The following is a 144,179-nucleotide window of genomic DNA, read 5'->3' on the forward strand; positions in this document are numbered from 1 at the left end:
AAACATTTGATAAAAATATATTTAAAACAAGCAAGAAAAAATAGTTTTGGCCTTAAGGATAACTTTCATCATTCTTTTTAACCAAGTAGAGATAAATCATATGTCTAATGATTTCAAGTACCAACTTATAAAAGATGCGACAAATCAGAAAGCAAAGAACAAGAGGACTGTTTTTGTCAGAAAAATGTATTTGCAATTCAAATGTTCATATAAAAAGCATAAATTCTAAAAAGTTCATAGATGTGTGTTTTTAGAAGTGCTCTGGTTTCACCTTTCATTGCAATTACATTCCAAAATGTGCAGGATGGTCCACACTGCATCATCTTAACGCTTTTGTCACACTGAAGTCACTCTCATCACAACCTCCCCCGAGCTGTTCTCTTCTGACAGATCTTCATGTGGCCTCATTCGATTGAACAGATGAAATAACACGTAGCCACACTGAAACCTGGGTGAGGTTAACTGTGTTGGGTGGACCAAGTTTCTGTTCCGCAGAGCCGTCAATGGCAACCATAAAGTTCTACTTGTGGAAGACTCTCCGCGGCTACTTTCTTCGATGTCCGTGGCTTTGTCATAATTTAATACATCCCAGTGCAAATTAACAGCTCGCCAGCGCTTAAACACTCTGTAAACTGCAGCTCCTTCATGGACAATGAGACCTAAGATTTGAAGGGGAAAAAAAGAAAAAAGACTGGTGATAAGCAAAGGTTGGCAATGTTATTTTGTATACAAGTAAGGAATTCAAGAAATAGTCAATTCTCTGTTATTCATCATCATCAAAAAATACAGCATTCTGACTACTCAAATATTACAGCTAACTTAACAAGCTCATCATACAGGAATAACCAATATTCAAAGAATAAGAATACACTAAGATGTAGAGTTAAGCTATCATAGGTGTAATTTACTTGCTCCGTCGTGACTCAGAATATATGCCTTGGGCATTTACATTGCCTTCGGAGAATCATTAGGTTCATTTGTTGATTCAACTTAGATAAGTATATATGGGTGCCCACTGTGTGCCAAACAATGTGTTAGGGGTTTGGACCCAGCTGGCGATTTAATTTGGAAAAGAAACATTAAAGTCACTACCATCTCCTCAGTTTCTAAAACAACACCTGAGACACAGTAGATGTGACATAATTTTTGTTATTTGTACTCTCCTCAACAATTCAACAAAAACTTATTGAACACCTACTTGAGAGTTTTACGCACATTATCTCTAGTTCTCACCTCAGTCTTATGAAAGCAAGTACTAGAATTTCTCCCATTTTACAAACAAGGAAACCAAGCCAGGGAATGTTTCGAAACTTGCTGAAGAGCACGATACTACAGTAGCAGTGGTGAGGCAGGATTCCAAACAAGGCAGGCTGGTTCCAGAGTCCTTGCTCTTCACTGCTATAAAGTGAATCTAAATTCACTTTATAAACAAGGTAATACTAAAAACTCAGGGAACCCTAAACTGGCAGACCATAAGTCACATATAGCACACTGGTTCATGGAGCTGTCTCCGCTGCCCACCCAGATCCACCACACACCCTGCACTTTTCACAGGTCTACATTTCAGTGTATGGTCCAAAAGCTTTTGAATTTGTGACCCCTCACAGAAAATGAGCCCATGGGGAGGTCCCTTAGAAACAGAAGTAAGGAAGCAATTCTTCTCTTTGAGGAGGTTGACATTCCATTGAAAGTCAGTGGACAGACCAATGAAGAGTCTTTTTGTAGATGGAGTATGACATGTAAGCAGAGCAGGTCAGTTGGCCCAACCACTATTTAATGATGAATTTGAAGAAGAGCAAATCCTACCTCCTAGCATTTAGACCCTTGGGTATATGCCCTAGAGAAACTCTCACCAATGTGAACAGGAAGCATGTTCAAAAATGTTTATTGCACTATTGTTTGTATTTGAGAAAAAAATCACAAGCAATCTCGACGTCCATTCTCAGAAGAATGGATAAATTGTGCTATGTGGATCCAATGGACTATAGCAATGAAACAGAAGGGAATAAATTCATATGTGCTAACATGGTTAAGCCTGAAAACCATAATGAAAATCCCAAGGCCACAATGACAAAATAAAACTCTCAGAAAGAGATTATTGGAGTGAGGAAATATTATACACTTTTATAGATACACATATATATGGTAACCATATAAAAGCAAGCATAAATTCATGATCGTGGGGAGGGAAGGAAAGAACGGAGACTGGGGGAGGGCTTCAAAGGGGGCTTTCCACAAGCCCTCAAGTGTTGCGTTTCTTAAACCGGGCAGTGGGGATATAGACGTTCAACAGAATATTGTTTTTTGGTGCCTGGATTAATCTAAAATGGACGGAGAAAATTGAGGGAGACAATAAGAAGTTTGCCACATTGTAGAGAAGAGCAGAGTGGTGGCAGTAAGGGGAGTACAGAGGGACAAAGAAATAAACTCAGAGGAAAAGCTGGCAGGAATTGTAATCAAACAAAGGGGAAAAAGATCAGGGTCCCATATATTTAAGGTTGGAGGGATGGGTGATTAAAAGGATGCTAGTAACCTTCACAGAGGTATAATGAATAAGGAGTTTTAGCATGTTTTTATGTGGGAGATTATTTCATTTTTTGTCAACTAAAAAAATGCCAGGTAGTAGATGGAGACACCCAGTCCTTGAAAAATCACAGCTACCTGATATGTGAATTTAAGTTTCACATCACTCCCTTTCCAGGAGATAAACTTCTGATACATGTGACTTAGAAATATTCCAGGAATACTAACATAGGTCACTAAAAAATGCATGTGGTCTAATAAGTAAAAATGTCCTGAGCCCAATAATTGTACACCACCAAGATAATGAGGGGAAATACAAACTTCTGTAGTCATAACTTCACATGATTGTCTTGATCAACTTCTTTTTCCAAAGAAATAATCACAAGTTGACCCAAGTGACCAGTTGTTTTCAGCAAACAGCCAGAAGTAGAAGTCAAGACTTCTAATTTTTAACTGGTGATCTTATTACTAGCTTTCTGAATTTTTCCATGGCCAATGATTTACCCTTTCTGGTTCTATCTTTCATCCTTAAAATCCAATTGAAATACCTAATCTTTATATTCAGTAGGATAATATGAAGATAAATTGGAATTCGTCAACTATAAAGCACTCAGATTTCCTCTGAGATAGTAACTGCACAAATACAGAACTTTATTATTAATTAAAAAATCAATAGCAAATCTATGTGGTGAGGAACATTCATTCGCACTAATCACAAAACAATTACAGCCTGAGACAGGTTCATTCTGGGTAAGTGTGGTGATGGGGGATGTGGGTGGCTGCTTTAACAGGGAAAACCACTCATTTCACGGGATCCTATTCTTTTTTATTGATTTTCTTTGAGAGGCCAGAAATCAGATCATTTACTAGAGCTTAAAGTCACTTTCTGGGAATAAATTCCTGGTAGCTCTAAATGCATAAATCTATCCAATGTGCAGAAATAAATCCCACGGGTCTTTACAGTACATTTTGAACAGAATTTAAAGAAAGAGAACTACTTAAAGTTTTCATCAAGACCTAATCCTCCCAAATTTCTAGCTTCATGGGCTGCTTCTTAATTGCATTGTTATAAATGCTGTTTAGATTTTGTTTTAATCCCCAGGAGCATTCAGAATTACTCCTCACCCTCTGGAAGCTTAAATTTTACTGAAATACAATGAACCTGATTATGCCCCCAAGATTGTTCTCTGTAATGTGCGTTTTTCCTCTTTTTTAAATGTTCTGGAGTTGTGGCAAATGCCTACTGTACTAGTGGTAAGATATGACTATAATGATATTAAAGCCAGGGGTGAGAATTCATCCAACTCTAGTTTATTGTGTTGAAAATCCAGATTCTGAAAATCATACTGATATGCTTTCTTACTGATAATAAAAATGAATTTGTCACCTTGACATCTCAGGTCATATGAGAACAGCCTTGGATTTACTTTTCATCTGAGTCGCTAAGCCTGAAGGCAAAAGCAATGATAATTTCTATAAAATGTAAATGAAAATGAAATATTTTAGGATACTTGCTACATTATTAACAGCATGGATATCAACAAAGTGTGATTCCTGGGAATTTGGGGTTTTGAGAGTTGAGGAATGTGTGTGTGCGTGTGTGTATGTGTGTGGCTGGTCAATTAGTTTTTGTAATTTTTTTTACTGGTAACATTTAATTGGAGCATGCCCTTATTGGTATGCAAAGGAACGTTTTTGAAAAACAAAGCAGGCCTAAATAGTTTCTGAAATAAAAAAGCTTTTATCTAAATAAAATATATTCCAAATTTTGAGGTGGTGTGTAGCTGAAATTCTTTATGGTAATAGAATATGAGGTAAGCACCCAAAGAAATGATGGGAAAGACTCACTATCAAGGTACACATGGTCACATGCTTTCACACTCATGGGTGCATGCACACACCATTGCTCTGTGTTTACTTCAACCTCTGAAGTGCTGTAATTAACAGAGACTTGCAACATTTGTGGTAAAACAAAAATTGTATGTGATATTAAGTACCAAACCACTGGTCAAACAATTTTATTTCTTGTGTTGCCTGTCTCAGCTTTTGTTTGGATACTTCTGGTAGTTTTTCAAATTTCTAAACTAACCTTATATCAAGAAGGATCTATTTTGTGTCAAGTGCTGCACTAAGAGCTTTATAGATGTGATTTTCATTTAATCCTGGCAGTGACTCTACAAATAGGTACTGTTATTGAACAATTTTACAGTTGAGAAAGTTGAGACCTGGAGAGATTTAATAATTTGTCCAGCATTGTGAAGATATAAGAATCAGAGCTGGGATTGAAACCCAAATCTGTCGAAACATAAACTTTGAGTACTGCAGTCCTATCCATGCTAAATTTCTGGTGTATGTCAGAGTCTTCCAGTTATCGAATTAATATAGACTGTGTATTCATTTCCCCCAAATTCATATGTTGAAGCCCTAATTCCCAGTGTGATAGTATTTGGAGATGAGGCCTTTGGGAGGTAATTAGGGTTAGATAAGGTCATGGGGACAGGGCCCTCATGATGGGATTATCATCCTTATTAAAAAAAAAAAAAGGAGACATGAGATCCTTTTTTCTCTTTCTCCACATGCACACACACACACCCAGATATGGCCATGTGAAGGCATGAGAAGACAGCTCTCCAAACCAGGAAGAGCATCCTCACCAGACACCAAATATACCAACACCTCGGACTTCCCTGCCTCCAGAACTGTGAGAAATAAATGTTTACTGTTTAAGCTACCCAGTCTGTGGTGTTTTCTATAGCAGCCTGAACTGAGGAAAACAGACCTTATCAAAACTACATCTCTCTCACCGAAAATACGAGTAAATTAAGTCCTAGAGGCTGTGACTTGAGCAAAGTTATGCAATTAATTGTCATCTTTAATATGCTTGTGTGTCACTGACACTGTTATATCTGTAGGAATGACAAGAAAACAGCCTCCTCCCCTCCCCACCCACAGGAGAGAAAAGGACTGGGGAGCCTTATGTGAAGACGAGATAACGCCATCAGCAGTGAGAGCTTCATCTGGTAAAGCTACACTCCCTGCCCTCCCCTCCCCAGCTTTCCCAGGAAATGCAAGCCCCTGATGAAGCAGCAAAGAAACACAGGGTAAAGTTCTATGTGTTGTTCAATCACAATGACCCTTAGGCAAGCTAAAGAACTCACTACTCACAGCAGGTATCTGGCCAGAGAAAGCTCTTGACTGGGAAAACGCCGAAGATTTCCAGGTCAAATTTCCCCTTTCTCCCTTGCCAAGATTCTTCTCTCTCTCTCCCCCCATCTCCTTCTGTCTCTGTTATAGGAACACACACGCACGCGCGCACACACACACACACGCACACACACACACGCACACACACACACGCACAAGGATACTTCAAAAAGTTCATGGAAGGATTCATATTATCTTTTAATTCTATTTTTCCGTGAACTTTTTGAAGTATCCTCATCTATGTATCCAAACTCTGTAAATATGACTGCATATCATATTTTCTTTCTGACAAGTCATTGTGTGCTGGAAGCAGAGTTGGGATGCTGGGTGCTGTTTAATCCTGTGTGCTAAAGGAGCAGTTTAGAGCCCATCTCATACAGGCCCACTTTTGACTCCTTAATTTCCCCTACTCCCTGGTGAAGGCCAGAACATGGTTGTTCCAAAGAGGATTAACCAAACCAGACTGTGGTATGGACCCAGTGTTGTGGTAACATTTGCTAGACTGTAATAAAATGTATCAATCCTCCTGGCACCATTTTCCAACCTATCTCAAACCTAAATACGCAACAGTTTTGGAAACTTAGATGAATGTAGACGAAATCACTTTGAAAGTTGTGCCCCACCGCCATCAATCACTGAATCTTGTTAATATGAGTCTAGAAGGAATACCGTCATTTATGGTTATTTCTGTATTTACTGAATGTCTTCTGTTGGACTCAGCTGTATATGAAGCTTAATGGCAAAAAAAAAAAATTCAAAATGATAAATGAAGAGATGAAGATTGAAAGATAATACATATATCACAAAAGTCAGTAAGCAAAGTTATCATAAATTGATATCCTAAAACTCTGGGAACTACAATGTCCTAATTACAAATGGGACTTTTGTAAATACTTATCTCCAATGTTGTCCATACGGGAACAAATAATGTAAAGAAACAGCCCACATAAAATGCACTTACATTCATAAAAGATGTGTTAGTTCTTCCATTGTTGAATATAAATAGTATAGAGCTTTGCTCCTCTCAGAACTGCCTAGAACCAGGTAGAATTTCACAGAACCAGGTTGAGAATGTCATGCTGGTCATGAGATCTTACAGCTCAAGGGCTCAACCACAGGGTCATCATTACCACTGGTAACAAAATCTTCTGTGCAAGAAACGTGATGGGTACAACAAATTCTGATACAGACAAGGTGCAAAAACGCTGACACTAGAGGCTGGCTAATTTCCAAATACTGATGTCCAACCCACCCCACCCCTGAAGTAGACAATGGCGCACATGAAGAAATGATTATTACAATAGTGAAGACCTTAAACAATGATGGAGTTTCTCTGAGAAAAGACAAAAGAAAGTAGTGTTCTTTCTGACACAACCACTCTCTCTAACCTCCTCTCCACCACAGGAAATCTGCAGCGTCAGCCAACATGCAAAGGGCATATCTGTGCTGCATCTCCAATGCCGATGACATCACTGCCTGGGAAGAGAAAAAGTTGGCAAAACCCAATTTTGAGTGGAGTCTAACCTTTTACTAGTTGACAGCAAATGAAGCACAGCCTTTTCTGAAAGGTTCTGACAGGTTAAATTTGCTCTTGTCCTGCTCTCCCTATTTCAGTTGATGGCCACCCCTCAAGTCAATTAAACCAGAAACCAGGGAGTTCCCACAACTCCTCTCACCTCTTGCACTAAATCCTGCTAATTCTGTCCTTTTAGCAAACTTGAGCTAAAATCATAAGACAAAATTTCCTGGAAAACCCGCTTTCTGACATTTGCATGATAAGCTATTAATCACCTTCAGGATCCAAATTCTTTCATAATTTCTTCTCTGATGCACTCAGACAAAATCAGCCACTCCCTCCTCCTACCGTCTACCACTTTACACAGAAAATAACTGCACTGTCTTACGTGTTACCTGTACTGTCACAATTTGTGTCTATGCCTGTGGTTCCTAATCAGCTGTGTGCTCCCTGACAATGGGATTTACCTTTGGGTACCTGTTCCTACTTCAGTGCCCGGTGCATGGAAAGACCTCAATCAATCATTGCTAAAATGAGAGGGAGAGAGAAAGAGGAGAGAATCCACTGGAATCTAAGGATTTGACTTAATCTAGTTGTGACAGTGCTATGAAAATAGAAAAAGACCCCAATTGTTCTTTGAAATGTCAAAGCAATATTTTAAGACACCAAAGACAAACTGAGACATACAGTCCAGGACTAGATGTGAAAGGGTTTAGGGACTAGGGCCCATATTTCATGAAAGTGCACCCCCCCCCAAAAAAAAATATGAATGGAGGGCCTGGCGAGGTCAAAAGGTGTAAAATTCTTTACAAGGATATGTGTTTAGCCCCAGTAAACTGTAGCCCACTGTCTTGGTGGCGCGGGTGTCAAATGTTTGCCTGCATCAAATGACCACGAACCCAGGTACTTAGAAAATGACTGTGCCCTGGCCTAAAGCCTAAGAAGGATATGTGGATTCCTCTCTGCTATTTTCAGGCAAAATAAAATAAAAGGGAATTTGTCCATTCATTGAAGCCAGTCCATCAATCAATTTATTGATTTTTTTTATTATTATTGTTCCTTGGTAGGTAGGAGACTCTCCTGATCTTTCAGTTACTATCCTTAGAGCATATTAACGGAATATTTATCAAAAGCTGCAAACTTTATTATTCATTATAACATATATGGTATGCCAAATTTTAAAAAAATCATTAGAGAGAAGAATTGTTAAGCCATCTAAGTTTCTAACCAACAGTATCTGAGAAAAAAATTTCTATGGATATGACTTTTTCAATAAAAGAAATAAAGGAATGAGCCAATACTCTTAGAGATAATAAAGATATCCTAGTGTCCTCCTATATTTGGGAGCATGGACTAGAATCAGTTTAATATCAGTTGAATGAAATTTGAATTCTGCCTCTCAATCCACGGACAGTTGAAACATGTTGTAGCAATGGGGTAGCATCATCTATCACAGGGTCAGAAGGTCAGACAGAGCCTTGTGGACAGTGACAGTCACTAAATTTCAAATTAAAAAATATCGGGTATGATTAAATCCAACCCTTTCACTGGGGGGAATAGAATTCTGAGACCCAGAGAAGGGATGTGGCATGGCCTGCTCAAATGTCCATAGTTAGTGTCTGAGCCCAGAATCAGAGCCAGACCCTTGAGGCCTGGTCCAGTGTGCTTGTTCTGAAAGAACTCAGACCTCAGGAGCCGTCTTTGGCCTTAGCCAGTCATCACTAGGTTCTCTTCAGCCCATTGACGGCTCAGTCACCAAAAGGGACGTTACACTGACTAAGAAGTAGTTAGAATCGAAGTCTTCTTTTGGTGACACCAAAGACTTAGAAGGGTAAATTCTTTTCTGGTCTTTTTCCTAAAGGGTAGTACATTGCAACACTTGGATGGGAGATGGGAGGATTACAGCAACCCTCACAAGTTATAAAAATACAAAACTCTGCAAACCCTGATTAAATGAAAACAATATTTGGTTAAAAAAGCATATCAATGTCTATCTTCTGTGACAATCAAAGCTTTTAGGATTGGGAATTGCTTTGGTAGATTTCCATTAGTTTCCCTCAGTCTAGTGTATGTGCTAAAGCCAGATCTTAGAAAGTCACTCTTAGTGGACTTTTATAGTGGTACGTGGCAATAAATGCAACTAATTTTCTGTTTTTTCTCCAGTGGAAAACTGCCTACTGCAAACCCACTAAACATAATTTTAATAATTCTTGGAGTAAATCACACATGTATTGGTTGTTCTATTTGGGGTCTTTAAAAAGACCTAAGTTAAAATATCAGTTAAAACCTGTTTATCTTTGTGACTAGTAGTAGGCTATTTCATTTTTGTTGGCTTCATTTTTAATTTTTCTTAGATCATACAAGCAGTGGGTAAAAGTTCCAAACAGAAGCTACCACCTAAGCATGATTAAAATTTCTAACTCTTTTATTTCATTCCATGACATCTGCAAGATATTTGTAATTGAAAATATTAATGAAATTTCTAATCTGAATATAAAAATGCTCAGCCTTTAGTTTTCATAATATTCTATTCTGTGACCTAGTGAAAATATTCAAGATTGGGATGTGATTCTTTACACAGATAATTTTTATTAAGAAATTGTTTCACTCAGAATAATGGGAAGAGAGAAATGTCTTCTGGTGTGGTGTGTTCTGTGTTTTCCATTCTCCTTAGTAATGTTTCTGTAGGTTTTTGGCTGTTTTCATTTAAAATAATTGAAGACTTCACAAAATAACTACAATACTTCAAGCTTTTAAGGAAACATTTTTCTCTATTTCTGATTTAATCAGCTCTTCGCTTCTTTAAAAAATATATATATTTATTCCTTATGTCATGCCTTAGGTGTTTAAGACAGTAATTTAAGAAATACTTTTGTTTACTTGTGTGGACAACATTTTGTAAGTTAAATATTCAAGCTCAGCATATAAGAAGGGTTTTTTTAAAAATAACAAATAGAATCAACTAAGTCAAGTAAATATTCTTACACATTGTACAGAGGACTGAGAGAGACAGGGTCTGGATCCCGATCTTGGGTCCTGCTTCCAGTCCATGTGACCTTAGGGAAATTGATTCCTCTGTGCCTTAGATTTCTTATCTCTAAGATGGGAATGATAACAGTGCCGACACTTCCCAAGGTGGTTGTGAGGATTATGTGGGTAAAGTGCTTAGAATAGTGCCTGACGAATAGTAAACATTATCTTAGGTATCATAGGAATTACACTTTTTAAAAGCCTATGTCTGGTTATTTGGAAGCAGTTGAAAACATAAGTGGGCTTCACACCTGTGCTCATGTCTGTGGTTCCTGACCCCCAAGAGTTTGCCTCCCACCCCTATCTGCCCTCACGTCCTGCTTCCTCGGTGTTCTGCTTAGAAGCATTATTTAGAAGAATGATCATGTTCATATTCCCTTGAATGGGAAAGTTCTTTGCTGCAAAATAGTACAAAGCCAGGACATCCCCAAAGAGGCGGGTGTTGGTTCTGAAGCACAGTCTCCAGGATTTCAGGTTAAGGGCCGGCTCCTCTGAGCTTCCTGCATGAGGCTGTTGCTCTTCGTGATGGTTTGACCCCATTTCCACAAAAAGTATTCTCTGCTCACTTTTCCAAGTTGGCTTGGCCTCTTCATAGCCTCATTTTGGAGTGCCTAGGGATACTCTGATCTCTCTAAAATTGCTGCAAGTGTCCCCAAGTTTCAAGTGTTTGGAATTCCCATGACCTCTCTTCTGAAAAAGTCACAGGATAAAGCCACACAAAACGTACATGTGTGCACGCTCACCTACAGAATAAAGCTACGAGACAAGTGCCCTCCTGACCTCTCAGCCACTTTCCATGGTCATGGATGACTTGTCCCCTGGCTTCTGAGTTTCCTCGGTCCCCCAGACCCACACAATGTTGGAGTCCATGTGGGTGACCCAGCCATGGCCTGACGTGCATAACCCCTGCCCTGCGTAACCGCTGCCCTCCGCTTCTCCTTCTCCCCAGCCCAGGCCTGGGCCTTCCAGAAACCTTTCCAGCTGCAAGCTCCCAAGCTCTTCCACCTTCCTGCTGACAACTGCGACCTCCAGGGCTTCCCACTCCTCCACTGTGTTACTCAGGGCACCCTCTCCACCTCCTGACGACTGCATAATCGATCCTTTCCGATGTGTCTGCTTCTTCTGGCTCTGACTCCCCCGGCAGCTGAAGAGGTATGGCCCATCCTGGACCCATCCCTCACCACTGGAGGGGAAAGGCATGGCTGATCCTGCTGCTCTGTCTCCCAGCAACTGTGTAACAAAGACCCCATCTTAGCCCAGTCCTACCACTCCACCTCTCTGCACTCGCCCTTTGTCCCTACTGGGTAAAAACACAGCCCCGTGGCCGTGTAGATGGGGTCACCTGCTGTAGCCTCAGGACAGTGCTCGGTCATGCCGGGCCATGTTTCCTGTCCTCTCCTCCTGCCCTCAGCAGCTGATCATCATTCTTACCACTCTCCTCGACTCTTTCCCCCACACTGTGCCCTCTTTGTCTAAGCAGACGGCCATGCTACCTACTTGACTGAGAAACGGGGCATCTTTTGTAAGGAGTCCTGTCCCTCTAGCACATGCAGCCCCTCTGGCTGAGCCACCCTCTCCCCAGTCCTGGGCTCTGGTTGTCTGTATTCCCGAGGACATCAGGCTACCCCTTACCCTTGGACCTTCCATCTTTCTTCAAATTTCTTCAGGGTCTTTCTTCTCAGTATCTGCTCTCGTCTAACTCTACCACTAAAATAAGGAAACAAATACCTTTCTCAATTCCACATCCCCCTCTAGCATCAGCCCTCACTGAACTGTGCCTTTTGTCAGCCAAAATGCGTGAACTTATGCTCTGAGCCTCCTTCTGCCCATCCCACCCATTCTCAGCCTTCCGCACCTTACGTCTGTCTGTCCTATCCCCATATTGCTAAGTCTAGTGAATAAACGTTGGCTTTATTTCACCCACCCTTGACGTGGCAGCTGGCATGGCTGGCCACTGGCTCTTCCTCCCAGAAGTGCCCTCCTCCTGGCCACGCCCGACCCCACTCTTTTCTCCTCCGGCCGGCCATGCTTCTCTACCTGCTCTGCCTGTCTCACCCAAATCATTTCCCCTGCAGACGCTGGTTTCAACTACCAGATGTAGATCTCCAGCTCCCACCGCTATCCTGAGCTCCAGACCCTTAAGTCCAGCTGCATACTGGCCATATCCATTTGAAGTTCCCAGAAATGCTGCAAAAAGATGTTCGAAAGGCACCCATGATCTTTCTCTCCATCACCCCCTTCTGATATCCTGCGTTTCACTGACTGTCAGCCCTGTCTACCTTCTGTGATTCACACCTGATGGCCCCTCTCTCTTACCCCCCTCTATCTCCACCGTACCTCCATCAAATTGATCACCATATCTTATGATTTACCTCTTTTAATTCTAGCAGCTTCCCACCAGTCTTAATTGCAGGCCTAGCCACTTGCCTGGAAAATTATAGTATCTTTCTCGCCTTCTCCAGCGTGGCTCTCTCCAGCCTCCTCCCCTTCTAGCTTCCTCGCTATCAAAGGCCTTTCTTCAATATCAAGTGGATCAATCACATCCGACACATGACCCTTTGACCCTTTGGCCCTTCAGGGCTCCCAGAGCTTTCAGTTTGGTCTCACTCCCAGGTTCCACCCACAAGGTCCCTTTCTTACTGCTACTCCTTGACAAGTATCTTTTGCTCTTGCCACACAAGATTTCGTATGATTCCTTAAAAAATTTACACGGTTTCATGTGCTGTAATGTTTAAGCCATTGCCTCTCTCTGGGCCCCTTCTTAATTTCTGTTCTTCTTTAAAATTTAGCTCAAGATTTTCTTCGTCCCCGTAGACTTTGCTGACCCTAAGTATGATTAACCTTCCCCCATCAGTTCTCACACACATTTCTGTCCTGGCACTTTGTATGTTGTATTTTAATTGCTTATTTCCTCGGCTGTCTCCCCCCAGCAGGTGTAGAGCAGGGAGCATGTTATATTCCAGGCCTTGGCAAACCCTTCCTGTAAAGTGTGAGGTAGTAAATATTATGGACTGTGCAAACTTCTTGTAGACAGCATATAAATGAATGGATATGCCTGTGTCCCAATACAACTTTATTTATGGGCACTGAAGTTTAAATTCAATATAATTTTCACATGACATGCTATTCTTCTTCTGATGTTTTTCAACCATTTAAAAATGTAAAAACCACTCTTAGATCATGAGCTATACAAAAACCAGCTGTGGGCTGACTTTGGCCTCAGGCTGCAGTTTGCTAATGTTGTTCCATTGGTATCTCTGTCCTGTACTGTGGGCTTGGCACACGGTAAATGCACCATGCACGTTGGCTCAATAGATAACTAACCCCTCCTTGGCTAGACTGCCCCCAATTGAGCTAAAAGTGTCATACTACAAGGGATCTTGAAAAAGTTCATAAAAAGGTTCATAGTATCTTTTAACTCTATTTTCCCATAAACTCATTTGTGGAGGAGACAGAAGTCAACAATAACAATATATTTGGTCTGCTTCTCTGTTAATTATGTCCATGTTTCTCCAAAAGAGCTTGAACAAAGTCAAATAAGAGAAAGGCATTGGGTCAGAGTATTTTTTCCCCCATCAGGAGGCCTGAAGTTAATCAGCTTTGAGAGACCATTCCATGCACAGCACTGAGGGACAAGTAGTGAAAACAAGATCCTTCTATTTTATCCCAGTGTTTTGAAGGCAACAATATCACTAATAACCAACCATGATAATAATCTCCGGAGAAATCGGTAAACATCAGTAAGATTAAGCCTGTCGTTTGCACCTCCAGGGAAAAGAGGTAGTAATGGCCTACTTCTCAAAGCATATAAAGGATAAAGATTTGTTTTTCCATCAACAATTACAAATGTCCATTCTGCCTCTGTCTCCAAGGGGCCTGTCCAGATTGTGCTCATAGTGTAAAGGATCCTGCGCTGAGACTGGTGCTGGAGGCTGGACCCCTGCCTGTGTTTCAGGCTGACCGTGTTAAGTGAGACTTTTTCTAACAAAGCTGTGGCATTTCCTTGAGTGTGAAGTGCACCAAGACATTCTGAAAGCAGGAAATACCGACCTGTGCATGTAAAAGAATTCTACTCTGTTTAAGAAACGATTGCAAATGAGCCAGCAGAGCACGAGAATCCGTAACAGTCATGGAAGGATAACAGACCCGCCAGCCAGGGCACCCTCCCAGCCCAGTCCTCCACCTGGGAGGAAGTTTGGAGGGACACCCAGAGGGGCTCTGGGCAAGAGTAGAATATTCCTGTCCTCCCTGCAGAAGCAGCTGGGTGAAGATCTCCTAAGCAGGCAAATTGTGGCACTGGAGAAATACAGGTCCCCGATCAAATTATGGATCAGGAAATGGGAGCGTTTCCTGCAGCGGAGGTGGCTGGTATACTTCTATGTCTAGAGGGAAAACTACAGTGATAGAAAGATTCAAAAAGGAAGTACTGAGCTAATCAACCTTCCTGGTTATTATGCCAAAGAGAAAAAACTTTTTTCTCATGGCTTATGATTCCTGCAGGCATATCTACATGACTGCTTCCTGTGAGATTCAGAATGAGACAAATACAGCAATAACACCTCCCACAACCCACCCATCACTGCAACCCAAAGTGTCAACCACCACGGCACTTAAGCCACCTTCTGCACCTTGCTCCTTGGCTGAATGCTGACCTGTTGACTTCCAGAGCTCTGTGTTCCTGAGTGACCCCAGCAGCTCAGGCATGGTAGTGGTGGTGGAGACAGGGGTGTGTGGGGCGGGGAGTAATGAAAGGGTGAGTCTGGGCTCTCAATACTTTGTGATTAAAAAAAAAATCTACTTTACATATATGTTAAGTCTTTTTTATCAAAACTGCTGATGATTTTAAATGGGGCGGAGCTGCCCAGCTTGTGTGGACCTGAGCTGCATGAGGGGGACTGGGTGTTGGTGGCTGACAGCTGTGGTCACCACTTCCCATAGAAAATGTATCTTCAGTGTGGAGGTGGCCTGTGTCAGACCACACTGGATTCTGGTGGTCTTGGCTCTCCTTAGGGAGGTCTAGAAAAGAGCTTATTCTCCTCAGACATCCCCAAGCCCCTCTGTGTGGGACAGGGCCTACCCAAGCCCTAAAGAGTATAGTAAACATACTGATTGTTCTTTTGGTAATTTTACATACTTTACTTGGAGATATTTGTATTTTACAGCTTAAAAAAATGCTATCTATAGACAATGAGCCAAGGGCCGCATATTTTACAAACTTGACCAAGTTACTCTTTCAAGCACACTTATCTATGGTTAAAGACCCTGTCTGCCCAAGAACTTGAGGCTCTCCTATAGTCTCAAGCAACTCATTTTTTTCTGCTCTAAATTACAGCATGTTTCAACTTCCAATGCTAATCTCTGTCTAACCCTTTCCTCTTAGTAAATATGTTTTTCACCTAAAATACGGAGAGTACGGAAAACTTTATAAAGGATATAGTCTGAAAGTCATTCATATTTTGCTTGGAATGAATTTGAATCTTTTTCCTTAACAGTAGATTTACTTTCTTAATTATGCTTCGCTTAGGCTAATTGGTTTATATTCACTGAAAGCAAACCACAGGAAAGAAGATGACCTAAAAGCCTCATTTTGGGAGGAAACAACCCTGGCATTATATAGACAACTGGTCATTCTCAATGTGGGGAACTTATTTATGGTAACTGAGTTTGATTATACTGAAGTTCTTTGTCAAATTCTTCACCCCTACTCCTATAATATCACAGTTAGCAAATGTACATTTTAAGTTTCATGTCAATAAAATGTTGAATCATGTGTCACTTTTAGCTGCTGTACGTGGAGGGAAAAAAATAGCAAAGTGAAACAGTATAAGAAGCAAAAGAGAAATATTATTCTGGCTTTTTGAAGTGTAAATATATGTTTAATATAATTGATCTAAGGCCATAGGAATGTGTTACAGTTATTTATCATTCTGATGTTCTGTAATAAAATGTGAATATATTACCAACTGGTAACTTTAAATAGTTTTCTTGTGTGTGCCCAAGTAGATTTAGATAGATATATCATCAACTATAAGAAACATTTTAGAAAGGGCTATAATAATAACTATAAGAATTTACATGAATTAAAAAATTTTTCGATTCAAAATATAGGAAATATGTTGGAAAGCATGAAATTTCTACAGAAGGAACATTTTTTTCAGCACTGAGTATAATTGTTAATACAGTAAGAATATATTTTGATCTGATCCTCCTTCAAGTATATTTCAGATTATTTTTTAAAATTTTCTAATCTTTATAGCTTTCTAAAGCAAAACAGCATAAACAATCATACCTTATTTCATTATTTCAAAAGAGCCCTGAGAGAGATTTTTGGTTCCTGGTGGGTATGTCTGTGTGTGCGCGCACCTGTGTGTGTGTCCATATCTCCTACATTCTGCATGCTTGTGCTTTAATTTGAGAAATAAAATTATATGGAGAACATGCAATAACAGAATCACTACTTCAGCCACAGAGCCAAGTGACAGAGTAAGGTTATTTTTCTTACAGCAATTTCAAGGAGCACTTTCTACATTAAAAAGAAACAGATTGGGAAATGAAATCCACTTAGTGTTACGAGTGTAACAGATAGAAGAAACTGACCCCAGACCTCCTATGTGTGCTGGAGAATGCAGGGTTTTTGAAAGGCAATGATCTCTGATCTCGACCACTCCTGCTGGAGTTCATCTTCAGCAAGAAAAAGTGGGAGTATTTACAGAGCAGACCAGGTCTGTCCCTGTATAATCCCTCCCAGGTGTCCCAAAAGACACCAGGCAGAAGGAGCTGCAGATTAGCATGACCCAGTGTGGCCCTTCCTACTTTCTTAAATAAGAGTGCCGCCCTACAAACTTAAATAGCTACAGAATTGATTATAAAAAAATCTCTCTAATAGTGTTAACTATAGTTAAAACCACCAACTAAAATGTCAAAAAGGTGATGATATCCACGGCTGGCAAGGTGTGGGCAAACAGGAATTCTCATATATCTGGGGGGAGTATAAATTTGTAAAGCCTTTTAAGAGGGCAATTTAAAAGGACTTATCAAAATTTAACACATGCTTATTGCTCAACCCAGACTTTGTACTTCTCAAAAGCTTGCCAACCAAAACACTCATATGAAAGGATGTCCTTTGCAGGGATGTCCCTAATGGCAAAGATTGGTAACAACCTAAACATCCTTCAGGAGAAGAAAGGTTAAATAAACTGTTGTACACCTGTTCTAACAGGAAAAGTTCTCCAGACCATATTGTTGAATGAAAAAGACTATTTTCTCAACAGCATGTACAGTCTGATCCCATTTATATGAAAAATACAATACGTAAGAATCTTACCTATATACACGTAAACCTAATGAAAAAGATCTGGAGCACATGCATCAAAATGTTGAGAGGGGATGTTTCTGCAAATGGAGTGGCGTAGCAGAGTGGGGGGTGAGGTGGTCTTTTCTAACTTTACAGATTTCACAATTAAAAACACAAGTTAAATATATATATATAAATATATTATGTGGACAATGAAGAAAATTGTTAAAAGAACAAAAACATTCCTTATTTTAAAATTTTGTTACCATAACCAATTCCTTCCCATAGTATTTCAGGGAAGATCAAAATCCTTTCCAGACATGGATTTGCTATTAATTTGCAGCATTGATTAGATTAGGTGCAAGCACTCCTATCTCTCTTTTGGGAGGATCACTAAGTGTAACAGGGTTTTAGTTTGTTGCTTCTATAATGAGAAACTGAACTCACCTCCTCTGGTTCTACCAGACATTAAAATGATTTGGTAACTGCCCTCACTTTTCATTTTTTAGATGCAAGTTGATCAAATGACCCCTGTCCTCACGTGGCCTTCTCCTAGTTTTCAAACGTATAGTTGCTGTGGCACAAGCTTCCTTCGAATCCCACGACCAAGGGAAGAGACAGTCTTCTACTTTCTCCACGTGCCATGTGTGGAGTAAAGAGCCACCCCCACCGCCCAGCGCTTCTCCCAGGCATTTATTCTTTGTCTCTGGGTTTGCTGTTTTCCTTTGTCCACTGTGCAAATCTTCTCAGGAGGGAGCCAACACAAGCCTGCTTTGGTTATTACTTCTCCCTAAATTTCTGCCGCTGGCTACAACATCTTGGTGATTTAAATCCTTTACATTCATTTTCCTGTACTATTACAGTCTGAATGCCCATCTATTTAATTATTTAAAAGTGCTCCCCAAATATAATGCTGTATCTCTTCGTACTTTGATTTCCTTAAAACAGACATGAATTGTATAATAAATATGGACTGAAAATTAAGTTCACTCTTGACCCATACAACATCTTCTCAAAAAGTTCAGTAACAGAAAAGAGTCATCTGCCAAATATTGGTCCCCTTTATGGCTCTTTGTTACCTCTTGTCACCACGTTCTCACTTTATAACGCCCTGCTGTGATGCTCTTGAACTCATTTTCAGCCCGTTCATCTCTGTTGGCACAGAGTTCCTTTACCATTTAGGAACTACAACCCGTTTACACAGACAAGGCAAAACTTGTCCATCAAACACATTTACCATTCCATCATCCAGAATTTGCGCTATCCAGTACAGTAGCCACAGGTAGCTACTGAAGTTAAATTTAAATAAATTTAAATAAAATTAAATTTAAAATTTAGTTTCTCACTCTCACTCACTAGTCATGTTTCAAGAGCTCAGTAGCCAAATTTAGCTAGTGTCTATGGTATTGAACAGCACAGATATAGAACATTTTCATCATTGCAAAAAGTTCTATTGAGCAATCCTGATCCAGATACTTCAACTATAGTAGTACTTAGATCTTGGGAGAATTCAAAACATTAATAGCAAGGAAAAAAACCATAAATTTTGGGAAAGAAGAAATTGGATTAATTAATGATGAATGAAAGCAAAAAACAAATTCACTGTGTCTGGAGATAAGTCAGCAAATTTCCCGAAGTAAACAAATGTTCTACTAATCTTTAAATTTCTATTTAGCAATCCAACTCTTCCTAAGCACTGTATACACTGGCTGACTTATTTTCTTTTTAGATTCTGGAATAATCTTCTATGAGTTTTTAGAATTATTTTTTAAAGAATATTTGTGAAGCTGCCAATCTGTTCCTTCTCATTTAGGTGTGATCAAGTTTTAAAAGCTGGGACAGACAGGAAAGGCTGTTGTAAAGCCCTCTGAAGGCGGAGCCAGTCTCACACCCTCCAACTGTGACAAGGGGGCCATCTCTCCATTTGCCAAGTATCTATCCATCTATCAGCCTACTTGGCCATCAATGCCCCATGAAATCCGCCGGAAATCTTCCCCTCCTTACATACAGCACTCCAGCATTAATCTTTCCCCGTGTTACCCAGCTACCATTTCCTGTGTGTACTCTGATAACTGTGTACATCCCCTGTATTCTAATTACTTGCTTACACGCCTGTCCTCCACATGAGGCCATGAGAGCCTTGGGGTCACGAAAGAGACCGAGTCTTATTTGTATTCCCAGCACCTAGCACTGCATCTGACACAGAGTTCCCACTAAATATTTATTAAACGTAGCTGAGCGAATTGGACTAAAAGTTGTAAATCTGCTCTTCACTCTAGCTTTGACTGGAACTCTTCCCATCAAGAGTGCTTAAGGTCTAATCAATGTAATCTTTGTAATTAGCAGACATTTATAGTAATTCGAAATGTTAGTAAGAGCTATTACTGGCTATAATCCAGTTGGTTGGTAGCCTACATGTATTTTGCTTTCTTTACTATAATTGTTTCCTAGTTTCTTGGGGAAAAACAATGAAATTTTTTTCTGGGCCAAAACAGACTAACTAATGAGACCGCCAAGTGAAATAAATGTTCAATCTGAATTCTTTAATATTTTTCAAAATATACAAATAGATCACTGAATGACGGGATTTGGATTTGATGAGCCAAAAGACAAAAATCTTGTCAATATTTAAAACTTAGATACAAATTCACTCTCCAGAGTGGCTCCAGAAAAATGGCAACTGTTTTTGTTTCTAAGAAACTTGACTTTATAAAATGGGCAAATGCTCAGATTTCAAACGAGAAGCCCAAATATTCATATATTATCAGAAGATCATTAGTTCATATGTCTATGCTGTTGAAACCAAAATTCTAATAGTCTTGATTAAAATGCTGATATTAACAATCAAAAGCTAAGATATCATAAGTCAGCACTAAATGCAAGTTGTGAAATTCAAGAAAATGACTTCCTAGTCAGGAAATGTATGGTCTGTTTGGGGTAATAATGGTATCAAGAAAGTTAACTGGACTTTTTTCCCCTCCAGGTTGGATTGGGAGCCTAATGGTTCTTTTATTTTGCCTCTCCCCTTTTAATATCAACAAAATATCACATTTTAAGACATTCATGTTGAAAGAAACACTATTTTTGAATTCGTTGAGGGATTCGAATTGCAGAACCATTTTGTGACTCTTCTTTATTTAGAGAAATGCCCTAGGGATTATATTTGAATCAAGATTTAGAATTTCCAAATGCTTACATATGCATTATCACATTTAATGCAAATTGTTTATATACATGATTAGCCCAATTACTCAGGCAACATCTGCTCAGTTTACATATTATTCATGATATTTCCCTCCCTCTTTTTCCTGGTCTGAAATGTGATCATTGTCTCCCCTATTAGACATGTACTAGTGACAAGGGAAGAAAGAAAAATAGGAGGGGAAAGTCAGGCTGATCATATATTAAACATTTATAGACTTCTTTTAGAAAAAAAATGACTGAAGATACAGAAATTGCTAGTTAAATTAAGGCTCTAGCAAATACAGACATTAATTTAAGCGATCCCAAAGTTATTTCAATGTTTCTGATTTATGTATGCTTAATCTACAACTTCTAATTAATGACACAATTATTTTATAATCATTATTGCCTCTATTTAGACCTGCATGGTAGGGATTACCATTCCTATTTTTATAGGTGAAAGAACAGAAGTGTGGAGAGATGAAGCTGACTTGTCCAAGCAGAGGCAAGATTAGAAAACAAGTCATTTGATCCCATGTTTAGCATCCATTCCCTGCAGTCTGTGGTTGTTGAGCTTTAGCATGCAGCAGAACCTCGGGGGGCTTGTAAAGCACAGATGGCTGGGCCCCACCCCTGAAGTTTCTGATTCAGTAGGTCTGGGGTGGGACCTGAGAATGCTCATTTCTAAAAAGGAGATGTATGCAGACACTGCTGCTGCCAGTGGTCCACAGAACACACTTTGAGAACCACTGCTTTAAATCATGGCTGCTTCCTTCAGCTCTTTTCACATCGCACTAAGCTGTTAACCACATCAGAGCAGAGAAATTCTCCGTATACCACAGTGCCCGTCTCCAGCCAGCCCCTCCCCGACCCCCCGCCAACTGGTCAGCACCGTGGTGCTCGTGGCACCTCCTCACACACTCCACATAAATGCCACACGGCCCAGCTTCCATTTTCTCACAGTTAATTAGGCAAACGACAGATCAGTCAAGTGAAACGCAGAAGTAACCTTTTATGTAGTGTCTATTTCAACTAGAATGTTTGATATTTTTCCTCTTCTAAGCCACTGAATTTATTAAGTGGAGCAAAGAGACACAGGCTAGCAAGAAACTCTGTCCCCATCCCCAACATCCAGGGAGCCTTTATGCCCTTAGGAAATCTGAGTCACCATTGTGATGTGAGACATGCAGGTGCCTGTCCCTCCCCAGATGCACAACACTGCCATTTGCATCAGTCGGTGCTCCCCCAGCTGGGTAAATGGGAACTGATTTGCTCTTATCCCTTAGAAATAAATGACTGCCCTGGTGTCGCTCACCCCAAATAATTTCTTCAAATCCTCCTCTTTTCTTTTAGGTGCAAAACATATCACTTTAAATGGGCATTATCCTGTGAGGTTTCCCAAACTATTTAGGAACATAGATGCCACGCTTTTTTAGAAAAGCCACCAAATTGTGACCCACAGACACTTAATTAACTGGAGAACCAAGAAAATGAGAAGTGCAACATTCTATGTCAGATCTGACAGGTGGAAATACAATTGCTGAAAGAAACGGATTACTGACAATTCGTTAATGTTTAACGTCATGATCTTACCTATGCACACTAGATCCATAAAACCATACATTCCATAGCAGATTTGGAAAAGGATGTCCTTCCTCTGCCACACTGCATAGGGGCTGAAGGCAGACCAGAGGAGCCAAGTCACACTCGCTATTAAGAACAGGGATCCTAGGATTACAGCAATCATCTGAACTTTCTCAACCAGTGTTATAGAAATGCTTTGCCACTAAAAGAAAAACAAAGGCATGTAAGAAAAAGGTGCTATGTATAATTTAAAAAGAAAAAAAAACATTTTCAGCCTCATGTTTCTTGTCATAATGTTAGACGTTTTGCAGTCTGATTGGCCCCCAAATGAATTTTTCCATTTCACCCAGGTTATAAAAAAGAGACAAGCAGATAATGATCAATGAATTGCTTAGCTTCATTATTTTCGGTAATTCACCATTCCACAAGTTTAATCTGGTTTTACTCAAGATAACAGTATGGGTGTAAATGGCTAAGGAATATTTAATACCTGGGAATCACATGATTATCTTTCATGCATGCATGAAATTAAACATACTCTGACAATACATGGGGAGGACTCCTGTGCCTGGTAATTTATTTTGTTCTTAACACATTTGGCTACTGCAAAAGAGGTAACTGTCTCTTGTTTTTGTAGAAAATGTAAAAAACAAATAAATAAGTTATATAACAGCATCAGTGAAAAAGTCATTTAAGGCAACACACACTAATCATAAAGAAACTATAAAATTGTATATCATCTATTATCAAATACACTTCATATACTCAGCTATTACCAACTTTCTATTATCTAATGGGTATTCCATGAAGCATTTTTGTCAAGATTTAGAATTTGTACACAAATAGAGTATCTTTGAAACTCACCAACTGTATTGGCACACACTATTCAAGGGGAAAATAATTTGGCATACTAAGTATCAATCTTTGAGAGGATTGACAGTCCTAATAAGCAAAAGTCCTTCTAGGATGCAATCAACTTGAGAAGATTAATTAGTTATGTTCTCACTTTTGCATAACTGAGACAGAAACAAAACTGGAATTGTTATTATAGTCTGCTAGTAAACAATGAAACTCAAAACAACCTGCACAATCTCATTCTGTATGAAAGCTCTGGCTGTTGCAACATACGGCTTAACAAGAGCATTCCTAAACAGTTTTAAATAACCTTTTTAAAAATGAGATTAAACAATCAGTGTCCATTGGATGAATCTGAAATTTCCTTAGACTCTCTACTTACCTTAAGTCTGAATATAAGCGTCCCCAAATGGCAAATCTATCATTACCCATAATTTCCCTCTCTCCCTCGTTGTGTCTGTCTTCTGTTTCTCTCCTCTTTCTCTCTCTCTGTCATCCACCCGCTCACTCTTTCTCACATATACATACACATATCACAAATAAATAATTTAAATATAATATTTTAGATATGCACTTGACTTTGCATTTTCATGAATACGAGTAAATTCTACACTGGTTAAAGATTAAAAACCAACATACATTTGAATTATTTCATTCTGTAAAGACATTTATTTGTTCTTTCTTTTAAAAAACCACAACCAAATGACAAAAAGTTTTGGTAAATTACTATAAAAAAGATATTTTTAATCATTCTATTGTGAAAATTCATTGATTGAAAAATGATTCTTGCTTTTACAATTCTGAATGAATAATAAACTAGTGAATGTTATTTTGTCATTATAAATGAATTAATATTGTATTTCAAGTATGTTTTTGAAGTTGTTTTTTTCCTAGCTTCCTGACCATAATTTTAAACACATTAATTCCCAGCTGCCAGGAATTTGAATTTTAGACCATTCTGAAGTTGGTATCACCAAACAAATGTGAAGTGTTAATGCATCTTGGTCTTACATAGGTTTGATGCTCATTAAAATTTGCTTTAAATATAACAACACAACAAACAATGTTGAAAACTACCTAGAGCTAGTGTCCACCCTAGATGGATGCTACCATGTCTACATACATGATCTTACCCATTATAAATTTAATGACCACACCAGACAGATGAGAACAAAGCATACTTTTAAGTCTATGCAGCAAAGTTATCCAAGTTGTAAGTGTCCGTGTGTGTGTGTGTGTGTGTGTGTGTGTGTGTGTGTGTTTGATTTTCACATTCTGGGCCTCATGTTCTGAATACATATGCCTGAATCAGAGGGGTCTTGGGTAATCAAGGGTGAGTGTGGAGGATTCACCAAGAATGGTCTTTACTGATATCTATTTTCCACTTATCAATAATCTATGATGTTCTAGGCTCATTTACATAACTTTAGTGGAGCTGAACCTGAACAACTCAATATTGTCTAATTAACTATATTTAAGTTCAACTAGACCAACTAATTAATTGATCATGCTGCTTGCATGATAGCTCAGTAACAATTTGGTAGCCGCAGGCATAGTGTGCTTAGGTCCTACTGGGTGCTTGGATTTGGGACAGGGGTGATGGTTGGACGCAGCTTTGGTGTTTCCTGGGACACAGGAAGTGGAGGGGACACAGTGACTCTGAAATGCAAGCCACTTTGACTTCCTGTATGGCATGCTTGTGACTCACGAGGTTTAGCTGTTGCTTGCCAGGGAAGGTGAAGGAGTGAAGGGGACAGACTTACCAGGAGCAAGAAACATTAGTGCTTCACACCTGTTTGTTGACAACAAATTTAAAATGGCTTAATATTCAAATCCCTGGCAGTTTGGAATTAGTGTATTTAAAATTATGTCAGAAGACTAGGAAAAAAAAAAACAACTCTTGAATATAGTACTCTGGGAAGCTTCATTATTTATTATTATCATAGAAATTATTTTTGTTGTGGATATAAGAAGCAACTTGGAATTTATGAAGCTTATTTTATAAAAAAGGACAAATTGTACAAATCTATAATGAGCTCCGTGAAATTTCTGGCTTTATATAACTCTGTTAATGCAAATAGTCAAATGTGTTTAAAAGTAAATAGATGCTCTCCATATACTGTGAACCTTAAAATTAGCATCATTTTGTGGTACATCTACACAATGGAATACTACTCAGCTATAAAAACGAATGAAATACTGCCATTTGCAACAACATGGATGGACCTCGAGAGAATTATATTAAGTGAAACAAGTCAGGCACAGAAAGAGAAATACCACATGTTCTCACTTATTGGTGGGAGCTAAAAATTAATATATAAATTCACACACACACATACACACATACACACACAAACCGGGGGGGGGGGGGGAAGAAGATATAACAACCACAATTATTTGAAGTTGATACAACAAACAAACAGAAAGGACATGGTTGGGGGGAGGGGGGAGGGAGAAGGGAGGGAGGTTTTGGTGATGGGGAGCATTAATCAGCTACAATGTATATCGACAAAATAAAATTTTTAAAAAAAATGAAAAAAAAATAAATAAATAAAATTTTTTTAAAATTTAAAAAAAAAAAAAAAAAAGACAAGTGAACAGATATGATGTTGATGGGTGGGGGGCAGAGAGAGGAATTAGTAAAGGGCATAAAAATCAAATACATTGTATATTGATAAAATTAAATTAAAAAGAAAAAGGAAATGTGGTATATATACACAATCGAATACTACTCAGCCATAAAAAAGAATGAAATCCTGCCATTTGCAGCAACATGGATGAGGCTGGAGAAGATTATGTTAAGTGAATAAGCCAAACTAGGAAAGAGAAATACAACATGTTCTCACTTATAACTGGGAGGGAGGGAGGGAGAGAAGGAAAGAAGGAAGGAAGGAAGAAAAAGAGGAAGGAAAAAAGTAAGAAAGACAACAATTCATTGAACTTTCAGAAAGAGAGAAAAAACCTAAGATTACTGGAGATGGTGGGAAGGAAGGAAGGGGTTTGGGGAGTGACAGGACAGGTCAGGTAAAGGGCATAAAGAAAAATCATGGTCTGTAATAATGAATATGCTAATAAAAAATAAATAAAAATAAAAAATAAAAAATAAAAAATAAAAAATAAAAAATAAAAAAAAAAATTAGCATCATTTCACTGAATGGCTAATGAGGACAAACCATTATTGAAACCAAAATTATTGAATCTGATTATGAACATAGGGATTTCCCTTTGAAAACCGACATCATCTTGGTAATTTCTTTGCCCACTGTATACTGCTCTTTCTTATTTCTACCATTATGGGCAAAAGGGGGGATTGCTCTCACTCTTCTACTAGGAAAAATAACTCTACCTTCCACCAACAGCAAACACTCAGCCAGCATCCTTGCCTTTGGAAGCCACGCATTATCTCACGGGCTCCGCCTCAAGGAACTGCGTTAGTGGACCATTCCCTTGGATAATAGAAGTAGAAGCGCCTCTTGCGGCTTCTCTCACTACTCCAGTGGTATCCAAGGCCTGGGTTTAAGTTTGTAAGATATTTCTGCAACTTGAACAAAATTTCTCAACAGCTAAACACACTTTTCTCCTCTAAAGAGATATATGAGGAAGTCTTCAAAAAGTTCACGGAAAGATTTGCTTTATCTTTCCATAACAGAATTTTTTTCCATGAACTTTTTGAAGTTCTCTCATATAGGTATGCGTGTGTGTGCATGTGCATGTGTGTGTGTGTTTTCATTTAATTTTCTTTCTAAGTTTGGGAAGGAAAGTAATATAACAATAACCAGATTGGCTCTAAATAATTGCTGTTGTCTTTGCTGTTGTCTTATTTCTTTCCATAATATTTAAATATGTGCGACTCTTTTATAGTCCTCAAGAGCTGTTTACTTCTGCACAAATTGTTTCTAGCAAAAGTGGAACCAACTGGCTCCTCTTTTGGAAGTTAACCCTCATTTACTGCACTGAAAGAAGTAATATAATACTAATAGCCTTTATTTATATCGGACCAATACATGCTAGGCATTTTTCTAAGAGGTTATATATATTAACTCATTTAATCTCCCCAACAACTTTTTGAGGGGATTAGTACTACTATCCCCATTTAACAGATAAGTAAACTGAGGCAGAGAGAGGTTAAATGACTGGCTGAAGGTTGCACATCTAGTCAGGACTGGAGCCGAGATATAAACCCAGGCAGTCTGGCTCCTAGGTTCACACTATGTAATGATTCTACTGAGCTCTAATAGTTAATTGCATATGCCACTGTCTTTGCAGTGCTGTGACAATTTTCCTGATGAAAGTTCCAAGTTTGTCTCCTCTGGTCTACTGAAAAAGTTTTCTAGCTGGATGCGCAGCCATGAGTAATTCCCTGCTCCTTGATGTAACTCTCAGGTCTACATTCCTAATGAAAGGAGAGCTGCCCCTCTAAGCTCCATCAAGGAGGGCTAAATGTTTGGCGAGTCAATGCATGGACTCAGTGCCTGGCAGATAATTTTTGCAGAAGGGTAAAAGGAAGGAAGGGAGATTAAGAGGAAGAGAGAGAAGCAGGGGGAAGGAAGGGAGGGAGGGAGGGAGGGAGGGAGGGAGGGAAGGAAGAAATTTGATTTCATCTGACTTTTTATTCCCCAAATGCCATATTCTGTTTGCTTTGGTCCCTCTGTGCATCTGAGCACATTCCTTCCTCAGCATTCAATGCCCTTCTCCTCTTTTCTCAACAATGACTCTCTTCCATCCACTTATACCTGGCTCTAATGCCACCGCTCTACAAAGCCATCACCCCAAGCCCTTCCTCTCCCAAACAGGACCCCTCTTCCTGGGCCCCTCAATCTACTGTTTACACTTCTGTTTAGCGCTGACTTCTTTCTTTTTCAGTTGGATCCCAGGTGCCGTGTATCTTCTCGCTGTCCACAGACTGCAGGTTTCATGACAGCAGAGGCTGAGCCTCGGCCCTCACTTACACCACCCAGCTGAACACACCCAGTAGATGCAGACTTTAGTTTCCATTGCCTATCTGACTGCCAGATTAACATTCTTGCCACGTCCATTCCATCATTGCCTGCAGGGTAAAGTCCCAGTTCTGGCCAGACCACCAGCAAGTCAAGAAGTGAGAATTCAAACTCGGATCTCTCTTTTCAGAGCCTCAATTCTTTCCCAAATGCCCTTCTCTCTGCCTATTTAAACAGACGCATCCTGCATCTGAAAGGAAAAACAAAATGGTCACAATTATACCTATCTCAAAGGTAGTTAGGAGGATAGAAAAAATCAACATATGCAAAAAGCAGTCCAGCAGACTGCCAACTACATCTGATCTATACCTCTTTTTAAATGGAATCTCCAAATACTTCTTGAGTCTGACAGCTGCAGTTTGTTAAATGAATATTTACATGAAGAAGACAATTTCAAGGAGTTATGTCTTTCTAATTTTAATAAAAGTTTGAAAGGAATTAAATAAATGGATGTTGGAAATTATTTAATATTCTCTTTATACATAACTGTTCAGAGATGTAATCAAGTAAGGTCCACCAGTCCTACAAAGATATAGACAATGTTTGTGGCCCAGAACTGAATATCCCTGAGTATGTTAGTGAGGCCCTCTTCATGGGAAGTTAGATAAGCACCCCAATAATTACCACAGATTGCTGCAAAACCACAGCATTTATTATTGCTTTTACCAATAAAATCTGACTGATTAATGCATGTTTATTACTGCCCTCGAAGGAGAAAAAAAGGAAGAAAAAGCTAGGAATTTTCTTTAAAGAAACAATAGGAGCCTATACCAAGGCAAGACCCAGGGTCTCCCCCTGTATAAATCACTTCCAGTCAGAAAGATAAGCACTTGAGAAGGTTTTGTCGGGTGTCCAGGAAGCCACTTAGAAGATGTACCTGTCATTCTGTTGTCTGAAAGAGTTAATGTACCTTCTCAACTTAGAACCCAATTTCCTCCCTGAAAATAACACATGCTCAGAAAGAACTAGGTTGAACTCTGAGAGAGTAGATCTGTTCAGTGTGCATTAAATCATTCCATCTAAAGTACTGTTTCATCTTTGTTTTTACAAGGCAGGCCAGATATGAATCATAAGTTAATAGATTTGTAGTATGATGATTTATACTGTGTGGTATGACAAGTGGGATTACTCTCTAGTGTCACAGGAGAAAACACCTGCTCTTAAGAAGTGTCCTCTTCACAAAAAACAAATTTAGCTAAAACCTATTTTCAGTCATCTTTGGATGGTGCTTACATTGCATCACTAAAGATGGAATTTGAAATTCTGGCAGAAAACATCTCAATGTGTAATCAAGCTGACATGTAGATACAACATTGAGTTCACTATATGCACTTTTTTTATAGAGTCATATTTACAGGCTGCATATTAAAAGTGATTTCATGGTTCGGTATGAGTTTTCTCTGCTAGAAAAGCATCTTCATGAACTTATCAGGGCTGAGACAAAAATCAGACAAAAGGAATTTGCTTTGCTTGAGAAAAATAAAATCTAAACAACCTAGCGAAAATAAGTAGAAAACATGGAACCACTTCTATGGAAAAGTTAATAACAATTGATTAAATGAAAGAAGGTATATAGTGACTGACCCTCAAGATAAAAAGAGTGGTAAGGCAATATTTTATATAACTTAATGCCAATTAAATCAATAACACAGATGAAATAGACAAGTTCCTTGAAAAACTTATCAAAACTGACTCTAGAAGAAATGGAATGTATAAACAACTGCATATAAAATAAACTGAATTTGTAACCAAAAGCCTTCCACAAACAAACTAACAAACACACACAGGACCAGATGGTTTTACCAGATGTTGTCAAACATTTAAAGAAAAACTAGTATCAATCTTACATATGCTCTGTCAGAAAGTAAAGGAAAACAGAACATTCCCCAACTCATTTTATGAGGCCAGCACAACCCTGATACCAAAACCTGACAAAAACATTAAGAAAAGATAAATACCAGACCAATATTCCTTATGAATATGGATAGGAAAAGAACCCTCTACAAAATACTACCAAATTGAATCCAGCAATGTACAAAAAGAATAATACAGCATGAGTGATTGGGGTTCATCTCAGGAATATGAGGTTGATAGAACACTCAAAGATCAATCAATGTAACTAACAAACTGAAAATGGAAAACAAAAGAGCCTCTCAATGGATGTGGTAAAATCATTTGACACGCCAACATTCACGATGAAAACTAAGAAGAGAAAGAAAGCTTCTTAATGTGAAAAGGGCATCTACAAAACACTTATAGTTAGGAACATACTTAATTGTGGGAAAAAAAATGCTTTTTTTCCTCAGATCATGAACTAAGCAAAGATATTCATCCTTATTACTTCTATTTAATATTGAATTGGATGATGTTCTACTCAATGCAATAAGGTAGGGGGAAAAAAGAGAAAGGTATAAAGATTGCAAAGGAGGAAGTATAAAATTGCCTCTATTTGTAGATGGCATGATTATCTGTGTAGTAGAAATCCTAGAGAATCTGTAAAAAAAAACTAACAGAATTTGTAAATTAAATTAGCAAAGCCTCAAAATACAAGGTCAATAAACAAAGATCAATTGTATTTAAATATAAGCAGCAAAAAGTTGAAAAATAAAATGACAAAAACAATACTCCACAAAAACCACTAAAAATCATAAATAACTTAGAACTAAATTTTTAAAAGATAATATAAAAATCATATTAAAGAAATTAAAGAAAACCAAAATCAATGATAGCTATGGATTACAAGACTCACTGTTGTTTAGATGACCATTCTCCCCAATTTTAACTTGTAAAATTAAAATATAAGCAAAATTTTAGTATCAGGAAAATAAAGGTTTCTTGTTATAGTTCACATTTTTAAAATGATATCAACCAATCTAATTTTAATTCACAGAGATTTTTTTAAAAGTTCAAAAAATTCCAAGTCGTCAGTTGCAATTTTCACAAGAACTAGGCAGGAGAAAACCCTCTGGACCTGCTCTCTGTCATATGAAAGTATCTTCGCTCTCACTTCCTTGGCTATTGGTAAGGCATATCCTTTGAGGGACAGTGTCTTGACCATAGTTCATCACTTTGTTTAATCACAATGCCTGAAACTAGATCACATAACCAACAGAAAAGCAGAGAGGTGGATGGGCTGCTCCCCTGTGTACTAGGGAATGTTGTGAAGGTTTCATGTTATTGAGCAGAACTTGAAATGGCAATAAACATTTTTCTTCCAGAAACCTGGAAATCTCAGGCAGTTTGGCAGGCCATGTCCCAGGACTATGGTGATGTGCCCAGTATGGTTTGCAGCTCAGGGAGAAGAAATCTTCCACCTTGAGGTGAGGGCTACATCGGAGGCTCCTCAGATAAGTATCCAGGACCATGTGTCTAAGTCCTAGGACTACAAAGTGGGGAAACAAATTTCTTTCCCTAGAATGGAAGCCCCTGGGAAGGAGAGAGCTTCTAAGAAGACTTCTCTTCTGTAAGAAGATTCTTCCCAGCCCTTCTCATCACAACTGGGCTCATCTGGAGTGGACAGAAGAAAAGGCAAGGCGGCCCTTTAACGTCAAGGCCAGGAGAATAAAGTCCTAGGTGAATCGAAGCAAAGGGGAAAATGCACATGGAGCAGCAAAGGGATCAGGAACACTGGCTCAGGGCTGGAGTGATCAGAAAGCCTGGAAAGTTTCCAATTCCAGTTCCAGGAGGGGGAAATTAATACAAAATTAAGGTTTGGTTATCAAGTGCCAATCAAGATGAGCAGAGCCCAGGGACTTGGAGTGGGGAGGGACACTAACTGGGGGAAGCAAGTGTAAGTGGTGAGAGACCAGGACACTAAGTACACGAGACTGAGATCAGCCTTCCAAAGAAATGTCTTCCCAGAAAGACCCGCGTAAGGAAAGCTGCCTGCCATCCAGGCGCCAAGCCTTTGGAAATAAGAGACTGAATCTCGTTGACTCTCCTATCTGGCTGTCTCTAGATTCACAGGAAGGAAGATCAAAACAGAAGAAGGTGCGAAAAGTTTTCTTAGAAGGGATAAGGATGCTTAGTTGGAAGGTTCTGTCTAACTGAGAAAAATCCCTGGAATGACAGAGCACTAACAGGAGCAACAACCATTCGAACTAACAAACATTAATTTTGCAACTACAGGGTATGGAGTCCACATAAAGAATACCAAAGATTCTGGATCTCACTCAAGAAAAAAGCCTGCTTTTTTTTCTCCTAAGTCTTTCAGAATCATCCATACGTCATGTCTCACTGTTATCTCTTGTTCAATTGTTTGGATTGTTATAGATTTTCATACTTGTCAACGGCTATGAATCCAGATTTAACCATCCAAAAGGTATGAATATGCTCATTATCCCAATTTGATCACCACAATTGTACACCTATGGTCAACTCTATACCTCACAAATACATATAATCAATTACGTTTCAATTTTTTAAAAAGTAGAAATAGAAATACATTTTGGCTCTTCAGTTTTCAATAGCTCGTGCTTCCTTCTCTCTCTCTCTGTCTTAATTGTTTCTCATAACAAAAGCAAGTGCTGTCCATTATCTCAAACAAGGGAAATCTGCCCCAAGTGTCAACGGCCTAATATGGTTAGTCTTCATAAGTGGATTTTGTCCCATGTGAATAAAAGTGTATATCTGCATATCATACATTTTTATTTCATTAGTCTTCTCAATATTCAATATTAATTATGTTTAAGTACAGGCTCCCCTGGGAACTCAATCTAAGAAATTAGTGGGTGGTCATAACAAGATTTGTGTGTTCTGTCCAAAAGGAGTTGAAAGCTATCTTTACTAAAGGAGCCTATTAAAACTTTCAGCAGGCAACTGCTGTTTTCAACCTTGCTTTTGGAGAAGGATTTTCATTGAAAGCAACTGCCTTCCCACTTGAAATACCTCAGTTCATGTAAGCCAAACCCAGAACAGCACCCATGGTAATTTGGAAAAATAGCATGAGGTAGATCACCTTTTCCACAGAATTTATGAAGAGTCATTTACAAAATGGTTTTCTCTTTGCTATAAGGAGGTTACCCAATGTGCTGGGACAACAGAGAGTTGCGAATTGCCTCCCTTAGCAGGAGGCAAGAAATTCTTCTCATAAGGACTTCCAGGTTCTTCTCTATAAATTACATCTGATGTAAGCTATCTTACAATAATTGTGTATTGATGCCTCTGTTCCTTGCTCTCCTTCCTTAATTAGGGTTCTGGGAACTGAGCCTATAGCCAGAAGACCTTAGTGTGGCTGAGTCAGTTAACAGGAAGGACACAGCCCATTAAGCTGGGCATCGAATGTGCTGTGTCTACTACATGGAATTGAGCTTTGCTTCAGTTCTTGGTTAGAGAAGTCATGTTGTGGGATGACACCAACAATGTCAGAGTGCACGTGCAATTCTGCCCCCTTTAAGTATCTCATATATAAAATGCATTCATTCCACGTGTACTTGTTGAATGCCTGGTACCAGGCAGACCTTATAAAAGTCACCAGCCTGAGGAAAAATTCCTGTTCTCATGAGATCACTGCCCAAGCAGAAAATATATATATATATCACAAAAGCCTAAAAATCACAATATAGGACTGGCTGGTTAGTTCACTAGGGACACTGTGATGCTGGTAACACCAAGGTCAAGGGTTTGGATCCCAGTACTGGCCAGCCGCCAAAAACAATTAAAAATAAAAAATGAAAATCATAATACAGCTTGGTGTGCACTCAGAGAGAAACGTGAGCATGGTATTTAGTGGATGGAGAAATTGCCATCAGGGGCTTCCAGAACATGGTAGCTCTTAAGCTGAGTTTGACAGATGGGTAGAAAGTGCTGGCTAGGAAGAGAGAGCTGATGACTTGGGGAGAGGTGGAAGGACACACTGGAAGGAGCCTGTGCACAGGAGCTGATATGTTGGGAAATGGTGAGATGTTTACTGTTGCTAGAGACTAGAATCCATGCGGGCAAGTGGTGGAGGCTTCCAGGACCGGCTGTGGAGTTTGAATTTTATCCTACAAGGCAATGACTGTTACATAATCACAAGAAAGAACCAAGTCCGAATGTGGCACGAGGTATCAGAGAGTTTTACCTGCCTAGTCCTGTTCTTGCTTCCTGTATTTTCTAAAGATGTACACAATACATCCTGACCCAGGTGCTCTTCTATCATGTGGCTCTTGCCAATCCCCATCAAGAAACAGCATCCATTTCTCCACTCCTTGAGTAGGGCACGTATATGACAGAAGTGACCCTATATCAATTCCAAGCATACATTTTAACTGTCCTGGAAGCTTCTGTTTCCTACCTCTTGGAAGCCACACTATGTAAAAAGTGTGACTACCCTGAGACCACCAGGCCATGAGAATCCCAAGCCACATGGAAAGGCCCTGGGGGACAAGACGCCATGTGAAGAGGGAGACCAAGGGGCACTGAGGCACTAGGCATGTGCGTGAAGAAGTGGGTCTTCCAGCCCCAGACCCCTGAGCAGATGCCACACTGATCTCAGACAAACTGCCCAGTGGAACCCTTTTGGATCACAAAATCATAAACAAAATAAAAATGGTTGTTTGAATTAAGTATCACGGTAGTTGCTTGTTCTTTGCATAGTGGCAACCACAGGAGAAACAGGCTAAGATTCAGAAAATTAGACTCCTAGTGCATCGCCAGCCCAGTCGAGTCACCCAGCTTCTCAACCCCTTCTCTTCCTCATCTTTAAAAGATTTTGATTAAAGCATCTCCAAGGCCCCTTCTACTCCCTTCCCCTTATTATCTAACCGTGCCTGTCCTTCCCACCTCGCCTCTTCCCTTCCTCTGCCACCTCATCCTTCCCACCCCTGGTGGGAATTCTATAACAAAAAGCCCTTAAAAGCACCAGGGATGTCTTAGGGGTGATGGAAATGTTCTAAAACTGGATTGTGATGCTGATTGCACAAGTCTACAAATTTACTAAAAATCATTGAATCATACACTTAGAATGGGTGAATTTTATAGTGTGTACATTATACCTCAATAAAACTATTTTTTAAAGCCCTGGGGAAAAAATCCTTAAAACAGCAAAATGAGTGGTCTTTTTGGCAATGATTTGCTTAGTTGGTCCATGTTATCTTCTGCAATAAAATACTTGGAATGCACTTAATTTTTTAAATTAAATATAACTCTGTTGGCACAAACCAACAGAGAGGGAACTCCTAAGACAGCCATTTACCTAAGTAAAGTCTGCTCAGCTTTTCTCTTCCTGGACTCTGGAGTCAGATTTGAATCCAGGGTCTGATACTCCATCTCTTTGCTCTACATGGGGTCTAAAAACAGTTCATGGAAATATTTGTATTATTTTTTCATTTTAATTCATTTTATCTTTTAATTTAATTTTCTACTTCATTTTTCCATGAACTTTTTGGAGTACCCTCATATGACTGTGGGCAAGAAGAAACTTATTTTCCTCACCTTTAAAATTGGATAATAGTAATTATTTCTTAAGGTTGTGTCGATAGTTAAATAAAGATACACATACACATGCATACTACACAACACAGTGCCTTGGCACATAATGGGCATTCATTTAGCTGTAATTTTTGTTCCCAAGGTGAAAGAGCCCTAACTGAGAACTTCTCTGAGGAAGGGAAGTCCCCGAGCCCTCTGTTTCTGGATGCTTCTAGATGAGGTCTGATAGGAGAATGATCACCACTGTGTCCAGTCATGGCTGCCCTGCCCAGCTCCTAGCTACAATCAAGCCGTGTCCTATTTCCTGACATCCTGCTGTAGTTTGTGTATCACTTTGCTTGAAGTGCAAAGAAATCCTTTCCAGTGAGATAAAGAACTGCAAATCTCTTATGTAAGATCTGGCAGCTCATTAATCCCCAGTAAGGGGCGGGGAAGAAGGAGGGATAGCTATGATATCTTCTCATACGTTATCCTTGCTTTGAGCAATATTTTCATACAACAAGCAAATAAATGCCTCCAACTAGTTCCTAGAATTCCTCACTGTCACTTAGTTTTTCCATCAATAAGGGCCTTCTAGGAATAATAAAGAACAAGCATTTCCTCACTGAAGAGTTCTTCCTCTTGCTAAAACTTTCAGTCAGTCAATCACATTTCAATTGAGACCCCACTATTTACCAGGCCAGGCAGAGGTGCAAGACGGGATACAGCAGTGAGATGCCCCGGTCCCCACCCAGGACACCTGACTGTCCAGCAAGGGAGGAGACACACGGCAATGACTACAGGGGATTGCCCAGCAATCGCAAGCCACGGAAAGCGCAGAGGAGGTAATGTGTATGCTGGGGGGGTTGGAGCATCTGTAGAAGTTCATTAGGCAGAAAAGAATGTGCCCAACGGAAGGCCAAACACCCTTCACTCTTTGGCTTCAGGAATTTTTGTTTTTGTTGTTGTTTTATTTTATTTTCTCTTTCCTTTGCCTTTCCTGACTCTTTTGAGTTCTCCTCCATGCCTAGTTTTGCATGTCAAGAGCAAACAGTCAAATAGAGACTTGCTTAGCTCATTAGTGTGTATAATCTAGTATGACATCTGGTTTCTACCTTCAAATAGCCCAAAATCTATCTTGAGTGATAAAACCAATGCATGGGAAACAGAGGGGACCAAACAGCACAGCATGTCACTAAGCCATAAGTTGTGCAGAAGAGATTGTGAGTTTCACGATAAGAGTTGGGTAGATACATATCAACACAAGCTAAAACAATCCTGAAGGTCTTCTGGAGGAGGCAGGCCTGCTGTGAATGGCAGGGAGAATTTGGAGATGTGAAAGTCTGAGACGAGGCCTTCTAGGTAGGAGTAAGCTAAGCAAAGCCCCCAGGAGGGGAAATGAGCAAGGGATGCCTCTGAGGTGCCCCATTTAAAATAAGGCTATGTCTGCAGGAGCACAGAAGAACCACTTAAAAAGTAAAAAGTGTAGTCAACAATCTGAAAGCTCTATTTATGTAACATCCACCAATATGACTAATTTCTGCCTATAAATCTCAGTGACACATGATTATCCATTTACATGTCTTCTTCTCCGACCACACTGTGAGCAGCTCTCTGCAGGCAGGGACTGTTCTCACTACTTGGTACAGCATCAGAACTCAAGGAACACTGGGTCATTGAATGAAGTTTGGCTTTGTTTTGTCTCTTTACATGAGTGACTTCTTTTGATGGCATGAAGGGATCTCAAGAATTACTTTAACTTCTAATTCTAATCCAATTGTTCTTAACCAAGAGTGGTTTTGCCCCACCCCAACCCACTGCCCAGGGATATTTGACAATATCTGGAGACATTTTTGGTTGTCATTACTGGAGATGGAGCCACTGGCATATACCCTAAAGGGGTATAGACCAGGGATGCTGCTAAACATTCTGTGATGCACAGGACACACCTCACAACAAAAAGTTATCTGGCCCAAACTGTCAGTGGTGCTGAGGTGGAGAAACCCTGTTCCTAACACAGATGCTGTGTTTGGATTGTGGACGTTCTGGTTGTGTTCTCTTCTGAATGCAAAGCGTACTTGTCTTTGAAAAGAAATGAGGGAGAAAGAACTTGATTGTTCTCAAGATAATTGTGCTCTGTTCCCTGGAAACTGAGCAGCAGGAATGCCCAGTGTCACAGGCCATCTTATCTGCCAGCACCCTGCATTACAGAGTGGCCATGTCCAGAAAGTACGTGAGAAATAGAAGGTGCAGAGAGGATGACGTCAGAGGGTGATTAATGTGCTGATAGGTTCAATATGACTAGTTAAAAACATGTCCAAGTTCTTTGTGATTCCACACGCAATAAGCTACTTGTATATATAAAGTATAGCACACTAACTTTTGAAATAAATGACAGACAACTCAATAAAGCACGGATAAAGGATGAAAAAGCACATTGCTTAAGGAAAGATTTCTTTATAACATAGGATGCACAGTAAATAAATGGTTGATAGGTGATCAGTAGATACACAATAGCTAGATGATATAGACACACGGTCATGTGTCACTTAACGATGGGGATACTTTATGAGAAATGTGTCTTTAGGTGATTGCGTCATTGCGTAAACATCATAGAGTGTACTTACACAAACCTAGATGTTAAACCTAGATGTTATAATCTTAGAGGATCGCCATCATATATGTGGTCCATCCTTGACCAAAACGTTATGTGGTGCATGACTGTGTATAGATAGATACGAATGGATAGATGTATGGATGGATGGATAGGTAGACAGATACATAGACAGACAGACAGAGAGACAGACAGCTAACCCTCATCCAAGGCCACAGCCAACGTCACTATAACGTCCACAATGCTATATGACCATCCTGCATTGTGTCTCCATACACTGTAATCATACAGACTAGGAAAACAGTAGGCCTTTTCTTCTTTGATTAGGAATTGGGAGAAAGCCATCCAAAAATGCTAAGATAATGCTAATATTCTGCTACCAAACAGCTTCTGGATTTGGCTACCTTTAGGCCCCAGAGAGGGGAATCTTCCCTATAGACTAGATGACAGTGCTGTTCTGGAGAAGGGATCACTCTTCAGATAGGAGAGAAAAGCAAAAGCAATCTGGTTCTGGGGTAAATGGTGGGCACACACAAAAAATGTATCCACTGAAGACAGAATTCAGTACATTACAGATTTGCACATACGCGGTTTAGAACTTGTCCTCATAAATTCACAGCTGGAAGGAGGCAGAAAGTTCCTCTGAGGCCCTTCATTTTAAGGAAAAGAAAAGAGTGGCCCATGCATGGAAGTTAGTGGCTGTGGCATGGCCACCGTGCTGGCAGGTGGGATGTCAGCAGTGACCACTGGTGTTGGCTCAGTGCTCTTGTTCCTCTGCCACAATGCCTCCAAATTTACCCTGAAACCTCTTTCTCACTTGGGTCATCTCTCTGTTCCTGTTCATTGTTGATTCTTTTCTGCTAACCCAAGGGAGCTGGCCTATTACTCATGGAAGTGGCAGAAACCACTTTTATCTGATATAAGACGTGAAGGCTAATTTTCTAGTTTTCTCTCTCCCAAGTGATGCCCCATGAATGCCAGAGGTGGCTGAAGGAGAGCCCGTGACCCTCACTGCAGGTGAGGTGTTTTGCAAAGCTGCATCTGTACTATTTCTTATGAAATTTCTGTTAATCCTGACAAACATTCCAAAATAATGAACATCACAGAAGAAACGAATATGAAACTATCCACATGAAAGCAGAATCAGCTTTTAAGTAACTTTACTTATGAGCGGGATTTATCTGATAAAAGATGTAAAGGCAAATTTTCTAGTGTTTTCTCTCTCCCAAGAGATGCTTAGATTGGAAAAAATGGCTTGAGGAAGCACTATTGATTTTTTTTGAAAATCAGATTACCACATTATTGCTTTTTAGGCAGTTATGTCCCTATTAAAGAATAATTTATTCTTCAGCAAACTTCTTTGACAAGTTTCATGATTGGAAGTACTGGAGTTGAGCATGTTTTCCAAATAGTAAAATAAGGCAACTTATACCCCCTCCAAATAATTAACAGGTTACTAATAGCTACATTAAATACACCCCCTACTAAGTGCAATAAACCTATATCTGGGCATCTTAGAGCTAAGAGACAGGAGAGAGAGGGCAGCCATAGGGTTGCAGTGGTGGGTACAGACCTTGAAAGGCCATGTCTTGACCTCTGCCAGGGAGAAGAAGGGGACCTGCTGAAAGGCAGAGCTGATACCAGGGCAGGACAAGGTCACAGCAGAGAAAAGCATGGGCACAGAAGATCCAATGTGCTCACTTCCAGGGGCCCCAGCCAGCCTGGGGCAGGGGAGGAGGGTGAAGCGAATGCTACAAAGCAACAGATTCAGAGGGACCACCAAGGCTGGCCGAGGTGGCCCACCATGATGTTCGGAAGTTGCTCTGGGTAGAGTGGACAACATAATACAAAGCCAGTATGTTTGCAGATGGCTGAGTCACATGAAAAAACATGCTCCAGGGTGTTTTTCTCCTGCAGCTGCTGAAGCAGAGCTCTGCTTGGAGTGCTTTATGGAGACAGAATTTGTGAAGTGTGCACGTGTGTATATGTGTGAGTCTGTGTGTGCACTCAAGTGTATGACTCTGTGCCTTCGTTCTCCGCCTGGTGTTGGTGATGGCTAACATCACAAGCCTCAAAATGATCAGACCTCAGCAAGAGTCCTAACTCTGCCATTTGCTATATAACCTTGGAAATTTGCTTGACCTTCAGAGCCTCAGTTTCCTCATCTACAAAATGGAGATAATACCTACCTCATAGGACTGTGGTGAGCATCCTTGACATAATAAGAAATATATATATATACATTTATATCTTTAGCTTCTGCCCCCATTTCTTGGTGCAGAGTTGCTTATGCTAATAACATGACTGGTGGCTAGGGGCTTTGGTTGCCAGGGAAGCCAACCATATGATTAGAGGGTTGAAATTTTCAGCCCTACCTCCCAACCTCAGGGAAGGGAAGAGGAGCTGAAGGTTAAGTTGATCACCAATGGCCAATGATTTAATCACTCATGCCTCTGTAATGAATCCTCCATAAAAACCAAAAGGACAGGTTTCAGTGAACTTCTAGGTTGGTGCACATGTGGAGGTGCCAGGAGGGTGGTGCTTGGAGAGGACATGCAAGCTCTGTGCCCCTTCCCACATGCCTTGCCTTATACCTCTCTTTCATTTGCCTGTTCCTGAGTTGTATCCTCTATGATAAATGAGTAAACATAAGTGAAGTGCTGAGTTCAGTGAGCCATTCCAACAAGTGATTAAACCCAAGGTGGGGGCTCATAGGAACCTCCAGTTTATAGCCAGTCATCAGAAGCACAGGTAACAACCTGAACTAGTGGCTGGCATCTGAACTGAGGATAGTCTTGTGGAAATGAGTCCTTAACCTGTGGGTTCAGATGCTAACTCCAAGTAGATAGTATCACATTTGAGTTGTTGTCTGCAGAGAATTGGAGGATTGCTTGGTGTGGAAAAACTCACATATTACCTGGTGCCAGAAGTAAAGTGTTGTGAATATAGATAAGAAGCAGTGTTTGTTTTTCTTAGCGTCCCGGGAGATAATTTTCATAATACACTTAATGCCATCCCTGAAACATAAGTGCTCGATGAATGGTGCTATGGTTTGAATGTTTGTCACCTGCAAAATTCATGTTGAAACTTAATCCCCAATGTGGCAGTATTGAGAGGTGGGGCCTTTAGGAGGTGACTGAATCATGAGGGCTGTACCCTCATGAATGGATTAATCCATTCATAGACTAATGAATTAATGGATTAATTCACATGGGAGTGAAACTGACGGCTTTATACGAAGAGTAAGAGAGACCAGAGCTGGCGTGCTCAGCCCCCTCGCTGTGTGATGCTCTGTGCCATCTCTGGACGCTGCAGAGCCCCCAACAGCAATGGGACCTCACCAATGTGCTCTCTCACCTTGGACTTCCCAGCCTCCAGAACTATAAGAAATACATTTTTTTCTTTATAAATTACCAAGTTTCAGATATTCTGTTATAAGCAACATAAAACAAACTAAGACAAATGGCATCTAGCTATTAACTGTTAGGAGGACTGAATTCCCAGAAATTCATCAACCAAGTTCTGACAGAAGCAAGCCCAGCAATGTTTTTTCAAATGGGCAGCTACCGCAACTGCTACATATTTTTCCACAGGTCCATCAGCATGATAGATAAGTGAAGTCCCATTTGAGGGACATATTTTCTTTCTGATTCTCTAGAAAAACTAGGCAAATTATATCGAGATAAGATTTTTTTCAATTAATGGAGAAAATTTTATAATGTATATGATTTTAAAGGCCTCCTTTTAAAGAGAAATGATAATGCAAAGAGCTCTTCGTTAGGACACTGACTGAGACTCAGATCACATAATTCAGTTGAGGTATTCATAAGACCACTTTGCACAAGTGAATTGTCAAATTGTGTCAGTGGACTCAAAGGAGACCAGTTAAAATGCTGAAGACGATCCAGCTTATCTACTTCTGCATTTTTCCACTACTGATTCATGGGTGAAGAGCTGCTCAAGGGCACAATTACAATATGAAACCAAAACCGTAATAAAATATAAAGTGAATATTTACTTAAACTAGAGAATATTAGAGATTTTTTTAAAAGGGGTAGTTAGAAATAATCTAGTCCAAACTCCCATTTTTATAGAAATGAAGAACATAGGTAGGGTAATTTATCCAAGGTCACAAGCCAGTTAATGACCAACACAATAAAAGTTACAGACCTTTACATTATAATTAGTAATAGCACACTCAGAAAATGGTGCGAGTTTATACTTTGGGTTTTTTTTTTTTCGTTCATAATATTTATTTTTTATTAGCATATTTATTACAAATGGTAATTATTCTTTATGCCCTTTATCCAACCAAGCACTCCCCAACCCCCTTCCATCCTCCCCTCCCCCATCTCTAGTATCTAGGTTTGCTCTCTCCATCTGAAATTTCCACATATTTTTATGGTTCCTTCCTTCCTTTCCTTCCTTCCCCCCCCCTCTCTCTCTCCCTCTCCACCCCCCTTCCTTCCTTCTTTCCATCCTTCCTTCCACCCAGTTATAAGTGAGGACATGAAGTATTTCTCTTTCTGTGTCTGGCTTATTTCACTTAACATAATTTTCTCCAAGCTCATCCACGTTTCTGCAAATGTCAGAATTTCATTTTTTTGTGCCTAAGTAGTATTCCATTGTGCATATATACCACATTTTCCTTATCCAGTCATCCATCAATGGACATATACATTGGTTCCATAGTTTAGCTATGGTAAACTGCGATGAATATGGGACTGCAGGTGTCCCTTCGATATGATGATTTCCATTCCTTTGGATATATACCCAGTATGGGGATTGCTGGATCATATGGTGGTACTACCCGTAGTTATTTGAGAAGCCACCACACTGTATTCCATAATGGCTATACTAATTGACAGTCCCACCAACAGTGTAGAAGAGTTCCCATTTCCCTACATCCTCAGTAGCATTTGTTATTCCTGGCCTTTTTAACAGTGGCCAGTCTATTTGGAGTGAGATGATATCTCAGTGTGGTTTTGATTTGCATTTCTCTGATGATTAGTGATGTTGAGCATTTTTTCATGTACCTGTTGGCCATTTGTATATCTTTCTTTGAAAAATGTCTATTCATCTCCTTTGCCCATTTTTTAATTGGATGATTTAGTTTTTTATTGTGTAGTTTTTTTGAGTTCCTTATATATTCTGGACATTGATCCCTTGCCAGATGTATAGTTTGTAAATATTTTCTCCCATTCCATACGTTGTCTTTCTGCTCTGTTGATTGTTTCCTTTGCTGTGTGGAAGCTTTTAAGTTTGATATAATCCCATTTGTTTATTTTTTCTTTTGTTGCTTGTGCTTTTGGGGTCTTATTCATAAATTCTCGCCCAGTCCTTCTCCCTGGAGTGTTCCCCCTACGTTTCCTTTTAGTAATTTTATGGTTTCCAGTCTTATATTTAATTCTTTGATCCATTTTGAGTTGATTTTGGAATATGGTGAGAGGTACAGGTTCATTTTCATTCTTCTGCATATGGATATCCAGTTTCCAGCACCATTTATTGAACAGGCAGTCTTTAGCCCAATGTATGTTCTTGTTCCCTTTGTCAAAGATCAATTGGCTATAAGTAGGTGGGTTGGTTCCCAGGTTTTCTATTCTGTTCCATTGGTCTGAGTGTTTTTATGCCAGTACCATGGTGTTTTCATTATAATAGCTTCATAATATAATTTGAAGTTGGGTAGTGTTATGCCTCTGGCTTTATTTATTTATTTTTTGCTCAGTATTGCTTTGGCTACTGAGGGTCTTTTGTTATTACATATGAATGTTAGGGTTGTTTTTTCTATTTCTGTGAAGAATGTCATTGGTATTTTGATGGAGATTGCATTGAATCTTTATACAGCTTTGGGTAGTATGGACATTTTCACAATGTTAATTCTTGCAATCCAAAAGCATGGTATGTCTTTCCACCTTTTTGTGTCCTCTTTAATTTCTTTCAGTTGTGTTTTGTAGTTCTCACTGTAGAGATCTTTCACCTCAGTTAAATTGATTCCTAGGTATTTTATTTTTTTGGCAACTATTGTAAACAAGCTTGCTTTCTTGATTTCTTTTTTTGCTAGTTGGTTATTGGAGCATAAAAATGCTACTGATTTTTGGGTGCTGATTTTGTATCCTGCAACATTATTGAAATTGATAATCAGCTCTAAGAGTTTTTTGGTGGTGTATTTAGGTTTTCCTACATGAAAGATTATGTCATCTGCAAACAGGGGCAGTTTGACTTCATCTTTTCCAATTTGGATGCCCTTTATTTCTTTCTCTTGCCTGATTGCTCTGGCTAGTATTTTCAAAACTATATTAAATAGGAGTGATGAGAGTTGGCATCCTTGTCTTATTACTGTTCTTAAGGGGAAAGATTTCTGCTTTTCCTCATTCAAGATGTTATTGGCAATTGTTTTGTCATACGTGGCTTTTATTGTGTTGAGATAATTTCATTCTATACCTAATTGGCTGAGAGTCTTAAGCATGAAGTGTTGTTGAATTTTGTCATATTCTTTCTCTGCATCTATTGAGATAATCATGTAGTTTTTAATCCTTGGTTTTGTTGATGTGGTGTATCACATTTATTGACTTTTGTATATTGAACCATCCTTACATCCCTGAGATGAATCCCACTTGATCATGGTATATAATTTTTTTGATGTGTTGCTACATTCTGATTCTAATGTTTTGTTGAGAATTTTTGCATCTATGTTCACCAAGGATATTGGCCTGTAATTTTCCTTTTTTGCTGTATTTTTGCCTCATTTTGGTATCAGGGTGATGCTGGCCTCATAGAATGAGTTTGGGAGAATGGATTCTGTTTCAATTTTTTGGAATAGTTTGAGGAGAATTGGTATTAATTCCTCTTTCAAGGTTTGACAGAATTCAGCTGTAAAGTCATCTGGTCCTGGGCTTTTCTTTGTTGGAATATTGCTGATAGAATTTATATTTCTAATCTCCAGCCTATGATATAATAGTTGCTGTATTCTTTGAGGTCTGACAAGAAGATGATTTGTATCACATCAAAAGCCACCAAATGAAAAAATGCCACAACCAGAAAGCATGATTTTTATGGTCTCCATAGTAGGTAATTTCTAGTATATGGCCAACACTACCAGTAAACTAAAGACTAAGCAGTATGTGATATGTTTAAAATAAAATTGGCTCTGGTAGATATATTATTTTCCTCCAAAATCATTATTAGGCTATCATGATCTATAGAAAGCTCTTTATACAATGGATTGGCAATACTCAAGATATCTTATAATTTTTTTTCTTTTGGCATTGAGGAGCAGGGGAGAGTCCAAAGGAGGCAATCTATATCTAATCCATAATTAACTATTTCAATACAACCAACATAATGTTGAGCAGTGATAAAAGAAAAAGCATGAGTAGAATTTGGAAGAATATTTCTGAGCATACTGAAGGAACTCAATGTTCCTTAATTGCTTAACTGAAAAAAAGATGTATTTTAGAAAGATAGTCATCCTAGACAGAGGCTACCTTCTCTAGTTAGGTAAAATATATATATTTAAATGAGGATATAAAAGGGCATGATTAAAAAATGATACTTATTAGAATCTCAATGCCACCCTGTCTTTGAGAAATTGTTAGCAAAAGAATCTACCTTTTTAATTCCCATGTTTTATATCAAGAGAGTATTTTCATTTTCAAAGGAAGGTCATTACCTTACATTTTCACAGAGCTAGTTTATAACAGTAGCATTAAATATAACCAAAACTTGGTTTTAAGAGGAAAACTGAGATTACACAAAACTAAAGAAAAAAATACAGAAGGAGTCTACAATCTGAAATTTTTGTTTCATTATTGCAGTGATAACGTTTGCATCATTATTCTTGCTACATGGTAATCTCCCCTTTTTGTACAGAGTTGCTGGATGGCCCAATCAGTAGGTTCATAGGACCTACAGACCTGTGTACAAGGGTTGACATTCTTAGAAGTTTTATAATCAAGAAGAAATAGCTGCCATAATTATTAACATCAAAATGAAACACAATGTGGATTCTCATATATCTTCCATTGATTAAATTTACTTTATTTGAATTGTTTTGTGAATTAAATACCTGTGATGTACATTAGTGTAACAGGTCAATATTAGGAGAAATTGTGTATGGGTATATTGTGGAAGGGTATAGGAACTATCTGTACTTTCTTACTTTCTGCTCAATTTCTCTATAAACTAAAACTTCTACTAAAAAAAGGGGAAAAAAGAGATGTTCCAATATTAAAAAAAAAAAAAATCTGTGATGTAGAATCAAAAAGCATGTATCTAAGCTTTTCTACTTCATGGTATTTACTGACAGCATTTAAATGCACACCACGTCTCATGCTGCTGTGATTATTTCATCTTTTTGCAGTGAAAAAAAAAATGCCTTGCCATCAGTAACGTTCATGAGTAAGATTATGAGTTTTGACTTTTGACTCTGCAGTAACATTTTTAAGGAAAAATCAAGTGGGATTTTGGAAAGGACATTTTGCAAGAAGAATAACTTAAGATGAAATATTTAGCTAATCTACTTATTAAGACAAAATTTGTGAGTCCAGTTTAAACCATTATTTTGCAATGAGTGCCTTCTCCTTCCCTAATTGGTCAATTTCCTTCCTAACACTTGCATGAGCTACGCACTTAGCTCCTCTTCCTGTGCTTCTCTGAATCTCCTATTTTGGGATGCTGGCTTCCTCCTCAGCTGAGGAGCACTATCGGGTGGAGCTTGGTGTCACAGCCTCATCAGTTTATGAAAAGAGAATGAATTCATCAATAGAGCTGAATCAGGAGCTCGGGAAGGTGGGAGAAAGGACAGAGCAAAGGCATGCAAGGAGAATATTTTTTCTTAAAGAAGCGTGTTCAGAAAGTCTACATGCTAGCAGGCATCTAGTAATTTTTATACATTAGGTAAGAGGAAAGGAATAAAAAGATTTACATAAAAATTTTGCACCAGTTACATTGGAACTTGGATCTTATTTTCTTTTCTATATTCTTATCTTTTTCTGGGAAAATTTCAATCAAAGCAACTTTTGTTTAGATTGTTTTTGCACATTTCTCTGTCGGAACTAGATACTCTGGCAAGCACATTTTGTGAGGTTGAAAATCATTAGAAGTGAGATGGCAAAAAGCCTTTGGAACATAAATGTCCTTATTAATGACCATCAGAAAATACACTGCAGGCGACAAAGAAAATCATCCTCTCTTTATCAAGTCAGCAAAAAGTATTCTTGAAGTTAGTACCCTCGAATGAAGAAATTCGATCACGCAAGGCTTTTTGCCTGTCTTTCTGTCTACAACCACAAAGTTGAATCTATCTCTATGAAATCAAGCCGAACACACTTTCGTGCCCAGGGCCGGAGGGACTCTTTCTCACCAGGACATAGATGTCATCCACTACACCACCTCCACACATGTGTGCCATCTAACAGGGAGCAGAGATTACCTGGTTTGCCATGCTTACGATTTTGTCAAACAACTCTGAATATCTCAGATGGCTTAGTTCAGCGATGCCCCCACCCCCAAACTGCACAGAACTGTTATTACAGGTGATTTAGGAAATAGTTTCTGCTACCATATGAAGCTTCTAAAAGAAAAAAATCCTGTGCTGTTGGTTTCACTTTGTCTACTTTGACAGAGTAAAAAGATCTTATAGTGACTTTAGAAAAATAAATCTTGAGCTACTGGGATAAAAAAAAAAAAAGTAAAAGTCGCTTTTTGCCTACCGTGCATAATGGCATCATCTTTTGGAATATTTGAAAAGAACTCAAAGGTATAATCTCATGAACAGTTTAAGAAACTGTATTTGCCGCAAAAACAAACAAAAAAAGGAAAAAGAAACTGAATTTGGGGAACACGCACAAAGAGCACCTTTATAATTGAAGCTTTCAATTTTGAAACTGTCCCTCTGCCTCATGTGGGCTCAGACCGTGGGAGGTGCAAAGGCTTCTGTCAAGCATAAGGATAAATGCTCAAGGAGAAGAGAAAGTTGCCCCACAGGGACATTTGAGGAGGACAGAAAGAATGAGAGGGAGCTCTAAGGTAATTATCATTCTGGTGATTAAAAATTTAGAGCAATTCTTTAAGTTACAGTTTAGAAACATACTGAGAAGGACAGATGTACAAACGCTGCAGTAGAGATTTTACCAGAGGATCAGTAATGAGAGTAAGAGAACAGATGAGTTTTACAGCTGCTGTGTCGGGAGAGAACCACCTAACTTAACACACAGAGAGGGGGAGTAGCTAAGCACCAGGACTGCTTTGGAAATTTCTCAAATTGATTTTCTTCAATACAGAGATAAATAAAATATGACTGAATCAGCAGTGCTATACCATGGTTCATTTGGGATGCTGTGAATTATTTATTCCAGACTACCCATTTGGCATGTTTATTCACTAACCTTTTAAAGCCATTTGATAAAATGGTACAAACTTTGCTTAAATTGATTCATTTGTGTAGACATGCTTAAGGACTAGCGTCTTTCTTTGCATTCCTAAACTAACTTTTATTTACACACCCAGAAAAAAATGGCATACATGTAGGTAGTGCTCACAAAGCAACATTGGCACTCAGGCCCACAGGAAAGCAACAGGCCCACAGAAGTTGGTGACTGCTTTCTTTAAACCCAACTGTATTCTACAATAAACTAGGAAATACAATTCACTCACTCATCCTATAGTAACTTAGTGCTCTTTGTGTTCTTGATGCTGGTCAGACACTGGGGAAAGACAGGCAAGTTCCTGTTCATGTGGCACTTAGACTAGTGCAACATGCAGATGGGAGGCCAAAAATGGCACAGAGGATGGCAGCATGCAACTATACATTGTGATGAGTGCTATGAGAAAGCACAGGCTGCTCTGAAGGAGGAAAAGAGGAAGAACTCAACGAGGTTTGGGGGTTCTGGGAGCCCTCTTTGATCAAAAGGCATTTTGTCCTGAGAGCTAAGAGATGGGTGAGAATTCATCAGGAGAGCAGGGGACAGTGGCGCCTGGCAAAGGGTAGAGCACTGCAGCACCCGCAGCAATGCTGTGGCATGTGCAGAGCTGCAGATGGAACAAGCAGGACAAAAAACGAGTGGCACAAAAAGAGCTCAAAGACATCAGCACAGCCTGGGCCAAGCAGAGCCTGGGAATCCTTGGAAAGACCAACCACTAGAGGGTTTCAAGGCAACAGGTGACGTTCCCTTCACTGCAGTATGGAGAATGGATCTGAGCAGGGGAGAAGGAAAGAATCCATTTAGAAGGCTGCTATGGTCTGATTGTCCCCCAGAGTTAATGTGTTGGAAACTAAGCCCCCAATGCAATAGTGTTTGTAGGTGGGGCCTAATAAGAGGTGAGTGGGTCATGAGGACAGAGCCCTCAATAGATTAATGTCGTTATTACGTGAGTGGGTTAGTCATCATGAGAGTGGGCTTATTATAAAATCGAGTTTGGTCCCCTCTTTCTCCCCTGCTCACTCTCACATGCACTTTCTTGTTCCTCCACTATCCACCACGGGATGACGCAGCATGAAGGTCCTCACCAAATGCAGCCCCATGACCTTGGACTTCCCAGCCTCCAGTAAAAATAATTATTTTTTTATTAATTACCCAGTCTGTGGTATTCTGTTATAGCAACACAAAGCAGATGAAGACAAAAATCATTTGACTGGTCCAAATAAGAGCTAATTTGAGAAGACAGGGGAGCAGAGGCGTGATGCACTGAGATGGGGAGACTGGAGGAGAAGATGATTTGGGGAGAAAGACCAAGGGTTCTGCTACAGACACATTTAATTTGAAATTCCCATTAAACATGTAAGAGAAGATGTCAAGTAGGTATTTGGGTTTATGAGCATGAAAGAATTACCACATTCAGTAGAGGAGGAACCAGAATTAAAACAAAACAAAACTGAGCAGTCAGAGAGACAAAGGGACCCAGGAGAGAGGAATCACAAGAGGGAGAAAAGGAAGGAGCAGCACAGCATCCCTGCGCCACGCTCTGAGATGTAGCAGGGCCCCTCTCCCAGGTCGTGGCTGGCTTTAGCAAGAGCACTTTGAACAAAGTGAGGGTGGGGTAAGTCGGCTTAGAGTGGGTTGAAGAGTGGCGGGGAAGGGACGAGGCAGGAACAGTTAAGTGTGGAAAACACCTTTAAGGAGCAGGGCTGGGAAAGAAAATTACAGCTGGTTCAAGGGAAGGTTTGTCTGTGAGGTTTTTGCTTTTTCTATTCTGTTTCTTAGAATGAAAGGGTGGGGAGCTATGTGACTATGTGCAGACTCTTGGAAATAATCACACAGAGAGAAGACACTTAAGAGTCAGGGAAGAGAACAACCAAGAGACAAAAGCCTGGAGCTGTCAGCGATGCTGAGCTCTGGGGCAGGAGCAGAAGGATGGGCCCTGAAGAGGCTGGTATTTCCTCTCTGGTACCAGGCAGAAAGACCTCGGGCAGGGTGCACAACTCTCACATTCTACACAAGATTTGGGGGGGGGGCTTATTTTTCTGAATCCCCAGAGCCATGATAATTGGAAGCCTTGAGGTTTTCAAATGTTTAAGAATGCCTATTCCTAAACACTATATTTTTGAGATGCTGAGGTCCTATCAGCCAGCAAAACAATTATGTTCACCGATTTGCTGACAATACCATTTAAGAACCCGCAAATTCTAAGTTTATTCCACCAATTATTCCTCTAAGGCAAAAAACCCAAGGCTTTGTGTTTTATTACTTCTATTTATAGTAATAAAAACTCAATCCACAGATTCAAATAAACAATGCGGAATGCAATGAAGTAAAACGAACTAGCTGAAAATGCATTACTAAATAACCCTTCACAAGTGAATTCCCCTAGGCTTTATGTCTGTACATATGCTGCTGAGTGCTTAACTCAAGGACACCCCCATCCCAGCAGACGGTGCAAGGACAGCAAGCGGAGGCCCGCATTCGTGAAGCCTGCCAGGAGTGGCCCAGAGCCAGCGGGGTCTCCTAAGGGGTTGCTGAGATTGGGGCTCTATTTCATTTCTGCAAGTTTACCTTGCAAATTTAAAGCCCACAGATTCATTTGCTCATTTATTTAACAAATATACATTGAATAACTACCATATGCCAGCCATGGTAGTAGGTGCTGAGAACACTGGAAAAGAAAACAATCCTTACCCACAAGGAGCTTTCACTTGAGGTAGCAGAGAGAGAATAAATAGGGGAGATCGGTCAATGCATATCTGGAACGTGGTCTCTTCTCACCACTTTCCTGCTACCACCCCAGGTCAAGTAACCTTTAAGGCTCAGACTACTACAGTAGCCTCCTGCTCATCTGGCCCCACTTTACCCCCCTGTGGTCTCTTTCCCACAGAGCAGCCAGAGAGATTCTGTTCAATTGTTTTTTGAAATACATTTATTTGTACATATTTCTTACAGCATAGTATCCTCCCAAATATTCTTATATTGAAAGTCCTAAACACTAGTACCTCAGAATGTGACTGTATTTGGAGATAGGGCCTCCTCAGAGGCAACTCAGGGGAAATGAGTCCATTTAGTGGCCCTAATCCAATTTGACTGGCGTCCTTTTAAGAGCAGAGACGAGAACAGGGATACAGAGGGGAGACTTTGAGAAGACACAGGAGAAAACAGCCATCTCTAATCCAAGATGGGAAGCTTGAAACAGATCCTTCCCTCACAGCTCAAAGGAGACAATCTTGGCAACACTTTGGTCTCAGATTTCTAGCCTCTAGAACTGTGATACAGTACATTTTTGTTGTTTATGCTGCCCAGTTTTTGGCACTTTGTTACAGCAGCCCAAGCAAACTAATGCATCATACATGGCCTTGGGCCATGTCCTGTGCTGCCTGGTCACTGAACTCTTAGGGTTTTTATTTTATGGCTTGATTTGGTTGTATGGTGTTGTTGCTATGAACTGTACTAGTACTTAAACTCTGCGTGGCCAGAAACCACATATTCTTGTGCTACCTCTCAGCTATCTGCAGTGACATCTCCAATGTTGTCATAATGTTCTCATTCAGCAGAATGTGCAGAATGAATGATGGATTTGCAAGAGACAATGTTTAGCATGTGCAACCTTGCCATATTCAATGTAAGTCACAGCCTTCTCTAATTTATAGGTATAGAGACCTAGTTTTTACAAGCCAACATGTGGCATAAAAAACGTACAGGTACATACAAATCAATGGGATAGAACACTGAAATATGGACAGCCTGGGAAAAGTCTAGCACCTTCCTCCAAAAGAAATAGTAATTGCAACATACCAGGTTTTTATGTTTACAAAGTTATCAGGTGTGAACAGTCTAATATTTGAACCTAGGAGACAATGAGAGTAAAGTGGTAGGCCTGGTGGGCTCACTGTAAAAGCTTCTAAGTGTAGAATGATGCAGGATGGGAGGCTGGGAAGAGTGAAACGAATTAATGAGAAGTTGTGAGGAAGAAAAGACAGAGGAAGAAAATAAGGAGTTGCTGCCTAGGAATTGGGGGTTCAGAACACAGGGAAGTCTCTACATCAAGTGACATACAGGAGAGACTAGCGAGAGCAATTAGAGAGAAGAGCCAGGACTGGATGACTGGGGTTGATGGGGAAACGCTTTTAGAATTTCTTTCTGTTCCGGAAAAGGAAGAATAATTTACACAGAGCTCTAGATGATGGTTTAAGGGTATTAGTTGTCAGGATGTTAGAATGTAGTGCAGTAGATTTTAGGGAGTTGAGTTCAACATGAGACTCAGTAATCCAGACAGAAATGACTTCTCTCCTTTATTAACCCAGGAGAGAATGGAGCCATGAGTCAGGGTGTGAACAGCTACCCATGAAATTCCACATGGATCTGAAAAATGGACTGCATAATAGATGTACAGGGAAGGCAAGAGTATGTTTTCTAGAAATGGAGTTGCACCTGGAGGCATAGTCTGTTTCCCATGGAGAAGGATAAAAGTGCTGTGTCAAGGAACTTCACGTCCATTCATGTCAGTGATACCTACAGGGAGGTAGTGTTTGGGGAGCGTCCTCAGGCTGTTTCATCTCTGTTGCATAATCTAATTAAAATCCAAGGCAGCCAAAATTCTTGGAAATTCAGTTACCCATTCAGAGCAATTAAAATCTCAGTATAGAAACTTAGTTTGGCCTGATGTAAATCTGTAAACATGGTAAGAGCTGTCAGGTTTTATGAGAACTTCAAAAAGATTCCAAGCACATGAATAAAAATGGTCTGCCCTGTACAAATGTGATTTGAAATTATCTTTACAGAAACAACATACAGGATTTGTCTTATGCTAATTACCACCAGTTTACAGCTGAGGTTCCCAAATTGTGTAGATTCACGGAGTCCTTCATGTCATAGTAAATTTTCTGACAAAATCCTATGCCAAAAAATACAGCTTGCAGTTCTGCTTATTAAGAAGCATGGTGGTCTCCCTTTTCCAGGGGGGTTCCAAGACCCTCAGTGGATACATGAAACCATGGATAGTACCAAACCTTATACAGCATATACTAAGTTTTCTCCTATACATGCATACCTATAATAAAGTTTAATTTATAAATTAAGCACAGTAAGAGATTAAAAATAATAACTGATAATAAGATAGAATGATTAGAGCAATACACTGTAATAAAAGTTATGTGAATGTGATCTCTCTTTCTCTCTCAAAATGTCTTATTGTATGTAATATTATCAGACCATGGTTGACTATGGGTAACTGAAACCAAGCAAAGTGAAACTGTGGGCAAGGGCGGGCTACTATATTCATTCCCTAACGATAAGCATCAATGTCACTGAATGTCCACAATTACTTGTAACAGAGTGTGTGAGCCTATCGGACACTGCAGTTTCTCAAATGCTGGAATCAAGTAAGACACTGCCCCCTTCATTCCCTGTTCTGCCTCGATCTCTGAGGGCCACTTGCTTTTTATCATGACAACCACTGAAAATCTAGCTTCTCAAACATATATCAACAAAAGGAACTTGTAGGATCTAATTGAAACCATTAGCTATCTCTAGGTAGTAATTTTCCCAGTGTCCGACAGATGGCGTCGTACTTTTCCATGAAAATTTACAATACCCAGTGGTGCCCCTGGGAGTTCTTTGTGGTTCTTTTGTGGAGTCTCATACTCAAGTTTGAAGCCAGGAATTTATATGATCGTTAGCTTATATCTCAAACACAACAATACACACACTTAGAGACAAGGTTCACAATTCACCATAGAAGATGTAAACCTGTATTTGTAGTAATCTCTCAATCATTTCTGAGTTTTTGACTGACGTGTTGTCAGATCAGATTAGACTGTCACTGTTTTTTCTAGAAACATGGCTGCATTAGTACCAGGAATACCAGCTTGGCCATGTTCTTTTTGTTTGATTAGGTTTGTATTATTATAAATGCCTTCAATCTGAGGTTTCACTGCAGTAATATTTTCTAGCCTCTTGTCAGTTCTGTGACAGTAAAGTGGAGTTTAAACCATATATTCTGACCGGCAATATTAACTCAACAGGGCCCCAATAACTGTGATATGTCACACTAGGCTGAAATGCAACACATGAATAAGGGTGACACATATTCATGATGGGATAATCGTGCCCATCTGACGTTTGGCATGAGCACTGGGCACCAAAGCCAACCTGTGTATTAAACATCAGTAAAGCTGTTGTCGTGTGGATTGAAGATAATATACATAACTATCCTAGAACAGGGATATCTCGTGGTTCATGTTTAATAAACCCTATTAGTATCACTATCTTAGAGCCCTCAGTGTTACAAAGAGTTCCCCAAATGGCCCCCTGCCATGTGGTTTTAAAGCATGAAAGTGACTTCCTAGCAATGCTTGGGCTGCATGAGGAATCTAGCCCCAAGCCTGGCACCCAGGAATGGATTTGGAGCTTGTAGAAGCAGCCGAGACTTTACGATCGGCTTCTCCACGACACCTCTCAGCTGGTGAACTCCGACTGTACACATAAGTTCACCCTGACCACTGCGTCATTACCATATCAAAGGGACCCAGGTCAAAAAAAACCCAAGAATGAATGGCCTGAATATGAGGAAATCTAACTAAATTTCTGTATGAAGAAGAGAAACGCTACCTAAATAAGTCAGAAGAAATTTAATACAAACCGCTGAGGAGTTGAGTTGATAAACACCAGTAGGCCTGTGAAGCAACCTGCATTTTTACTTGTCTCAGTGAGAAGACACAGCAAAGACCTGTGGCCCCTGAAATCTGGGGATACAAGTCCATGTGACGAGAATTTCCTCAGTCTGATTTGTGAACATAACTTCTTGCTTGCAAATCTTTAGAGAGCAATCAGAATAAGTGTTCTTTATAAAGGATTCAGATGAATCCCTTAACTGTTACAGTTGTTACTTTGGGTTTCTTCAATAACATCTCTCCAGCCAACATTTACTGTGCACATTACATATTATAACTTAGTGTAGCCAGGGAGAAGCTGTTAATGAAGGAATAAAGGATCCATCACTGTAACATAAACCAGGGGTGGTTTTAAGTTGGGGTGGTGGGTAAAAGAGCCAGGAATCACTTGACATATAAAGGAAAGAGAATCAAAGATTAAGATAAATCATTTTCTGATTTGCACAGTGCTCACCAATTCCATGAAGTCACATGCCAAGAATGTATCATATAAATGCCACTAATTAACCACGAAATCATTTACCAGAAAATGTTGGCAGATAGACTCATTTTTAATTTTTAACACATGAATTATTTTATGCTTTATTCCAAGTTATAATACTTTGCATCTGGAATTAAGCTTAAGTTCATAACTGCAAAGCCCCTATTTGATTCTGTTCTTATTATTATAATAGCTACTTCTTTTATGCCCTGCACAGATGTTTTATGAATAAAAGCTAACTGCTTATAATAATGGAAAAAATTATCACTATCTGGTGGTCCTAAATTCTCTAGGGCAAGAAAAACTAAATGATATTACATTCTTTCTCTGGTCTTTGGTGCTGTGTATAGCATTTCAAATATTTCAGTGTTTCTCATGCAACAGGACAGGCAGAGTTAAGATTCTAATGAGTGCTGACACTAGATCAACTCACCTTGTGAACTGCTCACCATAATACAATTCACTGTTTATTCCAACCTTACAGAATGGCATTTTCAAAAGCTCTGCTTTGGTTAGCTTCTACTTTTAATAATCATGGATTATTACAAGTCAAATTAATAACCTGATTAAAGCATTAAAAATTGGGGGAATATTTTCAAAGGGCCATAAATCTCTAATAACAAAATAAATCTACCTGTTTACATCACCTGAGCTCAGTCAGGAAAAAGAAAAAAAAAAAAAAAGAGCATCTTCCCATGGTCCTCCTAAGTAATGAATCATGGAGATCATCAAAGTACCATGTCCACAGTGACTGGTTAAATATTCAAGTTTCACAGGGTATGGTGGAAACACCCAGGACAGCAAGACTTCATGGTTATGAGCAGTCATGGGACTAAGCATTCAAGTCATGTGTGTTAAGGAGTCCCAGTCTTTCTAAGTTATGTTCATTGTTGGGATTCAGGCACAGAACAATGACAACTGCTAATGATCTTCAAACATTTTGTCTTTATTTGCAGTCAGGTTGGAGTTCTGTAACTTAGCAGTCAATAAGATGTAAGTGACCAGATGTCAGCCACACCAAGGCTGGCCAGGAAATCATTTTATGTGATTCCCCCCCATCCCTCTCCTTTGGGGTGACCCTGGAGGCCCCCAAGTTCCAGAGGGTGTATCTACCAGATGGAGACAGGCATTTGGCTCGTTTTGGACTGGGATCTGAGCAAGCAGTACTTTGCACTGGGTTAAGCCACTAAGACTTGAGGTTTTCCCCCACATCACACCTAATCTCCCTTGACTAATACAAGGCGTGTCTGGACAGATCTGGTGAACCACCTGGGTCAACACAACAGAAGTTTATTTGCATGAGTAGCCAGTCTTCTGGACAAGGACTCAAACATCACAGTTACAATCCTTTGTTGCTCCACAGAGGAGAGGAACTGTCCTTAGTGTGGCAAGGCATCTGCTGTGCAGATGTCTACTTTGACCCTGCCCCTAGGACCCATGTCTGATGTGTCGTAGGAGAGGGAGGGAAAGGAGAGGTTGCATGCGGTGCACTCCTGGTTTGTTCCTCTAGACCTCATCTCTGTCCTCTGCCCTGTTCTCAATCACATGAGCTTCCCTGGTGTGATGGCTAATTTTAGGTGTCAACTGGACTAGACTAAGGAATATCTAGAGAACTGGTAAAGCCTACTTCTGGGCATGTCTGTGAGGGTGCTTCCCGAGGAGAATGGTGTGTGCACTGGTGGATTGAGTGGGGAAGATCTGCCTTCAAGTGGGGATGGCACCATCCAATCAGCTAGAGGCTTAGATAGAACACAAAAGGCAAAGAAAAAGGTGATTTCCTCTCTCTCTCTGTCTCCTGGACCTCAGACACTCTTCTCCTGCCCTGGCACATCATAACTCTAGGCTCTCTGGCCTTGGACTCTAGGACTTAGAGAAGTCACTCCCTCAGTTCTCAGGCCTTCACCTCAAACAGAATTACATCATCAGCTTCCTTGATTCTGAGGCTTTTGGACTTGAACTGAGCCAGCTACCAGCATTCAGGGTGTCCAGCTTACAGATGGCCTGGGGTGGGACTTCTCAGCTTCCATAATCATATAAGCCAATTTCCCTAGTAAATCCCATCTCATCTATCTGTCTATCTATCTACCTACCTACCTACCTACCTACCTATTTATCTATCCTGTTGGTTCTGTGTCTCTGGAGAACCATGACTAATACACCTGCCCTCTGACTTTTAGTTGGATGGGGCTAATGGAGGGAATTTTAGGAGGTCAGAAGAAAGAAGTCACTTTCTTTCTGCCCCACTTGCTTCCTCCCTGCCTGGCCATGGACATGACAATGGCTACATTCTCCTATACCCTAGCTCACCCCCTCTTCCACTAATATAGCCTCCAGTAAATGTGCACCTGCCCCTTCATACCCTGCTATGGCAGTCCCTGGGTGGTTGGTTCTTTTAACCCTGTTCATACCATCAACAAAAACCACTGAGTGATCCATCTGTTTCCTGCCAGGGCTGATGCAGGCTACATTTAATTAAAAAGGCTAAACTATCCTTATTGAAAGTCTTGTAATACACCACGAGGCCACACTATCAGGTGAAGCACAACCAAACCCACAAAGTGAGGTGTTCTCCCTGCTCTTGACTCAAGGCACAGTGCAGCTTGGCTACTTGAAGGCCACCAGAAACAGAGTTCAGCACTTCAGGGCTCTAGTGAGTGACTCAGCAGCTCTCACACCCCTGGGGGTGAGGGACCCAGCAGGGATAGCACTCGTCTGCAGGCAGTTCAAATGCGGGCACAGGAGGCTAAGGCTGGGTACTACTGCACAGCATTGCAAACTGCTGACCAGCTATTAACTGCCAAAGCATGCTCAAGCCCACTGATTTAACCACTAGAAATAGATGAGAAAGGGTTTAAAGTCATTCAGGATCCCACTATAAGAAGAGGGGGCAAGCGCAAGAGAAACAGAATTTAATGTTCTTGATGTTACCACCTGTGTGATTCTAAGCTGGCGTGGCCTGGGGAAATAATTTCTCTTAGGAGAAGCTGATGTGGGAAAAGTTGCTGAACACAGAATGTGCCCTAACAAAAGAAATAACCTCCGTGGAATGAAGTTTAGTCCACTGATCATATGTAAAATTGTGGGGGGGGGGGTGCGTGTGTGCGTGTGTGTGTGTGTGTGTGTGTGAGAAAACACCACTTCAAATGGGTCATTCAATGGCCACAAAAAAAATTGATTCAGTGTTCAAAATTTTTTTTAAAAATGTGAGAAAGCTTGGCCATCTGTTCATGCCAGAAATTCATAAAACATCAGTTACAGATGGATATTTAAACCTTAGACATTTACTTATTCTGTTCTTTTGTAACTAGTTCTTCTCATTTTCAAAATCATATGTTTTACTTTGTATATATGACCACACCCCTTTCAACATTTATATTTTTTACACATAGCAAGGTTTAGAAGATGAGCTTACTGCTGGAGTGTCTCTAATTTTAGCATCATCATTCAATCTTTCTATGTGGCAATCAGAATGTATAAACTGTTCACCACAGTTCATGCAATTAGCACGAAATCGACATGAGCTGGCACTCTGCTGTATACATTGGCACAATACTTTGTTTTCATTTCTTAAGAGTCAGATGTCTTACAAAGTTATCAGTATATGTCTGGACCATCCAAAGACATGTATATGTATTTAAGGTTGTGGAATTCCTGGGAATGTTTCCTATCATATTCCTATTATCAGTGTTTCTTTGGTTATAGTTTCTTGCCATTGTTCAGGAAAGCTTTTTATAATATATATTTTATGCCTTTCATTTTTCTATAAAGCAATATATTAGAATAAACAATTTTTAAAGTCAGAGATTACAATGGAAAAAAATTCCTTGTTTCTAAGTCAAGTGTTTATATGGAAATAGCTATGCCAAATTTAACTTAATATAAAGATATCAAAGACAAATATTTATTTTAGAGTTATTTTATATTCTCATTATGCCATAATTAAGTAAATTATATTTCAAACAACTTACTGGTTCAGGAACACTTTATTTCTACACTGAGTTTCAGCAATTCCAGAAAAAAACTTTATAAAATTCAACTGTAGAGTTGAGTAAGATATTCGTAGTAACCCTTCCTGAGTTTGTTTTCAGGTACCTCAATAGAGAAATAGTGATTTTCAATTGACATTCATTCCAATGAGTTACATAATTCTTTTGTTTGAAGTCACTTTATGACACATGCCCCCACTTATTTTTATCTTTACATGGCACTGGGGATGTGATACCAGAGTGAGAAAAGCCAATGAATGAGACAAGGATCAAAAGAAAAATAGATGAAAATGAAAAAAAAGAAAAAGAAAAAGAGCATGGACTCAAATTTGTCCTATGAAATCTCCATCTCTTCCCTTTTCTAACAGTTCCTAGGAAATCAACAGAGACAAAATACTTCATCGGTTACAGAGAAAATGAGAGATAAGTATTTATTACCCACTACGATTTTGTCTAACTGCATTGGGTAAATACAGGTAAAAAAAATCTCATTTTAACAAATTTGATAATGATATCCAGATTTGATTTTGGAAATCTGGTTCAATTCTCAGCTAACAATTGACATTAACTTCTGTGCTGATGAGAGAGCCATAAATTCCACTTATGCAAACACACACATCATAGATTTGTTCATCTTTTTGTCAACCATCGGTTCATGTTACTAACCAATGAAGTTCATGAGTGCTTTGATGAGACTGAATGTGCACAGATCTTGAGCCTGAATACCTTTGCTATGCTAAATATGCTCACGAGTTAGGATGTTGAGATATAAAATTTTGTGCTGGTGATCTTTGGGCATTATAAATATAGTTTTGTTGTTTTGCAGACTTCTGCAGAGATTCTAGCTGGGTGGTTATAGAATATAATCAGTGCAGGGTGTTACTAAGTAGAGAGGACAAATTGCTCTTTGGAAAAGGAAACATTATTGGTTCTGGTAAAATTTCTCCTGATGACAGTACACATGAAAGGAGCATATATAAAAGGACAAATGGCAACTGCAATTTCATCGATGAAAACAATCCGGAAAGTGTTATTGAAGGAATTTATATCGTAAATTTATCGCTAATTTATATCGTAATTATCAGGGTAGAAGACAAACGTTGTCACCATCAGTCAACCTTGGCATCATTGCCAGAGATCTAACCATAAACTGACAGTCTAACTCCACATATGTTTATATCATTTTCACGAGGCACCATATTTTCCATTCTCATTGAAATTAGTTTACTTCCTAAATCCTTCCTGACTTATTTTAATTCATATGCCTGAAGGCTCATGTTAATTTACCAGGTAAAATGATCTGATAGCTACTTTATTTTAAATAGATGTAACAACATTGAATATTTGCACATGCCTTTAAATATGCATGTTAAACTCAACAATCCCTCTAATACTCCATTTAACAAAGAAGTAGATAGAAGGAAGGGATAAATTAACACGAATCCACATGTAATATTAAGGCAAGGGCTACAACAGTTAGAAATAATTCCTTAAAAAAAATTCAAAATCTTAATCCTGATGGTGATAACTCCTAATTAATTTTGAAGGAAAAAAAAGCCAACAATCATCACGAAAAAAGTAACATGCAGTAACGTAGTTTGGTTCAGTAAGCAGTAACATAATTCCGTTAGAATTAACTTCTATGGAAAAATGGAAGTAGAAAACAATAAACTACAGTTTGTTATTTATAATTTTCTAGACTACAAGAAATAGATTCCAGAACAGAATCCTTTTTGAAATATAATAAATATATAAATGCGTGAGCATACTGGAACAAGGGTGAAAAGATGTGGACTCTGGCTTTAGAGAGAAAAGAAAAATACAATCTAAAACAAAATGCAATGTTACCAGCAAAGCAATGTGAATAACTAGTGGGGGTGGTGCTGGGAAGAAAGAAAAAGACAGAGGATTAAGGAGACCTGGTTATGCATCCTGTCTTTCAATTACCCATTCTGGAACCATGAATGAGTCACTCAACACTTCTAGGGCTCAGTTTCCTCTGATACAATAACCAGGTTGAACTTGACGGTCTCTCAGAACTCAAAAACTCTGAGAACATTGCCATTTCATGATGCACAACTTATCTAGAAAGATCACTCTACTTTGTGCTTAAGAATTGGAATACATGTCCTTTTTTCCCCCTAAATACCTACTCAGTTCTAATTTTTGCTGGCTTCCAATGTCAGATATTAAATGGTAATTATGTGGCATTACTTAAAAAGGAGACACAGTCATTAAATAACAGATGCTCTGTGGTAAAGTTTACTGACATAGAACACAAAAGAAAAAAAGAGAAGAAGCCACTGACTGCAATCCATGAGTGTTGTCCAGAGACCAGCTACAGCTTCTCTCATCCCTGATTCAGAGCCTCACAGCAAAAGATCAAAGCATCTTCCGATTGTGGCTGGGGAGCCTGCCCAAGTGATGCAGGAGGATGCATCATTGGTTCCAAACCTACAAAGCAGGTTTACTACCACATTCGTAGCCAGTTATAAAATTAGTTCTCCAGGTGTTTAAATGGCCCAAGAGCAAAGATAAAGAGAAGAAATAATTGTATAGCTGAGAAGAAAGGGCACAGTGTGATGAGCAGCCAGCTGAATGTGTTGCTTTTGGTCTGATCTCATTGAGCTGCACGCCAGCCATGTGTGTCCCACCAGGCCAACTCGGTACCTATTTCAGGGTTCAAGTCCCTTTGGTCTAGGAGCTTCCACTTCACATTTGTCTACAGCTTTTTCCTCCTTAAAGTGTCTCTTATAACCCTTCAGCAGTGTCTGAATTGGCACAGTCCATGATGGAAAGTTTGCACATGGACATCTAATTGTATAGGGAGAGTTCTTTATGAGAAAAGTACTAGGATAGGGAAAAAAATTTTGAGTAACAAGCAGACAAGGGGTTGTATTTGGGTATGGATGACTTATACAGGGGTACTTCAAAAAGTTCATGGAAAAATAGAATTACAAGATAATATGAATCTTCCCATGAACTTTTTGAAGTGCCCTCATATTCAAAGTGTCAGAGAACAAGATAGTGTGGAGTCTTAGCCTGGAGACCAACAAAAAGATTGCTGATGTTTTTGTATAAGGAACCCAAAGAATATTTTAGAAAATTTCTTGGAATCCCCAGAAATATGAAAGAAACTATAGCCTGTAAGACATAGAGGCAGACTTCAACAAGTGGTGCTGGGAAAATTGGATATCCACATGCAGAAGAATGAAACTAGATATGCACCTCTCACCATATACTAAAATCAACTCAAAATGGATTAAAGGCTTAAGTATAAGACCTAAAACTGTAAAATTACTAAGGGAAAATATAGGTGAAACACTTCAGGAATTAGGTCTGGGCACAGACTTTATGAACATGAGCCCAAAACCACAAGCAGCAAAAGAAAAAATAAACAAATAGGACTACATCAAACTAAAAAGCTTCCACACAGCAAAGGAAACAATCAACAGAATGAAACAACAACCTACAGAGTGGGAAAAAAATTTTGTTAACTATGCATCCGGTAAGGGATTAATATCCATAATATACAAGGAAACCAAGCAATTACACAGTTAAGAAAACAAATAATCCAATTAAAAAATGGGCAAAGGAGCTGAATAGACATTTTTCAAAGGAAGATATACAAATGGCCAACAGGTACTTGGAAAAATGCTCAACATCACTCGTCATCAGGGAAATGCAAATTAAAGCAACATGGAAATACCATCTCACCCCAGTTAGACTGGCTACAATCAAAAAGATGGTGAATAACAAATGCTGACGAGGATATGGAGAGAAGAGTACACTCCTGCACTGTTGGTGGGACTGTAAATTCATACAACCACTATGGAAAACAGTATGGAGGTTCCTCAAACAACTACAGATAGAACTGCCATATGATCCAGCAGTCCCACTTCTGGGTATATACTCAGAGGAATGGAAATCATCATGACAAAGGGATACCTACACTCCCATGTTCATCGCAACTCTGTTTACAACAGCCAAGACATGGAACCAACCTAAATGTCCATCGATGGATGATTGGATAAGGAAACTGTGATATATCTACACCATGGAATACTACTCTGCCATTAAAAAGAATGAAATTCTCCCATTTGCAACAACATGGATGAGCCTGGAGAAACTTATGCTGAGTGAAATAAGCAAAGCACAGAGGGAAAAATACTGCGTGTGCTCACTCATAAGTGGGAGCTAAGAGAGAAAGAAGGAAGGAAAGAAAGTCCACAGTGGTGTATTGGACTTGCAGAGGGAGAGAACATACCTTGGGTTACAAAACAGAGTGGGGGGGGGAGGGAGAGAGGAAGGGAAGTTGGAGATAATTGGGAGGGGAACACAGGGTACAACTACAGTTTGTAGTAACATGCATGCTGCCAGTATGGATCTGGCCTTCACATCTTGGGCATAAGGGGTGACAATCAGCTTTGTATCTCATGAATATTCATAACCAATAAAAAAAAAGAAAGAGAAATAGAGGCAGAAAATAACAAGGAGAGAAAATCCTCAGATGAAAAGTCAGCAGGAACACAGAAACACAACTGGCTATGATAGAGATAAAGATAAGTAATTGCAAAGAAATAATAAAACCTAACAGGCAAATCAAGATTCTCACTAGAGTAAGCAATTGACATTAACACAAACAATAGGAGTAGATACAATAATCAAAGACACAGTGAAGAAAAACTTCCTGCACTTAAAAGAACAAAATTAATTTTTTAAATATCTATTTGATATATCCTAGAAAAAGTACTGAATCAAAAGGATTAAAAAAAATCCTAAAAAAGATCCAGGGGAAAAAAGTTACCTACTGTGGAAGATTGAAAAAAATGTCCTACATTTTCCACTCCTCCTTGTATCGATGCCCTTTGCAGTTCCTTCCATTGAGAGGTGGAGTCTATTTTCCCATCTCATGAATCTGGTCTGGTTCTGTGACTAGATTTTGAAAACAGAATGTGTCATTAAGTAGTTACGTGCCAGTTCCGAAACTTTCTTGGAACCTGCCATTTGAACAAGCCAAGCTAACCTGGAGAACGAGAGAGCCCAGTTACCCTAGCCTAGGCCATCAGAGATAAGCTACCCTGCCAATGCCCAAAATGAAAGAGATTTTAGCTAAGATCAGCAGAAACATCTCTCTGCCCCACAGCTGACCGCAGAGGCATAAGAGAGTCCAGCCAAGATCAGAAGACCACATAGACTACTCAAAGACTAACAAAGACCAACAAACGATTATTGTTGTAAGCCACTGGGTTTTGGAGTCTTGTGTTACACAATAACAGCTAACTAATTTACATACTTATGAACAAAAAATTATGACATGCACGTGACTACATACGAATATGCACACATGCACACACATGTTTGCAAAAATATGAAGATAAGTTGAAATATTTGAAATGCCCTTAAAGGAAATAAGCAAAACTCTAATACTCCAACAGACAATTGGGCAGAGGATCTCTTCAGACAATGCACAGAAAAAATACAAATGACTAATACACATCACAAATTACTCAACTCCATTTATAAAAGAAACAGACATTAAAGCAATGAAATGCCATTTTCTTACATTAAATTGAAAACAAAATTTAAAACCTCAAAAGGCAAAATGCTAAGGTTGCCATGGGAAGGCAGACATTCACACACACTCCTGGTGAGACTATAAAATGGTATAGCCATTCTCATAAGCAATCTCATATCATATATTAAGCCTTAAAAATGCTGATGCTTGTGTTATATTTCTGAACATGTAGTATTTCATAATGAAACACTTAAAAAAAATTGGCACCAGAAATGCTCATGCTCTTTCATCTATTAAGTCTACTTCTCAGACCCTATCTTATGGGCAACACTTGATGACACAAGAATTTCAACAATGAGTAAGTAGCTAAATAAATTCTGGCATACCTTCATATTTAAAAGTTGTGTAGCCATTACAAAAACCTTATGTAAAAAATATTGATCAACATGAGAAAACATAACACTACAAACAGAAAAACTTGATACAAAATTTTAGGTATACAAAGCATGAGTATAATTTAATAAAATTATGTTTTAAAATTATATTTAAGTCTAAAAGGAAACATAAAATTATATTTAAGTCTAGAAGGAAACACAAAATCATGCTAAGCAGTCTATGTACCCACAGGATTATGGGTGACATGTCTCTCTCTCTCTCTCTCTCTCACACACACACACACACACACACACACACATGCACACACACACGCACACGCATGCACACACATGTACACACACACACAGTTTCCAAATTCCCTAAACTAAGCATACATTAATTTTACAAATACAACAAACAAATTTACTTTTTTCATGGCTGGTTATACCTCTGGGTGAAATTAGAGGTCAGTTCTTGGCCCAGTACATTTTATGATCTTTTTATCAATGACTGCACAATGGCATAGTATATCAGCTTAATAGCTTTGGGTCTGTTACCAAACCAGGAGACTTTATGATTTCAGATTGACATTGTTAAATGCTGAGGTGATCCGAAATAAACAGGATGAAATTTAAATGGGGCCTCTGCCAGGATACTTGCAGAGGATAAACTAATTACACGATGCAACGTGGAGAATAAACGCAGGTGTGTCTAAAAAGGATTTAGCAGTTAATGGACCACAAACTGAACATAAATTAGAAAGCCAGTGTACAAAATCAGGTACATTACTGGGACCAAAACTGGAGAATAAAACATGAGATTAATTCTCTCCACACTACTAGCCATCTACAGTCTCAAGAATATCACCCACAGTTTTTGGATCCACAATCTGAAAAGAAAGTTTCAAAGGAAAACATTATAAATAATAGTATCCTCTAAGAAATTAGAACATGTAGCCCAAAGGGAAAACACTGTCAAAAAGATTAAAATGTCTTAGTGCAGATGAAGGTAATTATTACCTAGCTGGCAATGGCCAGGTGGTCTCCATGTCTACTGAGCAAATACCAAAAAAAAGTATGAGTAGATCATTCTGCATACTATGTACACAGTTACAGACACACCTTTGTTTGGAACATATTCCTTATGGAAAAAGATATCAATTACAATAGGAAAGAAGAAAGGGAGGGAGGGAGGAAAAGAGAGAGATGAAAAAGGAAGGAGACAGAGAGCGAAAGTTCTTGGAAACATCTTCAACAGGAACAAAGGTGCTCTTCTGAAAGAAGGGAGGCAGACCTGAGTTCGAAGCTGCCCTGTCTCTTACTGTGCCTCAGTTTCCCATCTATAAATTAAGGAGAATGATGAATTTATATGTGCTCTTAAAAAAAATTCAGGAAGAAAACAATAGTAGTTAGACAAGGAGATCCTATATTTGCATAAGTGGTGTCCCATTGTAAGAAAACAGAGCCAATAGGACAGGAAAATTAATTAAGGTATAATTAAGAAAATGATTGAAAAATAAAAGAAACAGATTCAAAGTGCACACTGAGTACCAGAAATAAACTGATATATTACAATAAACCTAAAGGTAGTGAACTTCAATGATAAAGAAAAAGCCTTCCAGCGTTCAGACAGGATAAAAGCATAAATATATCTTGAAAGGAACGACATTAGCTAACTTTGGACTTCTCCCCAGCAACATGCAGTATTAGGGTGAGACTGAAGGCCTCTGAAGTCCGCAGGCAAAGAAAGTCAAGAGACAAAAAACTACTGCAAAGTGACCGGTAGTGATTACCGAGTGCATTTAAACAAAAAATGAAAATTAAAGCAACTGCGAGAACTATGGCTACAGAATAGAATAGAACAGAAATACTATATGGTAGATCAGTTACCAGCGGTCAACTGTGATCCAAACATTACATAGAAAATTCTAGAAATAAAGAATTGTACGCCGTTCTGAGTAGCATGATGAAATCTCACACGCCCCTCTCCATCCAGCCCAGTACAGGAATCATCCTTTGTCCAGCAGATCCATGCTGTAGACACCACCCGCCCACCTGTTAGTTACTTAGTAGCCATCCAGTTTCTCAGACCAACTGTCGCCGTAACACAATGCTTATGTTCCAGTGACCCTTATTTAACTTAATAATGACCCCAAAGCACAAGAGTAGTGATGCTGGCAATTTGGATAAGACAAAGAGAAGCCATAAATGCTTCCTTTAGGTGAAAAGGTGAAAGTTCATGTCTTAACAAGGAAAGGAAAAAGTAGTGTGCTGAGTTTGCTAAGATCTACGGGAAGAACGAATCTCCTATTCATGAAATTGTAAAGAAGGAAAAAGAAATTCGTGCGGAGTACACAGCACATAGGGTTCGGTACTATCTGCCACTTCAAGCAGCCACTAGGGGTCTTGGGACATACCCCGCAGATAAGGGGAGACCACTGAATACTGTGACAAATGTAGAAATGGGGTAACTAACAACACTAGGGGGTACACAGGAAAAGAACCGGAGAGGTGATAAAGTACACTGATTGACTCATCTTTTATGGACAAGGTAGAAACGGTGTCCACAGGATGGGAAGGCCATCTGGAAACTGATGAACTGCAAAAACCTCAGCCATAGTCTATTGCCAAAGTAAAAGAAGGATGTCCTTGGAAAGTCATCAAACACAACTGTGAAAGAAACACATCCATTTGAAGCTAAACAGCTTGGAACAACCTTGTCTACACAGCACGATCGCTATGGTATTTTGAAGAAAATTGATGTTTTTAAAAACCAATAAAATCTACTTTCCATTCACCTTGAAAATGTGAATTGAAACTCAAGAGCCAAGAAACACGTGGGAGCACTATATTCTGCCCTTGAGCAAAAGAGTGGCATGGCCTCCAAACATCTACTCCGTGAAGAGTGCTCGCCAGTGTCCACATACTTCACATTCGTGACCTCACGGTACGAGCACCTCCTCAATGCCTTTAGCAACCAAGATACTGCTTAATTCTTAGGGGATTTACTTCCCATTTTCCTGGAAAATCACTTTTCATACGAAGATTTTAAAAGGCAAAACAGAGCCAACCCATGGTTTTCACATGAGTCACTGCCAAAAATTTAGAAGACAGTCTTATGATCATTTTTAAGAGGAAAAATAGCAGATTCTATCTTAGTCACATAGTACCAACTCAGGCCAAAATGACTAAAAACCTCACATGAGGAGTTGGCATCTCTGTTTCCAAAACCAACATAATTATCAACAAGTAGTTAAAATTGAAGGGGAAATGATTAAATTGTATTAGGTTTTACAAAAGCAAATCATTTCTAAGGTAAGATTTTAAGAGGCAAAAGTATCCAAGAACTTGCAATCATAACATGGTTTTCTGCCCAACCTAGGACCTATGTCCTCATCTTCACCACTCAAGCTCACCTTCCTTGTTAAAATAACAATATTGGAAGCAATTACACCCTAAGGCCATTGGGACAGATTTCAAAAATCCTTCTTCTGAGCCCAGCAGTGTCTTAAAGCAAGTGGATGGCTTGTAAGGCAACCAGATACACAACTGAGTGCTACAGTGCAGCCAGCTTTCACCCTAAGGGTTCAAATTGCCTGCAAGTTCCGATGCCAGCATTTCAATGTAGCACAACATGCTGTGCGATCTGGTGAACCAGGGGAGGTTCACAGCTGTTGCTTCGATTGCCCCTACCTCCCTCGCCTTTGCTAGTTCCACCTAAAATGGAAAGCCCTGTTTACATTTTTTGCACTTTACCTTTTAATGTGTGAAGGCAAACAGCATCAGACCATAAGGGACAGAATACCCCATGCCTGTATCTCCTCCCTTCTCTTTTCTCCATTCCTTAGTTGCCTTACCTGTCCTTGGCTCCTCGTTCTATTTGAAACTCTTCTGACCCTTTTGGTCTGTCTCTATTTCTGACTCCTAAGATAGCAAAGGGAGATGGAGAGTCAGAGACTACCATGCATATGTTGGAGGCAGGGAGGCAGAGCGGGTGGGAGAGGACGGCTGATGGGGAGACAGTCTTGACCCAACCTCAGCTCCTGTTTTCCAGCCATTCCCTGTTGCTGTAACAGTGCCAGGTCTGGTTCCACTGGACCAATGCAATTCGGCTGCCCTGGTCCACTCTGGCCAGCCTGCTCCTCCTCACCGTCTCCCAGGAGCTGGCTTATCATGCCACCGAATACGGATACGTGGGTACTTCAAAAAGTTCATGGAAAAATAGAATTAAAAAATAATACAAATCTTTCCATGAACTTTTTGAACTACTCTCATATTCTGCCCATCGAGAGGAACTTCTCTTGCCCTCTATCTTTAGAGTTCTGCTGATCCCTACACAGTTCATCTGAACACTGTTCAACAAGAAAGTAGGCTTGGAAGAGAACTATGCTAAGCAAGAGCCAAGCCCAAGCAAGGGTTCCAACCAACAAAGGCATTTTTCCTCAACTCTAATTCAGCCTAAGCTAGAGAGACTAATTGCAAAATGAACCAAGGTCAAAGAGAGGAAGGCAGATATTTGGGAAAATTTTGTGTAGGTCCGGGGCAGTGTGGCATGGAGCTGGGGGTCCTCCCCAGAAAGAGCCTCAGCTTAGACGCCCTGTTAGAAGGCCTCTTCAAAAGCAAGGCTTCAGAGGTAGTTTGATTTAAATGGACTGCAGTGTATTAGAGTCAAAGAGCCACAGCCTTTCAGGTTCAGCAGTCCCTAGCTCTGCTGATGCTAACTCCATCTGTGTTAACTGAAACCAGTCAAATGTAATTGAAACCAATCGAACGTAACTGAAACCAACTGAAGTTGACGTTCTTCATCCCTGACCAAATGATCCAAAAAAATTGTTTAAACCTCCCTAATCCTCAATGGACCCATCTGCAAAATGGGACTAAGGATTAAACAAACAGCACAGATTTTTTATAAGGAATTATTGAGTTAATACATGTGAAAGCACTTTATACATAAAAAATAAGAAAATGTCAATTATTATTTCTTAGAAAAACTAAGAATGAATGCTGTGAAATAAGCTTATAAAACATATAAGCTGAGAATGTATTCTTGAATACTCTCTACATATTAATAAACAGAATTTCAGAAACTATTCCATGATGCCCAGGTAATACATACTCTCCCAGTGTGTGATTCATCTTGATGTATGGTCAACAGCAGGTCCTTCCCACCCTCCCTGTAACAGAACACTTTCTAACAGTTTCACTCTACAAACTCCTCATCTCCCTCTCTGTTCTCTGGCACTAACCCTTAAACGTGTGCTCACTGACCTTTCCTCCTTTTTATCCCATAATCCTGCCTCTTGTTTTCCATTAGCCTCACTGATCAATTTGGGGGTTTTAACTTTTATTTAAAGCATGCATTCTGATTCTTAATCGATGCAACATGTTGCAATCTGCATATCGAGCACAGAGGAATGCACATATCTGAGTCACATGGCTCCTCATTCAGTGAAATTATATTATCATTTAATAGCCAAGTGAGAAATTCATGGTGCCAAAGTATATCCTTTCATGATGCCAAACACTGTGATTAAAAAATAATTTTCAGTTCATTATCAGAACTTTTAGGCTGTTAGGAAACCATTTAAATTAACTAGAAACACGGGGATAGCTAACTAGATTTTTCAGTCTTAATCAGGGTTTTAAATGCCATGTGCACACCACAGAAAACCAGCAAAATTAAAAGTGACAGGTGACAGAAAGGAGAAAAAGAGGTTGTAGATGGAGCTTGTGGGAAAATCATTAGGCACAACCTTTCCATTAGGGTTAGGATAAGGGTTAGAATTGGAGTTCACTTAGACGTTGCAGTTTGGTAGAAGAGAGTTGAATACATTCATTTTAAAGTCAAAGATCCTCCACCCTTTGAGTGTGGGTTGCACTTGCTAACTTGTTTCAAAGAGTAGATTATGGAGGAGGGTTGGGGGGAAAAAATAACCTTATATGGAGGAATCTGACAACTACTAACTCAGCCAAGTTGCTATGGTTTCAATGTGTTCCCCAATATTCAGGTGTTGAAAATTTAATCCCCAATGCAGCAGTGCTGGGACCTAATGGGAGGTGGTGTTAAGGTCATAAGGACTCTGCTCTCATGATGAATCAATGCCACTATTAACAGGGCTTGCAGGAGCAGGTTCACTGTCTTCAGCTCTTCTGCCGTGTGAGGACATGAAGTTCCTCCCCTCCAGAGGATATATAACATTCAAGGCACATCTTAGAAGCAGAGACTAACTTCCCAGCTTCCAGAAGTATGAGAATATATTTCTGTTGTTCACAAATTGCTGCGTTTGTGGTATTCCTGATAGAGCAGCACAAAATGGACTAAGACACAAGTGATCAGGGTCAATATCGACAGTAGTAAGTCACATGGTGATAGCATGCACCATGACACCATGTGATGAGACGTCCCTTCACTTCACTTCTACAGTCTTCCTCCCAAAAACCATAATTCCATCTACCCGTGAGAAAAGCATCAGGCAAACCCGAATAGAAGGACATTCTACAAGACATTGGCCAGTACTCCTCAAAATTGTCAAGGCCATCAAAAGCTGTCACAGATAGGAGGAGGCTGAGGAGACCTAATGACTAAATGTCGTGTGGCACCCTGAATAGGACCCTGGAACAGAAAAAGAATGTTAAGGAAAAACTAGTGAAATTCTAGTAAGTTGTGAAGCTTAGTCAATAATAATGTGCCATTGTTTATTTCCTAGTTGTGACAGTGTACCACTGTAGTATACGATGTTAGCAACAGGAGAAACTGCGTTCATCTAAAACTATTCTAAAATAAAATAAAAAGTTTATTTTAAAATGTCAAAGATCACTAATAATTGGAAAATACTAAACAAATTAATTACAGTCATCCCTCGGTACCCATGGGGGATTGGTTCCAGGACCCCTCCTGCAGATGCCAAAATCTTCTGATACTCAAGTCTCTTGTATAAGATGGTGTTGTATTTATATATAGTCTACACATGTCCTCCTGTATACTTTAAATCACCTCTAGATTATTTATAATACCTAATACAATGCCTACACATCACTTCATTCTCTTGGATCCAACGTAGTACTCAGCAAATTCAAGTTTTGCTTTTTGGAACTTTTTTGAATTTTTATTCTGACTATTTTTGATCCTTGGTTGATTGAATTCACAGATACAAAGCCCACAAATATGGAGGGCCAACAGTATTTACATAGCAAGCATTCTGCAGGGTGAGAATAACTGTGAGGTAAGTTATGCTGTGCTAATGTGGTTGCTGTTTCTATATCCTCAAATTCCAGATCAGGCCCCTCTGTCATCTCTTCCTTGTCCTACTTTGTGCCCTGGTGCTTGCTAGGAGTCTTCCGCTGCCACCAGACTCCCAAGGACAGGTCTCTGTCTCTAGCCAGCTCTCCCAGACAGGGCCCAAAGTTTGGCCCATCTCCTGGCCCTTCTCTTACCCTCTCCATGCTCTGTTCTTTGCGAGGAACTGATCTCTTTACTGGTGCTAACTATCAACAGCTCTCAAGTAACCTAAGTGCCACCTGGAGTAATGCTTAAAGACAAAGAAGTGAATTTAATGGGGAAAGGTGCATAAATCGGGGGGCAAAGAAAGCTTCTGTGAACTTTTCCATCATGCTGAGGGGATGTTGGAGGGCCCACTTTTCATAGTGACAGCTGGATGGAATTGGCAAACTAAATCCTAGTGTCCTTCTCAGGCTTTAATAAAATCGACAACTTAAGTGCTTTAGCTTTTGCTATAGTTTGGATGTCTGCCCCTCCAAAATTCATGTTGAAATTTGATCTCCAATGTGGCAGTGTGGGGAGGTGAGGCCTAGTGGGAGGTTTTTGGGTCAAGAGGGCAGATCTGTCATGAAGAGATTAAAGTCTTCCCTGAAGAGTGCGTGAGCTCTTACAGAAATGAATTAGCTCCTGAGAAAGTGGGTTGTTTAAAAGAGCCTCGCAACTCTCTCTCTCTCTCTCTATCTATCTATCTATCTACCTATCTATCTTGCTTCTTCTGTTACCATGTGATCTCCTTGCACACGCTAGCTCCCTTTCCAGTTCCCACCTAAGGCCCTCACCAGATGCAATTCCAATTGTGGTCTTTCTAGCCCACAGAATCATGAGCCAAATAAACCTCTTTTCTTTATAAATTACCCAGTCTCAGGTATTCTTATAGCAATGCAAGTGAACTAATGCAGTTTTGTAGGTATCTACTTTAAGACTAGAAGTAAGTTCGTACTATGGATTAAATTGTGTCTCTCCAAAATTCGTATGTTGAAACTTTTAACTCCCAATGTGATGACATCTGGAAGTAAGGTCTTTAGGAGGTAATTAAAGTTAAATGAGGTCATAAAGGTGGGGCCTTAATCTAATAGGACTATGGCCTTATAAAAAAAGAGGAAGAGATCCTTCTCTATCTCTCTTTCTCTCTCTCTCTCTCTCTGCTCCCCTCCCTTTCATGTGAAGACACACCAAGAAGGCGACCATCTGCAAGCCAAGAAGAGCAGTCACCAGGAATCAAATTAGCTGGCACCTTGGTCTTGGACTTCCAAGCCTACAGACCTGTGAGGAATACATTTCTGTTGTTTAAGTGTCCAGTCCATGGTATTTTGTTATGGCAGCACAAGCAGACTAATACAGTTCATGAAAGAAAAAGTGATCATAGAAAAGGGACCAAACATACCTCCAACATACAAAAGGATACATGTGTTGAAAAGACCAGCCCATTGATACTGATAGAAGACGACTTTGGAAAAAGATAAAACTGTGTCCCATTTTTCTCCTTCCAGCAATGCTTTTATCCAAAGAAATGCATAAAGATGTTGTGTTACTTTTCACAGAATCACTGTCTCCATATTTCATTATTCACGTGACACATGACCCTCAAATAGGTGCCCTAGTAGTAAACTTCCTTCCGTTTCTATGCGAATTTTCTCCATATTTGTCCAAAGTAAATAAGTAGATAAAATTTCAACGTTTTTAAGTGAAATAGACCTCTAAAGAGGTTTTGTGTGGAAGAGTTTCAAATCCTTTTTGCCTAATTCAAATACTTCCCTCCAAATTCAATAATTGGAGTGTAGCATCCAGTTTTATTAAATTAGTGAACATTTGAAATCAAAGCTCATAATGGTATTCAAGGACTGCAGAAAATTGCTTGATTTTGTAAATAATCAAAAGAATTGGGACATAAGGCCAACCTCCTCAATCATGAGTGGGTGATGATCTTGTTAATCTCACTGTCCAAATGTCAAGAACATTTTTGTCCCTGTTCTATTAAAATAAAGAAGCAGGCAGTGTCCCTGGAACCTCTCGCAGAGGCCTTCTTTATATTACTCCAAATGGTTCTAACTCATGGAAATTGATGCTTGTTACTCCTGAGGTAGCAGTTAAGCAAAACCTTTTATTTGCTAAAAACATTCTATTTCTTCTCTTTAGCATGCATGGTTCCAAAAAGAATATTTATGTTGAGGAAGAGCTCAACTCAGAGCTTCAGAATTCCCTCTGGTTCATCACCACTTGGAGAAGAGTGAAAAGACCCCTGGACTCAGGGGCCAGGGCTACAGGTCTCACCCCACCAGCTCTCTGATCTTGGAGTTGGGAGTATATGATGTCTAAGGGACTGCAGCTCTAAGAACTAAAAACCTGAAATGAACTCTACATTCTGAATTGAAAGGCTGTGAGAAGCAAGAGAAACTGTTTGCAGTAGGTGGATTCCAGGATTTTAAGTTTGTGGCACAATAGCTAAACTGGAAGAACATTCAATAATCTCAATTAAGCTTTCAGCTATAACACAACTTGAAAGCAGGCCAGCCAGTGCAGAAACAGACATACAGACTATAGCAGCCACACCTCTTAAGAAATACAGCTCTTGACTTCCATCACAGTACTTTATAGGAGACTAAGTATCAAGCAGAAAGTTGTAGCTTAACTATTTAGCACTGAAAATCTTATACAGACTGAGACAGAGACTGACAGATTGAGAGAGAGAGAGAGAGAACATGCTGAGCTAACTGCTTTTAAGTTTACCAGAATGGAAATACTTGAAGTATCTCAATAGTTCTCAGATCAATGTTCTCAAAAGAAAAGAACACTTCAAAGGAGTCTCTTTCATTTGACATCATAATAGATGCCATGTTTGAGGTGACTGCATTTAGGGAGACATGGACCCGAAAGGACAGGTTTTTGTTGGTCAATCTGCAGGGAGTTCCAAGAACACCCTGAATCAGTACTTAGCCTCTCTCTATGCTCAAACTATAAAGCCCTTTATTTGAAAAATACTGCTAATGCCAGCTGACATTTATTGAGTGTGTTTTCCATGTGTCACTCTGCTAAACGCATTTTGTGCATCATTTTATGTAATCCTCCCCAAAATCCAATGACGCAGTTACTGCTATTATTATACCCCCTTGACAGCTGAAAAAACTGGCACACCTAGAGGTTAAAAAACTGGCCCAACGTTACAAAGTGAGCAAATACAGAGAGACCCAAAACCTGATCTACGGGCTTATTAAATCTCGTCCTTAACTGCAAAACCCCTTGTAAGAAATAGCAAGTCCGGTTCCTAGACATGACTTGGACACTAATTATCTCTGGGAGCTTGGCCACCTCATCTCCTCTTTGAGTAAAGAGGCCTGGTCTAGATGATCTTTGTGTGTCCATGGAAATCTAAAATTGGTATCTCCCAGGTTAGTTGAATGACCATGAATCTGTTGCCAGTAATTTCAGAGGAGTCAGTACTGGACAGTGGAGTCTACAGGAACTATCTATGCAACTAAATACTGTATGTCATGAGCAGCAATTCTAACACTCTGCCCCTTGGTTTGCAGTTATTTGGGTTCATTTTCTATGTCTTACTAGAAATTCTTCAAGACAGGAAGCATAACATCATTGTACTCCTCCTCATTGCCTAGCCAGTGTCTTGCCTATTCTAAGCCTCCAGTGAATGTACCCCCAACGAACTGAATGAGCTACAGAACCCAGGGAGGGACTGCTGGTTCACGGTTCACGTGGTTGTATGTTACAGAAAACCTCCATGCCATTTACAAGGGTATGCAGCACCAACACATTATGGTGAAATTTCCATAATGCATGTTTTCCTTAATCTTCTGCCTCTTGCTTATATTGCACATTTTATTTTTTTTTTGAATAGGCAATTTTTTTTCAATTTTATTCATATTCATTTTTGAAGGATACAGGGTGTTGTTTCAATGTATGCATATCTTGCACAATGATTCATTTAGGGTAGACAGCATAATTTTGTCCCAATTAGTTCACCCCTTATCTCCCCCACTAACCCCACCCCTCCCACCCTCTGATAACCATTATTCTATTCTCTACTTTTTTTTAACACACAAATATATTGCACACTTTAGAAAATATTTTTTTTTAAATTGGTTCATTCTATCACTTTGAACAGCACATCCATTTAATAAATGGCCAGAGTAGAAAGTAAGTACACAAAGTGCTAGAAAACAGAGGGCATACATTTTTTTTTTTGCTAAAAGAAAACCAACTTGGTGGATTAAATTTATGGAAGAAAATATACATAATGTGTAAAAATATAAAGATTTCATGAATATAACAATATTTCATAATCTCACTTTTAGACTTTAAGATACCCCTTACAAGAGAATGACTACCCAGAAATCGACCAACAGAGGATTTTCCTTTCCTCTTTCCTTCTTTCCTCACTGGTGTACACAGACTCACTATCATCTCGCAGTCTTTCCCTGGTACCGACTTCCAGTCATAATCAGTATTGCTCCTAGCCCAAAAGTAACTGCACAGTGGTGGGTATGAAGGAGAGAGGGGAAGAGGGAACAGGTGTCCCATCCTTGCGTTGCCTGTCTTCACCCCACCTACTGATCCTTCTCCAGCCACCTGTTAGCCACCTTGCTGGCAGGCCCCTCCCACCCCCTTCTTACCCTGCCCAGCACTGCTTCTCCCCCAAGTACAGGCCTTAGCTTTCAAGGCCTTCCTTTGAAATGGAAGTAAGGTCTTCCCAGAAAGTCACTAACACATCTTGTTTCATAGGGTAAAAATGAAATGAAAACGGAGGGTGATGGAAAGTTAAGAAGAGCGGGGAGCACTTCTACATCATGGATGCTTCCCAACTGCTGTGGTTAGAATAAGAAATCATAAGAAGTCAATACCAAGGACTGGCAAGTACATGGAGCAACTAGAGTTCTCTTACACTGCTGATGGGGGAATAAATTGGTACAAGCACTTGGAAATCTCTTTGGTAGTATTTACTAAAGCCATACACACATATGCCCTATGACCCAGTATCTCCAACTGTACTGTGGCCCAAATTCTTCACCTTGCCTGTATCCATGCTCTTAGCTGTGTAACCCTGCAGTTTCTCCCATCTCCATAAAAGAAATGCTTTCCTCTGCTCCTTGATTTTGGACCCAGCCTTGGAATTTTCTCTGGAATGTTAGCAGATGTGTGCTTGGATGCTTTATCACATTTTCCTGTGCTTCAACCATCTCTTTAAGAACAATGTGCCCTGGGTAGCCAACTGGTCTCAGGAGGAGCTGCTGCACAGCTCACCAATAGACCTGCATCTGCAGTATATCCTTGTGATGGAACACTACACAACAGGAAAGAAGAGCAAACTACTGCTGCACTCAACCACGCAGAGAAATCTTACAAACATAATGTTAAGTTAATGAAGCCTGTATTAGTCCATTTATGTTGCTTATAACAAAATACCTGAAACTGGTTGATTTATAAAGAAAAATGACATTTATTGCTTACAGTTTCTGAGGCTGGGAAGTCCAAAGTCCATCAGGTGAAACAGTGACCCAGGGGTCTCACATTACAAGATGGTGGAAGCAGAGAGAGCAGAGAGAAGGAAAGACAGACTCTCCCCTTCTTTTAAAGCACTCAGAATCATGCCCATGACAACCATTCTTAATCCATTCACTACCGCACAGTCCTACAATCCAATCACCTCTTCAAGGCTCCACCTTTCAATTACCATAACAGGATTTCCCACCCTCTTAACAGTCACAGTGGGGGCCAAATTTCTAATACGTAAAACTTGGGACACAATTCAAGCTTCAATAATTTGGGGGGGACATAATTCAATCTACTACATTCTGCCCCGGCCCCCCCAAACTCATGTCCTTTTCACATACAAATGCATTCATTCCACCCCCAAAGTCTTAACTTGTTCCAATTCAAAAGTCCAAAGTTCAAAGTCCTATCCGTGAAATTCAAAACACGTTATCTACTTTCAAGATACAATGGTGGGACAAAACATATTGCCATTCCATAAGGGAGAAGCAGGACAAAAGAAAGGTGTAACAGGTCCCAAACAAGTCCAAAACCCATCAGGGCAAGCATTAAATCTCAAAGCTGATGGATCATGTACCTTGACTCCATGTTCCACTTCCTCTGCTCACTGGTGTGGGGGTTGGTCCCCAAGTCCTCAGGCAACTCCACTTCTATGTCTTCCTGGTCTCAGGCCACACATTAGCTCTCCCAGGCTCTTTTTCCACTCTGGTAGCTCCACAGGTCTAGGATCTCCATAGTGGGCCCGCTCCCACAGCTCCACTAGACATAGTGCTAAAGGGGTTTCTCTGCTGCAACTCTGACCCAACATTTCCACTCAGCATTGCTCTAGTGAAGGCTCTATGTGGTGACTCCACCCCTGTGACAGATCTCTAGATCTCTTCCTGTATGCAGACTGTTCCACACATCTGTTAAAATCGCTGTGGAGGCTCCCAAAGCTTCCACAGCTCTGGCATTCTGCAGGCTTGCAGACCTAACATCACATGGATGCCACTAGGGCTTTCAGCTTGTATTTTCCAAAGCTGCATGTCCAGCGACACCTGGGGCCAATTTACCCACAGCTGGAGTAGCCAAAGCAGCTGGGGTACAGGTGCAGGAAGCAGCTTCCCGAGGTGGTCCTGGGCAGTGAGCCCACGGAGGGCTCCTCAAGCCTGTTCCCCAAGACCATTCTGTCTCCTTAGGTCTTTGGGTCAGAAATGGAAGAGTTGGCCCCAAAAGCTTCTGCAATGCCTTCAGGGCCTTTTTCTCCTTCTCTTGATAATCCCTTTCCTTTGTACTAATCTTCTTAGCTAATGGTTGCTGGGCTGCACCATTGCATGCTCTCTGCTTCTGTACCATATGGCCAGGATGCAAATTTTCTAAATTTTTACACTCTACTTCCCTTTTAAATTCTGACATCGTGCCTTTGCCACCATAACTCAGCATAGGCTGTTGCAAGTAGCCATACAGCTTCCTTAATGCTTTGCTGCTTAGAAATTTCTTCCACCAAATGTTCTCGTTCACAATTCTTAAGTTCCAACTTCCACAAAGCCCTAGGACATGGACACAATGCAGCCAAGGTTTTTGCCAGTTCACAGCAAGGGTGATCTTTGGCCCAGTTTCCAATAAACTCCTTATTTCTATCTGAGACCTCCTTAGAATGGTCTTTACAGTTCATATTTCTATCAGCATTCTGCTCACCATGACATAACCATTCTCTAAGATATTCCAAATTTTCCCTTGTCTTTGTGTCTTCTTCTGAGTCCTCCAAATTCCTCCAACCTTTGCCTAACACCCAGTTCCAAAGCTGCTTCCACATTTTTCAAGTATCTGTTACAAGCAACACCCCTCTGGTACCAATTTTCTGTATTAGTCCGTTTATGTTGCTTATAACAAAATACCTAAAACTGGGTGATTTATAAAGAAAAATGACATTTGTTGCTTACAGTTACTGAGGCTAGGAAGTACAAAGTCCATCTGGTGGTGGCGACAGTGACCCAGAGGTCACACATTCCAAGATGGTGGAAGCAGAGAGAGCAGAGAGAGAGACAGACAGACTCTCCTCTTCTTTTAAAGCCATCAGAACCATGCCCCTGACCATCATTTTTAATCTATTCACTATTGCACAGTCCTACAATCCAATCACTTCTTCAAGGCTCCACCTTTCAACTACCATAATAGGATTTCCTACCCCTTAATAGTCACAGTGGGGGCCAAATTTCTAATACATACATCTTGGGACACAATTCAAGCTTCAATAGTTTGGGGAGACATAATTCAATCCACTACGAAGCCCAAGACAAAACAGTAAACACCATAAGATTCCATTTATACAAAGTCCATAAACAGATGGAACTCATCTATTTTGATAGAAGCTACCTCTGAGGGGCTATCTACTGGGAGGGAGCAGAAGGAAGCCTGTTGGGAATAAAAACACCTGGGTGATGGTTACCCAGGTGCACACATGAGAAAGATTTATAAAGCTATACAGTTTAGACGTATGCATTTTACTCTCTCTGAGTCATTCCTTAATGAAAGAGTACATTACTACAAATAAGTTATTTAATTCTTAGAATTTAGAAGGGACAGTAGGGAGCTATGAGAGCCAATTCTGGCTGCAGTCGGCACTGCTTAGAACACCTACGTCAGCCTACGGTTGGGCAAAATCATCTCACACAAAGCCTATTTTATAATAAAGTGTTGAATATCACATGTAATTTATCGAACACTGTTCTGAAAGTGCAAAACAGAATGGTTGTATGGGTCCTTGAAGTAAGGTTTCTAATGAACACGTATAGCTTTCATGCCATTGTAAAACCGAAAAACCATTAAGTCGAGCCACCGTATCTATACTGGGATTTCTAAACAGCTTTTATGTATTACCTGTTAGAGAGTTGGAGATGGCCTTTTGTATAAGTAGAATGGTCATGTCTAAGGTAAACACTCACAGTTTTTTTCCAGCATTATTTACTCTCCACATAGCTAACGCATCCTCTGAGTTTCATCTCATGCTCACCTCTTCCAGAAATTTCCCCCGTACCGCCCCTTGCCCTATACCCCTGTTCCCCACACCAAGGCTTAGGTAGGTACTCATTTTCAGTCCTCTGATAGTCCCCTGGGCACATCTTTAAAGATGCATTTTTCTCAGTGGTTTGTAATTTAAATGCTTTTATTCTCCACTAGACTGGAAGCTCCTTGAGTTTGGAGGCCACGATTTATATGCTGTTCTCGGTGACAGCCTCACTGCTTCATATGGACATTGTGGAATAAATGCTGTTCCCCATTCCTAGAATGCTGTTCCTGCCTCTCCACCTACTCAGATCCTAGCTCTGGTAGATAATTAGCTCCAGTGCTTCCCCGTGTGTGAGAACCTCTCTGATCTCTCTTGCCACACTGACCTTCTTCCCCTTCTCTGAAACCCCATGACCTTAAAAGTTAATTGCAAATATTTTCCATTACTCCTCAACAACTTCATTCTTACATGTATCTTCCCAGTTAACTTTTAATTACCAATGCCAATACTTTAGCAATTTTTTTCTAGCTATTTCTCTACATTCATAGACATGTTTAGATATATGTAGATAGACATTTATATATCTATATTTATATGTATGTCTACATCAACTACTAAGTGAGGTTAGAGTATACATGTGCTCCATACCTGATTTTTGTCTCTCAAAAATAGGGTGTGGATATCTTCCCAAGTCAGTACATTTCACTGGCTTCATAATAACCCACTGCATTGAGGAGTCATAATTTACACAACCATTCAACAGCCCTTATGAATGAGCATTGGTTTTTTCCAATATTTCTCTATTACAAACAAGACTGAAATCAATATCCTCATATGTACATCATTTCGGACTAGTATAATTATATCCTTAGATATAAGAAATTAAACACCTTGATTGCCGATTTGAAGAGTCATGCATTTTAATTCAGAATAACATTTCCTAGACCACTCTCCAAAAACATAGTATCAACTCACAGGCTCCAAATCCTTTTCCCAGAACCACTCCCTTGCTACAGACTGACTTTTTTTTTTTTTTTTTTTTGTCTCTTATCAGGACAAAAACCTGGCAACTTGTAGTCTGGTATCATTGTCTCAAGAGCATGCATGCATGTGTGTGCGTTTGTGTCTGTCTGTGTGTGTGTGTGTGTGTGTGTGTGTGTGTGTGTGTGTGTGTGTGTGTGTGTGTGTGTGTGTGTGTAGCTATTGAAAGGCAACGTCAATCAGAATTCTTCTTCCATGTTTCTAGTTATTACTGCAAGTAAACATTTCATAACGCATCCTTTCCATTGTCAATAAAGATATGAAAAGTAACCCAATTTCCCCACTAGCCAAAGGAATGCAAATAAAATGATAATGAGGTTTTTTAGTTTAGTTTTGTTACTGTCATTTTTGGGTGAAGACAAAGAGTAATATTCTCTGTTGATGCAAATGCAGACAAAAGGCACTTATGGCCATTATTTTTGTTCTCTTTCCTAACTGCATTAGCTAGCACTTTCAGAACAATTTCAAGTAACAGTGGTGACAGCAGACACTCAAGTTTTAAATCTAACATTAATAGCTGTATTTCTAGCATCTCATTCACTAAGCATAAAGAGGTTTTAAGTCAAGATTTATACTTTTATTTTTATTTTACTCACAGTTCTATTATGAGTAAATGACTTTTACCAAATGCATTTTTGCATCTATCAAGATGAATACACAGTAATTGGTATACTTACAATGGGTGTCATATTAACCAGACAATTTATACCTGCCCATCCATCTGTCTAACAAAGAACTTTTTCCATTTCTGTCCAAATGTGAGATTTATGCCAAGTTCCTGTGCCAAGCCTCAAAAATATAGTTAAAACATGTGTTCTGAGTATATCTATAGCATAAGAGTAATAACAGTGTTATCAAGATCCATGTTAATCAAACCCTGTTAATTAATTCATCTTAAAGAAAGTAAGCCAAATTTTGTCAGGATCCAGTCTGGTGCAAAGCAAGCCTTAATAAGATAGGAAGAATAGTTTTAAGAGCACAGGATAAAATTAAATACAAACAGCTTTCACAGCAAAATCAAACATCTATTTCTTAGCCCCAATCAGAGACGTAAATGGAGCCCAAGATGTTTCATCGCTCCCTCCCAACGTTTTATGAAATAAAGTGCCCCCGATGAATCCAATTGCAGGAATTGGCATTGTTTCTAAAGTCTGCTTCCTCTATTTGGCCAAGAATAAATCATTTAAAATATTGAGATATGTCAGTGAGTGGTATCACGTGTTCTCTCACCACCTGCTGCCAGTTATGCTATCTTTGAACTAATTGCATATCTCTACTTATTACTATGATTAAGCACCAATAATGTCATTTGGACCACACAGAGTATAAGTTACATTAACGTAATATGATCATTTACATTGCATAAAATAAATATTATGGCACTAAATGCACACATTTTATGAGCAAGAAATCATTCACTTCAAATTTCCTTTATTGATGCATTGTCCAAAGTTCCACAAATGGCTAGGCACCAGAGAGGATGGAAAAATAAATCAGGCACTAATCTTGCCCTCAAGTGCCTCACAGTGTGGTGCACAGACAAAAATGTGAGCACAATTACAGAAGTGCAGAAAAGGTAAAGCACCATGGAAGTTTCAAGAGGGAGAAGGTTACACACTGGTTGGAGTGATCAGAAATGATGTGGGGGACAAGTGGCTTTCGGATTAGACTTGGAAATCAAGAGAAGATTCCTCCCTGTAAAAATATAGAGAAAAGGCATTCCTAGGTGAGAAAGGAGTGTCGTCAGCATGGGAACTAAAATGGGATTCTAGTCTGTGCTGGGAAGACAAGGGTAACTCTGGCAGGATCTCAGGTTACATGAAGCACAGGAAGTAGGCATAAGTCTGGCATCTTCCGATGTGGCTAGCTCAATTAAGACCTTGACTGCCATGCTAAGAATCATGGCTCTCACCCTACAGTCAACTGGGAGTTGCTAAGGAGGTCCTTAAGAAAGGGTACAGCATGCTTGGTGCTATGTTTTAGGATGTAGAAAAGGTGGAAATGTAAATATTTTAGCAAAGATCACATACAAAATTAAGTGCAGTATCCTTTACACTGAGAGATACTTTATTGAATAAACTATTAATTGATGGATGTATGAGGGGGCTTCAAAAAGTTCATGGAAAGATTTGTGTTATTTTTAATCCCATTGTTCCATAAGCTTTTAGAAGTACCCTCATACATACTGATGGAATTGTTTATAGTGAAAAATGCTAATCGCTGTCCAATATCTGTTCATCCCTTTCTTAATAAAGAACTCCCAAAATTCAACGGGTAACAGGCTTATCAGAATAAACACCACACTTCTAGCTTGCCATGCAGCTAGGTATGATCAAATGACTAGGTTGTGGTCCATAGGACGTAGTCTGAAATGCTGTGTGCAACTTCTGGGAAATGTCCCCTAGACATATCTAGGTATCTCTAGGGGGATGTGCTTTCCCCACTTTTCCACAGGGAATGTGGATGTGATGTCTGGAGTTGATGCAGCCATCTTGAGCAATAAGATGAACTTGAGAATGGAGGCCACATATACCAGGACCATAAGAAGGGAGAAGCCTGGACTCTAACAACATGGAACACAACACAGCTCTGGAGCACCTTAACTGACGCTTTTATGAAATTAAGAAATTCTGACCTTTTCTGAGCTTCAGATATTTTGAATTTCCATCACTAGCATCTAAACCAAATACTATGTGGTACAGTTGCGAAAGTGATACAAGGGGCTTTCTGCAGCTACAAGTCCAGCAAGTCTGTTAGCTCTACCTTAGGAACTCAAAGAATTCTATGAGGGGTGGAGCAAGCCATACTGGACAATCCAACTAAACTTGAAAAACTACATCCAACAACTGTAGAAAACACATTCAAGCACATGTGCCACATTTACAGAAATTATTTATATATTTGGCCAAAATTCAAGTCTCAGCAAATATTGACTGAATTCATACCATGTATATTTCCTAATCACAAGGCAATTAAGCTAGTAATCAAAACACAAAGGTAATCCTAAGTTTAAAAATTAATTGTATAATAATTTGGTTTTATCTCCCAATAGATTGTAAGTTATGTAACAGAAACTGACAGATCAAGTTAGCCAAAAAAAGGAAGAAAAAGTTTGTAATAATGTTAATATACATTTTAAAATTAATAAGTTTGATTTCAATCAAAAACAGGCAAAAGATATACACTGATAATTTAAGTGCACACACACAGAGATATACTGATGGTCAGTAAACACAGAAAGCAATGTTCGACTTTGCCAGTAATCAGAGAAATGCAAATTAAAATAACAATATCCCTTTTATGCAACATTAATAATTTAATTTATTAATAATTAATTGTTTATAATTTACATATCAGTGAGGATATAGGAAATGGGCAGTCTCCTACAATACTGATGGAAATTTATTCTAGAACAGTGCTGGTAATGGCAATTTGGAAGTATCTATTAAAAGTTTAATGGCACAGACTCCATATCTCATCATTTCCACATGTGACTCAACCTTACGGTAATACACTCAATGTGTGTATGAAGTTCACTGCATCATATTTTCACTAGTGAAAAATTAGAAAATGCCTAATGTTTCCCAGTAGAAAAACTGTTCAATAAATCATTAGAATCATTCTCAAGAATATAATGCATCAGTTAAAAAGAATCAAGAACCTTGTAACAGATGTACTGCCAAATGAAAGAAGCTGCAGAACATGCAGGTAGAAGTTTCCCATTTGGAGGAAAAGAAATACTATAAATACACAGACACATATGTTTATACATGTAAATGCATTTTGCAAAAGTCCTAGAAGGCTATAGGCCATTCTTTTCACAGTTATTACCACTAGGAGACAAATGGGCTGGGTTGGGGCCTGGGCGATAAATAAAAGAATTATCCATTTTTCCTCTACTGGTTTTGATATTATCTGAATTATTTACATGTTAATTTACTTTTTAAAATACTATGTTTTCGGGCCAGCCCCGTGGCAGAGGGGCGGCGCTTGCGAGCGCAGCGACGCTCCCGCCGCAGGTTCGGATCCTATATAGGGATGGCCGGTGCGCTCACTGGCTGGGCACGGTGCGGGCGACACCAAGCCAAGGGTTGCAATCCCCTTACCAGTCACAAAAAAAGACAAAAAGAAAAAAAAAATACTACGTTTTCCTAAATTTCTGCATAGTTAAAAACAGCTTAGCAAATTATTAGATTTACCCCAAATTCCATAGTGATGGATGGTGGTGCATGAACTAGGATTCAGGCTTCCTAACTGACTGGACAGTGTTCTTTTCATTTTCCCAAAGTGATTTAAACTTTTCTGAGTTCCAGAGGGTCTTATCAATCCTGTAAATCTTGGTACAACTTAAACTGAAACACCTGAAAGTAAGATACATTTTTCTAAGCTGGTTGTTCTTACAGCATTTCTGAAAATGAGGTGAGACATTCCTATTAAGCACTTTGCAAGGCTCCTGACTCATAAGCTCAATAAATAGAAACTATTATTATTGTCGGTAAGTATCTGCAACACAGACTTTATAATAAATGTGCTTCTTTTCTGAACTCACCAAAGGTTCAGCCACAGTCAGCCTGAGAGAGCGTGTATATGAGGAAATGCCAAAACATACTCTTAACCTCCTACTCCAGAACACTCTCGACCATATTTAAGAAATATTTTCAGTCCTGAAAATGACATGTTGGGATTTGGTTAAAGTAAACGTTGTCTAACCTACATCACCTTCCACTGCCATTTTCTATGCAGTCAAGTCAGTTTTAATCCATGAATATCTGTAAGTATATAAAGCTATACATTCTTTGTACTTAGTTCTAAATATACTTACTATATACTTAAAAGATAATAACTGTATAATTTAATAACTTTATAGTCACTTTGCTGACATTGTTTGGTTTTGATCAGACGCCTAGAAAAAAATCCATTATTAGACTCTAATAAGATATGAGAAATGAGCTCTCTTACTTCTAAAGTGCTTGCCAAATTCTGACTCACAGTTGATAAGAAGCTCTGTATTACTTTTCATACCATATAACTGTCACCCATATATAGATAGCACCTCATTTGAAGTTAGGGCCCTGTCTTTAAACTATAAACTAAAACTGCCTTCAACTGTGCCCAATATTCTCTTAGTTCTTTATGAGAGAGTACTAATCCATGTCAGTGTGGAACTGCTAGGAAATAGTTAAATGAACATGTTTTAATATACAGCATGAAATTCAGACACATGTTAATGTAAGCATTCTCTCCTTGCTCTCAGTCAGACTTTATGCCATTTCTTTGAATACTGTCTGTCCAAGTTTTGCACCAATCCTTTGCTGCAATATTATTATTTTTATTATTATTATTAATTATATTATTGCCATACAAATCAATATGCTCTGCATTTTGCTAAAGGTTTAACTATAAAAAAATGTTATTGATTATGAAAAACAGGTTTTAATTGACTACGCGTCTATTCCATTCAGTACATCATGGTTTGTTTCTGAGAGAAAAAGGCAGTTAATAAGTAAGGTAACTCACTTTTCCTACCATATCAAAATCTGATGAAGAATATTTTTCTAGCTATCCAAACTAAAACATACACCACCAAGACATTCAATTTAAATTACACAACTCTTATTGTGCTTAGCTTTTTAGATATTCTCTGAAATCTATTTTGGCCAAGAAATACATTGCAACTTTTGATAAGGCAAAAGTACTACATGTACATTTTTATGTAAAATATGGTGTATTTATGTATTTATTTATTTACTTAAAATCTCTCACACGGAATCCTCATTTAAAATAGTTTGAAAATAGACTTTAAGATGAAAACTGTAAAAAGAGACAAAGAAGGTCATTATATGATGATAAGGGGGTCAATTCATCAAGAGGCTATAATAATTGTAAATATATATGCACCCAATATCAAAGCACCTAAATATATAAAGCAAATATTAATATATCTAAAGGAAGAGAAAAACTGTAATACAATAATAGTAAGGGATTTTAATGCTCCACTTTAAGCAAAGGACAGAATATCCAGACAGAAATTAATAAGAAATATTAGACTTAAACTACACTTTACACCAAATGTGTCTAATAGACATACACAGAACATTCCATCCAGCAGCAGCAGAATACACATTCTCCTCAAGTGCACACAGAACATTCTCTAGGATAGTTCACAAAAATGTCTTAAGAAGATTAAGAAAATTGAAATTAATCAAGTATCTTTTCCAATTACAATGGTATGAAAGTAGAAATCAATAACAAGAAAATTCACAAATACATGGAAATTAAACAACATGCTGTTGAACAAAAATGGGTGAAAGAAAAAATTAAAAAGGAAATTTATAAGTATTTTGAGACAAATGAAAATGGATGCACAACCTACTATGACTATGGGATACAGCAAAAGCAGTTCTAAGATGGAGCCATAAATGCCTACCATTAAAAAAAAAAAGATCTCAAATAAACAACCAAACATTACATCTCAAGGTACCCAAAAAAGAAGAAAAAACTAAGCCCAAAGGTAGTAGAATAAAGGAAATTGAAAATATCAGAGCATAAGTAAATGAAATAGAGACTATAAAAACAATAGAAAAGATTAATGAAATTAAGAGCTGGTTTTTGGAAAAGATAAACAAAATTGACAAACCTTTAACTAGACTAAAAAAAGGAGAAGACTCAAATGAATAAAATCAGAAATGAAAGAGTAGGCATTACAAATGATACCACAGAAATACAATGGACACAAGAGACTAGTGTGACAATTATATGCCAACAAATTGGATAACCTTGAAGAAATCGGTAAATTCCTAGACACATACAACCTACAAGACTGAATTACGAAGAAACAGAAAATTCAAACAGACCAATAAAAAGTAAGGCAATTGAATCAGTAATAAAATGTCTTCCACCAAAGAAAAGCACAAGATCTGTTGGCTTTAATGCTGAATTCTATCAAAAATGTATAGAATACCAAATCTTCTCAAACTCTTTCAAAAAACTGAAGAAGAGGGAATACTTCCAAACATATTTCACAAGACTAGCTTTACTCTCAGACCAAATCCAGATGACACTACAAAGAAAGAAAAAAATTACAGGCCATTATCCCTGATGAATATAGATGCAAAAATCCCTACCAAAATACTAGCAAATCAAATTCGACTCCTTATTTAATGGGTAATACACCATGACCAAGTGGGATTTTTCTCAGGGATGCAAGGATGGTTCAACATATGCAAATCTATAAATGTGATACACCATGTTAACAGAATGAAGGACAAAAACCATAGGATCTTCTCAACAGATGCAGAAAAACCGTCAGACAAAACTCAACATCCTTTCATGATTAAAAATTCAACAAGCTAGGTATAGAAGGAATGTAGCTCAACACAAAAGAGGTCATATGTGACAAAACCAGAGCTAACATCATACCCAAACAGTGAAAAGTTGAAAGCATTTCCTTTAAGATCAGGAATAAGACAAGGATGCCCATGATCACCACTTCTATTCAATATAGTACTGGTGGTCCTAGCAATTAGGCAAGAGAAGAAAATAAAAGGCATCAAAATTGGAAAGGAAGAAGTTAACTTGTCCCTGTTTGCAGATGACATAATTTCATATAAAGAAAACCCTAAAGACTCCACCAAAAAAGCCTGTTAGAATAAATAAATGAATTCAGTAAAGTTGCAGGATACAAAATCAACATGCAAAAATCAGTAGTGTTTCTATAAACTAACAGCAAACTAGCCAAAAAAGAAATTAAGAAAACAATCCCATTTACAAAACAAACAAAATAAAATATTTAGAAACAAATTTAACCAAGGAAGGGAAAGACATGTACACTATATGTAAAGACATGTACACTATATGTAAACTATAAAATATTGATGAAAGAAACTGAAGAAGACACAAATAAATGGAAAGATATTTCCTGTTCGTAGATTGGAAGAATGATGGTAAAATGTCCATACTACCCAAAGCAATCTACAGATTCAATGCAATCCCTATCAAAATTCCAAAGTCATTCTTCACATAAGTAGAAAAAACAATCCTAAAATTTGTTTGGAACCACAAAAGACCCCAAATAGCCAAAGCAATTTTGAGCATAAAGAACAAAGCTGGAGACATCACACTATCTGACTTCAAAATATTCTACAAAGTTACAATAATCAAAACAGCATGGTAATGGCATAAAAACAGACACAAAGACTAACAGACAGAAATAAATCCATGCATTTACAGTTAATTGATTTTCCACAAAGGTACCAAGAATATACAATGGGGTTAGGACAGTCACTTCAATAAATGGTTTTGGGAAAATCAGATATCCACATGCAGAAGAATGAAATTAGAACCTTATTACATACCAGATACAAAAATCAACTCAAAATGAATTAAAGGCTTAAACATAAGACCTGAAACTGTAAAACTACTCGAAGAAAACACAGGGTGAAATTTCCATGACATTGATCTGGGCAGTGATTTTTTTGGATTAACTCCAAAAGCACAGGCAACAAAAGTAAAAATAAATAAATGGAATTAAGTTAAACTAAAAGGCTTCCATATAGGAAAGGGAACAATCAACAGAGTGAAAATACAACCTATAAAATGAGAGAAAATATTTGCAAACCATAAGTCTTATAAGGAGCTAATATCCAAAATATGTAAAGCACATGACTCAAGAGTAAGAAAACAACTCGATCAAAAAATGGGCAGGGGACCTGAACAGACATTTCCCAAAAGAAGACATACAAACGGGCAACTAATACATGAAAAAATGCTCAGCATTACTAATCATAAAGAAATGCAAATTAAAACCACAATGATATTTCACTTCAAACCTGTTAGAATGGCTGTTATGAAAAAGACAAAAGATAAGTGTTGGCAAGGATGTGGAAACAAGGCAAACCTTGCACATGGTTGGTGGAAATGTAAATTGGTGCAGCCATTATGGAAAACAGTAAGGAGGGTCCTCAAAAAATTAAAAATAAAACTACAATATGATGTAGCAATCCACTACTGCTTATATAACCAAAGGAAATGAAATCAGTCTCTCAAAGAGATCATCTGCAGCCCCATGTTCATTGCAGCATTAGTCACAATAGCCAAATATGGGATCAACCTGTGTCTATCAACTCATAGAAGCAGAGGGTAGAATCGTGGTTCTAAGAGGCTGGTAGTGGGGAGTTGTTGGTCAAAAGATAGAAAATTTCAGTTAGCAGGAATAAGTTCAAGAGATCTATTCTACAACATGGTGACTATAGTTAATAACAATGTATTATATTCTAAAAAAAATCTCTGAAAGTAGATTTAAAGTGTTCTCGCCACAATCAATGGTAAATATGTAAGTAATGCATACATTAATTAGCTTGATTTAGCCATTTCACAATATATACATATTCAAAATATCATGATGTACATGATAAATATATACAATTTATATTTGTCAATTTCAAATAATAAATTAATTTAAAAATAAATAAAAGCATATCAACAAACTTTTTTGTACTCAGTAACATTAAAATCCAATGGTTGATCTTTAAAAAATTATATAATACATAAAATATGTTTGATGAATTTTATGGACGTGCCATCATCTAAAAGAGGCTTCATACTCTTAAAGTCAGCCCTACATGACCCAACTCCACCTATAAGACCCTTGAAGGGGTCTTAACAGACAGAGTTAAAATGATTTTCCCTAACAGAGCATAACATTCTGGTTGTTAACTAAGAGATTAAGCTGCATGGAAAAAACTTTTCCCTGAAGTACTGATTAAAAAACTAATTTTCAAATATATTTCATAATTTTTACATCATGAAAACTGTTTCTCATCTAATTCTCTTTTTAAATGTTGCCCTAAGCAGAATGCCCTCTTTGAAAATCTAAAGCCAAACAAAAGAAGCCAAAGTGTAACCACTTTCTCTTCCAAATAACAAAACTTCCCTATAGTTGCTTGTATATATATGAATCCAAATAACTGATGTTCTTTAAAGAATTTTGTCTTGGTTAACAAAAATATTTAAAATATTTGATCATCAATGTATTACAAATATTTTGGCAAAGACTGGAAGATGTTATCATTATCATTATGTACACTTGTTGCACCCAGATGTACAATAGGCAATCAGAATTTGAATGCACTTCCTAAAATAACTTTAAATGAATTTAGCATTCTGCTTGAGTTCACATGCTTTATATTCTTAAACTATTTAAGAAGTAGCTATTCCAAAATCGCTGAACAAAGTAAAGTTTTAATCCCCCCGAATTGCAAAGTGGAATAAAGAAAAAAGATGTTTGATTAGATAAAAATCTAATCAAACAGACACCTTTGTTCAAAAAAATTAGGTGATCAATAATAAATGGAAAGTCTTTTTAGGTAAATGGGATCTGAGTCAAATTTGTTTTCAGACAAGATGAAAAAAATATAGAAATACCCCTAAATTAATGGAACTCTGTGCATCATGGGTCAAATTCCAAGAATATACTCATAACTGTAGTTCATGTGAAACACTAGAGGGCGGAGTTGCATAGAGAAGCTCTTAAGACATAAGAGAAAAGGGACTGGGGAAAAGGAAACCAACTCTTGGGGTGCTTGCTCATTAAACCCTCAAGAACTACTGACTTATTTTGAAAGGTTTTAAACTTTTAACAGATGATCTAAACTAGTCCACTACAAAAGCAACCAACCAAACACAGGAAACCCAGACAAGAGCTCCATGGAGAACACTTATCCTAAGAACGATGTAACTTCCTTCCTACGTGTGCTCATAAATATACCATGTTATTCCCCATGAAATGGCCATCTCTTTTCTCCTGAATAAGAGATTCTTAATAATCCACTTATGCTTATGGCCTTTGAGAGATAAAGGTTTTAAGTTACGGATGACATTTCCCATCAAATTTGGGGAACTGATTATTCCATTTTGGTTGATTAAGTACCATAAGCTCCAACAATATGTCCCCATATTATTAAAAGTTTTCTGAAGAGTAAGAAGAAATCTTCACCCTTCAAAGCACCTTTATATTCATATTTTCTGTCTATGGCACAGATTCAAAAAATATGGGCTGCTCAGCTTCCCCTTGCACTGATAAACGGAAGCCGTGGATTTTGGAAGCCCGAATATCAATTGGTATAGCTCCAAGAGCAACATAAAAAAGTCACTTCTTCTCTTTAAGTCACTGCATGTTGTTCATAGTGGCCAAGTAATGTAAAACCCACTTCAATATCTCCCAATTACGTTATCTTGAAAATCACAGCCTCAAACATTCATTCTCCAAATAGCCAAGTTTCTAGATGACATTCAATGAAACGATGGAGCTTATCTTCAAAACAATCCATCTCAGATATAGTGTGTTTTTAACAGAAAAATTGTACTTGTCCAAGGAGAAATAGGTCCAAATTTAGTTTTGTTATCACTTGTTTTATTATCAATATATTTACAAAAATCAATATTAAGCATAAGGCTCATCCTAGATAGACCTAATTTCTCATATATGGGGGCTTTTAAGATCTTAACCTTTTGATAGTTCTGTAGATTGAATGTGACAGTATAAACAAATATTTTAAATGACTCGGGAGAAATAAATTGAACATCTGTGTTTCTTAGAATCCAGAATGCTCTTTCATTCTTCTTTTTCACTTAATATCTGTCTAATTGTACTTTTTTCCTTGCTCCTAAAACCAGTATCTTGAATATTCACTATAATATACTAGACATAAAACAAATAAAGGAAACTGAGTTTCTATCGAGGTTTTTAATACATTGATACAAATTATTAGGTACTAGGTTATAAATATTGACTTATCTAGTTCATTCATGGGAAACTAAAACCCAGAATGAAATGTATATACTTCAGTAGGGAAACTAATTATGATAAATATTCACTAGGCCGAGCCCGTGGCGCACTTGGGACAGTGCGGCGCTGGGAGCGTGGCGACGCTCCTGCCGCGGGTTCGGATCCTATATGGGAATGGCCGGTGCACTCACTGGCTGAGTGCCGGTCACGCAAAAGACAAAAAATAAATAAATAAATAAATAAATAAATAAATAAATAAATAAATAAATATTCACTGACATACCCCATTTCTAGAAGGCTATATTCATTTAAAAATAAATAAAATAAAATGAAATAATCGGTCAACCAAATCAAAGATCATGGATTGGGAGCCTCTCCTAACCATGCTGTCTAAAATTTTAACAATAAAAATTTTAACAATACCTCTCAACATTTAATATCCCCCCTTCATTTCCCAGTGTTTTCTTCTTAGCATTTATCACTAATTAGCTCACTAATTTTTTCATTAATTTATACTTACATATTACCAGTCTCTCTGGAATGTATGACCCTGAGGGCTGGGATTTGGAGAGTGGGGGTTGTTGTGGTTTACTCTAGTTCATCCCCAGTGTCTAGAATAGCACCTAGCACCTGGTCGGTAATTAACAAATATTTGTTGAATGATATTAAGTGAATAAATAGTGACAGAATTGTATATATTGCAAGTCTTGTTCTAACAAGATGAGGATCCAGGAATCAAAAAGAGCCCATCAAATGCCAAGCACTTTGAAAGTATTACTTGATTTAATGTTCCCAGCGACATTAAAGAGTATGTATGTTGTCACTGTTGGCCACACAGCTTAGTAAGTGCCTAAGCTAAAATTTGGACCTTGGCCTGCATATTGCCAAAGTCCATGTTCTTTCCATTATATTACACTGATCCTTATATGATCTCAAACCTTCTAGAAGATATAAAACAAATTTTTTAAAGGTGGAGTTTAAGTTACAAAGGCTAATTGTGTCAACATGACTTCATATTCAAGAGGTTCTGGAGATTCTTAAGAAGCAATTGACTAGTTGTGAATAGTTAAAAGAATGACCTATTTTGTAAAAAAAGGACAGGGTTCCACAACTCCTCAATTACTCACACCAGGTCTCCGGTGGTGGGGGGAAGAGAAAATAGAGAAAAATCAGATAGTTTCTTCACAAGTTATTGGAAAAGACGATTGCATAAATACACAGGTTAAACAGAATATTCACAGCAATTCCAATCAGGAATACAAAACACATACTCTCAGACAGTACATATTCATCATGATTGTAGAATATTAGACTGTCCTAAATTGATAACTCACAATCAGAAAACTATTTCTACAATGTTGCTGATTTTCATAAGGCTCTATTCCAGAAATAACTTTATACAGGTCCAAAATCACTTACCCAATAACCTAACTATATGCCCTCTGAAACAGACACACTTTAGATTTAAAGATGAAACTGGCTGAAAGTAAAAGGATGAAAAAATATATATCATGCAAACAGTAAGCAAAAAAGAAATAGAGTGGCTATACTAACATCAGACAAAATACACATTAAGACAAAACTTGTTACTAGAGTGCTGTGGTTTGAATGATGGTGTCCTCTCCAAACTCTGTATGTTAAAACTTAACTGCCATCACCCCCTCTGCCCACAACCCAGCACACCACAGAGCCTGCCCACAGTCTCAAGAGATGGAGCTGAGAGCCACTCTTCCCACCCACAACCCAGCATGCCACAGATACTGCCCAGGGTCCTAAGGCATAGAGTGAGTGCCTCACCACCACCCATAACTGGGCATGCCATGGAGCTTACCCAGAGTCCTGAGGCAGGAGCTGAGGGCGATTCGCCTTGTCAACAACCAGGCAAGAAGCATGTCAAAAACACCACTTCTATGTGGTTGGCCTACCACAGCCACTGCCATAGCCACAGCTGCCACAAAAAGCAGCTAGATGCCCCAGCAGTAGCTACAGCTACTGTGTAAGTGGCCCAGTGGGCACTCAACTGCATCAATACAAGAGTCACCAGTGGAAATCAAAAACAGTAAGAGGACATCTCTCCCTACAATGCCCAGTCCAAAGTAGTAGAAGAAGCATCTGCTCTATTATAATAGTGGGGGACCTCAACACCCCTATCTCAGCATCAGACAGATCATCTAGGCAACAAATCAAGAGAACTAATTAATCTTTCAGAAAGAAAGAACAAATCTATGGTTATTAGAGGTAGGGGGAGGGATAAGGGGATGGAGAGAGATTAGATAAGGAGCATAAAGAATAAGTATGAATTGTAATAATGAATATGCTAATAATATTGACTTAATCAACATATGTTGTACACAGGTGATGGTAGTCAATGTTGTACCCCCAAAATATGTATAATCAATTATGCTTTCATAAAAATAAATAAATAAATAAATAAATAATACCTGAGATATGATCAGGGATATGCCAACAACAACAACAACAACAAAAACTTAACTGCCAATGTAATAGTATTAAGAGGTGGGGTCTTAAAGAGGTGATTAAGTCATGAGGGCAGAGCCCTTATTAAAGGCTCTTTGAGATCTTATAAAAGACTCTTAAAAAGATTAGAGCTTTTTATAACAGGGCTGGAAAGAGTGGGTTCACTTTCTCATGCTCTTCCTCCATGTAAGGACACAGCATTCATCCCATTTTTGCCCTTTTATCCCTTTCACCATGCGAGGACACAGTGTTCACTTCATCTGGAGGATACAGCATTAAGGTGACATCTTGGAGGCAGGGACCAGGTCCTTACTATATACTAAACCTGCCAGCATCTTGATCTTGAACTTCTAGCCTACAGAAGTGTGAGAAATAAAGTTCTGTTCTTTATAAACTACCCAATCTGAGGTATTTTGTTACAGCAGCACAAACAGACTAAGACATATGAGAGTACTTCAAAAGTTTACAGAAAAATTAATATCTTTTCATTTGATTTTTCCACAAACTTTTTGTAGTACCCTCATAAAGACAAAGAACATTTTATAATGATAAAATAGTCAATCTATCAGGAAGATATAATACTTATAAACATATTTGCACCTAACCACAGAGCCCCAATGTACATGAAGGAAAAATGAACAGAATTGAATGGAGAAATAAATAATTCAACAATAATAGTTGGAAACTTCAATACCCCATTTTCAACTAGACAGAAGATCAACAAGAAAATAAAAGATTCGAACAACACCATCAACCAATTACACATAACACTATAAATCAACTACACCAAACAGACATCTATAGAACACTCCACTCAACAACAGCAAAATACACATTCTCTTCAAGTGCAAAGGGACATTCTACAAGACAGACCATAAGGTTAGGCCAAATTCTCTTACCCAAAACACTTTGGGACGTATGTTTCAGAATTCCAAACTGTCTGGATTTTTTTAATGTCATATGGTGAATTTTCTGTATACTACAGAACACCTGCACCATCAGCAGGGTCTAGGTCAGCACCCTGGAACCAAACACAATGTTTATACAGCAAAATACACAATTATTTGTACTAAATGAAAAAGGATTATACATAGCTTCAAGCCAGTTCAGATGTTTTGTCACCAAACTACAAAACAAGAACAAAATTAAAAACCTGTTGATTCTACTTTCAAAACATTTTCCATATGGATTCATTCTTTTTTATCTCTCCTGTCATCATCCTAGCATAAGCCATCATTAAGCTCCTTTTGTACATCAAGGGAGCATACAGCATCTATGCTTTCAGCCTTTCCTCTCCCCTGTCCTGACTTCACAAAGCAAACAAAGGCATCTATTTTTATCATTATGTTACTTCTCTGCCTGAAACCCTCCAATAACTTCCCACTGCTCTTAGAATGAAACACAAATTCCTCACAATGGCCCACATGGTAAGGTGCAGCCCTGCTTCCCCAGCAGTATCTCTTCCCCCTCACTCACAGTCTTCTGGCCACATAGCCTTCCTTTTATTCCCTCAAACACCCCAAGTTCTTTCTTTCCTGCTTAGAGTCTTTGGTTCCACTGTTCCCCTTCTAGGATGCTCCTCAAAGGGTTTATCAAAGGCAGGATCATCATCAACCTTTAGGTCTAATCTCAGATGTCACCTCCACAGAGAGACTTTCCCTATCCCTTCTACCTATCTACACTTGGCCTCCCCCATGCTCTTTTTTACCTCAATAAATTTAATTTTAGAGTTGTTTTTTATTTAAATAAAAGTTGCAAAGGTAGTACAAAGACTTCCCATATTCCCTGCACCCCGTTTCTCTGTTGTTAACATCTTATATTAACTATGGTATATTTGTCACAACTAATAAACCAATACTGGTATGTTACTATTGACTAATCTCTCCATACTTTATGAGGATTTCACTAGTTCTTCCTAACATCCTTTGTCTTTTACAGGATCCTATCCCGGATACCACATTACATTTAGTCATCATGTCTCCTTAATCTCCTCTGGTCTATGACAGTTTCTGAGACTTTCCTTGCTTTTTTTCAGCTTTGAGGCATACTGGTCAGGTATTTTGTAGACCACAACCCAATTTGGTTTTGTCTGATATTTTTATTGTGATTAGACTAGGGTTATAAGGATTAAGGTGGAAGATCACAGACGTGAAATAGTCTCATCACATCATAATATTAAGGGCACATGCTATCCACATGACTTATCACAGATAATGTTAAACTTGATCATCTGGCTAAAGTCGTGCTTGCCAGATTTCTCCATTGTAAAGTTATCCACTCCTGCTTTCCTTTCCACCCTATTACCAATCTTCTTTTTGGAAACAAGTCACTAAGTTAAGCCCACACTCAAGGGATAGGGAGAATTGATCTCTACCTCCTGGAGGAGTGAGTATGTGTATATATATATATATATATATATATATATATATATATGCATTATTTGGTATTCTGTAAGGAAGATTTGTCTCCTTCCCAATTTACTTATTTGCTCAATTATTTTATATCAGTATCCACTCATGGACGTTTATATTATAGTTTGAGTTACAATCCAATACTACATTATAATAAATAATCGTTACTCAAATTACTCCAGCTTTAGGCAATGGGGATTCTTTCAGTTTGGTTTTTGTGTCATTTTGACATCCCCTCTCCCCCTCAGAACCTTTTGCTTTTTGAGCACATTTTTACTTTCTGGCACTACAAGATGATCCAGTTTTATCTTGTATGTGACTGGTTTCTTTTACTGGAGAATAATAATCAAGATACCAAGATATGGGGCTAGGTGAGTTTATTATTATTGGGATGTCACTACTACTAGGCCCTCTCAATAGACAGCACTGGAAAACATGAATACTAACCTATGTATATGCACATATTTATAAATATTTCTATATGTACCCATTTGTATCTATATTAAGTAAAACATGAGTTTATACTGATGTATCCAACTTTAACCAAATACCACATGGATCATTTTAGTATACCTTTTTAATCGCCCAGTATATTAGGGTTCTCCAGAGAAACAGAATCAACAGGATAGATGCCTATATTCATATACATATAATATACATATATTTATATTTATTTATATATTTACATATGTGCGTATGTGAGAAGAGATTTATTATAAGGAACTGACTCACGTGACTGGGATGCTAAGTCCTGAGATCCACAATCAGCAAGCTGAAGACCCAGGAGTGCCAATGGTGTAGGTCCAGTTTGAGTCTGAAGGCTGACCAGGAGAGCTGATAGCATAGTTCTGAAAACCTATCAGTCTGAAAATTGGTAGACTCAAGACCCAGGAACAGCCAATGTTTCAGTTACAGTCCAAAGGTAATTTAAAAATGATTTCTCGTCTTGAAAATAGTCAGGTAGGTGCAATTCTGTCCTCCTAGAGAGAGGGCCGGCCTTTTTGTTCTTTTTGTTATTCAGACCGTCAGCTGTTTGGATGAGGCCCATCCACATTAGGGAGGCCAACCTGCTTTACTCAGTGTCCTGATTAAATGTTGATGTCTCCAGAAACACCCTCACAGACACACCAGAATAACATCTGATCAAATGTCTGGGCACCTTGTGACACATAAAATCAGCCATCATATCCAGTTTATTTCCATTACAGTCATTAACACAATCTACAATTACTTAGTTTTTGTATGTATTTGCTTACTTATTTATTATCCCCTACCATCAAATAATTCAAGTTCAATAGGCAGAGGTCCTGCCTGTTTCAACCAACTCTGTAACTCCAGGGCCCAGAAAAGTGCCTGCTAGGCAGTAGTGGTCAGTTGGTTGAATAAATGAAAAATAATCAATAAAAAAGTATTGGTTATATAACTTGCAGTAGAAATAATGAAGATAAAATATTTCAACACTACCCCTGGAACATGAGTAAAATCATCTTCCAGACCAAAAATAAACACATAATAATCCATCACTATACCCTGTTATATTAATAATCTCCTTGCATGCATAATCACTTGATATTGAAATGTTCCCCACAGGCAGTTCAAAGGGTGGTTGGTGTTTTTCCCCTGAAGTTTACTGTTGTGGAGTTTAATCATGTCCAAAATAAAGTAGCATATTTCTTTTTCGAGTTTCCTTTTCTGTAACATATATTACCCTCAGTCTCAGCAGTGTGCAGATCAGGGGAGAAGACAGACGGCAGGCAAAGGAAATTCATCATCCATCCTCATACGTGTTACCAAATCACTCAAAAAGCTTTTAATATCTAGGAGTCTTTCACTCCATAGCTTGAGAACCATTTCACCCAAAGCTACCCAACAAATTCCAGCACAGTTAGTTGTGATCTTGTTGGCTTAGCATTTTTTTACTTCATGCAACTACTTCTTCAGCTGCTGAAAAGCCTCATCTAAATCTGAAAATGAATTTAATAGAAGCTATAGCAGTATGTCAAGGTCCACCATGAAAGACAAAAAAAAGACTATTTGGGAAGGAATTGTAAGGGGGGTTTGCATCATAACTTCTTTCCACTTCCAAGTTTGAGTTTGGACATGCTTCGTCTTACAGAATATGGTGTAGGCAAAGACTGCCACTCTATTCATTGTGTCCTTCTCTCCAAGGGGTTGGAAGTCCCGCTGGGAACCCCCCACCTACTCATCCCCACAAAAAAGATGAGAGTAAGATGATGTCAGGGAAAAAAAAAAGAAATAGACAGATAAAGGATGAAACAAATATTGACTGAATGAATGCTCACTATATGCCTGGCAAATCATGTGCTTTTTTCTACTCTATGCGATTTTTTATTTTCTTTATTTTTCTAAAATTAATAGAGAGGCCACTTACATGCATATATTTTTTTGTTTAAAACTGCAAATACAACATAGAAGAAAAGTCAATACTAGGGAGGGAGTTGGGGGAGAGCAAAAGTACTTCCTGTGGCTTCTGGAATATTCTTCCATAAGAATATAAGTAAAATTTCCTGATATATGTGAGAGATGCTATCCTTCTTTTAAAAAATTTTAAGAGGTTGAACAAATTAAGGCAAGCCTGTGTAAATTTCCTGAAGTAATTTCTTGCTCATTTAAACCATTTTGTAACTCAGAGTCACGACACAACTGAGTTGGGAGGTGACATTTGGCACAACTGCAAAACCATATATAACAAAAGAGTGCCCAGAAGCTTCCTGCAATTAGAGCCAGATGCTCGTGGTGTGGCCCCCTTGTGCCCAAATTAAGCGCTTGGCCACTTGCACATAATTAGCATACCAAAAAGAGAAGCAAAACTAAAAGGCACTTTAAAGCAATGCGATCTATTACTATAATAAGGATATATAGCCCAGTTGTCATCAGTCAAAATGAACTAACTCAACAAGATAAAATCTGGAAAGAAAGCTGGTTTTCAGATAGTAGTTTTCAAAGCATACCACACCCAAAGAAAGGATGGAATAAGAACGGTCTCCTCAATAAGTCCCCTTACAGACTTTGCCTATATGGAAATGTACTTATTGTGTCTTCTCACATGACTGTCTGCAGCCTACATCTACTTATATCAAACTTCATTTGGCTAAATCATGTGGAACAACTGTTGAATTATGAGATATGTTCACAGGGAAGACGTTGTCAAATATCCAAGGAAACAGAAAGTACAAGCCACAATGCAGATTTTCTTGGCCGAGTCCTCTGTGTCTGCCATCCGTTTTCTTGTAATTGTAGGCGATTATCTACTCACCAGTCCATTCCCTGCCATTCTGAAGGGTCGGAAGCATTCTCATTTTGCCCTCGGAGTCATCCCACTCTACTCGTAGGAGGTCCAAAAATAGAAGGAAGCCTGAGTTTCTTTTGTTCCAATCCCTCTAGCAAAACATCAGTCACATCATAGCAAAGCCACACACCAAGGCAAAGCAAGAAACGAGCAAGGAGAAAAGAGCCTGTTCTCTTGCCACATCTCCCTGTACTGGAGTATTGTATTCACCAGTGGAAAATCATTTCTGAAGTTATGTTACAACTGTACATACCACTCAACAAAAAAAAGTCACCTTGTTTTCTGCCAGGTGGCATATTTCACACCAGAAACTTATATCCAGTAGACATTCTTAGCAGGTCATCTATATCCATGATCATACAGCAAAATTCCCAACAAATTATTCAGATTCCCTGAACAAATGCTAGATGAAACCCTTCAACCAGTGGCAATCTCAGAAAAGCCACTGTGCCACACATGGGTAATTCTGCATTCACTGAGTCTTTTTTCATGACATTTTATTTTTTGAAAAGAGCAGATATGTCTCACTGGAAATTCTTTCAATTACAGGTTTTAAAAAATAGATCCCTGTATTACTCTTAAGGCTTTTTCCTGTGGTTTAAAGACCTAAACAGGCAGATTCGAAATAATATTATTAGAAGATCAACTTGAGAACAAGTTGGAAATTAAGAGCCAGTAGATGGTTAATGTGTGGTGAATGAACATAATTTAACTTCCCCAAGTTGTATTTTCACTGCAAAAGTAACATGACCCCTATGATTTTGGCCACCTTACTAAAACACTCACTCATATATCTATTCTTTCTTTCTTACCACAAATATTCATTGAATGTCCACAAAGTGACCAAGAAAATGAATCTCAAGTGAAACTGAGCTGTGTTATATAATTTATTCTAAAACCTGTCCCACTCACTGCTACACTTGTACCCCACTCTCCCCAGAAAGCAAGCTTAGAAACCCCAAGCAAACTAAAATAATGTCACTATAAGACATTCAGAAGGTGACATTCACAGCACATCTGCAGAGCTGCAGAGAGCCTGGGAAGACTTGTTTTAGGGATGGACCTACGAACATTCTCTAAAATGTGTCCCAGGGCTCACTGAGATGAAAGGTGACTTGCTCCAAAACCACTGGGGGCTTATTGGGAGATGTCGCCACCTTCTGCTTCTGACTTAACTAAAGCTACTCCTGGGAATTTAGGATTTGAGTCTGATACAACCAAGAAACTGCTTGGAGAAAACAATGGTTTTAATATTTAATATTAAGAAGTTAATAGCATTTTGTTATGGAGCTAACTTGCCACCACCATTTCTAAGTGATGTAAGTTTATAATGATTTCACTCAAAATTACAGAGAAACATGAAACTTTAGAAACACTTTGCTCATTTAATTTTCTAAGAAGTCATAAAACATTTAAGTCCATACACTACTCCATTTGTTTAAATTACCACTAAATGTTGCTGGGCCAAATCCAGCTCACCACCTGTTTTTGTGTAGCCCATGAGTTTTTACATTTTTAAATGGTATGGGGAAATGTTAAAAAGAATACTATTTCTTGGCATAGTATAATCAAGAATACTATTTCTTGATTATATAAAATTCAGATTTGTGTGTGTCTATTGGGAAAGTAAGTTTTACTGGAAAATAGCCATGCTCATTCATTTATATAGTGTCTATGGCTACTTTTATGCTAGGAGACTAGCTACAATGGCCTTCACAGCCTAAAATGTTTACTATTTGGCCCTTTAGAGAAAAGGTTTGGTGACTTCTGCTTTAAATAATAACAACAAAAAAGTTACCAAGTGAAGACAATTTGGAGTCATGACAAAGTTGCTCTGCCCAATCACCACCAAACCTATTGCCACCCTAACTTGCTTTGACCAATAAATCTACCCATTTCTGCCCATTAGAAGAACCTTCCTTTTATAGGCAGCTGGGTAAAGAGGCAAAGAAAGCAAAGAAGAGAAAGTTGTCAAAAGGGAATCATACTTAAAAAGAGGTAGAAATGTAGGAAAAAAATGTGTGTGGAGAAGAAAGTTCTGGAGATTATCACCCATAGGGTCCACATTGTCTCCAAGACTCACTCTATAAAGGTTAAAAGCAAATACGAGAGCACAATGCCCTAAATGGCCTCCACCCCTTTTACTACTGTCTCAGGACAATCAGGCTTTGAGACAAATTGTAGAGCCATCATGCTTGCAGCCTATACAATAAAAATAAGATGGCTATTGCACTATGCAAAATGTAATTTACATATTTTAATCAGTAGAGAATCATTTATCTGTTCTGTAAAATGCAGGTTCATGTGTTTTAAGAATTAGTAAGCAAATGAAACAAAAACAATTCTAGGGCAAAGAAATTTCCTCATGATGTGTTCTTTGTTTACTTTGTCATTTTTAGTAACCAATAAAATACGCCAGTATGTACATTTAAATATTACACTTAAACATTGTTTTTCAATTATTCAGGCATGGTAATGAAGTCTCCCCTCAACTAGTCGTTTGCTATTAAACTACAGAGAATGTTGCTAGAGCGTTAGAGAGAAAGTCAAAGTGATGGCTCACCATGTCACAAGGTCATGCACATGCAGACATTTTTAAGCAGTGAAATGCAAATGCCTTGAATGATTTCAAACGACAGCATGCAATGCTGATAAAGTTTATGCTCTGATGTTTTCTTAACACGTTATCAAAATCACAGTCAATTTTCAATGATAACTTGTCAGCACCTCCCAGTGCATCAGCTCAATCATCCTAACAGTCAGTTCTGAAGGGAGAAATACTCCTTTCATGACAGAGCCCAGTTTAGAAAAGTAATGACCACGGAGTCCTCAAAAAGTTGAAGTTCTACAAATGCCTCACGAATAGGTCCAGAAGCTATACATTAGAAGGAAAGCCAAGACAAATGACCTGGTGTAGAATTCCCCTCTAATTCAAATGTTATAAGTTTCAGGTTTCTAAAAACACAGAAAAAAATGAAAAATAATCTCAAGTCCTCCTTCCTAGGAGACTCTGCAGTCATTCTTACTGCTCTGAGAAGTCCTGTTACTGCCAGCACATGGTAAGAGTTCAAAGACAAACCAATAAGAGGAAAGCTAATGCAAATGTTACACTAGTGAAAATGTCCAGGGGTCTAATACACCCAAAGGTATGTGGCCATGTGCAAGTCTTGAGCCCTTCCCAGGCAGGTGAGGCAGGCACATATCACTTGTCCTTTCCTCTGATGCTTTGAGTAACCAAGGAGGAGGAAGGAAAGTTGATGGACATCATGATTCCCTGTGACTGATACACAGCCACTACCCCTTCTTGACTGTCCCCCAGTGATCTCTGAGGCTCCCCCAACCTCTCACCTCCTCACAGTTCACATGGAATCAACAGGTGCATTCCAAAGTATAAACAAACAATGGCTGTCTGACCTTGAATAGTGCTGCCCTGTACTGGCCACATTTGAAAGCATCTCATAACTCCAATTCTGAGTAGACTCCAATAAAGACATAAATAAGACCCATGCTGAGGGACATCTGGAGGGTAAGTATGTTTACATGTAGAGAGATCATCATATCTCATTACACCTGATTTTTAAAATACTGATTCACTCACTACTTGTAATAACTAATCTGATCAGAAACTGAGATGGGTTCCCAGAAAAAGCAGGGAGTAAAAACCTAGGGATGAAGAAATATGGAAAGAGGAGTCATTAACTTGACTTGGGCGATGACAGATTGAAGGAAACAAGAGAGAACTGTGAGCAGTGAGCAGCTGAAGGTCCCATCACTTAACTGACTGAACAAGTAATAATAACTAGACCCAATATTAAAATGACACCCACTGTGTGCCAGGCACCATTCCAAGCACTACATATATATTTTTTTTTAATTTATATTTATATTTGTATGTATATGTATGTATGTATGTGTATGTATGTATCTATATATATATGTATGTATCTATATATGTATATATGTATCTATATATATGTATATAAGTATATGTGTATATGTATATGTATCTAATCCTCAAAATAATGTATAAGATAGGTGCCATTATCATCTCATTTTTGAAGATGAATTAACTGAGGCACAAAGAGTTTAAATTGCTCATCTAAGATAACACAGCTATTACTTTCCATTTACATCTATTTTTATATGTTTAGGAAGTGCAGTCTCTTTTACAGCAAGTTTAAAGTTTCCTATATAATACTTCGTCTAGTAAAGGTTATCTCTTCAAAGATTCATATCTTTTGGAAAACTACTAAAAACATTCATAAACTGGAATATAGTTTATGACGTCACCAACATCTCAAAATAAATTTGATCTTTGTTCTTGCATTTCACTAATTTTAGACCATACCATAAGAAACAAAGTAGAATTAGCTTTTACTTGTAAAATATCACTAATGCATCATCTTGGATATGTTAATAAATAAAGTCGATTCTGCAAGTAGGTAGGAAGGTAAATGCATTTTAATTACCTCAAATGTCTTCATTAACTTCTACTGCTAATGATACATCAATTAAGGTTTAAGTGTGCTGTAGAGGATACATCTGTTAGCTTTCTATTGGGTCATGTTCGCTGAGCATCACTGAAATCCTATGAAATGGGGAGGATTAGACTCCAGTTCTCAAAGAATTCTAATCTCAATGAGAAAAACAAGTAAAGCTAAGGTTTTCGACTCACACACACACGTTTCCTGACTCACTGCTCCTTGCTCTTCTCTGCCCCCATCTTCCTGTGAGCACCACGGATACATCACGGTAATAAACATTTCTGAAAGTGTTTGAGGATATGCATCAAGCACCACTGGTGGAGTCAATCTCCCATACATTTTTTAAACCTGCTTTGGTTCAGAGCCCAGGAGGGATGTGATAGTGATGCCCACTAATTAATCTGGACCGAAGGAGGACCAAATGCAGAGACCAGGGCAGGTAGGAAGAGCCATTTTAGCAGCTATCTCCTATGGTGGATTAAGGATGGGCACTCTCTTTAAAAGAAGGGCCAGACTTCAGAGGTGGAGTCTATTTTCTCTTCCCTTGAAGCTAAGTTGATCCTGTGACTTGCTTTAAACAAGATAATGCAACAGACATGTTACTTCCAAGGTTAAGCCTTACAAGATTCTTAATTTCTACTTTCATATTCTTGGAACCCAACTACCATGGTGTGAAAAGCACAAGCCACATGGAAGGAGAACTGGAGGCATCAGTTGGAAGCCCCGACTGAGCTTCCAGCCAGCCAGCACCAAGAACAAGTCAAACGAGTGAGCTATCTTCGATGTTCCTACCCAGTCAAACCTCTGGATGATTACGGCTCCCGATGTTGCCACTTGCACAGAAGAACCTCCCAGCTGACCTCAATCAACTCCAAGACTCTTTAGAGATAATAAATTACAGTTGTTGTTTAAACCACTAAATATTGAGGTGGTTTGTTATGCATTAAAAGATGGTCAAAACCTTTCCAAACCATCTTAAAGACCCAGGCTGAAACCAATTTCAGTTTCTGCTTACCCCAACCTTATTCAGGACAAGTCCAGATAGACCCAGAAACATCAAGATGGCTAGGACAGAATTGAGAAGAACATTTTCCAGTATGGTGGCCAAGACCATGAACCCTGGAGCCAGACTGAGTTGTATCCTGGCTTCACTTTTTATTGGATATGTACCTAGTAGAAATTACTTTTCTGTGCCTCGGTTTCTCTTTGTGTAAAATAGAGATAATACTCCTCAACTCATAGGTTTGTTATGAAGATTAAATATCAGTACCTTTATATGTAAAGCACTTAGAGCAGTGCCTGGCACTGAATGTGTTCACTAAGTGTTCAGTATCAAATCTCTTAATGACGTTATTTGTTCTCAATTCTGTTCTACATCCAAAAAACCACCTGCTCACACCTGTGGGATGGCTACATACTAGGGCAGAACGATACGGAAAATGAAGGGGAAGACCATTTATTCATGGTGCAATTCCTGTCTGATCCTACACCATGAGCCTGGCACTGAATGTGTTCACTAAGTGTTCAGTATCAAATCTCTTAATGACGTTATTTGTACTCAATTCTGTTCTACATCCCAAAAACCACCTGCTCACACCTGTGGGATGGCTACATACTAGGGCAGAACGATACAGAAAATGAAGGGGAAGACCATTTATTCATGGTGCAATTCCTGTCTGATCCTACACCATGAAGAAATGGATCTCTACCATGCCATGAAAGCATGAATGTGATAAATATTAACTCTGATTGGCCACACATCAGCAAAGAAGAAAACTAAGAATCAGAGTGAATGTTCAGTTTTTGGGTCATTCATAACGGAAATGTCAGACAGGTAGCCAAACTGTATCTGAGAACAAGCTATTCCTATGTGTAAGAATCCACACATTGGGAACTTTATAACTGATTTCCGTTCATTAAGAGTACCAAGCTTTATATGTATCTAATGTAGACCTGGAAAGTTATTTCATCTCTGGCATGATCTGAACTATCATTAACACATTCATATCAACTTTGTTTCTAAATATTATTCCCCAGTTCACTGCAACAATCAGATCAGGTTACAGATCATAGCAGTATTTACATATGTCATAATAAAATGTATCCTAAACGTGTTAGTAATACTGGATTAGTTTCTGGTTTGGGGTTCTTTTTGTGGGAAAGAGTCATATCATATATACAGCTTATGGAATTACCTTTGTTAAAATAGTTATTGATTTTCTAAAAAATGTAGCAAGAGACAGTAGTAATCAATTGTTTTTGCTATAGGATTAGGATTAATAAATAGCATTTTTTTCTGCAACCCTTTATTTCTTCTCTATTTTAAAATGGACATGAAGGACCTATTTCCATTTACTTCAAAATTAATCATTTCAAATGAATTAATATATATTAGCAATAAGTTAAAGTTTTTTAGATACCTAGTACTCTGTTTCAGCTCTTAAGCACCTGACCATAGCCCTTCTCATTGGACTGTTTACCAGAACCCCCAAAATCTCCCATTTTTTAATTTTCCCACATATTTCTATTCATAAAATTATTGTAGATCCAATTACACTACCCCATATTCTGGTCTTTGAACATGGTTCCATCTGTTTTGCAAGAGAACTATGAGTATGATAGATCCCTAAATTGATACCCAAGTAGTTCAATCAATTAGAGGTTCTGGGAAAATGTGTCAGGTTTGTACCTATCTTCAGCATGATAGCATCACTCATCCACATTAGTAATACTTCTTATTTCCAAATTATTCATAAGCCTCAGTTCAGCTTGAGAAAATTCATATTTTCATTTCATGCTTGATAATCATGCTTTAAATGGTGACTATCAGGGATGCAAATTAATTGCAAATTATATGAAGGATGTACAAATTAAAAACTATGAAATTTAAATTATTAATACAGTAGTAATTCAGCTTCCAGTTTCCTTCTGCAAACTCTAACAATTTCGCCTATGTTATATCATTCAGTACAAAATGAATGGCAAACCAAATTTGGTAATTTAGACAGAAACAGAAAACTAGATTTTATTACTTTTTCCATTCCCAACTTTTCAATTGTCTCTTCCTTTTCCTTTCATTACCTCCTTTGTCTCTGTGTCTTATGTGTGTTTAACCTTAGACCTTTCTCACTACCAGATCACATCAATTACATACACATTATTTTGCTTTTCTTTAAGATATAAAGAAAACACTTAAAATTTTGTATTTTACATTCCACCAGCGTATTTATACCACCATGAACAATTAAAAAAACAAAAGCCTATTTTTCCAGGACATTTGTAAGTTTATGGGTACTGTGTTATTATGTGATTACATGCAAAAAGAAGTTTAAGAATATACACAGTTTCAGTAGTATTATTGAGAGTAGCTGTTGGGAATACTTCTGCATCCACTATGCAGTTGAACACACCAAGAATAAAAGTAGCCAAAATTTAACTGCGAAAAAACCTGGTATGAAAAAGAAAGCCTGGTTAAGTGAAGACTATTCAGATTAGAAATAATAGGTTCAACCAAAGTTTCCATACTAGTAAAGTTTTGCTTTACTTGCCTCTGTTTTCTATAAAGGGAGCCCATCACAGCTTAAATGCTTAAATTAGCAATATGTCATTAAAATAAATTGTGTAACATTTCTAATTAATAAAATTGATTTAAGTGGCGTACAAGACATTTTATCAATTTGCCCTCTTAGAAACAAAGATGGGTATAATTTTATCAATAAATAACAAATTAACAAAGGAAATATTTGATTAAAATGTCTTTTGAGTTTCTCAGATAAAGTCATGGCTTTCTCAAAGCACATCACTACAAATTCTAAATCTTGGTTTTACTGTGACTTACATAAAATGTTTTTAAGTAGCATAAGTAAATACACTTAAGTAATATACTCAATTAAAGGGCATTCATGTTAAAATTATTTCAGGAAAAATAAATGCCGTAACTATTTACCTGGCAAGGTTGTTTCATTTTAATGGCTATGACATGGTATCTGTAACAGCAGAGTTCACAAGTCCAGGAACCTCTCTCGCTGATCCACTTCAGCAGGCACAGCTGATGTGTGTACCGAACTGACCCATCACATCTGCAGGGATTTAACAGCTCACCCTAAGAGGAAAACAGCTCAGTATGAATATTTGTGTCTGTGTCTCTATTTTAAAAATCTAATGCTTGCTTTCTTTTCTTTCAAAGCCATTTACCTAGAAGGATACAAGCGTCAAGCTCTATACTAGAAAATAAAATTAAAATTTTATACCTCTGATGGGAATGAAACTAAAGTCTTAAAACTATTTCAAAGATATTGCTGAGAGTTATGACAGAAATGTTCTACCAACATACAAAATGTCTGCAAGATATAGCTCCCAGCACCCTTGGGGAAAAGCTGCACTATTAAATCTCTTTAATAACTTTTAAGTGGATGGTCAGATGCATTTCCTCTGCAGTTATTCTTAATCGTTGCTAAAGAAGAAATGCACGGCATCCCAGAAAGCAGCTTGCAATAACATTATGCTTTTATTTTTTCTAAATGTAGCATCATAAATATTGACTTAGTGCACTATATTCCTGAAAGCCTGCATATTCTTATACAATTTCCGTACTTTTGAAAATGTTAAACCTAATGTTTTCTCAGACCACACATTTTGTAGGAGAGATATATTATCCTTTCGTCTGTGTGATTACTCTCATGTCAATTTGCATAAACCTCTAATAGTGTTTATAATTTTAGAATTGTGTTTCTAACAAAACATAAAGAACATTGTTGGCTAAATAGCCTTTTTTCAAAGTACATTCCTGATTCTCTTGCAAAAACTGTAACATGCTTTTCACATCAGTGAGATTAAGTCAGCAAAATTCGTAGTAAGGAAATACCCTGCCCTTTTGGTTGTGACATGACTCACCCCCAGTTTGTATCCTAAGACTATCCGCCTCCAGATACCTTTGTAGAAAAGGGACTTAATCTTACAATCTACCGGTTTGCTTCTACGTACAAGCCAAAATCCACTGAGTAATTCACAAGAGATACTTACGGCATTATTAAAACACCTGAGGAACGTGTGAATGCAAAATCCGGCAAAGAAAAAAAGTGTAGATCAAATTAAACTCTGTACTTGCCACCGGGACATTTTTCTTTGCCTGCACACAGGAGTCCCTACTCACAAGGCAGGACCCGACAAGCCTCATAGGAATCGAACTGGGAGCGGGGTGCGCTGTCCGTGGTGCTGAAAGGTCGACGGTCGCGAGCGAGCCGCCCTGCCCGGCCGGAGCCCACCATGCCCGGGGTCCCGGCGGGCCTCACCTGCTCGGCGCCTTGGAAGCAGATCTTGCAGATGGGCTGGTGGTGCTGGTGCTGGTGCCCGGCGCGCTGGTCGCCGCCGCCGCTGCTGCTGCTGCGGCTACTGCACACCGAGCGCGTCTCGGGCTGGTCGCCGGCGCTCCGCCGCTCGCCCTCCCCGCCCGCACCGGCCTCAGGCTCCCCAGAGCCGCCCTTCCCCGCCGCCGCCGCCTCGGGGACCGCCGCCTCCGGCAGGCGCCTCGCACCTTCCCCGGAGTCTCCTGCCGCCGACCCCTCCTGGCCCGCGGGCGGCAGGGGCGGCGGCGGCGGCGGCTCGTCTGCGCCCCGGCGCCGCGGGGCCACTTCCCCCCGCGCTCCGTCCGGCCCCGCGGCGAGCTCGGCGGTGGCGGGCGTTGCGGGCGGCGACGGCAGGTAGCGCGGGGCCGCAGGAACCGGGGCCGTCTCTGCCGGCGGCGGCGGCGGCCGCTCGGCGTCCCCGCTCTCCGCCCCAGGACCCCGGCTGCCGCGGTGGCCGCCCTCAGAGCTCATGGTGCTGCCGCCGCCGCCGCCGCCGCCGCCCTCCCGCCTGCCCGGCTGGCGGGCCGGGCTCGGGCTGCAGCCAGACGGAGAGCGGAGCCGGAGGAAGCAGAGCGGGAGGGACGGAGTGAGCAGGAGGCCGAGGAGGGGGGACCGGGGCGCCGGGGCGGGGGGCGGGACGGGGAGGGACGCGGCGGGCTCGGCGGCGGCGGCAGAGGCGGCTGCTCCGCGGAGCCGCGGGCCGGGCTCTGACGGAGGCGGCGCCGAGCTCGGCTGCGCGTGAGAGGCGCGCGCGGGAGGGGGACCCGGGAGAAGTTGGGGGGCGGGAGGGAGGGGGTGGGCGGCGTCCCCGGGAGGGGGAGGGGGAGGGGCGGGGCGGGCGCGGAGCCGGGGGAGGCGCGGAGGGGACGGGCCGGAATCGGGGGGACCCCGCGGCTCGCGTCGGTTCCGGGGCGGATGACCCCTCTCCAAACGGCGCGGCGCTGCGGCTCTCGTGCGCCGAGACAGTGGGGGAGGGGCGGGCCGCCGGTCCGGAAACCGTTTACTGGGTGGGCGAGCGCGGGCGGCGGCGCGGGGACTGCGACCGTGGCTGCCCGGAGATCGCCGCCCGCGCTCCCAGCCCTCTCCCTCGGGGCTTTCTCGCGGGTCCCCGAGAACCTTAACACAGAAGTCTCTGGAACCTGTGTCCTCGCCTCGTCCGTCTCGTCCTTCAGTCCTCCCCGAGCCCTCCTCGCTACCTCCCTACGACTGAATATTCCAAGTTATTTGTAAAATATCTTGGTGCCTCAAAGGTAGGAGGGTCATTTCCCGGACTGAAACCTGGTGCCATGTTCTGTGGCTTCTGGTCACTTTTATCCTTGCCGTATAAAGGAAGCAAATGACACCGCCCTTACCGGGGAAATGTGGCTGCAACCTCAGACAATCCGTTTACTCTCCCCGAAGCCAATTTTCCTACAACTCTACCCCCACAAAACCTCTCTGGGACTCATCTTCGGGGCAGGGCTACAGTTCCCCCAGATCTTTTCCGGAATGAACTCCCTGAGCTGCAGGGAACTAGACGGAAAACCGTGTACACGCAGTAGTTTCCAAATTCGTGCAGTGAGAAATCGTCAAGTATTGCATTTACGTACTGCGATGTGTCTATCCTAATCAATTGTAGATTTCAGTGATGCACCACTTTGACGTCTTTGGCACAACTGAGTCGCTCTCAGGGCAATCATTTTTGGCTGCATTTCCTAACTGATGACCCAGGATTAGACAGGCAAAGTAACCTATTCAAGGTTACAGGACTTTTGAGCTCCCTGACTCCAGATTTTCCTGTTCAAACATCAACGATTTTTTTTTTCCAATCCTTTCTTCTGCCTCCTAAAATAGTATTGAAGTACACAGTGTGTTTGGTGACACCAATTCCCATTAATAGTCAGATGTTCTGAAAGGGTTGAGATAAACTACCAGCTTAAGTTAATTTTTCCTTTTTCCATCACGCGTTTTGACAGTAAGAGGTTATATTTGATTTTTTAAAAAGAAAAAAATAAAATAAGACTCAGCTCTGAAAGAACGTAGTAAAAAAAAAAAAATTCAAGAATGCTTTGTCACAAATGGTCTTGGATGAAATAGTTTCCAGGAATGTCCTCTAACACTTAACTCCCTCAGACTAGCTTATTTTTGGTAGCAGAGTGGCAGGCAGCAAGTACATTTTTAAAATAATAATCCCTGAATGCCCTAGGAACTTATCACGCTGAAGAAATGTGCTAGTAGATATGCTTTCAGTTTTGGTCTCCTCCTGTCAAAATGACATGGCGCAAGTTTGTATACTGCCACAGTCTTAAGATAATCAAAAGCCTTAAGATAATCATAAGCTTTGATCATAAATTCTTGAGTTAAAAGATGTCCAAGTTTGTACAAGATCCCCTAAATAATTCAATTTAAGACTCGTAAATTTCTACCAGCTGTGATAAAATTCATTATTATTTAAAGGACAGAATGAAAGTTATGGGTTCTGTATAAACAATGTAGAATAATTTACACAGCAAAGTAACATGGATAAAGGAAGAAAAGGCCACAAGACACACATCTATGTGTCTTCTCAGTTATTGTTTCTGAAAAATAATTAACTCCTGTAAGGAAAAATTAAATTTCATTGATATGGTAGGTAACCACATAAAATATTATTTCCCAGCTTCAATGACCTCCAAAGCTGACCCCTCTCTAAAAAAGGGAAACTTGTTCATGATCTTCATCAAACCTAGTGAGTCTTCAGTAGATCAAGGAAAAATATGTTCTTTGTGACTTTGACTACATCCTTTGTTGGAAAAATATAGAGTAATGGAGAATACAGAAAGAATGAATCACTTAGCTGCTGGCACCCAAGTGGAAGAGGTACTGGAGACACAGACATGAGGTAAAGAAGAACAGAGCGCTGACAGCCACTGACAGCCACCAGTAACTCATGAGCATTCACCAACTAAAAAATGAGTGAGAGGAAATGCAGTTTTATCAAATTGGAGCATATATCGAAAAACACATCAAACCTGCTTCAATCTATATAAATGAAGAGAAAGATAAAAAATAATACCATACCACCAATGCTTTCTCCATTTTCATGCCTCTCCTTCCCACACTCCCCACACACAGTAAAAAGTTCTCTTCTCCAGGTGAAATGTTTCATTATGATGGTGATGCAAACACTTTAGATAACAGGAGTTTCTCGAGTTGAATCCAAGGATGGGGGAGAAGTGGGAGAGGCACAGGCAAGAATGTCCCCATAAGTTCTTTGATGATATAAATGGATATCGGTAGGGTATTCTCCTTGAACTTCCCTAATGACCACATTCTGGAGGTGTCCCCTGGAGTGACCTCAGGGACAGAAGGTGAGATAGGAGACAATCCAGGCTACACCAGGTCAGCATGCTTTCAAAATTTTCCTGAAGCTGGACTAGGTGTGATGACCTTGATATGCCTTCCAAACAACAGAAGTTAGCCCGGGAGCTCTTTAGAACTGCTTTTCAATTTTTTTTTTTTTTTAAGTTTAGCTCTTAGAGATGTTCCAAAAATTGTTCCATTGGCACCTTCGAGGTACATTTATTTGTCTTATGGCCACAGAGTGCCATACAAAGAATTCTCAGTTGCCTTCAAATATCTGAGAGAAAAAAAAATTAAACATCTAAGTATGGTATAGAGTAACAAGGTATGCTGTATGTGTGGGAGGGTGATTATTAAAGACGACAGTGAAGTACAGTCTGTGTATTACCAGTACTCCATGCAGAGTGAATGTTGTGCTCCAGAACGGAAGCAGTGTCAGCACCATACCAAGACAACTGAGTACACGGCTTGTATTCTAACCCCTCCGTTTAACTCCAGATTGATATGTCAAGTTGTATCCTTCACAGACACTTCGAACTAACCACATTCAAAAGCAAACAACATCCCGGAACTTCTTCTCAGTCTTCATTACGCCAGTAAACCAGTTGTTCATTCATACAGTTATTCAAGCTAAAATCCTTGCAGTGAGCCTTGACTTTATTTTTTACATCATATGCTCAATGTGTATATATATAAACTCTTGAATGTACTTTCAAAATATACGCCAAATTTCATCACTACTTCTCACCTCCATACCTACCATTCCAGTTCAAACCACCATCATGGTGAACCAGGACTATCAAAATAGCCTCCTAAACGTCCCCCTGCTTCTTACTCTTGAATCCATCTCCTACAGCCAGGATGATCCAAGTCAAATGTAAGTCCATTCATACCACCCACCTGCTCAGTACCCACCAATGACTTCCCATCACACTTAGTGTAATTACAAAAATCTCAGCATGCCCTGCAAGGCCTCAGTCCAGCCCCTGGCCACCTCTGTGAAGACATCTTCATACCCTCCCCACAATTCCACCTGCTCTCCCTGTTATTCATTCCTACCACATTGACCTTGACCTTACCCAAGTACACCTCCTCTTCACTCTTCTAGTTACCATGGCTCATTCACTCAGATCTTTATTCAGAGGCACCTCATCAAAAAGACCTTCTTTTAACCTTCCTATCTGAAATAGAATCCTCCACTCCCATTTTAATCCTAGCCCAGTTTTACTCTTTTTCATCTCATTTTAATTCTCAACATTATGTATTTACATATTGTGTGTATTTTGCTTGTTTTCTCATCTAATACCTTCAACTGGTACTCTGACTACATCCAAGACAGTTTTGTTCACTGCTCTGTTACCAGTGCCTATAAGAGTGGCCAGCCAGGCAATATTTATTGAACAAACATATCCAGTCAATCCAGTCAATCCGGTCAATCAAGCAGGTAATTATTCATTAGCTTCTGTGTTTAAGGCACCGTGCAGCTGGTTAAATCATAGTTCCCAGGTGAGAATGCAATCTGTAGAAAGATGAAGGATGCAGTCACAACATTTTGGTGCACTGTGTGTAATGCAAAATGTTTTTTTCATTGTTTAACTGAATTAACCAAAAGTATTCTGTTCTTTTAGTAATTTGTAGTTGTTGCCTAATTAGTCATTTGCTATCATGTCAGTGAGGTCAAAGTCTTAGATGATCTTGATGTCATGTTCATCAAAGACACTTCTCAGAAATTTGAAAATGCACACCACTGCTCTTAAGGGAGCCAAAGTGATGGAGTATGGATGGATAAAACCCATATCTGACCAATCTCGTTGATCACCCATTGTGCACCCCACCCCCACCCCCCATGATTTTACACTACACAACATTCTAGGGTTTGTCAATTCTACCCTGAAGTTTGGTACCATTCTTTTCTTCAGTCTTTCCAGCTTTGCCTCCTGCATCTCCCCATTGTTTTCTGTCCCTGCCAGCCTTTCTACTCATAAGGGCTTCCAAATCTACCCCTACTAGGTGCCTTGCTCCACATCAACTTAATTTGACCTGGTATTTTTCCCAGAACCTAGTATCTTCTCTGAAAACTCACTGATACCTAAGTTCTTGATAAAAATACCATCAAAGCTTACTAATTCCTACCAAAAGCACTTCTTTCAAACTCCCCCAAAATGTTTTGAGACCTTCAAAATGTATCAAAATAGTATCTTTTTTTTTCTTTTTTCTGACCGGTAAGGGGATCACAACCCTTGGCACGGTGTGGTCTGCACCACACTCAGCCAGTGAGCGCACCGGCCATCCCTATATAGGATCCGAACTCACGGCCTTGGCACTACAAGCACCTCACTCTCCCGGGTGAGCCACGGGGCCGGCCCTCAAAATAGTATCTTAACAGCATGTTTAATTTGTAAAGAATCATAGTGCATTAAAAAAAAAAAAAAGCGTTGTTTTCTCCCTTAGTCTCCCCTGCCTTGAACCTTGAAATCGCAGAAGTGCTTTGCATATGGAAGATGTGAAGTCCTAAAAACACATTGAATGACTATGTGCACAGGATATCCTAGACCCACCTGACAACTGGGATGCAATTGAATCAGCATGACCCAATGGGGCCACTCAACCTTTAGAATGATCTCAAATAAAGTCAGACCTTACTCCCCTCAGCTGAAAATCATCTATTTTTTTTAACCAAACTCACACATTAAATGCAGTTTTTATGACCTTTATTATAGTATGCCTTCTATTGTGGGATTAGGTTTGCACTTATTTGGGCTTTTCCCTTTGTGCAGAATTGTAAGCCACTTGCAGTTTGAGTCTATCTGTGTTTAAATGACACTTTTTTATTTGTTTCTCTTTTTTTAACATTTAAATAATTTTCTTTTTAAAGAATTTTTATTTGTATTTATTTCTGTGGGATACAGTATGTTGTTTCAATACATACATATATTGCACGATAATTCACTTAGGGTAGAGAGCATAGTTTTGTACCCGTTAGTCCACCATTTGTCCTCCCCCCACCCTCCTCTCCTCCCTGCCTCTGGTAACCATTATTCTACTCTCTACTTCTATGAGAACCACTTTTTTTGTATTCCACATATGTCTGAGATCACGCAATATTTGTCTTTCTGTGCCTGACTTACTTCACTTAATATGATGTTTTCCAGTTCCATACATGTTGCTGCAAATAATAGTATGTTATTATTTCTTTTTATAGCTGAATAGTATCCCATTGTGGAGGGGTGTGGGGGGGGGTGGTGGCACAGTTGTTTTATCCATTCATTTGTTGATGGGCATTTAGGTTGATTCCATCTCTGGGTTACTGCGAATAGTGCTGCAATGAACATGGGAGTGCAAGTGTCTTTTTGACATACTGGTTTCATTTTCTTTAGGTATATACCCAGTAGTGGAATAACTGGGTCATAAGGTAGATCTATTTTTAGTTCTCTGAGGAACAACCATACTGTTTTCCACAATGGCTATACAATTTACATTCCCACCAACAATGTAGGAGAGTTCCCTTTTCTCTGCATGCTATCCAGCATTTGTTGTTTTTTGTCTTATTGATAATAGCTATTCTAACTGGGGTGAGATGATATCCGATTGCGGTTTTAATTTATATTTCCCTGACGATTAGTGATTTTAAGCATTTTCTCATGTGCTTGTTGGCCATTTGTAGGTCTTCTGTTGAGAGATGTCTTTTCAGGTCCTTTGCCCATTTTTTAATTGGGTTATTTGTTTTTTGCTGTAAAGTTGTTTGAGTTCCTTATATAGGTTATTTGTTTTTTGCTGTTAAGTTGTTTGAGTTCCTTATATATTCTGGATATTAGCCCCTTGTCTGATGTGTAGTTTGCAAACACTTTCTCCTATTCTGTAGGTTGTCTATTCACTTTGCTAGTAGTGTCCCTTGCTGTGCAGAAGCCTTTTAGTTTGATGTGATCCCATTTGTGTATTTTTTGCTTCAGTTGCCAATGCCTTTGTAGTCTCATTCAAAAAAGTGCTGCCCACTCCCGTTTCATGTAGTGGTTCCCCTATATTTTCCTCTAGTAGTTTCATAGTTTCAGGTCTCAAAGTTAGTTCTTTAATCCATTTTTAATTGATTGTTGTGTATGGTGAGAGATAGAGATCTAATTTCAATCTTCTGCACATGGATGTCCAGTTTTCCCAGCACCGTTTACTGAAGAGGCTGTCCTTTTCCCACTGTGTATTCTTGGCACCTTTGTCCAAAATCAGTTGGCTATTATTATGTGGGCTTGTTTCTGGGCCCCCTATTCTATTGCCTCAGTCTATTTCTGTGTTTTTCTGCCAATATCATGCTGTTTGGGTTACTATATCTTTATAGTATATTTTGAAGTCAGGAAGTGTGATGCCTCCAACTTTGTTCCTTTTGTTCAAGATTGCTTTATCTATATAGGGTTTTTTGTGGTTCCATACAAATTTTAAGATTTTTTCTCTATTTCTATGAAGAATGTCATTGGTATTTTGATAGGGATTGTGCTGACTGTGTTGATTGCTTTGGGTAATATGGACATTTTGATGATGTTAATTCTTCCAACCCATGAACGTGGAGTATTTTTCCATTGATATGTGTCCTCTTTAATTTTTTTACCAGTGTTTTATAGTTTTCATTGCAGAAGTCTTTCACCACCTTGGTTAAATTTACTCCAAAGTATTTCATTTTTTTGGTAGCTATTGTGAATGGGGTTATTTTCTTGATTTCTTCTTCAGCTATTTCATCACTGGAGTATAGGAAGGCTACCAATTGTTATGTGTTGATTTTGTATCCTGCCAGTGTACTGAATTAATTTATTACCTTTAGTAATTTTTTGATGGAGTCTTTAGGGTTCTGTATGCATAGGATCATGTCATCTGCAAATAGGGATAGTTTGACTCCCTCCTTTCCAATTTGAATGCCTTTTATTGCTTTCTTTTGCTGTATTGCACCAGCTAGAACTTCCTGTGCTATGCTGAATAAGAGTGGGGAAAGTGGGCATCCTTGTCTTGTTCCAGATCTTCGAGGAAAAGCCTCCAGTTTTTGTCCATTCAGTATGATATTAGCTGTAAGTTCATCGTATATGGCCCTTATTGTGCTTAGGTATCTGAAGCAAATAGTTCATATGATGGCTAACAACAGCAGGAGCTCAGTAAAAGTGAATTAAATAAGTAAATATTAACTGAAATCTTAATTCAAAAGAATTATTGTTTACGTTTTTAAGTTATTGATAAGGTTTCATACAAATAATTTAAAGATAGCTATGTTTCCATGAAGTTTGGGTGGAGAGCAGAAGATTAGTTTACTATACCAAGAACTTGCTAGATTGAGAGAAACCCTTCCCAATAAAGTGTTGGGAAGGATTTAGCATTCCTAAGGATCAATCAAAGACTGTAACAAATACAGTGAAATGTTAATGTCAAGCTTCCTTTCTCTTCCTGCTTTCCCTGCCCACTTTCCCCCAGGATAGTGACCTTACCGCTCCCCACCCCAGGCACCTGATCAGTTTGACCACCGTTCTGAGCAGAGTAAAGATCTGGAGTAGGAAACATACAAGGATGCTCTGCTGGAACCAAGCTTCAGCTGAGGGCCAGCCTAAATCCTGGCTGCTATAGGGTCCCTACCTCTTTCATGAGGCTTCTGCCTTAGAAGAGTCTTCCTTCAGACAAGAAGAGGAGGCAGCTCCATGTTTATACCAGACCACCATTCTCACCCCCCACACCCCACCCACTCCTTTTCCAGAGTTTAAAAATCCCAGAAAAGGACAACAATTGGCTGATCATCGTGAGCTGCTGACCGGTCACCAAAGACCCCTTCAAAAACATTATATAGTTGATGTGAGTAAAAAGCAATTCCTCAAAGGAAGAGAAACGACACATGAAAAAATGCTCAACATCACTCAGCATCAGTGAAATGCAAATCAAAATCACATGGAGATGTCATCTCATCCCAACTAGACTGGCCGTTATCAAAAAGACAGTAACAAATGCTGGTGAGGATACAGAGAAAGGGGTACCCTCCTACACTGTTGGTGGGACTGTAAATTAGTGCAGAAATTATGGAAAACAGTATGGAGTTTCCTCAGTTACAGATAGAACTGCCACATGATCCAGCAATCCCACTGCTGGGTCATACCCAAAGGAATGGATATCATTATGTCAAAGGGATACCTGCACTCCCATGTTCATCTCAGCTCTATTTACAATAGCCAAGATATGGAATCAGCCTAAATGTCCATGCGTGGATGGCTGGATAAGGAAACTGTGGTATATATACACAGTGGGATACTACTCTGCCATAAAAAATAATGAATTTATGCCATTTGCAGCAATGTGGATGAACTTAGAGAAAATCGTGTTAAGCCAGGCACAGAAAGAGAAATAACACATGTCCTCACTCATAAGTGCGAGTTAAAAAATAAACAAACAAACAAACAAAGATACAGCAATCACAATAACTCTCTGAACTTTCAAAAGGAGAGAACAGAACTGTGGCCACTAGAGGTGGGAAAGGGGGAGGAGGAGTTCACAAAAAATTGGTAAAGGGCTACAAAAAATTATCACACTGTGTAATGTTGAACCTACTAATTATCCTGATTTGAGCATGACATATTGCACACAGGTATTGATATTCAACACTGTACCCCACTGATATGTACAATAAATTATGTTTAAATAAATCAAAAACAAAAATAAAAAAGGAAGAGAAATCTTGTTTCCAGGGGAATGATTACTTGACAGATAAAAAGAGATGCCAGCTATCCCCACATCTCATAATTGGACCTCTAACCTATACGATTTATGATACTTGTTAGCTTCTTCCCCCTGTCCAGCGGAACTTCCAAACCTGCCCCCTCCCAAGCTAAGCCAACAACATGAAACTGCCCTCTAGAAGATACTGAATGGTTATTGAAATGGAAAACCAAGAGTTATAAACTGCAGCTGTACACAGGGCTTCCTAAATGCAGGAAATATTGAATAAATGGGCATAAACAAATACAATCAAAGAAAAATAATAGTTTATACTGTGGGCTTGAGCCCAATATGCTGGTGTATGTTGTGTGGGGTGGATGGGTGGATGGGAATTCCACAAATAATGAGTGTCATCAAATATGGATTGAGTGCGAAAAATAAAACACCATCTGTTTCTGTAATTAACAATTAGCAAGTGACAATTTTTTGGTAATGCACTTCGACAGATATATAGATGTACCCAACCTTAGAAAACCCATAGCACAACTAAGAAGATAGGCACATAGACACAAACATGTTACATAGATTGAGTTAGGGTAGTAGAACTAAAAGTGTTACAGAAGTACAGAGATATAAGCAAGCCTGCACGGGAAAGATGATTCACTGCAAGAAAACTTCTCAGAGTGGCTCACTTGACCTGGGGTTTGAAGGCTAAATAGGAGAATGCCAGGAATACTCCATCTCAGCAACTAACAAAATCAAGAAAACAGAGAAAGCTGCTGTGGATTTTAAACTTAAGTATAAGGATGATCTACAAAAACAAGGCTTAAAAAGAATATGATTCAAGTTCATAAGAAATAATGACAGTAAGTCAGATAAAAATGTAAGTGTTAAGGAGGACAAATCTACTGCATATTAAAATACTATAACACAAGCTCCTTCTGTTGAAAAACATCACTGTAAGAATAATTTAGATAGACCATTCAATTACCAAGAAGTCCCTATTTCTAGACCATTTAATTACCAAGAAGTCCCTATTTCATCAAATGCAACCTAGAGCCACCCGAGAACCAGGAAATAAGCACATCAGCTTCTAAAAGACCACCACAGCTCCCCCTCCCCCAACCCTGCCACACATACGCACAATCACATTAAAACCCACTTACTAATACTTACACTCTTCTGTTAGGTGAGCCCACTAGACCTGTTATCTTTGATTTTAAATAAAATCCTAATAAATATGCTTACCTAATTTCCCTGCCCTTCTCTCCTCCAAAAGAAAGCAGACTCAACAATTAAAAATCTCAACAGTCAGAGTTCGTTTCAGAGCAAACAGCTCAAACACAGTTGAGTAAGCCACTGCAGGTGTCATTGCCTTGCAGGCTATCCAGTCACTTGTGTTCATAGAATGAAGGGTGGTGAGTCTCCAAGAAAAGTTTATAGTTTGAGCCATGTCTGTTGATTTAACCTGTAAAGGATGATGAGCACATGTTGAGAAGATCCCCTTTCAATATTGTTAACATATTTAATTACAAATTTTTACCACTTACAATAACTAGATGAAAAGTTTTCTTATTCTCTGGGAAGCCCCCTGCACCTCCCTCCACCCCACACCTGGCAGGGGCACCTGTGAGCTTGCGCAGTGCCCCTGAGGGCACGCGCCATCACTGCCCTCCTCTCCCTCCCTCCACTTGTCTTTCTCCACCAGCAGATCGTAAGTCACTTGAGGGCAGGTCATTTATATTCATGTAACATTTATAGTTTGTCCCCAGTGCTTAGTGCAAATGCCTTGGCACATAATGGGTATTCAAAAAAGGCTTACATGATGAACAAAGGAGAATGAAGTGATTGTAACACTTTTAAAGAAGATTTATATGAAAAATGAATGAGCTTTCAACTACACGAACGTTTCTTTTGCACTTACCAATGATAGCTAAAATTGATTGATCATTTACTGGGTCAGGCTTTGTTCCAAGTACAAGTGTGTTCATTTGTTGAATCCTCACCTATGAAGCAGGTACTATTATCCTCGTTCTACTGAGGAAGACAGTGAGGCCCAGAGAAAATGAGTTGTGCCCATTCAGGCTGCTGGTAAGTGACAGAGACCAGTCTTGTTCTCAAGCCCATGCCCTTATTCATCATGTCATATGCCTCCTGTGTCATTTAATTCATAGCAGACCAAAAAAGAAAAAAGAACTATGCAATTCATTGCTGAAAGAGGTGGTTGAGATCATTTATGTAGCTTCACCAGTTTGCAAAAAACCTCGGTGGTTGCACAATGTCGTGAATATACCCGATGACACTAAATTGTACACTTAAAATGGTTAAAATGGTCAATTTTATGTTATGCATATTTTAGCACAATAAAATTTTTTTTAAATCCTGGGTTATATTTCTGTGATGCTTTATCCAGACTCTCCCTGTTTGAGTGACTGGTGTATAAGGAGCACCTAGAATCTAGGTTCCTATAAGCCTCCTAAAGCTCTCTTGTATTTGCCTTCCGTGAGACCTAAACCCCAGCACTATTGCCGCTTCTTGTGTTTAAAGTGTTTTGTCAACGTTACAATGGATCTCATCCTACCTCATATTCCACCCAAGTAAGTACCAATATGATAATGAGGATTCTGGAGCATGTGTGAGGCTGATTTACCGTCTCATTAAATATGCAGAATGAAGGAAATCACTTGGACTCAATGCTACAACTCTTGAACTCCCTCCACCACAAGAAAGGCAGCATTAGAGAAAAGATTTCTTTACACCAAGGTGTTGGCACTGGCTATGGAGCCGTTGTGAGGCAGGGCTTTGGTTCAGGGCTGTATGCTCAGCGCTCAGCACCCAGCTCCATGAACAGTGGGTGTTTAGGCACAGGAGATGCTGAGTAAGTATTTGTGGAAAGAGTAGTGATCTGCTCTACTCCCTGCTTTGGGGATAAGCTGCTTTTTTCTCACCTCAAGCCTTTTGAGTAGAGCTTTGAGGGGTCCAATCCATTCAAGGAACTTCTTAGCAATGGGGAGACACAAGGAGCTAGTTTGTGATTTACTTGGGAGTAAAGTAGATACTCCTGACCAAGAAATCCAGAGAGCCAGAAAAGAACTGACTGCTTTGGGGTTGGAGCCAAGAGCTTGCTGCTGTCTTGAGTCTGCCTGAACTTCTGGTTTGTATGTCAAGGGATTCCTGAGCATTGAGCCTCACTCAAATGTGAGCCATGCAGCAAGGATAGTCAGTGTGGTATCATCTCCATTTCTGTACAGGTGGGACCCTTGATAGAGCAAGTGAACTTCAGCAGTGAGAATCTGGATGGACATGAAATGTCTAATGGCCATGGGCTGGGAAGAGAATCATTAGGGACCATCCAGAATTGAAATTTATCTGTGCAGGTCAAGGGAGCAATGGGCCAAGCAGGGAGCCTCCACAGAGCTCAATAAAGTAGGAAGAAGTGAGCTTTGATGAGTCCCACTTGGCTAACCCAGCTTTAAGCACACATCAGGCGCAGAAGGGACAAATCCGTCCAGCAAGTAAGAGTTGTCATCTGCCCTTACCTCGCCTCTCTTTCTCCATCTTTGACCCAGGTCAGAGTCTGGGCTGTGGGGGAAAGGGGAGCAGGCAGAGAGCAGAGAATAGAAGAGCCACCCCCACCCTTTCCCCTGCAAGCTTCCTTCCAGAAGTGTGCCCATGCAAGAGGGTAGAGGACAGTTTGATTTAAACAAGTTTGAATGTTTGATTGTTGTCAGGTATTGGACATTCTAATTACCAAACCAAGACCATGCCAGTAAAAATGATTGGGACAATTACCTGAAAATGAGCCAAAAAGCTGTGAGACGTGTGCACTCTTCATCCAGGATAGAAAGGATTAACCACCATCACTCCGAGTGGTCAGGAGGAATAAAACATGGATGTGTTCGTCACAATCCATGCATGTCACTCTAGAGCCATTTTTTTTTCTGCAGTACATGCCAGCTACATTTACTAAAAAATCATTTTCTAGAAGACAGACAAGTTAATATGTGGTCTTGTATGGGAGAAGAGATTTCATTTCTCACCCATCACTAGATTCACATCTGAGATCCCAATAACAAAAGACAGATGAGGAGAAAATCATACAAGTTTATTTAATATGAGTTTTATGTGACATAGGAGCCTTTAGAATAAAGACTCAAAGCAACAGGGAAAGCTCTGTTTTGTTGCTTGGGTTTGATAAAGAGGTGGATAGTCGTGGAGAAGTACAGTCATTAAAATGCAGGACGATGCAACGGTAACAAACTGGGGAACTTAGCAAGGCCTGTTTGTTCAGATTCTTCTCTGTGTCCCTGTCTCTGCAGAGACAGGGACATTCCTCTTCTCCCAGAATAGGGAGGGCTTCTCTCTCATGAGGATCTTACGACCTGCTTTAGAGGAAGGTCAGAGAATTCTTTTATGACCTGCTTTTGGGGAGAAGGGTGGAAGAAGATCAGAGAGACCTTCCTGCTTCTGCCATTTTCTCAAATGCCAAGGTGCTGTATTCTGGGGTAGCATGTCCTGAACCCCATTGGTCCCTATTCTCACCTGTACAGGTTACCTCCTGCTCACCCAGGAGGACAAACAGACTCCAAGAACCAGGACACAGGGCTCTATGACTGGATACCAATAAGCAGGGGGCGATACTGGTGGTGTACTGAAACCTCCGAACCAGAAATTTTTAATTTTTAAAGGACTCGGGGGAGAGGAACCAACAAAGAAGAATGTGCGATGGAGATGGTACGTGGCCTACAAAGCCTAAAATATTTACTATCTGACCCTCTACAGAAAAGGTTTGCAGGCCCCTGCTTTAAACAGCCCTGAAAGGTATATATTAATGTTGCCAAATTACAGAGGAGGAATCTGAGGCTCAGGGAGATTAACATGCCAAAGAAAAGAAAATATTCCATTCCTGAACCAACCTAGCAAAAGGAGATGTGATTGAGTCCCAAGAGAAATGGGTGGCAGGGAAAGGACCAGACTGAAGGGGAAGGAAGGTAAAGGAGCCTTTGGAGGTAAACTCGGCTTTCATCCACATTTCACATTTTGCTCCTGAAGAGCAAGGAAGGTTGGGATGGGGGCGTGGGGGGGGCAGGGGTTCCATGTCTGACCTTTTGAGATTGATAGAAGAAGATATCACCACACTCTCAAAATTGTTTTTTGAAGCCACTGACAGAAAGAAAATAACAGGAATGGAGGGTCATTGAATTGAGTAAGTGTGACATTTCCTAGGCTCTTATCTGTGTGCTGTCTGAAAAGAAAATATCCTACCCTGAAGGGCCTATTCACTCTCATGTTCCAGAGAATAATTCATTTATAAACTGTGATCGAACATGATGATATAAGCCTGAAACTCATCCTAACTCAAACGAAGCAACTTTGTCCATCTCCACCCCCCACCCCCAGGGAACATTTGGCCATGTCTGAAGTCATTTTCTGGTTGTCACAACAAGTGTGGTTGACATCGAGATGGGTAGAGGCCAGAGATGCTGTTAAACATCCTACAATGTGCAGAACAGCTCACCACAGCAAAGAGTTGTCCAACCCAAAACTTCCATAGTGCCAAGGTGGAGATTTATTCACCCCACCTGAAATAATAGGAAAATTCTTCCCAAGAGATGACTCAGGATAAATAGTTACATTTTTTAAAAAACACCACTGGAAGGGAAATGATAAACTAAACAAAGAAAGGTATTCTGAAAAAAAAGATTCAGAAGATAAAAAGAATAATAATAAAATGAGAATTTAAATATTAGAGTTTGATTTTTTAACTTGAAAGTTGTAGAAACAATTAGGAAAGAAGAGTGTCCAAAACTAATTGGACAGGCTATGCATAATACAAGAACATATGCTAAAAATAAAAAGCTAACTAATTTGAAATAGATTAAAAGTAATGCATATGTAAGAGGTAAGCCATCACAAATCATTGAGAGTCACTTTCTTTCAGCTTATTTTTCATTTTCTTCAGTGCTCTGAACAGACTTCCCACTGATTTCAAAGATCATTTTGGTCGAGATTAGCTTTATGAGCTAAAAATTAGACTTTAAAAAGTATCTATCCCCAGTAACTCCTAGAATATAGGGACATGCTTATATAATTTATGCTGAAATCCATGTTCTAAACAACGACAAACATTTTAATAATAGTAATAAGATGATGCCTGTATTTCTAGGAGAGGTGATAGTGATAAGAAAATTTGACTGATTAGGAAAATGTAATTCTACTCAAGAACGTTTAAAACCAAAAACACACACAGAAGAAATCCCCAATAGTCAAAGAGATCGTGGATAGTAACTCTGACAGATTTTTTGCCTGACCAAACTTCCCTTCTAGGTCCATCTGTGCACTTCCTTGTAAAACCCAGTTTTAGCAAAGAACCCTGCTAAGTCAGTTTAGCAAGAATCCCCTTCCCCTGACATCTGATCACCCTCTGTAGTGGATTGAGTTATGTTCCCCCAAAACTCACCAAGACTTGAATTTTCTCCTAAGTTTTATAGATGAGAAACTCATCCCCCACTGCGACTGTTAAGAGGGTGGGAAATCCTATTATGGTAGGAGAAAGGTGGAGCCTTGAAGAGGTGATTGGATTGTAGGACCGTGCAGTAGTGAAAGGATTAAAAATGGTGGTCAGGAGCGTGGTTCTGAGGGTTTTAAAAGAAGAGGAGAGACTGTCTCTCTCTCTCTCTCTCTCTGCTTCCACCATCTTGCAATGTGAGACTGCTGGGTCACTGTCGCCACCATCAGATGGATTTTGGACTTCCCAGCCTCAAAACTGTAGGCAATAAATTTTGTTTTCTTCTAACTTACCTACTTCCAAGTATTTTGTTATAAGCAGCAGAAAAAGACTAATATACCCTCCATATCTGATCATCTGATCAGGTTCTTCATCCTCTACCATTCCCTGAGCGCTATCTGATCTTTCTGACCTGCCTTCAGCAATTGTTGTTAGGTCATAGAGAGAAATTGGTTAATGGACACAATGAGTACATTTTGTAATGACATATATGCCAACTATCCTGATTTGAGCATCACATATTGCACACAAATACGGATAGTCACTCTATCCCACAAATATGTATAACCAATTGCTTCAATATAAAAAAAAAAGGAAAAAAAAATTGTTAGGTCAGTTTAGCCAGAATCCCCCCTTCTCCTGATGTTGACCCTGACTCTGCCTTTTGACCATAAATTCCCACTTGCACATGCTGTGTTGCGAGTGGAGCCCCATCTCTCTCCCTTACTGCAAAGTCCCATTGTTGTGGTCCCTGTACTTTTCACAATGGTCCTGAATAAAGTCTTCCTTACTGTGCTTTAATAAGTGTCATTGAATAACTTTTTCTTTAACACTCTTAAACAGATTTTTTTAAAAACCTTTAATTTGGCATTGCATGTTTTCATATTTTATCATTTACATATGTTATTTGTTGAAATTTTGAAAAATAGAGAAAATAAAATAGAAATAGATAAAGGAGACTCCTAACTCTGCCATTCAGGAAAACCAAATATGTGCATTTGTAGTAAAGTAGCTTTTCTCTCTATTCCACAAATCCCTTCCTTGGAGGGGGGTGGATTTTTGGTAACAGGAGGAAAAGAGCCACAGAGTCTGCTTAGGAATAATAAATGCACCAGAGGTAGGGTCGAAGAAGAGTGTGCCAGGAGGGGCAAGTTAAATCTGGCAAATGCTTTCTTTTTGTGCTATAGATGCTTCTCTCTACAAGACCAGAAAAATTAGAGGTCTCTTCCCCCAACCCTTCCACTCTCAGCTGGGGAGTAACCTGGAAGGAACCGATGACTAATTATAGACCCTAGCAAAGACTAGAAAATAACCTAGAAGAATCCAGCAAAGACTAGGAAGCCTTACCATGGGTTTTGGTGGGCATATGAGTGAGTGCCAGAGAGGAGAGACTGACCAGTGCCTAAAGGAAGGGACCGTTAGGACCAAGAACATCCCTAGCATAATAAAGAAATCTTTTCGACAAGCTAGTCTTTAGGAGTGCATATTCAACTGTCAGAAAGATTTCCTTTAGAGAATTAAATAAGTCTTGTAGCCCTTGCAAGCATTATGGCTTAGCTAAGGGAATCCTACTCAACAGTCTATTTTGATAATTTTTCATGTCTTTCTAAAACATACTTTTTAAGGGTGAGACAGTGCTACATGACGTGGTATTACCATTTATTGTTTTTCTCTTAGGTCGTTTAGGTTATTTTGTTCTCTTTTCTGTTTTTGTTTTTGGTTTTGAATGAAAGAAGGGGAGGCCCAGGGCTATTATCAATAATGTTTGTATGAGCATCAGTAAAGAAATTTTTCTTTGCGTCTTTCTGATTATTTCCTAAAGAAAAATCACTGAAGTAGAACTGATGGGCCAAGCAGTAGGAAAGGGGGGGTTTTTTCCCCCAAGAAGAAGCCATAACTGTATTAATAATAGAAACTACAAATTTTAAAACAAGCAGCAGTTCACTGTTTTGAAACACCAAAATGAACAAAAAAAGAAAGAAAAGAGTCCTCGTTTTTGGATGATTACATTTTTAATTCCATAATAGCATTTACCATATCATTACTGTTGCTCTTCAGAGCTCAGACTGTCTTTGATCTTGACCCATGTCCTTGAGACATGACCAGTTCTATGTCCTTAACTTCCACGTCTGTTTCACTAACCTCCTCCTCTTCACTCTCCTTTTGTGCAAATGGAGTTCCAGATGGCTTCACCTTGAACTTTGAATGTCTCAGTAGCTGGTAGCTGTGATAGGTCCTTGACCTTGGCTTCCCCCAAAACTATTTCAAGCTTGAGCTCTTGTAGACATTGGGCTTTGGGATAACAAAGAGGATTTTCTGGGGTTTCCTGATGATGACTGTAGGAACTTCTACAACCCGTCGAAGACCCAGGGTGGACATGGCCTTCCAAGCCTTCTTTTCACTTCAACGTGGGTCACTTTACTGGCCCGTTCTTCACCTCTCGTAGTTGCAGCTGCAAGCTGGGCTTGCTGTGTGGTCGCCTCTGTGGAATCCTGCTCCTCCAGCTGTGGCGCTGATTCATCAATGTCAGATTCTGTTTCACTCCCTTTCTCAGCCTGGGCAGTGGCAAGTCCTGCTCTGTGGCAGGGGCAATTTCTATGGCTGCACAGGACATTTTGTGAGGGGAACATGGAACAAAGATGGCAGCAGAAAGAGTATGAAGGTTTTCGCGACTTTTGATATCATTGCCAAATAGCACTATAAAAGGTAATCTGAAATTACATTAAATGTTATTTTCCAAAATACCTTGGATATCATCCTTTTAAAAGCTGTAGAGTCATCTGTATTATGAATGTACCTTAATTTATTTATCAGTTTAGGTTGTGTCCTTTGTTTCTTACAGGATATTTTTTCTCATGAAAAGGTTTCTAGAAGTGGAAATTTAAAACAAAAGATAGCCGATGTCGTTTAAATTTTGATAGATGCTGCCCAATTACATTGCAGACTGGTTTATTACTTTATCTTCCAGCTATATTGTTTCCCTCCACTTTCAACAGAATAGGATATAATCAAGATTTTAAATTTTTTAAAATCTAGTGTGGGCAGAGAGAGCACATAACTAGAGTCCTCTGGTTTTAATTTGCAAAATTCTGGCAACCATTGTTACTTTCTTTATCCACCTGCCACAAGGTTCATGGTTGACATCACTATAACAAAAGACAGATTAACAAGAGAAAAGCATAACAAGTTTATGTAATAAAAGCTTTACGTGACAGGAGGGTCTTCAGACGTGAAGAACCAAAGACTCAGAGAAAACTGTTCTTAAGAGCAGTTGTGCAGAAGTATGCTGTTATTTTATTTGCTACTTTTCAAAGATTGAAGTTTTGATATAATTGATTTAATTTCGGCTTTTCAAGATGGCGGCGGCTGCGGCGGCTGGCGCGGAGTAGCTGAGGTGGAAAAGGCGGCCACTGGGACTCAGGCAGCCGGAAAACTTGTGGTCCTTCCTCTCGCCATCTCTTAAGGGAGGACTGCTGCTGCTGACCGGTCGTGGGGGGTGACCGCCACTTTGCCCCCGGCAGGAGAGGCTGCCTCATTTACAGACAACAGCTTTAAAGTGTGGAGCAGGAAAAGAACTGTTTCTTAGCTGCAAAAGTGAGTCTCGAAACAGGGAACACGGCGCCAGGGCTGCTGTGGATGCAGCCAGGATCCCGGAGGCCGGGGCCGCACTGAAGGCGGCCAGCTGCCCTATTCAGGATTCGAGGTTTCAGGCCGGCATTAAAGAAGATTCCTGGGAGCGCCCGAGCCGCGCCGCGACTGAACAGCCTGAGGCTGCAGCAGCCGAGAACTGGGAAAGGCGGCAAACCAGAGACAGAGAGCGAGCACCCGACCTGGCACAGCACTGTGAGTGATCCCTGGCACAGCTCTGTTCGGGGGGTGGATGCCCAAGCGGCCCCCGCCTGCACCACCAGCCCACTCACCACCGGTGCTGCCTCCATTTTCCCAGGTGCGGGCAGCTCCGCCCTGCTCGGCCATCACTGAGCCCTCCCACTTGCTGGCCTGGCGCCAGGCTTTCCGGAGCTTGCGGACCAGCCTTGGCTCCCACTCCCTCCCCGGTTCTCTGGCAGGGCTGGTGGCGGAGGGCGTCCCGGGCCAGTTTCGGGAGGGCAAGGAAGTACGGGCGGGCCGACTGTCACTCCACCATACCCTGGACTCCGGCCCCAGGTAAACTCCCTGTTACTGGGAGGCAGATACCATCTGTGCGGCCACCAGTTTGGAAAAAAGCCTAACGAATTTCTGGTTGGGAATAGTGTGGTAGGAGAGTTCCCAGGTCCGCTTGAACCTGCCGGAGACCAGGCTGCAGGTGGGCGCTAGACTCGGTTTATACTGGGGGGATACAAAGGTGAACAAGACCCGAGAAAGATCTACATAGTGCCACAAAGGCACCCAGAGAGACCGGTCGTCTGTGCCCAGCAGAAACCTGGTAGACTTCCTGGGCGAGGCGATACCGAGCAGGGTCTTGAAGGCCCAGCTGTTAGACGAGGGGTGCAGAAGACACGCCCCAGCCCAGCACAGTGCGCACAGAGTGGGGAGACGTGCGGCCAGGGAGGCGGAGACTCGACAAAAACCACACACCCGGTGGGGTCGCTACTGCACGATCTAACAGCCTGGGCCAGAGCACACGGAACAGGGAGAAGTCCTGCACAGGAAGTGAAAGCTCAACAGAGATCACACACCCTGTGGTACGTGACCCACCAGCCCAGCAGAGTCCAAGCTGACCAGAAAGGTGGCTCACCGGAGAAGCCCAAGACCCGAGGCAACCACACACACAAGGCACTAGAGGCCAACTGAGCAGTCACAGAGGGAGCCATACCAAATTGGCAACCACAGCAACATCCTAGTTAGTCATTAGTCTCAAACCGGTGGACTGTGAAACCCCCGGCCACAATGAATAAACACCAAAAAAAAGATACCAGAAATACAAAAAATCAAGAAAGTACACCACCAAAAGTTAATAAATCTCAAACTCTAGATCCTATAGAACAAGAAGCCCTTGAAATGACTGACAAGGAATTTCGAGTGATAATTCTAAAGAAACTGAATGAGATACAAGAAAACTCAGCTAGACATCATGATGAAATGAGGAAAAGTATACAGGATCTGAAAGAGGAAATGTACAAGGAAATCAATGTCCTGAAAAAAAATGTAGCAGAACTTGCTGAACTGAAGAAGTTATTCAACGAAATAAAAAACACAACGGAGAGTTTAACCAGCAGGTTTGTCGAAGTTGAAGAGAGAACCTCTGAACTTGAAGATGAGCTGTTTGAAATAACACAAGCAGACAAAAAGAAAGAAAAAAGAATCAAGGACATTGAAGAAAATCTGAGAGAGATATCAGACAACCATAAGCGATCAAATATCCGAGTCATGGGTATTCCAGAAGGGGAGGAAAATGGAGATTCCATTGAAAACATATTCAACAAAATAGTGGCAGAAAACTTCCCAGGTATAGGAAAAATCACAGATCTTCAGATCCAGGAAGCTCAACGATCTCCAAACGTATTCAACCCAAAAAGGCCTTCTCCAAGACATGTCATAGTCAAATTGGCAAAACTCAGAGACAAAGAGAGAATCTTAAAGGCTGCAAGAGAGAAGCGTCAAATCACCTATAAGGGAGCCCCAATCAGGTTAACATCAGACTTTTCATCACAAACCCTAAAAGCTAGAAAGGAATGGGATGATATTTTCAAAATACTAAAAGACAAAGATTGCCAGCCAAGAATACTCTACCCTGCAAGGCTATCCTTCCGAAATGAGGGGCAAATAGTATATTTCTCAGACAAACAAAAACTGTGGGAGTTCACTACCACAAGACCACCCTTACAAGAAATCCTCAAGGGAGTACTGGGTTTGGTTCCTGAAAAATAACTACCACTGCCATAAAAACCCAAGAAAAATCTAAACCCGCTAGTATAATAAAAATGGCATTCATGAAGAGAAAACAAGCTAACAAAAACACTATCTACAACCTAAGGAACCAACAAACACAGAAAACAAACAGTAAATCAGAAAGCAAGGAACAAAAGACACTTAAGACAACCAAACACCCAATAAAATGCTAGGAATAAATCAACACCTTTCAATAACAACTCTTAATGTAAAAGGCTTAAATTCCCCAATTAAAAGACACAGACTGGCTGACTGGATCAAAAAGCAGGACCCAACTATATGCTGTCTACAAGAGACCCACCTCACCCATAAAGATTCACACAGACTAAGAGTGAAAGGATGGAAAAAGATTTACCATGCAAACAGAAAAGAAAAACGAGCTGGAGTAGCTATTCTCATATCTGACAAAATAGACTTTAAACTAAAAACCATAAAAAGAGACAATGAGGGACACGACTTAATGATAAAAGGACTGATCCATCAAGAAGACATAACAATCATAAATATGTATGCACCCAATGTTGGAGCAGCCAGATTTATAAAACAAACTCTGTTAGACCTAAAGAAGGAAATAGACACTAATACCATAATAGCAGGGGACCTGAACACCCCACTGTCAATATTAGACAGATCATCTAGGCAAAGAATCAGTAGAGAAACACAAGATCTAAACAAGACTCTAGACCAATTGGAATTGGCAGATATCTATAGAACATTCCACCCAACAACCTCAGAATATTCATTCTTCTCATCAGCACATGGATCATTCTCCAGGATAGATCACATATTAGGTCACAAATCAAGTCTCAATAAATTCAAAAAAATTGGAATTATCCCATGTATCTTCTCAGACCACAATGGATTAAAACTAGAAATTAATAACAAACGAACCTCTGGAAACTATACAAACACATGGAAATTAAACAGCATTCTACTTAATGACATATGGGTCCAAGAAGAAATAAAGCAGGAAATCAAAAAATTTATTGAAACTAATGAAAACAATGATACATCATACCAAAACCTGTGGGATACTGCAAAAGCAGTATTGAGGGGAAAATTTATTGCATTAAACGCTCACTTCAGAAGAATAGAAAGATGGCAAGTGAACAACCTAACACTTCACCTTAAAGAACTAGAAAAACAAGAACAATCCAAACCTAAAGTTAGCAGACGGAAAGAAATCATTAAGATCAGAGCAGAACTGAATGAAATTGAAAACCAAAAAACAATTCAAAAGATCAACGAATCAAAAAGTTGGTTTTTTGAAAAGATAAATAAAATTGACAAACCATTAGCATGGCTAACAAAAAAAAAGAAGAGAGAAGACTCAAATAACAAAAATTAGAAATGAAAAAGGCGATATTACAACTGATTCATCTGAGGGCCGGCCCGTGGCTCACTCGGGAGAGTGCGGTGCTGATAACACCAAGGCCATGGGTTCGGATCCCATATAGGGATGGCCGGTTGCTCAATGGGTGAGCGTGGTGCTGACAACTGATTCATCTGAAATACAAGGAATCATTCGAGACTACTATAAACAACTATACGCCAACAAATTTGAAAATCTGGAGGAAATGGATAAATTTCTGGACACACACAAGCTCCCAAAACTGAACCGTGAAGACGTAGAAAATTTGAACAGACCAATAACAATAAAGGAGATTGAAGCTGTTATCAGAAGGCTCCCAACAAAGAAAAGCCCAGGACCAGATGGATTCACAGCAGAATTTTACCAAACATTCAAACAGGAATTGACACCGATTCTTTACAAACTATTCCAAAAGATTGAAACGGACGCAAATCTCCCAAACTCATTCTATGAAGCAAACATCATCCTGATACCAAAACCAGATAAAGATATAACCAAAAAAGAAAACGACAGGCCAAAATCCCTGATGAATATAGATGCAAAAATCCTCACTAAATTACTAGCAAACAGAATACAGCAACACATACGAAAAATTATTCATCACGATCAAGTGGGATTCATCCCAGGGATGCAAGGTTGGTTCAACATACGCAAATCAATAAATGTGATACACCATATTAATAAACTCAAACACAAGGACCATATGATCATCTCTATAGATGCTGAAAAAGCATTTGATAAAGTTCAGCACTCATTCATGACAAAGACCCTCTATAAGTTAGGTATAGAGGGAAAGTATCTCAACATAATTAAAGCCATATATGCCAAACCCACAGCCAATATCATCCTGAATGGGGAAAAGCTGAAAGCTTTTCCTTTAAGAACAGGCACTAGACAAGGATGCCCACTCTCACCACTCCTATTCAACATAGTGTTGGAAGTACTAGCCAGAGCAATCAGAGAAGAGAAGGAAATAAAGGGCATCCAGATTGGAAAAGATGAAGTCAAACTGTCCCTGTTTGCAGATGACATGATCCTATATATCGAACAGCCTAAAACCTCTACAAAAAAACTGTTGGAATTGATAAATGATTTCAGCACAGTAGCAGGATACAAAATCAACACTCAAAAATCAGTAGCATTTCTTTTCTCCAATAGTGAACATGCAGAAAGAGAAATCAAGAAAGCCTGCCCATTTACAATAGCCACCAAAAAAATAAAATACTTAGGAATTGAGTTAACCAAGGAGGTGAAAAATCTCTATAATGAGAACTACAAAACACTGCTGAGAGAAATTAGAGAGGATACAAGAAGATGGAAAGATATTCCATGCTCTTGGATTGGAAGAATCAACATAGTGAAAATGTCCATACTACCCAAAGTGATATACAAATTCAATGCAATCCCCATCAAAATTCCAAAGACATTTTTCTCAGAAATGGAAAAAACTATCCAGACATTTATATGGAACAATAAAAGACCACGCATAGCCAAAGCAATGCTGAGCAAAAAAAATAAAGCTGGAGGCATAACACTACCTGACTTTAAGCTATACTACAAAGCTATAATAACCAAAACAGTATGGTACTGGCATAAAAACAGACACACTGACCAATGGAATAGAATAGAGAATCCAGAAATCAACCCACACACTTACTGTCAGCTGATCTTTGACAAAGGCATCAAGCCTATTCAGTGGCAAAGGGACTGCCTCTTCAGCAAATGGTGCTGGGACAACTGGATATCCATATGCAGGAGAATGAAACTTGATCCATACCTCTCGCCGTATACTAAAATCAACTCAAAATGGATTAAGGATTTAAATATACACCCTGAAACAATAAAACTTCTTAAAGAAAACATAGGAGAAACACTTCAGGAAATAGGACTGGGCACAGACTTCATGAATATGACCCCAAAAGCACGGGCAACCAAAGGAAAAATAAACAAATGGGATTATATCAAACTGAAAAGCTTCTGCACAGCAAAAGAAACAATTAAAAGAGTTAAAAGACAACCAACAGAGTGGGAGAAAATATTTGCAAAATATACATCTGACAAAGGATTAATATCCAGAATATATAAGGAACTCAAACAACTGTACAAGAAGAAAACAAGCAACCCAATTAAAAAATGGGCAAAAGAGCTAAGTAGGCATTTCTCTAAGGAAGATATACAAATGGCCAACAGACATATGAAAAAATGCTCAACATCACTCAGCATCTGGGAAATGCAAATCAAAACCACACTGAGATACCATCTAACCCCAGTTAGGATGGCTAAAATCCAAAAGACTATGAACGATAAATGCTGGCGAGGCTGCGGAGAAAAAGGAACTCTCATACATTGTTGGTGGGACTGCAAAATGGTGCAGCCTCTATGGAAAATGGTATGGAGGTTCCTCAAACAATTGCAGATAGATCTACCATACGACCCAGCTATCCCACTGTTGGGAATATACCCAGAAGAATGGAAATCATCAAGTCGGAGGTATACCTGTTTCCCAATGTTCATCGCAGCCCTCTTTACAATAGCCAAGAGTTGGAACCAGCCCAAATGCCCATCATCGGATGAGTGGATACGGAAAATGTGGTACATCTACACAATGGAATACTACTCAGCTATAAAAACGAATGAAATACTGCCATTTGCAACAACATGGATGGACCTTGAGAGAATTATATTAAGTGAAACAAGTCAGGCACAGAAAGAGAAATACCACATGTTCTCACTTATTGGTGGGAGCTAAAAATTAATATATAAATTCACACACACACACACACACACAGACACACACACACACACACGCACAGAAACCGGGGGGGGGGGGAAGAAGATATAACAACCACAATTATTTGAAGTTGATATGACAAGCAAACAGAAAGGACATTGTTGGGGGGGAGGGGGGGAGGGAGAAGGGAGGGAGGTTTTGGTGATGGGGAGCAATAATCAGCCACGATGTATATCGACAAAATAAAATTTAAAAAATAAAAATAAAAAAAAAATAATAATTGATTTAATTTTACCTTGTATTTTTTATTGTTTTCTATTTTTAAAGTTGTAAATAACCTTTGGAGTGCTACTTTGTCTGAACCCCAGTTAGCTTTTTCTTTCAATTCTAAGTAGAATGTAATCTCCATTTTAATTTTTTTCTTTAACTCAAATAGTGTTTTCTTTTTTAGTGGTTTAAAATTTTCCAAGGAAGATATATTTAAGGAAAGACCATACTTATAACTGTTTTTTAAAATTTCATTAAGCACTGGGGATGTGACCAACATGGTTTCTATACTTTGAAATACATATGTAAGATTTTCTATGCATCTGGTATTTGTGGTGAATATTTGTAATTTTTTCATAGGTGTTTGAAAATACTGCATGTTCTTGTTTTGTTTGGTACAAAGTCATGTATATCCTCACTTGATTTTTGTTTACTGGATACCCTGATTTCTAGATAAATGTTAAAATCTCCCCATAAGTCTGTTGAATTTCTATTAATTTAGCTATATATTAATTAATACAAATTATTATTATTAAGCTCATTTTATTACAGCTATTATGTTCATAATTTAAATTTTATGTATAAAAATATATAGTATATTGTTGATTTATAATGATATGTACTGTACAGATATAATTTTATATAAATATAATTGCTATAATTAATATTAATTAAACAATCTGGTAATAATTAATATTATTAACAATAATATATAAATAGTATATTTATGTGTAGACACAATTTAATATAAAATATAACAATAATTATTATTAATATTAAAGTATAATTATAATTAATTATGATTAAGCTCATTCTACTAGGTCAGGATGACTTTTTAAAAATTCATTTGTAATACCATTTCTATTTATTTATTTATTTATTTATTTATTTTATTAGTATATCCATTGTTACAAATCATACTTATTCTTTATGCCCCTTATCCAATCTCCCTCTTCCCCTCCCTCTCCTCCCCCTCCCCCCTCTAATAACCATACATTTGTTCTCTCCATCTGATAGGTTAACTGTTCCTCTGTTGGTCTGTTGCCTGGATGATGTGTCCAGTACTGAGACAGGTGTGATCAAGTCCTCCCCTATTATCGTAAATCTAATGCTTCTTCTATTACTCTGGAGTGTGCTTTGTGGGGACAGAGGACCTCTTCTCTCTCTCTTTTTTTTTTTTTTTTTTTGGTCTCTGCTGGTGCCTCTCCTTGTGTCAATGCAGTTGAAAGTCTGGCATGCCATCTGCATGGTGGCCGTGACTGCTGTTATAGAGACTAGCTGCTTTTGCTGCAGCCATGGCAATTGCAGTGATTATGATAGGCTACCCGCGTGGAAATGGTGTTTTTGGTGTGCTCTTTGCCTGGTTGTTGCAGGGTTCAGCTTCCTCTGATCCATACCTCAGGACCCCTGCAGAGCCCTGGGGCTGTGGCAGCAGCTTGCCTAAGGATGACTTGCATTTGTTTAGTTTAATGCTTTCCTTCCATGTTGTTATGTTTACTCAAATATTTGGAGGTTCTTAGCTGTGTTCACCCTTTGAGATGATGTTCCGGATGGATGGCCTTGGTACTGCTGTTCCATGGCCCAGGGAAGAAGAGCTCTTTCCAGGGCAGGGAATGCACAGCCAGGCTTTTGTGGTTGTGTTGAACTGGGGAGGGGCCGGGGGCTGGTGCTGATCCTGGCAGAGCCTCCAGGATCCAAATCTTGGATCTTGGGACCTTGCATCTCAATAGTCTTCCACCTCCAGCCCAGGGCCTCCTGAGTCAGAACTTGCACTTGACACCAGGGGCCTGGAAATCAATTCAGAACCAGCTTTTCTCTAGGGGGTAAGTTGGGGACAAAACAGTTCTGCCCCAGATGTTGCCTTTCCGGTACATGGCAGACCACCATAGCACATGCTTTCCCCCAGGGCTGCTAGTCCCAAAGTTTCTTGGGGAGAAACCAATTCTTTCAGAGCTCAAGTTACAGTGTGTTGAGGTTGTGGGCTCTCAGCTCTGTGGGCATTTGCTATCAATCTATTTTCAACTGCTTTATATGCTCCAGAATCTCCTATTTTATTACGCCACTGGCACCCCCACTGGCTTTCCAATATCTTACGGATTTACTGAGTATTTCTTATTTTATTTTAATAGGATTTGAGAAGGGAAAGTGATGACTATGCCTTTCATTATCTAAACTGGACCAGAATTCAAAAGCTCTTTATGTAGTAAAATTGCCTAGGTTTAAAATTGGGCTCCATCATTTACCTACTGTACTATTTGAAAAAATTACTGTGCCTCAGTTTCCTTATCTGTAAAATGTAGATAATAGTACTTACCCCATAGTATTGTCATACAGAACACATGTTTAGGATACTCTATAAATTCTAGCCTATGTTATTATTATGTGTCATATATATTGCAAAAGTTTCTATACTTAGAAGTTGTCCTTTGCTTGTAACACTGTTTATGTGTGTGTAGATACAGGGCTGTGTGTGTATTTATCTTTATGCTTTTCAGTAATAAAAGCCAGCACTTACATAGTGCTTACCTTGTACCTTTTAAGGACTTCACATATATTAACGCATAGTTCAGAATAAGAAATCACAATGGAAATTAGAAAATATTTTGAGCCAATAATGAAAACACAACATCATAAAACTTATGGGGTGCTTTTTTCTGTTATGTTTCCTAATTAGCTATTGCTGGTGTCTTAAAAATGTTTTTGTTTCTGTTCATTTATTTTGAATTTAGTTTCAATACTGAGCAAAGCCTCAGGCAGAGGGCTTATGAGCTATTGCTTTATTAGGAATCACCATTCCAGGGAACAGGAATGAGGCATGAGGGAAGTGAGGCAGAGGAGACCAGAGAGTCCTGTGAGCTGGCGCTAATGAGACCGCTGCCCCTGAGCCAGCTTGCTTGATGCATGGGACCCACCCCGAGGATCTATATAAACTGCACCTCAGGATGGCTCTACTGGAAGGGGGGTGAAGGTGGAAGGTAGAGTGCGAGGAAGGGAAAATATTCTGTCTACCAGCTTCTATCTTCTTCCTTCCCTCTGGGACACTAGCCCCTCAATTCCCAGCCTCGGCAGAAATCCAACTCAATAAGCTCGCAGTTCTCTGGGAACTTGGCACCTCAAGTCCAAGCTGCTTCAGAAGTTTCCGATGCCTTCTTTTTTCAGTGCATCCAGCTTTTTTGGTTGTTCTCACTGAGGCATTGGTCTGCTACAAAGCACTTCAATGAGGGAGGAAGTGATGGTTCACCTCTATGTTTTGATATGTGATTTTTTTTTCATTGATATTTCATGCTAAACAATTGTTAGTTTTAGTTTTGGTTGCTTCTTGAGCTAAAAATCATTGAAAAGTATGTTGGAGTCTTTTTAAAAGCTAGTCTTCTATTGCTGCATAACAAATTCTTTAAAACTTGGAGGGTTAAAACAGCAACATATATTATCTCACCTTTTCTGAGTGCCAGGAATCTGAGCACATCCCGGTGGGGTGCCTCTAGATCAGGGTACCCCAAGCTGCAATTCAGGCGTCAGCTGGGACTGCAGTCAGCTCAAGGCTCAGCTGGGACAGGATCCACTTCCAAGCCCATCATGAGCTTGCTCGCAGGATTCAGATTTTCCTCTGAATGTTGAACTGAGGGCCTCAGCTCTTCCCTGGCTGCTGGCCTGAGGCTGCCTTCGGTCCCTTGCCCTGTGAGCAGCTACCCATGGCAGCTTGCTTCATAAAACAAGCAAGTGAGAAGAGGCAAAGAGAAAGAAAGAGTCCAGCAAGAGGGAAGTCAGCCTTTGGTAACTTCGCCCTGGAACTGGCATTCCGTCACTTTTGTCGCATTCTGCTTGTTAGGATCAAGTCACTAGGTCTAGCCCACACTCAAGGGTTTTTCTATGTTTGAATAATCCCCCCGGGATGAGGAAGAGTCTGTGTCCCTCTACAGAAAGTGGGCATGGCAGATACCACCTTCTCACTGTCTTCCTAGTAGCCTGGATACAGGGTAAGGGCTTCGAGAAATAGGCACATCACACATTGTTATTGGTGGCATAATTTTTATGCAACCTCTATAAAAGTTGTCACTATCTATTAACATTTAAAGTGCATGTACCTTTTGCCTCAGCAGTTTCACTTGGGGTCTTTTATCCTGCAGACATGCTTAAAGACAATGTACTAGACTATTAATTGCAGCATTTTCTATAACAGCAAAAGACTGAAAATCGCCTAAATATCCATCAGTAGGGGAATGATAAAGTAAATTGTAGTGCATCATGCAATGGAATACTGTGTGACATTAACAGGTTAATCTTGTTAACTACACAAGATTAACTCCAGTTGTTCTAATGTGGGATGATTGGCAAGTCATAATGGAAAGAGTGGGAAAAGAAAACAAAGTGTTGAGTAGTGTTTATGTCACGTTATCGCCTGAGTGAGAGAAAGAAAAAGACACCTGCCTAAATGCTTGGGTGTGCAGTGAATATCTCAAAAGGATACAAGGAGCAACTAATGTTGTTGACTTCTGGAAAAAGCACTAGGGGACAGGTGGGCAAGGCTGGGATATAGAGCTACTTTTCACTGTCCTTTTGCAACATTTGATATTTGAAGATATGCATGATTTCAAGGATATAATAATTACAGCTTTAATAAGGTTGTACTAATACAATTGCCCATTTCTCAAGTTATAGATGCTGTTTCAACTATTTCACTCTAATGGTAAAAATTGAGCCAGGAATGTGACTTTCTCACAGTTTTTGATCCTAAGATTCCCAAGCAATTTTATAAACTGAATAAAGGCTATTTTAATAAAATAATTGAAACAAAATTGTTTCCAGAGGTATCTTGGCAGTAAATTCATTACATAGCAAAATAGTTTGAAGAGTAAGGAACCAATGCTCAAGTGTTGGTCCTTTGAAATTAAACTTGATTCAGAACTTGAACTGATTACTTTAAAAGAGGCTGTCTCGTCAAAAGGATGTGAGCCCACGTGTCCACACATGTGGAGACCCACAACGACACCTGCTACCTTCTGCGGCTTCCTCACAGTGTGTTGGTCCTTTGATCTTTGTTCCAAAATAATTTCACCTGTGTTGATGATTTCACATAAAGAAATTAGAAATTATCATAGTCTTAATCATGTATTTTCTCTCTTTTCCTTTTACCAGTTAAATTTTATTGCATTTT

The 144,179-nt window shown here is 39.3% G+C and overlaps 1 protein-coding gene and 1 pseudogene across 1 annotated transcript; both read right to left on the reverse strand.

Annotated features, from left to right (window-relative positions):
- Positions 1 to 336: 336 nt before the first annotated feature.
- Positions 337 to 112,738, reverse strand: MARCHF11 (membrane associated ring-CH-type finger 11). The gene is made up of 4 exons (XM_063082945.1): positions 112,214 to 112,738; positions 110,869 to 111,024; positions 22,344 to 22,536; positions 337 to 659 (listed from the first exon to the last, which is right to left on the reverse strand). Exons 1-4 carry the CDS (start codon positions 112,736 to 112,738, stop codon positions 337 to 339), a joined length of 1,197 nt encoding a protein of 398 aa, XP_062939015.1.
- Positions 112,739 to 130,826: 18,088 nt separating this feature from the next.
- Positions 130,827 to 131,379, reverse strand: LOC134370416 (nascent polypeptide-associated complex subunit alpha-like; annotated as a pseudogene).
- Between the last annotated feature and the right edge of the window lie 12,800 nt (positions 131,380 to 144,179).

Source organism: Cynocephalus volans, chromosome 2 (assembly GCF_027409185.1).
Source record: "Cynocephalus volans isolate mCynVol1 chromosome 2, mCynVol1.pri, whole genome shotgun sequence".
NCBI classification, from domain to species: Eukaryota; Metazoa; Chordata; class Mammalia; order Dermoptera; family Cynocephalidae; genus Cynocephalus; species Cynocephalus volans.

Excerpts from the sequence above, each read along its gene's own strand:
- MARCHF11 (XM_063082945.1), bottom strand. The coding sequence starts at position 112,738 with ATGAGCTCTGAGGGCGGCCACCGCGGCAGCCGGGGTCCTGGGGCGGAG. Across the intron at positions 111,025-112,213 it reads GCTTCCAAGGCGCCGAGCAG|GGTGAGCTGTTAAATCCCTG; the intron begins GTGAGGCCCGCC and ends TTTTCCTCTTAG. Across the intron at positions 22,537-110,868 it reads AAATGAAACAACCTTGCCAG|TGGCAAAGCATTTCTATAAC; the intron begins GTAAATAGTTAC and ends TTTTTCTTTTAG.